The sequence below is a fragment of the Dromiciops gliroides genome, chromosome 1, assembly GCF_019393635.1.
Source record: "Dromiciops gliroides isolate mDroGli1 chromosome 1, mDroGli1.pri, whole genome shotgun sequence".
Classification (NCBI taxonomy): domain Eukaryota; kingdom Metazoa; phylum Chordata; class Mammalia; order Microbiotheria; family Microbiotheriidae; genus Dromiciops; species Dromiciops gliroides.
In genome coordinates, this window is record NC_057861.1 from 527,909,053 (window position 1) to 528,053,231 (window position 144,179).

A 144,179-nucleotide genomic window follows, 5' to 3' on the forward strand; every position below is an offset into this window, starting at 1 on the left:
AATTGGGTGAAGTGACTTGTCCAGGGTCACACAGCTAGGAAGTACCTGAGGCTATATCTGACCTCGTGAAGATGTCTTCCTGACTCCAGGCTGGAGTCAGGCCCTGGATTCAGGAGGACCTGAGTTCAAATCTGACCTCAGACATTTGACATTAGCTGTGTGACCCCGAGCAAGTCATTTAACCCCCATTGCCCTCCCCTGCCAAAAAGAGAGATAGAATATAAGATTTATCTTTTTAAAAATCAGTCCATCAATCAATGAATCAATCTCATAATAACAGGTAGCATTAAATATAGAATTTTAAACAAATTTACAGAATGCTTTACAAAAATTACTTCATTTTATCCTCACCACAACCCTGGGGGGTAGACATTATCACAATCCCCATTTTACAGTTGAGAAAACTGAGGCAAACAGGTTAACCACCTTGCTCAGGGTCACATAGTTAATCATTATTTGAGGCTGGATTTGAACTTCAGTCTTTCTGACTCCAGGTCCAGTACTTTATCCCCTGTACCACCTAGCTGCCTCTTGTGAGCTCATCTTTTTACTAGGTATCATGGAAGATGCAGAGGTGTATGAGGCACAATCAATCCCTACCCTCAATGAGCTTACAAGTTAGGTAATTCGATAAGTGCCATTTATATAGTTCTTTACCAAAAAGGCATCAGGATCATAATTCTAGAGTTGGAAGGGACCTGAGTCCAGCTCCCTCATTTTCCAAAGGAAGAAACTGAGGTTTAGGAAAATAAATGAATAGGAAGTCACTGCAACTTTCTTGGACATGGGAGTGACATGGTCAGACCCATGTTTTAAGAATATTTTGAGGAGGATAGATTGGAAAGGGGAGAGACTGGATGCAGGAAGAACAGTTAGAAGGCTACAGCAATAGTCCAATGGAGGGGTGGTAAGCATCCAGACATGGGCAGTGGCTGTGTGAATGGACAGGAGAGGGACATGAGTAGTGTGGTTGGTCGTTTGGTTGTCGGTTTTGGTTCTTGAAGAGGACCAAAATGATGTTGCTATGTTGGGGTCAAGGTCCAGTGTGTCCGATGGTCGATGATTGGACCAATACCAAGTTCGGTAGGCTCTGCCACCGGTTGGGCACAAATAGTCCATGTGAACATTTGGGTGGAGATGTCTCTAAGTCTGTGCATCTCGTGTTTCCTTTGAGCTACTGCAATTCTGCTTTGCTCACAGAGCACAGTGTCTTCTTTGATGCAGGTGGTCCTGTGCAGTGATGTGGCAGTAGAGGGATCATTAGTGAGATGGCAACTTCCACCTGTTCACCCTTTCTCAGATTTTTTTTTTTGCTCCATCTTTTTGCTACAGCCATTAATCATGGATATCCCTTGATACTCTCTCCTCTTTTCTCTTCTCTTTTTCTCAACTCCTATAGGCTCAATTATCATCTCAACACAGATGACTACCAGATCTATAATCTGACTCTAGTCCCTCTCCTGAGCTCCTGTCCACCACCGACAACTCCCTGTTGGACCCCTTGGACTGGATGTCCTCTAGGTATCTCAAATTCAACACATCCTAAACAGAACTCATTATCTCCTGCCACCCTCCAACCCCCAACAAATGAACTTCCTTTTTACTGCCAAGGGCACTACCATCTTTCCAGGTACCTGGGTTTGAAACCTCTGTGTCATAGAGTCTTCTATCTGGTTACAACATATTCAAAGTTGCTAAATTTTGCAATTTCTTTCTTTACAATATTTCTCACATACATCCCTTTTCTCTCTCCCAACCACCACCCTAAGTTCAGGCCCTTAAATAACAACAACAACAATAGCTAACACATTTAGTGTCTACTATGTGCCAGGCACTGTGCTTAGCAAGTTAGAATTATTATCTCATTTGATTCTTACAACAACCCTGGGGGGCAAATAAATAGCTAACATTTACATTGAGCCTACTATGTGCTAGGCAAAGATCCTCTTGAATATACTGGAAGGTAGGTGCTATTGCTGTCTCCATTTACAAATGAGGAAACTGAGGCAAACAAGTTAAGTGACTTATCCAGCATCATACTGCTAGTAAGGGGTAGCTAGTAGTAAGGGGTGTACGGAGTGTTCAGAAGCACTGGCACCTTTAGTGTGAGGACTGCTGAGCCCGTCTACTTTGGGGTGTCTACTTGATTCACACAACCTGTGGCTCCAAGAAACTGTAGTGTGTACGGTGACCACATCCTGGCAAAACCATCTGAGCACACTGGCTAAACCAGGTTCAGGGTAACCAACAGGCCTACAACCTGTAGGTGAGTTAAGGAGTTGACTACCCCAAGCATCTGAAGAGTTCCCCCAGTGGAATGGGAAGAAAGGCCATGAAGTCAGCTGAAGCTGGTGCTGTAGAGTGCTTAGAGCTTGGCCAGACATTAAAGAAGCCAAAGTTATCTACTGTATCCCAGGTCATAGCCAGTCATCCTGACTTTTGTCCTGCCACTGGACTTCAATGACTTAGGAAGACAGGGAGGCTGATGACTATACAATTCTGCCTCACTTAAATCCAATTCACTCACAAGTCAAGCTATTACCCTGGGATGTCACTGGTCATCCTTGAAAACAAAGGACAAATAATAGCAACAACACCTGAGTCCACATTCAAACTCAGCTCTTTCTGACTCTAGGCCCAGGGCTTTATCTACTGAGCTACCTAGCTATTCCTCATCTCTTGTTGGGATGTTTGCAGTAGCCTTCTTTTTTTTTTTTTTTTTGCGGGGCAATGGGGGTTAAGTGACTTGCCCAGGGTCACACAGCCAGTAAGTGTTAAGTGTCTGAGGCCGGATTTGAACTCAGGTACTCCTGACTCCAGGGCTGGTGCTTTAACCACTGTGCCATCTAGCTGCCCCGCTGCAATAGCCTTCTAACTGCTCCTCTTCCCTCAAGTACTTCCCATTCCAAACCATCTTCCTCCCAGCTGCCAAAGTGTTTTTTCTAAAGCATAGGTGGGACCATGTTACCCCCTTACTCGAAAAACTCCAGTGGTTCCCTCCTGCCTCCTGGATGGCATTTAATGCTCTTTTCAACCTGGACCTTTCCTATCTTGCCAAGCTTCTTTACATGATTCTCTCCTCCACAAACCTTAGCGTTCAGCCACAATGGCCTACTGTTCTTCAGATGCAACATTGCGTCTTCCAGCCCCATTCCTTTTCTTTCTTTTTTTTTTTGGTGGGGCAATGGGGGTTAAGTGACTTGCCCAGGGTCACACAGCTAGTGAGTGTCAAGTGTCTGAGGCCGGATTTGAACTCAGGTACTCCTGAATCCAGGATCGGTGCTTTATCTACTGTGCCACCTAGCTGCCCCCTAGCCCCATTCCTTTTCATTGGCTGCTCCCTAGGCCTGGAATCCCTGCAGCTCTGGTACCATCTCTTCCAGGAGGTCTTCCCTGGTCCCACCAGATGCTAATTCTTTTTCCTCTACAGTTACCTTCTATCTACTCCATATTTATTTTATATGGTCTGACTAATATGCATTACTCCCCGATTAGGGCTGTTAGGTGGTGCAGTGGATAGAGGGCCAGGCCTGAAGCCAAAAAGACGCATCTTCTTCCTGAGCTCAAATCTGGCCTCAGACACTTACCAGCTGTATGACCTTGGGCAAATCATTTAACCCTGTTTATCTTAGTTTCCTCATTTGTAAAATGAGTTGGAGAAGGAAATGGCAAACCACTCCAGTATATCTGCCAAGAAAACCCCAAATGGGGGTTTTCAACAACAAATAATAAATATCAAAGGCCAGCCCTGTAGGGGAAAAGAAGTAAGGAACACATACATAGAAGGGAAAAGAAATAAACATTTAAGTGAGGAGAAACTATTTCCACCAGTTTATGTAAGGAATTCAGGAGAGACTTACCTCCTTACGGTACTACCTGGTCATTTGGGGTCCCCTACCATCACTAATTGGTTCTGCCTTAGACTTGGGGGGCTGGGATCCGATTCCTTTTTATTTTTTCCTGTCCCAGTCAAGCGAAGAACTAACAGTGAGGCCCAGGGAGGGTGTCCTTAGAGGGGGCCCGTTTGTTTTGGGGGGTAAGAGAAGTAGAGTAATTATGAGGGACAAAAAGCTTGTGTTTGATGGGTTTTTAATAATAACTAGCATTTATATAGTGTTTCAAAATATGCAAAGTTCTTTATATATAATATCTCATTTGAGCATCAAAACAACCCAGGAGATTGGCATTAAAAGGATTCTTATTGGGGCAGCTAGATGGCGCAGTGGTTAAAGCGCTGGCGCTGGATTCAGGAGTACCTGAGTTCAAATCCAGCCTCAGACACTTAACACTTACTAGCTGTGTGACCCTGGGCAAGTCACTTAACCCCCATTGCCCCGCAAAAACAAACAAAAAAAACCCCCAAAACCCCAAAAGGATTCTTATCCTCATTTTAGGAGGCTGAGGCAGAGGCTTTGAAAGTTTACATGACTTGCCCTAAGGTCACACACACACACACACACACACACACACACACACTGCTGGTGCCTGAGTTATGAGTTAGGATCAAATCCAGGAGCCATGGGGTATTCTGAAGATGAAGTAGCTGTAGCTCCCAAATACTAGGAGCTTAATTCAATTGAACAAATATTTATCAAGCACTTGTGTGCTGGGTCCTTCAATAGCTCTGGGTGGGGATAAGGAGGTCTAAGAAAAGAGCCAGCCCAGAAATCCCTTTCTTTCTGACCTTGGTAGGTTATGTGCCTCTAATACAAATGATAATAATAACAATAACAATAACTAGCGTTTATACAGCACTTAAAGGTTTTTGAAACATTTTACAAATATTATCTCGTTTTAGCCTCATGACAACTCTGGGAGGTAGATGCTATTATTGAATGCTTTTATTTTACAGATGAGAAAACTGAGGTGGAGGTTAAATGATCTGCCCAAGGTCACACAGCTAGTAAATGTCTTAGGCTGGATTTGAATTTGGGCACTGTGCCATAGTTTTACAAAACATTTTCCTTATAACAACACCATGAATTAGGTACTACAAATATTTTAAATCTCCATTTCATCAATGCATACAGTGGATTTCAGAGAAGTTAGTAATGTGTGCCTAATCTATGTATTCCAAAAATCACTGTTCTTTATTCTACATCAGGATGCAAATAAGAGATACGAGCAAGGTACTAAGCAAAGTTTGGTAAGGGAATCAACAAAGACGATTGTGGGAATGGCATGGAGGAAGGGGCATTTGAGTTGGGTTTTGAAGAATGGGTAGAAATTAAATGGGCAGGGGGGAAGAGGAAGAAATCTAAGCACTGGATCCTAAGCACTGAACTTTTGCGCTCCTTGAAAAAAAAGTGAACTGATTGAATCACTGATTTGAAATCAGTCAGCCAAACATTTATTAAACTCCTCCTTTGTGGAAGGTTATGTGCAGGTGAAGCGCTAACTGGGAATACAAAAACAAAGATTTTAACAGCCTCTAATCTCAAAGAGATTACAATTTAAAGATCCTGGAGTGGTCTGTCATTTCCTTCTCCAGCTCATTTTACAGATGAGGAAACTGAGTCACGCAGGTTGAATCGACTTGCCCAGGGTCACAGAGCTAGTAAGTGTCTGAGGCTGGATTTGAACTCAGGTCTTTCTGACTTCAGGGTGTGTGTGTGTGTAGGTATATGTGTATATATGTCTATATATTGGTGGGCATAAACATATGTACACATGTATATGTAGACATACACACAGATATATTATACCTACCTATAAATGCATGTGTACACACACACATACACACAGAGGACTTCCCTTCCCCACCCCCAGGCAGCATGGCCTACTCAGGCTGGATTTAGAGTGAAGAAGATATGGACTCAAATCTCATCTCAGACACTTAATACCTGTCTGTGCTTCCCTTTTCTCATCTGTAACAAGAGGGGGTTAGATACGATGGGCTCCCGAGGTCCCTTCCAAAGCTCTAAATTTACGATCCATTTTATTCACTGAAAGAAGACAGAGTTCTTTCAGGGGACAGTTGGTCTCCATGTCCCTACATCTCTCCTACAATATTTCCCCACTGTCTTCTCTCTGGCACACTGAGTTTCCCCAAGAAGTTTATTACCTTCCAGATGGCTCAGTAAGCTGCATAGATATTGTGGGCGGATCAAAACCGAGCGAGAATCCTTCCAGCTCTCTCTCTCCCTGGAATCAAACCCTCTACCCCAGGCCCCGGTGCACAGCCCGGCAGAGTTGGTCCCAGGTCAGAGGTTAATGACCCTGTGATTTGGTCCCTCTCTTTCTCTCGGGTCACCTCACTTTCTTTCCTTTTGAAAAAGAATTCCCTGGGGTTTGTGGACTCCAAGCCAGTCCAGTTCCATTGCAAATGTTCCCAGCTCCAGCAGGGCTAATGCTGAAAGGTGGTGGGAGGGATTCGTTTTCTGCTTTTCTCTTCAAGTTAACCCTAGCGCGATCTGGGGGAGGGGGTGAGAATGCCCCACTCCCACAATCTCCCCTGGCCCTGAGATTTTGTGATTTCAGGATAGCCCATCCAGATCCCAGTCTAACTTAGCAGGGGAGGAGGGGGGAGAAAAAGAAAGAAAAATCAAGTCTTTGGGAGGCCAGCCTCTCTCGCCTAGTCACTCCGAGAGCCTGAAGGGGAAGAGGAAGAGGAAGGGGGAGGGGACAGGCTATGTCTAAGGCCCAGCTTCAGGTGTCTGTCTATGTGTGGGTCCAGCTTTCCCCCATCCCCACCCCCGCCCCGGCGAGAAATCCAAGCGTCTATTGACAGAGTCCAAGTTGAGAAAAATAAAATGAATTAAGTTTGGGTCAGCCAAACCCGCCTCAGCTTTCTGGGAGGTGGTAGCGGCTCCTTCTTGTGCAAATGTTATTGACTGGGCCCCTAGAGGCAAGAGAACTTTGCCCCGTGTTTACCAAAATGAAGTTTTTACCTTGAAATAACAGCCTAACACCCTTAGGAGGCCAAACAACCTGCTCTTCTGTCTGCCCTGGATTTTTAACAAGGAGCCTGCTTTCCTGACGTTACCTTTGTCCTCACCCTCGTATCTCGTGGTCCACAAATGAATGGGGGATCGTAGATGTGTGGACACACGCATCTACGCGATAGACAGAATTAGAACCACCTTTTTGAAAAACGAGTCTTTTCTTTTAAAGAAATATGGCCCTAATTTCTCAAGCCTTAAACCCACTCTTTCGCACCTAGCAACTTTAGATCCTCCTTAAACTCCACTTGGATACATACACACCTTTATGTTAAGTCACCCGAAATTCACGTTGGCAACCCCCCCATCCCCCCCCCCCCAGAGAAAAGGAAAGCCGACGTTATGTCCAATTATCCCAGGAGACAGGAGAACACGCACTTTTCGGAGGATTAGAATTGAGGGGACAGGGTAGAGGGGTGAAGAAGTGCATGAATATAGGGGGCGGGGAGCAAAAATCAGTACGATCTCCAAGCTCGCGAATAAGATTTTGGCACCGGGGAGAGAGCTTTTGGAAATCTCCAGGTTCCGCTCCCAAGCACCCGGAGTCCGGCTAGGGGAACCAGAGCAACAGCATATGCAAACAGCAACGTTCGGGGTGTGATTACAAACCGACCTCGGGCAGAAGAATTCAAAGTTGGGAGAATGACTCACTGGCACTATTGTTGGTGGGAGCTGAAGAGGGGTGTCCTCCTTGGGATTTTTGCATTTCCTGGCACTGGCTGGGGTGGGTCTGAGCCTTTCACCGTCACATTAAAGGCATCTCTATGAAAAACTCAGGACTCATCCTAGCGTGCACAGATTAAATAAAAAAGGAAGGGGAAAATAGAAAGCATGTCCACATCTCCCCTCCCCTGCCCAGAACAGGGGCCCAACAATAGCTTGATGGAGTGAAGGGGGTTTGAATTTAATATTAGGGCATTTTTCTATCTCCAGATAGAGTGGGGGGGGGGGAAAGCACGCACACACCCAGAGACACGCTCTAAACCAAGCTCTCCCTCCATCCATGTTTTGTTATGAATCAGCCCCGCATTGCTATGGCACTGATATGCAGAGGTTCAGACCAAGCAAAAAAGGGTTGAAGCCAGAGGAGTGCCCATAGAGAGCAAAAGCTGAAAAAACTCTCCCTCCCTCTTTCTCTCCTTTTTTTTTTTTTTCAAAAGGAGGAGAGAAGAAAAAAAATGCTGCAATGTGCAAAGAGGCTGGTGAGTGAGCGACCCCGGGCCAATCAGAGCGCGCCGTTCCGAAAGTTACCTTTTATGGCTCGAGCGGTGGAGCTCGCGCGCCCCATAAAACCCGGAGCGCGAGCGCGCTGGAGTAGCTGTGAGCTCTTCCACCCGGCGTGCACTTGCCTCCCCCCTGCCTCCAGGTGCGGCACCACCTTCTTTCTCTTAAGGGTTTAAACTTGCCACTTCAAAGGTAAGAGCCTGCGAGGACCTTCCCTCCCTTCGCCCCTTATTCCTTTTGGACCAGCGTTTCTTACCACCTTCCTTCCTCCCCAAAGGGTGGAGTGGAGCGACAGGCGTCTATTTCTCCAGCCTGCAGGATTTCTTTGGGGAAGTACGAGGGGTGGGGTGGGGGAGAAACTTGGGAAAACTAGCCGGGTTCCTGGCGGCTCCAAGCCCCCGGGGTGCCTGTTCCTAGGACTCTGTTCTCATTGAGAATTGGCTTGCTCGGCCGTGGGCAGGTGGGCTTGGCGGCCGGGAAGTTGGCTTTGGGTGATGGCGAGCCGCTCCTGGCGGGCCTGCGGAGTAGATGCCGCTCGCTCCGGGGCTCCCGTAATCGGGCCCGGGCTAAGAGGATTTGAGCCGAGCCTTTGGAATAATGGGGTCCGGCGGGCCCAGGAGGGTGGAAAGCTTAATCCGGTCGGCGTGGGCTAGAGAGGCTAAGGTTGGGGCTTGAACCCCATCCAACTGGCTGAGCGAGGGCGCCTGCAGGCGCGGGTGGGGTTGGAAGAAGTTGTAAAGGGCGGGGGCGGCGGGAAAAAAGGGACTCGGCGGGGAGGAGGCGGGGGATGGGTGAGAGCATTAACCGCCGAGGCGGCGGGAGAGCTTTCCAGGGTGTGCCCCGAGCTCCGGCTCCCGCCTCCTTTATGGTAGCGGCGCACGCTTTGCGGGGGGCACGGAAGGCGGCGGTGGGCATCGTGCCTGGGGGGGGGAGAGGAGGTTCCGGTTCCTCCCTCCACTTTTCATTCAAAGGCGGGGGAATGAATTAAGGGTCTTTGTCTCAGCCCGGGCCCGGTAGCGGCCGAGCCCGCGAAGGGCGTGGGGCGGATGAACAGGTTACGGGGCGGAAGCTCCCAAGTGTAGGGGGTGGGGACGGCCCCGCTCGTGCCGGGCTCCGTGGGAGTGGGAGTGCCTGCTGGGCGCTGCGGGGGGAGGGGGCTGGAGCCTGTCTCGTAGTCGGCCCGCCACGCAGGGGCGGGTTTGCAGAGAAGGCTGTGTTGTGGCTATTGCACTCGTTTCCTCATCTTTTTGGGAGGGGGGAGAGGAAGTGTCACTTTAAGCACCAGCTTAGATTTTTAAATATACCTGGTGCTGCACTATACAGGTAACTAGGACTCCCTTTCCCGAACAGCCTGGCGTGCATTGAGGGGAGGGGGGAAGGGGCTTTTTACCACCCCACGGCCTAATGACTGGGAAGACTCGGCTTAAGCCAGGCTTTATTGGCTTTGAATGACTCCCCACTTTTCCTGAGGTTGGATTTCCCAGAACAGGGTGGGGACCTACCCAGGATGAGTTCCTTCTCTAAATCTCGGGGTGGGGGTGGGGGGGGTGAGCCACTTCCCCTTTTGAACTTCTGCTCCTGCCAAGCGCCGGCTGCGCCCGGGCCTCCAGGAGCCGCTTGCATAAGCGTGGCCCCAGACCCATCCCCGCTGCTAACGTCTGGCGGGGGTGGGTGGGGTAGGGAGTGGAGACTGATCTGGGTGTGGCCACACCGCCGTGCCTCGTTTTTGAAAAAGGCCAGTGGGAGGAGGGGGGGGGAGTGGCTTCTCCTTTTTAATCAAGTCTCCCTTTAAAAGAAGGGGGGGGAGGAGAAACCTGGCTTCCTGCCGTACCACTGACTTCTGCAAAGCTGCCTCTCTTACCATTGCCTTTTATGGTAATAATGAGAGGCGAGAGAGCTGGGACTTCCTTTGTCCCAAATCTCTAAGGCGAAAAATGTGAGCGGGCACTCCCCCTAGTGGCCAAAGGGGAGAGGCGCACTCGGTTATTGACAGGAAGCTAAGAAGGAAACAGGGTGGGGAGTGGTCCCTCCAATCTGCTTGGTCATCACCCTATATATGCCCCTATCTTAGCATCTCTAAGGATGGGATGAAGGAGCCTGGTACTTCTAGCTTCTTGGCTGCTACCCTGTAAATGTGGTAGGCCAATTGCCTCTTTTTTTCCTTTTCGCTTTCAAAAGAAGATCAGAGTATTTGAATTGAGCTCGGATTTAAATTTTAAAATCGTTTCTCCTTTTCTTCACAGTTTGCCATGGATGATGATATTGCTGCTCTCGTTGTTGACAATGGCTCTGGAATGTGCAAAGCTGGCTTTGCAGGAGACGATGCCCCTCGGGCTGTCTTCCCATCCATTGTTGGGCGCCCCAGACATCAGGTATACATAACATAGCTTATGGTATTTTGAAAGATAACTTGTCAACCATCTTAAATCATCTGATTGGAATAATAGTGGTGATATTGAAAGGGGGCGGCTCAGCCACCAAGGAGCCCCTAGACTGAAAGGCGGTTGTGATAACATCAACAATTGAGCTTAAATCAACAGGTCAGGTGGCTCATTAACCTGAGCCTAATTTTGATATATAAATGTAGCTTAACCTGGGAAAAAGATATCTTGATTGCAAATGGAACCATCCTTTTATTGCTCTTTTAAGAGCATCCCTAATGGCTCTGAATTTGGGCAAGACATTTTTTTAACTCTTGAGGTTTTAGTGCTTTCATAGGTAAAATGAGTCGGACTTCTGACATACAAGTTGTAGCTCTGAAAATCTAGAACCCTACAAATCCTAGTTAATATAAAAGTTTGTTTCCGTTGGGTGAAACTGACAATTACCATTCCTTTCTCTGCAGGGTGTGATGGTGGGTATGGGCCAGAAAGACAGCTATGTGGGGGATGAGGCCCAGAGCAAGAGAGGTATTCTGACCCTGAAGTACCCCATCGAACATGGTATCGTCACCAACTGGGATGACATGGAGAAGATCTGGCATCATACTTTCTACAATGAGCTCCGTGTGGCCCCTGAAGAGCACCCTGTGCTGCTCACGGAAGCCCCCCTGAACCCCAAAGCCAACAGAGAAAAGATGACTCAGGTCTGTGGACTTAGGGTACCAAAATTCTTGCCATGTCAGCTTCATCCATATTTATTATTCTTTTATACCCTGCTTCACTTTTCTCTTCTCTTCCTTTTTTTTTTCTTTGCCATTATCTATAGGGTTTTCCTTCTCTGACCTGAGTCTTCTCTTTGGATATCTACAGGTTCTGTTTGCTTTTTCTGAACTGGCTTTTTTTTTTTCACTAGCAATTTGGATGTTTGTCTAGGTACTAACAGTTCACTTGTCTTGAGTGACTTCTAAAAATCTAAACTTCAGCCATCCCAGCTTTTGCCATAGGCTGGTATATCTATGTAAGATAACAATGTGTGGGTCTTAAAACAACAATTTTTAAAGTTTAAAAAATTTTTTTGACTGAAGGGTACTTTATAAACCTTACAAATGTGTTGCACACCTGCATGTTTATCATAGCCTTGCTATATGAATTATGGAGTAATTGATCTGCTCACTTTCTTATTCTCTATTTCCAGATTATGTTTGAGACCTTCAACACCCCAGCCATGTACGTTGCCATCCAGGCTGTGCTGTCCCTGTATGCCTCTGGTCGTACCACTGGTATTGTGATGGACTCCGGTGATGGTGTGACCCACACTGTGCCCATCTATGAAGGTTATGCCCTTCCCCATGCCATCCTCCGTCTGGATCTGGCTGGCCGTGATCTGACGGACTACCTCATGAAGATCCTGACCGAGAGAGGGTACAGTTTCACTACCACAGCTGAGAGGGAAATCGTGCGTGACATCAAGGAGAAGCTGTGCTACGTCGCCCTAGACTTTGAGCAGGAGATGGCCACTGCTGCTTCTAGCTCTTCTCTGGAAAAGAGCTATGAGCTCCCTGATGGTCAGGTTATCACAATTGGCAATGAGAGGTTCCGATGCCCAGAAGCTCTCTTCCAACCATCTTTCTTAGGTAAGGTTTTCTTTCTAAACAGCCACCATCTATTTCAGGAATAATGGATTGTTTGTGGGAAGTTGGGTTGATTTTTTTTTTTTCCAGATAAGTAACTTCTTCCCTCCCCCTACTTTTCCTTCTCTTCCTAGGTATGGAATCCTGTGGAATCCATGAAACTACCTTCAACTCAATCATGAAGTGTGATGTTGACATCCGTAAGGATCTCTATGCCAATACTGTATTGTCTGGTGGTACCACCATGTACCCAGGCATTGCTGACAGGATGCAGAAGGAAATTACAGCCCTAGCCCCCAGCACAATGAAAATCAAGGTGAGTTTCCTAGAAACTGCTCTAGGACAGTTCCTGAGGTTTGAATGCTTTCATATTTGTCTAAAGGGTTTGGTCAAGTCGACCAAAATTTGGATTGACAGACTCCTTTGTTTGCCCTCTCCTACACCATGTTCAGGGCATCATCCTAGTGGGTTTTAATTGGCTTATGAGACTTGGAAGTAACTTTGGATTGATTGGGAGCTAACTTGGTGCCCCTCTTTCTCCCCCCCCCCCCTTTTCCCCTCTAGATCATTGCCCCACCTGAGCGCAAATACTCTGTCTGGATTGGAGGCTCCATCCTGGCGTCTCTTTCCACCTTCCAGCAGATGTGGATCAGCAAGCAGGAGTATGATGAATCTGGGCCCTCCATTGTCCACCGCAAATGCTTCTAAATGGACTGTTTGTGTTTTGTTTTTTTGTTTTTTTTTGTCAAAGGGTGTGACATGTTAATTGCCCGGAAAAAAAAGAGATGAGATTGGCATGGCTTTATTTGTTTTTATTTTTTATTTTTTTTGGCGCTTGACTCAGGATTTAAAAACTGGAACGGTGAAGGTGATGAGCAGGTGATGATGTTGGAGGCAAACATCCCCAAAGTTCTACAGTGCGTCTTCAGGACTCTGATTGTACATTGTTGTTTTTTTTTTAATAGTCATTCCAAATAATTATTACATGTTAGTGAGTTACTTGCCTCTATGAAGGCTGTCCTGCTCAAATTAGAGCAAAGGAGCTACTTAAAAATCCAGAGGGGGAGGGGGGGAGGTACACAGTACTGCTTTATGTGTAAATTATGTAATCCTTTAAAAACAAAAACAAAAACAACTTTTTGTATCTTCCGCCTTAATACTTGTTCCTTTTTTTTTGTCAGCCATAATGAGTGGCCCCCTAAATTCCCTCCCTGCCCCCAACATAGATGTGAATGAAGACTTCACAGTCTCCCCGCAAGTTTTGAGATTGGTGCCAGTACTTGGGGGGAGGGGAGGAGAGCTTTACCTGTACACTGACTTAAGACCAGTTCAAATAAAAGTGCACACGTTAAAGAAACTTGGCCAACTTGTGCTTTTTGCATGTCTTCTTTCTCTTGTTTGCACCCTTCATCTTAGCTGTATAACCAACTAGCTTGCTTGTTTTTTTGTGGTTGGAATGGGGAATTTCTGGCTTATGGTTTATCCAATTTTTTTTAAAAATTGGTTTCTTCTGAAACTTAGGAAGTTTTTTAATTTACATAGCTCAGATAAGTGGTGTGGTAAAACACTTAGATTAGTTATTCGAGTTTCTCTGGCAGCCTCAAGTAGAAGATGATCAACAAATTGTTGGCATCATCAGCTTGCTCCCCACTAAAAGGTTGAGGATGTAGTCTGAGCCGAAAACATGGGATCCTGAATTATAAAGTGCTATGGCTTTTTGTTGTGAGACTTGGCTCAGTTACCTGCCCCGCCCCCCCTTCTCTTTTTAAAAGTTAAAATCTATTAAGTATATGAAACATAGCAAGGATTTGAACTATGTCTTCCTGACAGCATCTCAAGTTATGCCTCTACCACTACCCTTGTGCTACTGGTAACTATGATCATTGGGTAATATTATGCCTCTAAATTTAATGACATTACATTTAAATAGGTAATGGCTGATGAGCTAAGATTAGGTTCTAGGGAAGTAAATGAACTCAAATGAGCTTGCTTTCATATAAGCCCATTAGCAATAAAGAACAATTAGGGAGAAGCACAAAAAAATGAAATCCTCCCAGAAAGTGCTTGTGAGCTGGCTGCCTACTGTAACATCTTTTGAGTCATCAAATGGAGGAAGGGAAGGAGTTTGACTAGGTGGTTGGTACCCACGCACCTGTGGGGAGGGGGCAGGAGGCAGGCAGCTTTCCTGATCTCTCAGAATTACATGCATCTTAAATCCAAACTGAGAGGATAGTAATGTTTTAAAAAACTAGTTACCACGGTGTTCACATTGGTTCTAATGGTTGGTGCCTATATTCTTGAGCCATTAGCTACAGATGTCTGTTTGGGAAAGGACAGAATGGGAAGGTAATGATCACAGATCCAAAAGGCTTTTGAATCTCCTCCCCATCTCTACGTTATAAGGAAGCTGAGGCTTAGCTTAGAGTAATTTGTATAGGTTTTCATAGGTAGGTTCTAAGGCAAGATTGGAACTCTTAACTCCCAAGTCCAGTGCCATCCACCCTATACTTTTTATTTTGGTTTTTTGTTGTTGTTGGGCAGTGAGGGTTAAGTGACTTGCCCAGGGTCACACAGCTAGTAAGTGTCAAGTGTCTGAGGCCGGATTTGAAGTCAGGTACTCCTGAATCCAGGGCTGGTGCTTTAACCATTGCCTCACCTAGCTGCCCCCACCCTATATGTATTTTAGGGGTGGGTTTTGGAGTTCTGTACCAGCTCTTGTTTATCTTGAAGAGGAAGGAAAAGACATTGAAAATTTTGTAATAAAATTATTAAGCATCCAGACAAATTTGCTTCCCCTCCCTGACTTTAAGGGAGTTGGACTAGATTTCCATGGTCCTTTGTAGCTCCAAACTTGATTTTTTTCCTGTTGACTTGGCTTTGGGGCAGTAAGTCAGTTACCCTGTGGGCTGACTTGTTTTTTTTTTTTAATTTTATTTATTTATTTTTTTAGTTCTCAACTTTTGTTTATACATGCTTTACAATTTCAGATTTTTCTCCCTCCCCCCTCCCCTAGACAGCAGGTAATCTGATATAGGTTATATCTATATATCTCTATACATATACATATATATATATATATACACACATACATATATATATATACACATAATAACATTAATCCTATTTCTGCATTAATCCTGTTACAAGAGAAAGAATCAGAGCAGTGATGCAAAACCTCAAAATAGAAGGAAAAAAAAAACCAACAGCACCCAAAACAAAAGAAATAATATGGTTCAATCAGCATCTATACTCCACAGTTCTTTCTTTCTTTTTTTTTCTTGGATTTGGAGATCCTCTTCTATCATGAGTTCCCTGGAACTCTTCTGTACCATTGCATTGGTGAGAAGAATATAGTCCATCACAGTAGGTCAACACTCAATGTTGATGATACTGTGTACAATGTTCTTCTGGTTCTGCTCATCTCACTCATCATCAGCTCATGTAAGACCCTCCAGGTTTCTCTGAACTCTTCCTGCTCATCATTTCTTACAGCACAATAGTATTCCATTGTATTCATATACCACAACTTGTCCAGCCATTCCCCAATTGATGGGCACCCCCTCAACTTCCAATTCCTTGCTACCACGTAAAGAGCAGCTATAAATATTTTTGTACATGTGGGTCCCTTTCCCCCTTCCATGATTTCTTTGGGCAAAAGACCTAAAAGTGGGATTGCTGGGTCAAAGGGTATGCACAGCTTTATCGCCCTTTGGGCATAATTCCAAATTGCTCTCCAGAATGGTTGGATCAGCTCACAGCTCCACCAACAATGCATTAGTGTTCCAATTTTCCCACAGCCTCTCCAACATTTATTATCTTCCTTTTTTGTCATTTTAGCCAATCTGATAGGTGTCAGGTGGTACCTCAGAGTTGTTTTAATTTGCATCTCTCTAATCATTAGAGATTTAGAGCATTTTTTCATATGGGAATAGATAGCTTTGGTTTCTTCATCAGAAAACTGCCTGTTCATATCCTTTGACCATTTCTCAATTGGGGAATGACTTGGATTCTTATAAATTTGATTTAATTCCCTATATATTTTAGAGATGAGGCCTTTATCAGAAGCACTGGTCTCAAAAATTGTTTCCCAGCTTTCTGCCTCCCTTCTAATTTTGGATGCATTGCTTCTGTTTGTACAAAAATTTTTAAATTTAATATAATCAAAATCATCCATTTTGCATTTTATAATATACTCTATCTCTTGTTTGGTCAAAAACTGTTTTCCTTTCCAAAGATCTGATAGGTACACTATTCCTTTCTCTCCTAATTTACCTATGGTATCACCTCTTATGTCTAAATCATGTATCCATTTTGACCTTATTTTAGTATAAGGTGTAAGATGTTGGTCTATGCCTAATTTCTGCCATACTATCTTCCAGTTTTCCCAGCAGTTTTTGTCAAATACTGAGTTCCTATTCCAGAAGCTGGAGTCTTTGGGTTTATTGGGCTGACTTGTTAACAAAATGGGATTTGTTTTTTTTATTAGAAAAACTAATCACTTTCTGTACATCTTTATATATATATATATATAAAGTGTAGGCCCAGAGCTGGAGGAGACCCCAAGCTGTCTAGTCCAACTCCCCCCCCCCCATTTTACAGTTGAAACAAGCCCAGGGAGGTTAAGGACTTAACCCCTTGGGGGGGGGGTCACCTCAGAAGTCAAGTAGTAGTGAGGATGCTGAAGTCATCTGTCACTGTGCCACCCTCTAAATGAGCCTTTCCCTATAATATCAGAAAAAGCAAAACCAAATGCAGGCTAAGTGCAGATGACCCGGATTGGTGCCACACCCCTGGTCATCCACGCTCTCACCTCCCATCTTTTTAAGGGGGAGAAAAATTTTCCTTCTGAAGGACCAGGCATGACTACTTCCTCTGCCTCAGGAAACTGTGACAAGGCAGGGCTGTGTGCTTTGCAAGAAGACAGCAGATGGAGATACAAGGTGCTATTGAAACGTTGCTTGGATTTTGGCTATTCTCATTTTATTCAACAATGTGTAACCTAGAAAATATTCTCCTGTCCCTTTTCCACCATGAATTCTCACCACTTTTGTATTTGCCATAGCAGGATCTTATTTTACCCTGCCCTGTAGTTTCTCAATTGTCAGCTGAGCAGTAGTAGTTGCAATTATTATTCTTTTTTTAAGGTATATTGTGTTTTTATTTTGTTTTAAACACCTGCCAATTCCATTTTTAATGCAAAATATATTTCCATATTAGTCATGCATATCCGTAGTTAAGGAGCAGTGATGCTTTTGTAGGAGATTCCTCATTTTCCAAAGCAAAGAAAAATGTATCCTAAATGATCCTGTGAGTCAAACTCCCTCTCATTTTAAGTTTCAAGAATTTATAAATGGATATAGGTCACTGGACCCAGCATTGAAAAGACCTTGGTTCAAGCCTGCCTCAGACCTTTACTAGCTGTAAGCTGGGCCAAGATCACTTAACCTCTCTGAGGTTCAATTTCCCCAGTAAAATGAGAAGGATGTAATTATTTAAGAGCCTTTTAAGTCCTTTCCAGTTTTAAATCTAATTAAATCTGCTAATCTTATAAGTATTCAAATAAAGCCCAGTCAATTCTAAGTCACATCTTTTTGTTATGGTTTTTTTTAACATTCATTACAAAATTTGAATTCTAGATTCTAGCCTCTCCTCTACCCAGTAAGTCAGCAAACTATTTTTTTTGTTAAATACTTTTGAGAAATTATTAGTCTCCCACTAGATTCCCCCCTTGCTCAACTCCTCTCTGAGACATCTACATAAGTAACGAACTTTCCATTTTGTCTCTTAAAATTTACAGAGCACTTGGCCTCTCAATCACACTCTGAAGCAAGTTGTCCAGTTGTTTCAGTCCTGCTCCACTCTTCATGACCTTGACCCCATTGGGAGTTTTCTAGAGGAAGATACTGGAGTGTTTCGCCATTTCCTTTTCCAGCTCATTTTATTTTATTTCAAGGCAATGGGGGTTAAGTGACTTGCCTAGGGTCACATAGCTAGTAAGTGTCAAGTGTCTGAGGCTGCATTTGAATTCAGGTCCTGAATCCAGGGCCGGTGCTTTATCCGCTTTGCCACCTACCTGCCCTTCCAGAAGCTCATTTTATAGATGAGGAAACTGAGATGTACGAGGTGAAGTGACTTGCCCACGGTCACCAAGCTAGTCTTCCTGACTCCACACCCAGTGCTATCTGCACTGTGCTACCTAGCTGCCTGCCAAGCAAGTAGTACAAGTAATAGCATGCCTGTTTTACAGATGAGGAGACTGAAGTCTGCAGAATATGCTGTGGCTTGACTGAATTTCACATAACCTAGTGAGTGGTAGAGCCAGATTCTCAGGCCTCCTGACTGACTCCTTGATGCTCCTTCCATCACACCACATTGCCTCTTAGTTGATGGAGCCTAAGTCTTTTTTTTTTTTTTTTTGGTGTGAGGCAATTGGGGTTAAGTGACTTGCCCAGGGTCACACAGCTAGTAAGTGTTAAGTGTCTGAGGCTGGATTTGAACTCGGGTCCTCCTGAATCCAGGGCCAGTGCTCTATCTACTGTGCCACCTAGCTGCCCGGGGCCTAAGTCTTAACAAACACTTTAAAAAAAGGGCAGAACATCAATACAGATGACAGCCTGAAACTGACAACAACGACAACACGCCAATATGTTCCAAAGCCAAATAAAAGCATTTGGGGTTCTGGAGGCCACTTTTATTCTGGTACTATTCTGGGATAACCATAGTTTAAACTGGAAAGGACTCCAGAGGTCACTTAGTCCACTCTCCATCTTACAGATGAGCCCTCAAGAGGGGAAATGCTTTGTCTAAGTCAAGTCAACATTTATGAAGCACTTACCATATGCCAGGCACTGTATGTACTAAGACTATGCAGGCAGAAAAGGTTAGAACCAGGGATTTCAGCCTAGGTCACCTGACTCCTAAATCCAGTATGCTATGCTGTAAGAACTGAATGTAAATCTTTGGTACGTTTGTTCTGGGGAGAAAAAAAAAACAAACTAGTTAAAACAACCATTTCCCATAGTTTATTTCCTCAGTTGACATTCATCTTTTGGAAGCATCTACATAAAAATCTAAAGTAAATAGAGAATAACAAAAACCTTCTTGCTGGTCAAAAAGCTAATACCTCAATTACTATTTCAGGATGAATTGTGTTTGGCCTGGTACGTCCATCATTTTAAGAGCCTTGTGTTGAGTGTGGGCGAGTAGGCATCACCTGAGTGTCAGGTTTTCTATGTGAAAAATGGGGGTAAGCTGTTATTTCAACCCCCCATTTTTCAATCTGTGGACCAAAGAGAATTTTCATTTTTAAACTTCTTGCCCTCTTGTTTTTATATCTTCTTCATTTCCTCCCAGTGTATCCTCCCCTCCCAGAGAACCATCCTTTATAACAAAAAATAAAGAAGGGGAAAAAAATCATCATGTCAAACTACACAACTGTCGAACCAAATCATTCTCTGCTTCTTTATGACCCAAGCAGCCTGACAGAGTAGACAGTGCTCTACCCGCAGAGTCCCCTAAGAAGGAAGGAGGTATGTTCTCATATCTCTTCTATGGGGTCAAGCTTGGACATTATGAAGACAAGAATGCAAGGTTGTTTTTTTTTTCTTTTTTTTTTCTAATGAGTAGTAATGACACTGTGCTAGGCCCTAAAGATACATATATAAAAGTGAGACAGTACTTCCCCTCTTGGGATATCTTATATTTTCTTAGGTTGATATACAATATGTTCACAGGTAAGTAAATCTAGAATATACTACCCTTCCCCAGAAGATACACAATTATTGGGGAAGAAACTAAATTATAAATTGTATTTGGATTTTTTTTTTTGTGGGGCAATGAGGGTTAAGTGACTTGCCCAGGGTCACACAGCTAGTGTCAAGTGTCTGAGGCTGGATTTGAACTCAGGTCCTCCTGAATCCAGGGCCGGTGCTTTATCCACTGCACCACCTAGCTGCCCCTAAATTATAAATTGTAAGAACTATTTAAATGTGAACAGTAGCTCACATATATTTAAAACAAAACTTTGAGATTTGCAAAATGCTTTACAAACATACTTTTTCATTAGATTCTTTTAACAGCCTTGTGGGGTAGGTGCTATTATTATCCATAATTTACAGATGAGGAAGAGGAGGTGAAGCTCAGAAAGGTTAACTGACATAAGGTCACATAGCTAGCACATGTCTCAGAGGGGAGTTTGAACGCCCATCTTCCTGGCTCTAGGTCTATTCATTATGCCACAGTAACCCTCAAACCAGAATTCTGGCCATAGTTTGCCAGGTCTCTACAGTGGATATCTAGGCCGAATCTCCAGTCACTGTTTCCTGGGAACTGATTCTTTTCCTGTTTGCTGACTGGGTCCTTCCACTTCACATTTTATCGGGAGTATATCTTTTAGCTCTTTCCAAGTCTCTTTTCTCATTCTTTCTATCTGTTTTCTCAATAATATATATCATAATGGTAGCACATATTCATAAAGTACTAATGGAACAAAAGAAACACTAAATTAAAAAATAAAATAGAGTCCTTGCATTTACAAATCACTGATGTCATAACTGCCATATATAAGATTGTAAAAAGAATGTTAGAGGCAGCTAGGTGACACAGTGGATAGAGCTCCGGCCCTGGAGTCAGGAGGACCTCAGTTCAAATTTGGCCTCAGACACTTGACACTTACTAGCTGTGTGACCCTGGGCAAGTCACTTAACCCCAATTGCCTCAAAAAAAAAATAAAAGAATGTTAGTCTTGTGACTAATGTGGAAATATGTTTAACATGATGATAATGTATAACATATCAGATTGCTTGCTGGCCTTGGGAGGGAGAAGGGAATGGAGGGTGGGAGAAAAATTTGAAACTCAAAAAATATCTTTACATGTACTTGAGAAAAAAATTTAAAATAAAACTTAAATAAAAAAAAAAGAATGTTATTCTCATTTTACAGATGAGGAGACAAACTGAGAGAGCTAATAGCAGAACTGAGATTTAAACCCAGGTCTTCTATCTTTGAATACAGTGCTCCTCTGAAACATAGAAACTGGCCATGTTGTGAGGAACTTTATTATTATTATTATTATCATTATTTTTAGAACTTTATTATTATTTTTCTTTTGCAGGGTAATGAAGGTTAACTGACTTGCCCAGGGTCACACAGCTAGGAAGTGTCAAGTGTCTGAAGCCAGATTTGAATTCAGGTCCTCCTGAATCCAGGGCTGGTGCTTTATCCACTGTGCCACCTAGCTGATCTTTGAGACAATAGGGAAAGCCAATGGAGTTAAGGGGCTAAGTGATATGGTCAGATCTATGTTTTAGGAAAATCATTTTGGCAGCTGAATGGAGCATGGATTGGAGGGGGAAGAGAGTTGAGGCTATATATGGTCATATACAATCCAGGCAAGAGGTGATGAGGGCTTGACGTAGGATGGTGGCTGTGCTCAAGGAGAGAAGGATCAATGTTGTACAGAAAGAAATTGCAGGATTTGGCAAAGATGTGGGATGGGAGAGAGTGAGTCAAGACACTGATGCTAAATGATGACTGGCAGGATGCTGGAGCTTTCTATAGTAGAGAAGAAGTTACCAGTCTTCCTTTTGGCCTTCTTATTCATCCACTGATCAACAAGAATTTGTTCAATGTCTCCTATGTATAGAATTTTGTGAGAAAGCCAAGATTTTCAGGATGTTATCTCTGCCCTTGAAGGGCTTCTGATTTAGTAGAAAAGATTAGGAGAACATGTCAAGGAGCATTTATTAAATACCCACTCTATGCCTGGTACTAAGTATTGTGGATACAAAAAAAGGCAAAAACAGTTTTTGCTCTCGAGGAGCTCACAATTTAATAGGAGGTCAGGAGACAACATGCCAACAACTATGCACACATAAAGCATATGAGAGAAATTGGAGACAATCTCAGAGGGAAGGCACTAAGATGCAATGTTATAAGAGAATTTGCTATAAATGCCATGAAACAGATAGATACAAGGGCTTAAGGGAATTCAGAACACAGAGATTCCTTCAAGAGGGAAGAAGGATTTGATGGTAGAGGATGGAATTATAGGGGTAAGTTACAGCACAGGTAAAGGTGAGGACAGAGGAAAGTTCTTGTCATGTTTGGAAATGGCAATTTTCCCAGTTTAGTGGAAAAATAGGGTATATGTACCCTACATGGGGCAAGTAGGTGGCCCAGTTGATAGAACGATAGACTTGGAATCAGGAAGACTCATTTTCCTGAGTTCAAATATGTCCTCAGACACTTACTAGCTGTGTAACCCTGGACAAGTCACTTCACCCTGTGTGCCTCAGTTTCCTCATTTGTAAAAAATGAGCTGGAGAAGAAATGGCAAACCATTATAGTATCTTTGCCAAGAAAACCCCCCAAAGGGTCACAAAGAGTCAGACAAGACTGAAACGTTTCAGCAACAACATCCCATAAGGTTCCTTTAAGGGGCTCTATGTTCTCACTCTGCTTTCTCCTGTTTCTGGGTTTTTGCTTGCTTTTAGACTATTTTGTGTCATGGACCCCTCTGGCAATATTGTGGAGCCTATGGACTCTTTCCCAGAATAATGTTTTTAAATTAGTAAAATAAAATACATCTGCTTACAAAGGAAACCAATGCTATTGAACCATGTTTAATCAAAATATCTATCTAAGGGGGTGGCTAGGTGGCGCAGTGGATAAAGCACTGGCCCTGGATTCAGGAGTACTTGAGTTCAAATCCAGCCTCAGACACTTGACATTTACTAGCTGTGTGACCCTGGGCAAGTCACTTAACCCTCATTGCCCTGCCCGCCCGCCCAAATCTACCTAAAAAAAGTTTGTGGACCTCAGGTTAAGAACATCTGATTTAATGGCTTTCTTTCTCAATCTCTGTATGTGGAGATCTTTCTGTTCTTTGAAGACAAAGCTGCCTACAGGCAGCTAGTAGGTAGTTTATATGCTGCTGGGCCTGGAGATAGGAAGACCTGAGTACAAATGTTACTTTATTAAGCTGTGTGACCCTGGACAAGTCACTTAACCTCCATCTGCCTCAGTTTCCTCAAATGTGAAATGGGGATGATAACAGCACATACTTCCAGGGTTGCTATGAGGGTAAAAGGAAGTAATTTTTAAAAAGTATTTTATTATTTTTCCAGCTACATGTAAAGATAGCTTTCTCCCACCCTCCCTTCCCTCCCCTTCCCCAAGATGAAAAGCAATCTGATATAGGTTATATATGTATAATCTCATTAAATATATTTCTGCATTACTCATATTGTGAAAGAATAATCAGAATATGAGGGGAAAACCTCAAAAAAAAAGGAAAAAAACAGTCAAAAAGTAGAAATAGTATGGTTCAATCTGCATTCAAAATCCACAGTTCTTTTTTTTGGAGGTAGAGAACATTTTCTATCATGAGTACTTGGAAATTGTTTTGGATTGTTTCACTGCTGAGAAGAATCAAGTCTGTCACAGTTGATCATCACACAATGTTGCTGTTACTGTGTACAATGTTCTCCTGGTTCTGCTCATCTCACTCAGCATCAGTTTGTGTAAGTCCTTCCAGGTTTCCAAAAGAGGTAATATTTGTAAAGTGCTTAGCACAATACTTGGCACACAGCAGGGACTTAATCAATGCTTATTTGCTTCCTTCAAGACTAAGATGTATGTGCCATCTTATCCACCAATTCTTCACTTTGCCTTCCCCAGCCAGCTGAATGTGGCCTACTTCACTTTACTTGGACTCCTCCTTTGTACTTTTATTCTAGTTGTTGCTGAACATACTTCATCCCCTCTTTTGAATTCCAGTGTTCTGGTGAGAACTTCTGGAGCCGTTATAATAACAAGGATACAGACTGTATCTGTGGTTTAATTACTATAGGGAACTCTCAGATGAGGGAACTCCATATCAGAACCCCACCCAGTGGGTGTCAAAGGCTGAACTTCAACCTAGCTCTACCACTGACTATAAGTCTGCATTGGTAGAGGTTAGTTCTTCACTGACAAATCATGGGTTTGGACCCAAAACAAATTTATCTGGTACTTTAAAGTTTGCATAACTTGCTGTTTAAAAAAAATCACTTATATAGCACCTACTATGTGTCAAGCATTGTGCTTAAGTTTTTTTTTTTTTCCCAAATGTTATCTCATTTGATTCTCATAACAACCCTGTGAGGGTAGATGCTGTTATTCCAATTTTACAGCTGAGAAAACTGAGGCAGACAAAGTTTAAGTGATTTGCTCAGGGTGACACAGATAATCAATATTTGAGGTCAGATTTCAACTCAGGTTTTTCTGACTCCAGGATCAACACTCCATCCACTATACCACCAGCTGCCTCTCTTCTTTTTTCTCTGTTCCTCTGGGGTAGGGATGAGGAAGGAACTAACTGTACGTTTTATGTTTCCAGGCAGTGCAGGAGTATTCCTTTGATTCTACCATTATCAAAGAGTAACCTCTAAGGCCCAATAGCTACACAGCATTTTATCTTTAGTTTCAATCTCCCCACCAAACTTTTTCAAAATGACTAATAATCAGATTATTCACTCACTCACTCATTCATTAATGAGTACTTATTAATCAAGGTAGCCATAATTACAAATTAAGTTCATATGCTTGGTTCCCAGCACTATAATGAAGCCAGTTATTTTCACCTCCTTCAAATCTGTAAATAGGACAGTCAAGATCAAATGGAAAGTGAACTCAGGTGGTGCTGGAAAAAATGAAAGCCAGACTTCCTCCAGTAAAACAAACAGCTAGGGGCAGCTAGGTGGAGCAGTGGATAGAGCACTAGCCCTGGATTCAGGAGGACCTGAGTTCAAATTTGACCTCAGACACTTAACACTTACTACCTGTATGACCCTGGGCAAGTCACTTAACCCCCATTGCCTCACAAAAAAAAAAAAAAAGACCAAAAAGCCCCACAAACAAACAAACAGCAACTTGATAGAAGGTATTTTGAGACACAACTACTTGTCTGTGATGAATAGAAAGGCATCTTTTTTTTTGTCTGATAAAACTTTGCCTGTCCTTTAAGACCCAGCTCACATCCATCTTTCCCCTCTTTTCTCCTTCCTTCCTTCCTCCCTCCCTCCCTCCCCACTCCCTCCTTTCCTGATTCCTCTAGTCCTTCTCCATCACTTCTCCATCATTTCTATCACTTACCTATAAAGGGATTTATCCCATGTATCCCATCCTAACTTGCATCATGAAGGGCAGCTGGGTGGTGCATATGAATATAGCATTGGGCCTGGAGTCAAGAAGATTCATTTTCCTGAGTTCAAATCTGGCCTCAGACACTTACTAGCTGTGTGACCCTGTACAAGTCACTTAACCCTGTGTGCCTCAGTTTCCTCATTTGTAAAATATGAGCTGGAGAAAGAAATGGCACACCACTCCAGTATCTTTGCCAAGAAAACCCCAAATAAAGTCACGGAGAGTCTGACATGACTGAAATGACTGAACAACAGCAACAAAATTTGCATCAAACTTACCTTTGCATTCATTTGTCCTAGTGATCCAACTGATTTGACCCAACTGGCTTTCATATTGGAGATATGTCATACAAGAGAATGCAATACTTTTTTTCTTTTTTTTGCAGAATGGGGGGGTTGGGAAATAGGAAGTGATGTGAGGACTTATTTTTTGAGGAACTTTCCAAATAATTAAAAAAAATTTTTACCATAAAGTTAACTATGTAAAGGTCTCAGTTCTCCTCTGAGAGACAGTGTGGTATGGTGGAAAGAGCCTTGACTTATGTCAACAGGCCCTCTTTCAGATTGAGTTCACTTTCCATTTGATTTTGACTGGTCTGTTTGCAGATTTGGAGGAGGTAGTGCAGTGCTTAGAGTACTGGGCCTAGAATCTGGAAGATCTGAATTCAAATCCAGCCTCAGATACTTACTAGCTATGTTTTTGTTAAGTTATTTTTTGGTCATGTCTGACTCTGTGACCCCATTTGGGGTTTTCTTGGTAGAGCTACTAGAGTTGTTTGCCATTTCCTTCTCCAGTTCATTTTACAGATGAGGAAACAGAGGTAAACAGGGTTAAGTGACTTGCCCAGGGTCACACAGCTAATACATGTCTGACACTGGATTTGAACTCATGAAGAAGAGTTTTCCTGATTCCAAACCCAGTGCTCCATCCACTTCCCCACCTAGCAGCTCTACTAGCTGTGTAAACATGGGCAAATAACAACTGTTTGCCTCAGTTTCCCCAACTGTAAAATAAAGATAACAAGAGCACCTAAGATTTAAAAGGTGCTTGGAATATAGTAGATGCTATAAAATGCTAACTATTATTATTTTAAAGTGCTTATCCATGTGATCTGAGGTAAGTGCCTTCACCTGAAAAGTGGAATGTTATTAGGAATTAAGAACTAAAATGTTGACATTTAAAAAATGCTTTACATATACCATTTCATTGGCTCCCCTGTGAAATAGGCAGCATGGTTTCCTGCACTAATTCAAGGATCCACTTTTTTTCTTTTGGGTGGGCATGGAGGGGTAAGTGACTTGCCCAAGGTCACACAGCTACTAAGCGTCACGTGTCTGAGGTCGGATTTGAACTCAGATCCTCCTGAATCCTGGGCCGGTGCTCTACCCACTGAGCCACCTAGGTGCCTAAGGATCCAGATTTTAAGGGACCAACACAGTAATTTCCTCTGCCCCTCCGTAGACAGCATTTGGGAAGTGCTGTAACCAAAACAAGTCATAATTAATGAGTCATCAGCTTTCTGGTAAGCCTTGAATTTATCCTGGATGATTTCTGGAGGAAAAGCACACGGTTAGCAAGTCCATTCATCTAGATCGTGCCTATATAGCTTGACCTCCCTCTGCTGGCAAAATCTTTGGAGAAGGACTTTTTGTGTTATCTTATTTTACAGCCCAGGAAAACTGAGGCTCTGAGAAAAGCAACTGACAAGGTGTATACAGCCATACAATGAATTCTAAACGTCCTTCCCGTTTTTACCAATGAAGATACTAAGGCCCTGGAGAAAGGGAACTGACATGCTAAATACCATGTATTAGCACCCTCCGCGCCTCCAGGTCTTTCCTGACTCTCCCAGCTCTTTGTCAGTTTCGCTCGCCTCCGTTACCCTGTTTTCTGTATATTTCTACGTGAACATGTTAAGTCGGCCTGTAGAATGTAACCTCTTTGAGGGCACGTATGGTTTAATTTTTGTCTTTGCGGCTCCAGCGCCTCGCCTGGTTCCTGGCATTGGACAGGAGCTTAATAAAAGTTTACTGGTTGATTAGTCAGTCCCATATGACAGATAGGGGAACTGAGGAAACAGGCTCTGTTTGAGGGACTTGGCAAGGTCATCCAACTAAAAGATGCGTTAGTACCTTCTATCCATTTTGCCAATGAGGAGATAGAGGCTTCTTTGCAGGGGGTGGGGGGGTGGGGGGAGGTGGGGGGGAGGGGGCGGTGTTTGCAAATCCAAGGCTGTTGCTTTAGCTCCTCCCTTTAACCCCAGCGTGGCTGGGAGTCTACAAGTTGCGTCCACGCGACGCGTGCGTGCGCATGCGCGGTTTGTGTACGCGAGCGCTCGTTTGGGAGCAGGGGAAGGGGAGGGAGGGGGTAGGGCAGATTGCCCTACTTGCCTCGCTCAAGATGGCCACCGCGAGGAACTGCGCGGGGTGGGGGTGGGGGGGCGCCGAAGCAGCTTAAGGAAGTGACCTCATCTGGCCTGCGACGGAAGTGGCGGGGCAGCCCCGCCCCCGGCCGCCAGGGCCCTCAGTTGAGCAGCCGACGCGCCGGGTTTGAGTGGCGCCGGCCCGGCTCGGGGAAGGCCCCGGCCTTGCAGACTCGGGTGGCTACTCGCCGGGCGGGTGGCGGCCGCGCCGGCCTCGGCTCCGCAACATGTCCAGCTCCGGAGAGGTACTACAACCCCGGGCGTCCTGCGCTCGTCTCGGCCTCCCCTGGGCCCGGCCGGCCTTCTCCCCGCCCCCTCCTCCCCAGGCTCCTGACCCCCGCGGGCCGCCGGGCCCTTCTTAGCCTACCGCGGCCACGGCACCCCCCAGCCTCCTCCCCCGGCCCTTGCCAGCTTGCCCCCGAATCACGGTCCGTCCTTCCCCGTGCCAGCCCAAGCCCCTACATTTCACTGCCCGCTTCTTCATCCCCCCTCCCCTCCATCGGCTGTTTCTGGCTGCTTATCCAGTGTCCTCAACCCTACAGGGGTCTCTCGCTCCACCTCGGCCACCACCCTCTCCTCAACTTTAAGATGCAGCAGACAGAGCGCTGGATTCGGAGTCAGAAGACCTGGGTTCGAGTCCTGGCTCTGCCCCTAATTTGCTGTGTGATTTTCAGTAGCTCGCTTTCCAGAAAAGTGTCTGCAGGCAGAGATCAAAGCCTGCTACTGACACTACCTTTTTGACCTTGTGTTAGTTAGTTTTTCTTTCTGGACCATCATTTCCTTATTTATTAAAAAAGGGGGGGGCCTAGATGGCTCCTGAGGTTCTTTTTCAGTTCTAGATCTGTGATCTTATGTGTTCTACTGTGCTTTAGTTTCCTCATCCATGCAATGAGGGGCAGGGGTGGTGCTAGCTTATCTCTGAGAGCCCTGCCACAACTGGCATCTTTTGTTTCTGTAATGCTTCAGCTCTCTTTTTGGTCCCCTCACTTTTCTTTAGTCTTCTGTCTTTCCCCTTATTTGTCCCTTGATTTTGACCTTAGACCCCCCTTCTGGATGTCCCTTTCTTAGTGCTCTGTTCATTCTCTTTAGTTCTCTGTCCTCTTGCCTTTCTCTTTTGGCTCAAAAATCCTGGTCTGTTATTTTTGGGTGTATGTTATTCACTTTCCATCCTCCCATTCCTGCTTGAAAAAAAAATTGTATCTTCTGTCCTATCACTGATGAAGTAGCTTGGTACAGTGGGAAGACTTCTGCATTTGGAAACAGAGACCCTGGGTTAAAGTATCAGCTCTGCTTCTCATTCACTGTGACTTTGGACAAATCATTTAAATCATTTATGGGCCTCAGTTTCCATTTTAGTAAGGTGGAGAGGTTAGACTAGGTGACTTCTAAGGTTCCTTACAACTCGAGATCTGTGATTTTCATTCTCTTCTTCCATTCCTCACTTTCCCACTTCTGAGTCTGACTCTGTTGTTTGTAATCTGTTTAACCTTTGATGGTACAAAAAGTAGATTCCTCCCCCAGAATTTGAAGTTATTCTCCATTCAATATAGATCTGGTTGAATCTGAAGTTGGATGAAGTTGGCTTCTGTATTAGTTGAGTGCTACCATCAATTTTTTTCTTTTGCATATGAATGATGCTTGTTTTGTGCAGAATTGGATTGCTGTGGGTTTCTGGCAATGCCTCCTTCCTTATGATGGAATTTTGGTCCATAAACAACTTTATGTGCCACATTGATGACAAATTTTCTGATGGCTTACATCTCAGATTATAAAGGGAAGAAGTGCCTATAACATATGACCAGTGTTGAAAAATTGAGATTTCCAGGTTAAATTGGAAGGTTTCTGGTGAAAATTAGGGCTTCTCTTTGTTATTGACATCTTGGCAATTAGCACATCTTTAGATTTTACATGTTTAGATAAACAAATTTTAAGCAAAGTTGACTGTCACTGGGAAGTAGTCACTTGTTGCTACAGTGATAGTGGAGAGTGGTGAGAAAGGATAGACTGCCAAAAATCATGCAGATTGGTCCATCTATAAACATTAGTTTAACTGCTGTTGTTCTGAATTTGAGAACTTGATCCAGTGCCCACTCAGTTGGTGAATTATCAGAGGAACTGAACTGCATCAATATTTATAGTCTTGCTGTAAATGAAAACAGAACAGTTCACAGGTTCTCCTTGGGGAGTTGAATAAAAGAGTTGGTTTCATAGTACAATCAAGTACAAGAAGAATAATTTCAAGGGATATCTTGCCTTGAAGTGATTATGATGCGTATAAGCAAAAAGATCATTGAGAAGATAATTGAAGCTTTTGCATCCCATCTGCTGTAGAGGATAAAGAAGTAGAGATATTCCACAAAGTACTTGAGAAAATCTTCCAAACCTAGTTAATATATGCTTTCACGTGTGGCATCTTCAGTGTGGTGTTAGGCACAAAGGAGGATGGCAAAAGAAATGAAAAAGTATGGTTTGGGTTGAAATATAAGAGTCCAAAGACTTATGGATTAATGGGAAGCTTCCCACCTATAGTTTCTAAATGCTGTTTCCACGAAGATTTACTGACCTGGAAGCCACTTCAGATTCAGCTGCCTTTGTGCACTAAGATCAGAAACTAGGTAGAAGAAAGAATAAAACATTTGAATGTGGAGGGTGAAAGAGATGGAAGGGTCAAACTATTTCCTGCCTGGATGAAAGAATAATGGTACCATTTATGGAAATGGGGCAGTTTATACAGTGCTCTCCACCTGAGTGTTATAGCCCCTTGGTTATGTTTCTGTGCCATTTTCTAGGCTGTGCCACCTCACCTCTATTCAGATCTTCTTCCATCTTGGATACTTGGACTCTGGCTTTGGAATCACCTTGTGCTCTGATAGATGAGTTTTTGCCTTTTCTTGTTAGGTCTTCACCTCACTTTCCAGCTTTCTCTAGAGCATGCCTCCAGGGGTCCTTTAACTGTTTTCCAGTACCCCTTTATGTTGTCTTCTCCCATTAGAATGTAAATCTCTGAGGGCAGGGACTGTCTTAGCATAGTGTTTAGCACAGTGTCCAGTACATGTAAGGCCTTAACAAATGTATCTATCTATCTGTTGAGTTTCTACTCTTATATAGCAGCCAAGAAAGCGAATACTGCTCTTAATGCTAGGCTGCATCAAGAGAGACCTAGTGTTGGGGACTAGGAAGGTTCATCAAAACCCATCTAAGGTATAATGTTCCATTTTAGACAATACCTTTTAGGAAAGATCTTGAGAATTTGGAGTATGTCTAAAGTAGGCTGACCACAATGGTTAAGGGCTTTTAGATCATGTCATAAGGGGATTGGTTGGAAGAACTGGGGATGTTTATGTTAGAGAAAAGGAGATAAAATTTGGCAGGGACTATGATAACTGTCTTCAGTTATTTGAAGGGCTGTCAACCAAGAGGAATGGGATTCATTGTACTTGGTGTCATAGGGCCAAAGTAGGAGTGGTGGGGTGGGGGGTGGGGGGAAGATACAACATGACAAATGTAGTTTGATGTAATGAAAAATTTGCTAATAATTAGACAAACCCAAGGTAGACTGCCTTAGATATTGGTGGGCATTACCTCTCTTTTTTTGGGGGGGGTGAGGCAATTGGGGTTAAGTGACTTGCCCAGGGTCACACAGCTAGTAAGTGTCAAGTGTCTGAGGCTGGATTTGAACTCAGGTCCTCCTGAATCCAGGGCCAGTGCTCTATCCACTGCACCACCTAGCTGCCCCTGGGCATTACCTTTCATTGGAAGTCTTACTGCAGAAGCTGGCTAGGCATTTGTCAGGTATGCTATGGGGGATTTCTTGTTAAGGTATGCCTTTGGAAAATAAGCTTACTTGTAAGCTATCATATAAAAGGGTGTTTAAAAACTATGGAGACTCAATATTCAAACGGATCTGTGGCCTCATCTGTGTTCCCTCCAGTCATGTATATTGTAATCCATCTATGTCTTCCTGTCCTATATGGCTCATGTTCTCGTCCTCCCATAGATTTGCCACAGGGGGTCCATCCAACAACTACATTAGGAGGTCTTCACTTTCTCTTGATATCCAAAGATACCAGTGGGGTATTCATGTTGTATGACTATTCTGCCTCACCCATGCCATGGGGCAGACCACCTTTTCTTCCTAGCACATTTTCTTGATTATCTTCAAAGTTCCACTTGGTTACATGTTGCAACCTACTCACACCTACAATGTACCTCTCCAATGTGTGATACTTATTTTCAAATCTTTAGTAACTGTTGTCTTCTATGTCTCTCAGCCATAAAACAACCATGGCCGACTTGATATTATTCATTCATTCATTTATTTTTGGTGAGGTAATTGGGGTTAAGTGACTTGCCCAAGGTCACATAGCTAGTAAATGTCAAGTGTCTAGGTTGGATTTGAACTCAGGTCCTCCTGAATCCAGGACTGGTGCTTTATCCACTGTGACACCTAGCTGCCCCAGACTGTTGATATTTAAAAACAAAAACCTTTGTCTCTGGGAGAAACTTTGGGTCATTAAATAAACTTTCTAGGTTTTGGAAGGTAATTCAACTTGTTGTTCCTCTGGCATAATCTGGTCAGTGGAACTTCTTTTATCTACTTGGTCTTTTCATGTGTGCATTGTAAAGCCAAACTCATTAGGGGGTTTCCAGATCTCTTCTGAGAGGCTCAGCAGTGATTTGCTGCTTCATAGAGCCAGGTAAATGTCTTACACAAACAGCAGCATCTGGAGGCTGTTCTTTATAAAACCAGGTGTAGTGTGGACTCTGTACCGAATTTCTTCCAGAATGTTGTAGAGCACCTTTGCATAACACATAGCTCTCTGCTTTATGCTTTGCCTGATATTCATGATCAGAAAGCTGTAGAACAGAATTATTTCAAGTAATATTTTTCAAGGAACTGTGAGTAGTTTTGACATATAAATGGGAGACGCCTTGTTAGAAGAGACCTTTTTACCCTACTGAATCAAATGCTCTTTCAAAATCAACAAACAATAAGCATCATGAAATCATATGTAGATGTGTAGCCTGTTGTAGGAGACTGCTTGCAAAAGCCTGCCTGTTACCTACTGTTTTTATGGAGGATAGATATCCTAGGGGAAGGGGGGGGGAAGGGGGGACGGAGGGTGTGTGTGTGTGTGTGTGTGTGTGTGTGTGTGTGTGTGTGTGTGTGTATATGTATGTGTGTAGAGGTAAGTTTCCTAAAGTACTTTCAGTTGCATAGGCAATCAATAAGCATTTATTAAGTGCCCACTATGTGCCAGGTACTGTGCTAAGTGCTGGGGATACACACCAGATCTTTTTCTCTTTTTTCTTCTAAGTTTTTACTAATTCTGATTTTTAATCTGATTATATATAGACAATTGGTTCTTTGATGACTTGTATCAGTAACAAGTCTTTTCTTGTCAAAATGTTGGGTTGTTTTGATTTTTTTTGGCGATATATTCAGTGTTTGCCATGCCTAGAATCAGAATTCTTTTTTTTTTTTCCTTAAATAGTCATGATGCATAAGTGTGAGGCTTCTGTAGTCTTCAAGTCTTTGGCCTCATTCCTTCTTTCTTTTTGACCCATGCTTTCCAATATATTTCTCGCCGTTTTCACCTAGTGCCACTTCTGCATTAAAATCATTGAATATCAAAATATGTAAAATATTCTCACAGAATAATGGAAAACATTGAAGGAGAAAATAAACCTGCAGAAAACCTGATATGAGATATAACTAATCCAAATCACCCCAACAGTTTTTATACTTTACCCCATTCTACCTCTCCCTTTCACTTTCTTCCATTGCATTCCTCTCATCCCTTAATTTTATTTTAAATGTCATCATGTGGCAGCTAGGTGGCACAGCGGACAGAGCACCAGCCCTGGACTGAGGAGAATCCCAGCCCAAATCCGGCCTCAGACACTTACCAGCTATGTGACCCTGGGCAAGTCACCCAACCCTGACTGCCCCACAAAAAACCCCCAAACAAAATGATAAGAAAAATAAATGCTTTACAGATATCCCTTCATATTCAACTCACGCCTGTGCCCTGTGTCTAAATATACTCCATTCAGCTGCCCTAATAATGAGAAAGTTCTTATAAATTAGAAGTATCATCTTCCCATGTAGGAATGTAAACAGTTTAACCTTTTAATATCCCTCATGATTTCTTTTCCCTGTTTACCTTTTTATGCTTCTCTTGGGTCTTGTATTTGAAAGTCAAATTTTCTATTCACCAACAGTTTTTATAGATAAAGTTGGAAAGAAGATAACGTAGGAATAAAATGAAATAGATTTGCTAGCATTTTGATAGTGAGTGATTTTCCACTGGAATGCCCAAATTTAGGCTTTTAAGCCCTCAGTACCTTATGAAGAAGGTTTTTTTGTTGTTTTTTTAAAGAAAAAAAATAGCATGAAGAAAATGATGTTAGAGATTATGGCTGAACCTGATTAAATATACACTGAAGAAATTCACATTGTGGATGGGAGGTGGGTTTGCTGAACTTTTTAAGGTGCTCCTGAATTTTTTTTTTTTTCTGGAAGGTGTATCAAAGAAGGAATTTTAATGATAAAGAGGAAATAGCCTTTGCCCTCCAGGAGCTTACATTCTGTTGGGTTGCAAAATATACATGGATAAATAAAGATAACCAAGGAAAGAGCACTAATAGTTGGGGGAATCTGAGACTACTTCAGGGAGATAACACCTTAGCTGTTCTTCCAGGAAGATAAGGCTTCAGTGACATGGAGTTGAGGGAGTGTATTCTAAGCCTAGAGAATGTCATGAGCAAATGCATAGAGATATGAGATGGAATGTTGAGTTTGGGGAACAGTTAGTAGTTAGTTTGACTAGAATGTGGAGGGGGGTAATGTGAACCAAAGCTAGTAAAGGTAGGTTGGAGCCAGATTGTATATGACCTTAAATGGCAGACTGAGGAATTTGTCTTTAAGACAGTAGGGATCCTCTGCTAGGTTTTTAAATTTTTTTTTTGTGCCAGGCAATGAGGGTTAAGTGACTTGTCCCAGGGTCACACAGCTAGTAAGTGTCAAGTGTCTGAGGCTAGATTTGAACTCAGGTTCTCCTGAATCCAGGGACAGTGCTTTATCCACTGTGCCACCTAGCTGCCCCCCTCTGCTAGTTTTTGAACTTGAGAATGACATAGTCTATAGCTTAGATAGATTATTTTGGCAGCTATTGTAGGATAGATGGAGAGTACAGAAATTGAAAGCAGAAAGGCCAATTAAGAGGAAGGGTCCAGAAAGATGGGGGGAAAAATCATAACTAGTATGTTTTCCAAAATTATGAGACAGAGCAAATATTAGCAACTAAAACTTTTTAAGCTTCCCTTTTCATCACTATAATAGCTAACATTTATATTTTCTTTAAGGTTTGCAAAATACTTTACAAATAGCTCATTTGATCTTCACAACAACCCTATGAAGTAGGTGCTTTTATTATTATTATAATTTACAAATGAAACTGAGTCTTAGTTTAAGTAACTTGTCAGTCATTCAGTCGGTAAACATTTATTAAGTACTTAATATATGCCAGGCTGACCCACTATTGCAATAATCAAGACATGACCTCCACTTGAATAGTAGCAGTGTCAGAGGAGAAAAAGGGACATATTTGAGAGATGTTGCAAAGGTGAAATTGACAGGACTAGGCAACTGCTTGGATATAGGGGGAGAGAGAGAAATCCAGGATGACTTGTAGGTTGTGAGCCTGAGGGACTGGGAGGATGATGTGACTCTCTACAGTAATAGGGAAGGTAGGAGGCAGGAGGAGGGTTTAGTGAAAAAGATAAGAAGTTCTGTTTTGCACATTTTTTAAATCATAAAAGTATTTTTTATTATTTTCCACTTACATGTAAAGATAGTTTTCAACATTTTTTATCATAAAAGTATTTTGGGCAGCTAGATGGCGAGGTGGATAAAGCACCGGCCCTGGATTCAGGAGGACCTGAGTTCAAATCTGGCCTCAGACACTTAACACTTACTAGCTGTGTGAACCTGGGCAAATCAACTCCAATTGCCTCACCGAAAAAAAAAAGTATTTTATTTTCTGGTTGCATGGAGAGATAGTTTTCAACATTTGTTTTTATAAGATTTCTAGTTTCAAATTTTTCTCCCTCCCCTCTCCCCAAGACAGCAAGCAGTCTGATAAAGGTTATATACGTATAATCACATTAAACATATTTCTGCATTCATCATGCTGTGAAAGAAGAATTAGAGCAAAAGGGAAAAACCTCAAAAAACAAAAACAAAATAGAAATAGTATGGTTGAATCTGCATTTAGATGCAACAGTTCTTTTTTTCTGGACTTGGAGAGCATTTTCCATCATGAGTTCCCTTGAACTATCTTGGACCATTGTCTTGCTGAGAAGAGTCAAGTCTATCACTGTTGATCAACACACAATGTTGTTGATACTGTGTACAATGTTCTCCTGGTTCTGCTCATCTTATTCAGCATCAGTTCATGTAAGTCCTTCCAGGTTTCTCTGAACTCCTCCTGCTCATCATTTTTTCACAGCACAATAGAATTCCATTACATTCATATACCACAACTTGTTCAGCCATTACCCAGTTGATGGGCATCCCCTCAATTTCCAGTTCTTTGCCACCACAAAAAGAGCAGCTATAAATATTTTTGTACATGTGGGTCCTTTTCCCTTTTTTATGATCTCTTTGGGAAAAAGACCCAATAGTTATATTGCTGGGTCAAAGGGTATGTACAACTTTATAGCCCTTTGGGCAGAGTTCCAGATTCCTCTCCAGAATGGTTGGATCAATTCACAGCTCCACCAACAATGCATTAGTGTTCCAATTTTTCCACAGTTTCTCCAACATTTATTTAACATTTGTTTTCATAAAATTTTTAGTTCCGGGGCAGCTAGGTGGCGCAGTGGATAGAGCACTGGCCCTGGATTCAGGAGTACCTGAGTTCAAATCCGGCCTCAGATACTTGACACTTACTAGCTGTGTGACCCTGGCCAAGTCACTTAACCCCCATTGCCCTGCAAAAAAAAAAAAAAGATTTTTAGTTCCAAAGTTTTCTCCCTCCCTCTTCCCCCTCCCCAAGACAGAAAGCAATCTGATATAGGTTATATATGTACAATCACATTAAACATTTCTGCATTATTCTTGTGAAAGAAGAATCAGAACAAAAGGGAAAATCCTCAAAAAAGTAAAAACAAAAATCAAAACAGTATGGTTCAATATGCATTCAGAATCCACAGTTCTTTTTTCTGGATATGGAGAACGTTTTCTGTCATGAGTCCTTTGGAATTGTCTTGGATCATTGCACTGCTGAGAAGAGCCAAGTCTATCACAGTTGCTCATCCCACAATGTTGCTGTTACTGTGTACAATGTTCTCCTGGTTCTTCTCATTTCGCTCAGCATCAGTCCACTTAAGTCTTTCTAGGTTTCTCTGAAATCCACCAGCTCATCATTTCTTACAGCACAATAGTAATTCATTACATTCATATACCACAACTTGTTCAGCCATTCCTCAATTGATGGACGTTCCCTCAATTTCCAATTCTTTGCCACCACAAAGAGAGCTGCTATAAATATTTTTGTACATGTGGGTCCTTTTCCCTTTTTTATGATCTCTTTGGTATCCAGACCTAGTAGTGGTCATTGCTAGGTCAAAGGGTATTGTGAGATTTAAAATTGGATATTAGATCATAAATCTCACCTATTTAACCTTTCTCTTAATTTATCTCCCAGACTAGTAAATGGAAGAAGCTTTTGGTTTTCTAGATAGACCTTTTATTGTTATGGTAGTCACAAGGTGATGTTGATTAGAAGGATAGGAAAGTAGAAACACAATACAAATCGTCTTAAGTCTAAGCTTAGTCTATATTCATTATAAAAACTCACCAAAAACCGAAGGCCACTTTTGGGGAGAGAGAGACTGTGTCAAGCGCGTGCTGCTGCTAACCGCTAGCCGGGCCCAGTCCAACTCTCATCAGCATCAGCCTGTGCCTCAAGGTCAGGAGACCAGCAGAGCAGGAAAAAAGCTCCACTTCCGTTCTCTCCTTGTCTTTTAAGCTTGCACCCCAGAAGTCGAGTGCGCAGCAGGCAGTCTGACGTGCGCAGCAGGCGGACTGTTGGTCTCCTCCCCAAAAGGGTGGTCCTTCAAAAACTGGCGTCTTTCAGTTATCCTTACCGACTGTTAAAAAACTTTCATATTTTTTTACCACAGTATGCACAGTCCCATAACCCTTTGGGTATAGTTCCAAATTGCTCTCCAGAATGGTTGGATCAGTTCACAGCTCCACCAACAATACATTAGTGTTCCAATTTTTCCACCTGTTTTGTACATATTAAGTTTAAGATATCTGCTGGACACCCAATTTGAGATGTTTGAAAGGCAGTTGGAAACGTGAGATTGAGGCAGAAAAGGTAGAGTTGAGAATCATCAGCTTAGAGATGGTAATGAAATTCATGGGAATGCATAAGATCACCAACTGAATTAGCACAGAAGGAGAAGAGAAGGCCCAGGACAAAACCCTGAGGGACACCCATGGTTAGATGCCACAATCTGGAGGAGGATCCAGTAAAGGAGATGGAGAAGGAGTGGTCAGATAGGAAATCCAGGAGAGAGTGTTGTCCCTAAAACCTGGAGAGAAGAGCATATCCAGGAGGAGATGATGATCAACAGTGGTAAAGGCAGCAGAGGGGTCAAGGAGGATGAGGACTGAGAAGAGGCTATTGAATTTGGCCACTAAGATCATTAGTAACTTTGGAGAGAACAGTTTGGTGGAGGTCAGAACCCAGATTGTAAGGGGTTAAGAGAGAGGGGAAAGAAAATGGAGGTACCTTTTGTAGTTGGCCTTTTCAAGAAGTTTAGCTACAAAAGTCAGAAGAGATACAGGATGATGGCGAAGATGGAAGGATCAAGTGAGGGATTTTTTCAAGGATAGGAAAGACAGGGGTATGTTTTAGGCAGTAGGAAATGAGCCAGTGGAGAGGGTTAGAGGGTTATAAGTGAAAGAATGGGGATGACAGAGGGGACAATCTGTTGGAGACAGGATGAAGTGAGATCACTTGAGTTTGTAGAAGTGTTAGCCTTGGTAGGTCCACTTTATCATGTGAGACTGAGATGAAGGAGGAGATAGTGGCAGAAGGCCTCTGAATGAGAGGAGATGAGGAAGAGAGGTGAAGGAGAAGTTAGCAATGAATGGCCTCATTTTTTTTTTCTGTCCAATATGCGGCAGGGTTCTCAGTTGAAAGGGTGGAGGGAGAGAGAGCCATGGAGGGTTTGAGGGGGGATGAGAAGGTTTGGAAGACCACTGTGGAGAGTGAGATAGTGAGTTGATAAGGGAGGTATAGTAGGATTGTCTAGCAGCAGTGAATGCCCAGTTGAGGTTATGTAACAGATTTGTAGGAGACCAAGTCAGAGTCAAAGAGCTAGCAAGTATCTGAGGTAGGATTTGAACCCATGTCTTCCTGACTACAACACCAGTACTCTATTTACTATGCCAAGATACTTATGAAAATAATCTATATGAGTATTGAAAGTATTCTGTTATCACAGTATAGATTTAGAACTGGAAGGGACCTTAGAGATCATTGAGACCACTTCCTCATTTTACAGATAAGGAAACTAGCCCAGAGAAGTTAAATAACTTGCCTGGAGTCCCACACCTAATAAGAGCCTGAGATAGGATTTAAATCCAAGTCTTCCTATCTGTAACAGCAGTGCCCTATCTATGATGCCAAGATATTTATGAAAATAATCCATACAAGGATTGAATGTATCCCTGATGAAAATAATGAAAAAGGATCAGACATGTTTTTGTGGATAAGAAGTAGAGAGGTAGAGAACTCATGTTTCTTGGTTTGTTAATTATTCCCCCTCCTTTGGTGTGGGGGGTTGGGTGTCACAATGCATTTGATTTGGTTGAGCAAAACTCAGCCTTAAAGAGTTTTCTTGAATCTGATTTCTCCCGTGTACATGTTGTTTTTCCTTTGTTCTTGAAGGAGGACCATGACATCAGTGAGGTTATGTCATGACTTGCGTTGAATTGGATTTAAGTGAGGCAAGATTGTGCAGTCACCAGCCTCACTCTCCCCTGAATCATCTGGGTCCAGTGGCAAGATATACATCAGGAAGACTAGAGATGGTTTGATGCAGTGGGAGACCTTGGCCTTTTTAAGCTAAGGCCTTTCACAGGTCTGTTTGCCCAAGGCAACACCCATTCAGTGCTTGAGGCAAAGAATGGCCTCTTTTACCTAGCCAAGGAATAAATAAATAAATCTGTACCTGTTTCCTACAAGGGAGCAGTGAGGAGTGGAAAAAACTTTGGGATTGGAGCTAGGACAAGGAACTCAGCATCTCTTGCCTATAAGTTAGTGACTTCATTTTGGGCAGCTTCCTTCACTTCTCTTGGCATGAGTTAAAATCTGGCTTAAGGGACAGCTAGGTGGCACAACAGATAAAGCACTGGCCCTGGATTCAGGAGGACCTTGGGGGACACCCATAGGTGTGATGTAGATGAAGATCCAGCCAAGGAAGTTGACAAGGAATGGCAGAGGTGGAGGAGAATAAGAGAAGGCAGTGTCACAAAAGCCAGAGGGGGGGGGGGCGTGTATCCAGGAGAGGCAATGGTCAACAGTGTTTCAGAGAGGTCAAGAAGGTTAAGGATTGATGAAAGACTGTTAGATCTGACAGTTAAGAGAATAGCTTTGATGTAGGGTTGGGAGATACTTTGTTGGAAAGAGTCTTTAAGGTGGCATTTTGTGCGATTGAATCAAATGCTTTAAAAAAATAAATAGTAGGCTCAGTGGGATTCATATTTTCTATTTCAAGGACAATGAAGAATATCTCTCAGTTGCCTTTTAAAATAAGGGCAGATTTTTTTTCCCCCACGCCTTGATATTTTATTTTCCTTCAGATACTCTGTGAATGGATCTGGGAGTCAGTGTGGTATAGTAGAAAGCTTCCTGCATTTGGAGTCAGAGAATGGGAGACCATGGCTTTACTACTGAACTACCTGTTTGCCCCTTAACCTACTGGGCTTCAATTTCCCATTTGTAAAATGAGGAGATTGGACCAGTTGGCCTCTAGCTTTAAACTTATGATTTTGTGGTGCCTTAACACCTTCACAGTTTATGTTGCTTTTAGCATGTATCTCTTCTAGGTACATTTTGTTTAGCTGGGCTACTTTTCCCATCTTTGCTCCAGATAGTGCAGGAGTTCTTATTTTTTTTTGGTGGGGCAATGAGGGTTAAGTGACTTGCCCAGGGTCACACAGCTAACAAGTGTCAAGTATCTGAGGTTGGATTTGAACGCAGGTCCTCCTGAATCCAGGGCTGGTGCTTCATCCACTGTACCACCTAGCTGCCCCAGTGCAGGAGTTCTTAACTTATGTTAATAGTTTGAAAAGTATTTCAAATCAATTGATTTCCTTTGTAATTCTGTGTATTTTATGTATTTAACAATTATTCTGAGAAGGGGGTTCACTAGACTGCCAAAGTCCATGTCACATAAAAAGGCTAGGAACCTTTGCCTTAGTGCCATTTCTACATCCTCTTTAAACACATCTGGGGCTGGTTCTATCACAGTCCAAGTGTGCTGACTCTGCTGTCTTTGATGGGTTTTAAAAAAGGTTTGTTAAAATAAAAGCTTTACTGATCTTTTCCATTTTGTTCCTCATCCTTACACTTTCAATCTTACCCACCCTTTATATGACTTAACTTAGTTCTCTTGCTAAACTTCCTTTAAATTGATGTTGCCCTCTACTGCTTCTTTCTGTTTTATGATAAAATACTCCTCACATCTTCCTTTATCCTTTTCTTTAAGATTTTATAAATGAGCTTGTATTGTAAACCAGTATTGTCTTTATTTATCATTTCTCTTCACTTGGCAAGTAAATCAAGTGTTTGCTGTTGAGGTACTTTACCATTCATTTATCTGCAACTTCTTTCTTTCAGTTTTGTTTATAGAAAAAAAAAGTCAAGATTGAAGATTTAGTTTGTCCAAAAGTAGATCTACTTGGACATTGGACGAGACTTTCATATTTAGCATACCAACAGCTAAAGTTTTAGACAGCTAAATACTTTGTGATTCTTAGCATGCTCTACCCTCTTTTTTGTCACTCTACTACCATAGAAGTGGAAGAAGAATGCTTAGGACTAAGGTCAGTATTGTGTTTTTCTTTGTTTAATAGGTTGCCATAGTCAAGGATTTCATCACCAAGTTGCCAGCTTACAAGTGGTAAGCCTTTAACATTACCTAGGCTGGTCCCTGGAAAACAGACTTGGTATATTGCATGGGCTGTATTTTATTGTAATCAATAATGATGGTGAAGATATTTTCATAAAATTCTTTGACAGATGAAACAATAGAAAAAACTTGAATGATCATTTGATTATTGTTAATAAGTATGGCATAAAACAGTGACATGCTCACTAGAATTGCTATTCTGTGCAAAGTCCAAATCAAAGATTTTGATTCCATATAGATGCTGATTGATGTATCTTCACCCCCCCCCCCCCCCCCCCAGCAATGAGAGTTAAGTAACTTGCCCAGGGTCATACAGCTAGTAAGTGTCAAGTGTCTGAGACTGGATTCAAACTCAGGTCCTCCTGAATCCAGGGCCAGTGTTTTATTCACTGCACCACCTAGCTACCCTCTATAGATGCTGATATATGCAGATTTTCCCTTTTGTGGATGACATTCTTATTGCATCAAATCTAGTGCATTGGAGAACCTCCTGATGAGATCCATAATTACTAAAAAGAGTTCAGCATAATTATCCACAGAGGAAAAACTAAATGGATGAAAAATGTAGATTGTCTAGATTATGACATGTAGTTGGTTTAGGAGGTAGACACTGAGGTGGAATCAGAGATGAATAGGGGCAGGAGCAGAGAATATATTTGGGATATTGTATAGTTACTTTCATTAAACCCATACTCTTCCCTGATATATGAGACTTTTTCTCCTTAACATCAGTATTCTCCTAGTAATGTTTTATGGCTGCAAATTGTGGAACATGACAGCATTATAAAAACTGTCATTTCTATCTATCTATCTATCTATCTATTTATTTTTATTCATTCATTCATTCATTCATTTATATTTGTTTATTTATTTATTTAATTTTTTTAGTGAGGCAATTGGGGTTAAGTGACTTGCCCAGGGTCACACAGGGCGTCTGAGGGCGGATTTGAACTCGGGTACTCCTGAATCCAGGGCGGGTGCTCTATCCACTGTGCCACCTAGCTGCCCCAAAACTGTCATTTCAAAAAACAGTGGAGAGATGAATGATGAAAGGCTATGGTACTTTATCAGTTATGATTTGAATGCAAGAAGTGTTTTAAAAGTCATAAAAATTGAGTAGGTGGGCTGGTCACAACTCAAGAATAAAGTTAATAATCAAATAGTCTAAGTGTTGTGCTAGTACTGCTAGAGTAAGTGTCTTGGGTAAATGCATCACTACTGGATTTGTGGGTGGTCATTGGCAAAAATTCTATAGGATGAGAAGAGATGCATGGTTTGCAATCTGTACTGGTGGATTCAGTACCCATATCAGTCATTCATCCTTTGAAGTATTTTTACATGTGGGCATTTGGAAAAGATCACTGATATATTCCAGTGTGAAAATTGCTACTCATCAGTTGGCTTTGATCCTTGAGCTTAGGAGTCTTTTTTATTTCTGGAAGTGTTGTAAAGTTCTAGTGCTTTTAGTCTGCTCTTCTATTTTTGTCCTTTGCTTCTAGAAACCTTCTCCCCCCCCCCCCCCCCCAACAGTGAGGGTTAAGTGACTTGCCCAAGGTCACACAGCTAGTCAGTGTCAAGTGTCTGAGGCCGGATTTGAACTCAGGTCCTCCTGAATCCAGGGTCAGTGCTTTATCCACTGTGCCACCTAGCTGCCCCAACATATTCCTTTGATTATATTAATTTAGTGCCAAAGCAATAGTTGACTTAGATTCTGATCCTAACTTAAACTGTTTTCTTCAGACTCACAGTTTTAGAGTATCCTTTGTTTTTCCATTGTGTCTCACAAATAAGAATTCTATTACACATCGAGTAATGTCTTTGGGCCAGTTGATTCATTTGGTTTCTGCATGGGTGGGGGAGCAGATCTTAGAGCAAAGGTTGGACAACAGTTTATTGATTGGATTGCATTGGATTGGATGTGGACAGGATTCTTGTTCAGGTTTACGTTGCAGAAGGTGGCCCCTAGGCTCCTTTTAACTCTGGAATTCTGTGACTGCTGTGTGATGGATGAGGTGTGACCCTCTGTTTTCTATAGAAAAACACTGTTTCCTCCTGGGCAGAATGTTCCCCTGACCTTGTTCAGAAGTCACGTGAATGTGCTTTTGGGAATCCAAGAGGAGGAACCTTTTGGATCAAAGCAACTCTTCACTATTAGTAGGAAAACAGCTGAACATGCTGGACTGATTGATGGCAGGATCACTGCTGTGGAGGAAGATGGAACCAAACACTTCTCGTGGTATTTTGGATGTCAGAGACTAATCCAGACTTAGATATAGGACATTGTGACAGGCATCCTACTTTTGAGACAGTTCTTTTTGAATTTGGATACTGTATGCTTATGTGCATAGGGGACGATGTGCAGAGGAATGGGAAAAACATTAAATCACCTTAACCAAGTGACAAAATTATTCTAGACAGATTGTAGAAGGACTGGTAAACTGTGGCGTGTTGAGAAAGAACAAGGTAGGATATATTAGAGAAATATGAGAGGAGGAGCTTGGAGAATTCCTTGTGTGTTCATCTCATTCCCAAGAGTTTTATTTTGCTGAGAATATTTTTCATATTTTTATGAATGTTCATTGTTGAATGCTCACTGTTTACAAAGTATTTTTCTTATTAAGAAAAGGCCTGATCTTGCCCTGTGGATGCTTCTTCTAAAATAGAAATTAAATTAGCAGTACATACATGGACATCTGTCCACAGTGGTACTTTGGCAAATATCTGAATTCTTCCTTCCTTCCTTCCTGAGTGGGGCAGAAAAATGAAGGAAGTAGTGGTATAGAAGGAGGCTAGTACAGCATTCAGGGTACAGGAATGTTTTGGCAGATGGCTATGGTAGAGTGTATTGCATTGCACTTGAGGAATAAATAGCATGCCACCCCTCTGATTACCACTTTCTTATGGGGTGTCTTTGGAACTCAAAAAGAAAGGTAATATAAAATTTTCATTGATGTTATTTGGTGTAATTTTCAGGACAATATAGAATATTGGGTTTGAAATGGACTTATTTCACAACCTTCATCAAATCCTTTAACTTCCATTTTGGTTTCCTTATTTGGAAAATGATTATACTTGTTTGCACTGATGGAAATGTGTGTGGAGAATATTCATAGAAACTCATTTCTAGGGCTGCTCTGTTCTGCCATCATGCAAAGCATTTGAGAATGTACAAGTGATTTAACAGTTCCCAGAACAAAGTAATTTCCATTCCCACCATTGCATGTTATGTTTGTAAAGCTCTCTTAACACAAGGTTTTTTTCTTGGACCATCATAGTGATTGTTGCCATGGGATCTTTTAGGCCAGTTGAAAAATGAAAGCCTTTGACCTGATGTGTACAGAAAATGAGAATTAAAAAAAGAGAGAAAAGTATAAGCAGGGGCTTGTGATAGACAAAACTGTTTTTAAAAGAAATAGTACAAATGATTACCTGCTGCTTGTCTATGCTGTGATGATCATTAAAATGGAGAAAAGAAACAAAGTTAGTGAGATTTTTGGAGGGAAGATGGTCCCAACTGGTGAGAATGTTGTGTCCAAAAGGCAAAACACTTATTATCAACTTCTATTGAAAACCCACATAACAGTAAATTAATTTTTGGACATGATTATATTTCTCTACTTTCTATTTGTTCTTTCCTTTAAAAAAATCTCAATGCTGCAGATTTGATATAAAGGAAGTTTAAGAATTTTAATCTTTTTTTTTTTTTTAAAGATCAAGGGCTCTGTAATAAGAGTTTAATTTTGTTTCTAAGGCATGTTTTTTGTTGTGTGTGGGTTTTTTTTTCTTTTTTCTTCTCACTTTTTTTGCCTGTTCGTTTTGCTTGGTCAGGCACAATGTCTTTGTGTGGCCCTTTCAATTCTCCCATCTTCATTAGGAATTTTGCTTTTACTTTAAAAAAAAAATCTTATTTCCTTTCAGGAGATGCCGAATGAAGATGAACCAAACACCATTGACCTAATGAATAGCATAAACCTAATGGAGTTTTCTGATGAGATCCTTTTGCACATCCTGAGTTACATCCCCAGCACAGACTTGATTTTGAATGTTAGGAGAACCTGCAGGAAGTTGGCAACTCTTTGTCTTGACAAAAGTCTCACTCATACAGTGCTGCTTCATAGGGACTATCAGGTAAGAAATAAATTATAATAATTTCATTTATTCTCTCATGCCTTAACTTCACCCCAGATCAGAGTTAGATTGAGGAAATGGCATGTAGGTAGGTGTTGATTGACTGTATTGGTTGTTTTCTGCACTTTCAAAAAGGCTGCTTCAAAGAAAAAGAAATAGGGTCCAGCTTCAAGATTTTAATATCCAAGGTTCTGCTGGTACAGATCACACCTCCTCAATTCTCTATGATTCTTTTTTTATTTTTTGTGAGGCAATTGGGGTCAAGTGACTTGCCCAGGGTCACACAGCAAGTAAATGTCAAGTGTCTGAAGCTGGATTTGAACTCAGGTACTCCTAACTCCAGGGGTGGTGCTCTATCCACTGTGCCACCTAGCTGCCCCAATTCTCTATGATTCTTATACGAGTAGTATATCTATATCTATCTGTTCTTGGGTATTTATGCAATATTGGAAGGTTTTTCCTGGTTCTTTTAATGTATCTTGGATATCAGTGGAATAATTGGGCTGTCCATTTGTTGTTCTTGGCTTTTGTTATGTGACTTACCCCAAGTACTTTCCTGTTCTTTTTATAGAAGGCTAATAGGAAAATTATATGGTAGTTGTCCCAAATTATCACCTTGGATTATTACTGCTTCATAGGAAGGCTCATTTTTCTAGGAAATGGATACATTTCCGTGCATATCATTAATGCTGATACCCTGGCATAAAGGAAGTAGATAGATTTTTTCTTATAAGGAAATTGGAATGCCTTGTATAAGAGCTAGTAAACCCTGTGATAATTCAAAATATAATGTTATAAATTTATATCTATTAAGAATATGTACGCGGTCTCAGATACTTGACATAGCTTCAGACACTTGACAATTCCTAGCTGTGTGACCCTGGGCAAGTCACTTAACCCTTATTACCCTTTAAAAAAAAAAAAAGAATACATATGTATGTTTGATATCTCCATTCAATCCAGAAATTTGTAGTTACTTATGATTTTTTAGGTTCCTGCTAGACAGGACATAAAAAATCTATAGACTGGGGGCAGCTAGATGGCGCAGTGGATAGAGCACCGGCCCTGGATTCAGGAGTACCTGAGTTCAAATCTGGTCTCAGACACTTAACACTTACTAGCTGTGTGACCCTGGGCAAGTCACTTAACCCCAATTGCCTCACTAAAACAAAACAAAACAAACTATAGACTGTCTTTGAAATTTTCAACTCTTACCTTGGTCTGAATATATGCCATCTTCCAAATCTGGGTACAATGCCATCTTAAGTTTACACAGGTTTTTGTGAAAGCCAGACATGGGCAATGCATGGCCTATATTTAGATGAATACAATAATTTGTGAGAAGACAGTAAGGCTCCATGTCAGGAACTTAGCTGGAAAAAGGAGGTCCCTTCTGTTTTAAAATTCTGTGATACTATTTTTTTTTGGTGGGTCAGTGAGGGTTAAGTGACTTGCCCAGGGTCACACAGCTAGTAAGTATCATGTGTCTGAGGCCGGATTTGAATTTAGGTCCTCCTGAATCCAGGGCTGGTGCTTTATCTACTGTGCCACCTAAGTGCCTCCTCATACTGATTTTTTAAAAATTTTTTTTCAATTTTCTTATTAATAAAGTATTTTATTTTTTTTTCTGTTATACTGATTTTTTTAAAGGGGGATTTTAAGGATTTGAGGAAGGAGAAAATAATTTGTTGGACTTAGGTTCTTTGTAAATCTAAATCTTTTCTCCTCCCCTTCCTTCTTTAATGCAGGCCAGTGAAGATAAAGTGAAACAACTGGTGAGGGAGATTGGGAAAGAGATTCACCAACTGAACATGGCAGGCTGCTACTGGCTGTCTGGGACCACAATCGAGCATGTGACACGCTGCAGGAACTTAGTGAAAGTGAACTTGTCGGGCTGCCACCTTACTTCTATCCGACTCTCTAAGATGCTGTCAGCCCTCCAGCATTTACGCTCTCTGGCCATCGATGTCAACCCGGGTTTTGATGCCAGCCAGTTGAGCAGTGAATGTAAAGCCACTCTCAGCCGGGTGTTGGAGCTGAAACAGACCCTGTATACGCCATCATATGGGGTGGTACCTTGCTGTACCAGTCTTGAAAAACTGCTGCTTTATTTCGAAATCCTAGACCGCACCCGGGAAGGAGCAATTCTTTCAGGCCAGCTAATGGTGGGCCAGAGCAATGTCCCCCACTACCAGAATCTTCGTGTGTTTTATGCTAGATTGGCCCCAGGCTACATCAATCAGGAAGTAGTGAGGCTGTATTTGGCTGTGCTCAGTGATCGAACCCCTGAAAACCTTCATGCCTTTCTCATCTCAGTTCCAGGCAGCTTTGCAGAGAGTGGAGCCACTAAAAACCTCCTGGACTCCATGGCTCGCAATGTCTCCTTGGATGCATTGCAGCTTCCCAAGTCTTGGCTTAATGGCTCCTCGCTCCTCCAAAACATGAAGTTCAACAACCCATTTTACTTCAGTTTCAGTCGCTGCACTTTGTCTGGAGGACACCTGATTCAGAGAGTAATCAACGGGGGTAAAGACCTCCAGAGCTTAGCCAGCTTGAACCTCAGTGGCTGCATTCATTGTCTGTCTCCAGACTCATTATTTCGCAAAGCAGAGGACGACATTGATAGCAGCATCCTGGAAACACTGGTTATGTCCTGCTGCAATTTGAAGCACTTAAATCTGTCTGCTGCACACCATCACAGCTCTGAAGACCTGGGCAAGCATCTGTGTCAGCTCTTAGCTCAGCTCCAACACCTGCGCTCTTTATCCCTCCCTGTCTGCTCCATCGCGGACTCTGCACCAAAGGCAGATAAGGCGCCCGCGCAGACGGTGACAAATGCAGTGCCCCGAGGGTTTGGGAAGAAGGTCCGAATTGGAGTGCAGACGTATCCCAGGACCGTGTCTTCTGAGTCAGTGACTCAGAAGCCATCCTCTGTTTTCTGGACTCTTCTAGAGAATGTGCCATTTCTGGAAACCCTGGAGTTGATTGGGTCTAATTTTTCCTCTGCCATGCCCCGGAATGAGCCTGCCATTCGAAACTCCCTACCCCCCTGCAGTCGTGCACAGAACGTTGGGGACACTGAGGTGGCTGCCATTGGCCAGCTGGCCTTTTTACGGAATTTGACACTGGCCCAGCTGCCCAGCATTCTTACGGGCTCTGGGCTCATTAGCATTGGGTTGCAGTGCCAGCAACTGCAGACACTATCATTGGCCAATCTGGGCATGATGGGGAAAGTAGTCTACATGTCTGCCCTCTCTGATATGCTAAAGCACTGCAAACAACTCAAAGATCTCAGGTGAGGAAGGACACATGCTCTTTTTCTAATGCCTTCATTCTTAGATCATAAATTAATTAATTTATTTAGAATTTTTCCTCAACCTTACATGTCAAAACAAATTGTAACATCGATTTTTTAAAACTTTGTGTTCCAAATTCTCATCCTTCCTCCCTAGTCCCCTCTTAAGAATGCAAACAATTCAATATACACGTGCAGTTGTGCGAAACATAGCTGACAAAAAAACTTTAGAACTAACAAGAACAACAACAAAATATACTTCCATCTGTATTCAGATTCCATCAGTTCTTTCTCTGTAGATGGATTGCATTTTTCATAAGTCCTTCAGAGTTGTCTTGGATCATTGCATTGCTGAAAATAACTAAGTCATTCACAGCAGATCATCCTACAATATTGCTGTTATTTTGTATCCAGTACATTTCACTTTGCATAAGCTCATGTAAGTCTTTCCAGGTTTTTCTGATAGCATCCTGCTCATCTTTTTTTTTTTTTAATAGTAAACTACATTTTCATAGTATTATATTTACTCATTTATTCACTTATTCATTCATTCATTTATTTGTTGGTTTGTTTTTGTGGGGCAATGGGGGTTAAGTGACTTGCCCAAGGTCACACAGCTAGTAAGTGTCAAGTGTCTGAGGCCGGATTTGAATTTAGGTCCTCCTGAATCCAGGGCTGGTGCTTTATCCACTGTGCCACCTAGCTGCCCAATATAGTACTTTAAAGGGAGATTTCCTTATAAACACCTAGTCTTCATTCTTTGAATGAAGGTTTAGATATATTATGTTTCCACTGAACACAGAGAGACTAGTACCCCAGACAGGAAGGCTTATTAGTCCAATTTATGAATTATAGTTGTGATTATACTGCATTCTTCCCAGTAGCAAGTGATGGAATTATTTTACAGGATGATCCTTTAGCTACTTTGGTAGCTGAGCCCTCTCAGATGGACTCTGGAATGGATGTGTTTCATATTGAATTCAGCTTTGTAGCAAATGGTTTAGTGAGGTTCCAGAGTCTTTCTGTTTTGATGGATTTCCATTAGTGACTTTAAGTAGCACTTTTGACAGGCATCTTGATGCGGTGAATAATAAGGCATTGGACTTGTAGTGGAGAGAACTTGGTTCACATGCTGCCTCAGAGACTTTCTTGCTTTATGACTCTGGGAAGGTCACTTAATTTCTTTCCACCTTAGTTTCCTTGTCTGTAAAATGAGGGGGTTGGACTCAGTGGCTTCTAGCATTCTTTCTAGCTCTAAATCTGTGATCCTATAGTCTTGAGTCAAAGTGTTCTGTTTATGTGAAAATCTTATCTGATCCAGCTCTAATCATTCCTTGTCTGTCCTTGAAGAATTCTTTTTTTTTTCTTTCTTTTTTGGTGGGGCAATGAGGGTTAAGTGACTTGCCCAGGGTCACACAGCTAGTGTCAAGTGTCTGAGGCCAGATTTGAACTCATGTCCTCCTGAATCTAGGGCCATTGCTTTATCCACTGGGTCACCTAGCTGCCCCTGTCTTTGAATAATTCTAACAAAACTAAACATTTAAGCACTTTTTTTCATTGATTATGGATTATAAAGTTATACTTACTAATTATAAATAATGTTAAAATACTTTCTGTAAGTTGAGAAGGCTGAATGAGCATTATAGTAGAGGTCACATTCTTATCCCAGGCCTGCCACTGTTTGATGTTGAATGAGTCACTTTTCCTTTGTGGGCCTAATTTTCTCATCTATTAAATGAAAGAATTGGACTAGATGATTGCTTATTGTCTCTTCCAGTGCTAAAATTCTGAGTTTAAATGTAAGCAGTCCTAACTACTGCGAACTTGTTAGTTTTCCCTTTCTTGTTAGAAGTATTAACTAGCCTTAAGTCCAAATGTAGTGAAGTAGCTAGTACATGATCATAGGATTTTGGAATTTAGATGTTATGATTATGGAATCTTGGAAATTCACGTGGCTCTCCACCTTGAAGTAGAATTCTAAATGGCTGTTTTTAATTATTATCTTGCTTATTATCACTCAGTCCTCCATCACCACCTTAGTAAAAATTCTGAAGAACAATTTTTTTTGGGGGGGTGATGTTGGTGGTAAAGAATCGAGGCAAACCACATTTGATTTGGTTCTAGTCATTGTTGTTCACTAGTCTCTCCAAAAGTTGTTTTTAAGTAAAATTGTATTCTTTCCACCATCATTCCCCACAGGGCGAAATATTTCCAGGGATTTCTAAAGCTTTGCTAACCTTGGGGAATGAGAAGCCTAGGACTAAAAGACATTCAAATGGCGGAACAGATTGCTGTAATCATGTATATTTCACTGCTGTGTTGAACCAACACATCTTCTCTCCTCTGCTTTGTTTCTCAGCAACGGTAGCTCACCCCCTGAGCATATGTAGTACTTTGAATTTAGCAGTTATTTATACCAGTATCTCTTGCATCCAAGTCACCGTTGCTTTGAGAACTATTTAGCTCTGCCTTCTCTGACTCTTTCTGATTTAACATTTTTTTAATCAAAAAGTTAAATTTATGTAAATTTTGGGCTTTATTTTCGCATAAAAGAGGACAGAAATGTAGTTTTGTGTATCCCAAAATGTGGCACTCCAGATCTGATCTTATGCAGAGTGTTGTTTTGTGGATCATTAAAAAAATTTTTTTTGCTGAAAACATTGACTTATGAAAATATTTATGAATGCTTTTCAGACATAGATTTGCTTAAAGAAACAACAAAAGCCTCATTTTTACTAACTAAAATGAGTCAGAGGTTTTAAAAAGGGATTTGCTGGAATAGTGATGAAATGCTGTTCTTTTGCTATTTTTTGGATAGTGCAGATGGGATTCTTTTCTAAAAATTCATCTTTAGGCAGTATGTACTCATGTTTATGTTTGTGCACGCACGTCCATGTGCACACACTTAAAACAACATGGTGTAATAAAAAGAACCCTGGATTTAGTGTCAGAAGATGTGAGTTTGAACCTCAGTTCTGTTACACTATTTTACCCTGGGCAAGTCACTTAAGCTCTCTAGCTTTAGTTTCTTTGTAAAATGAGGGGGTTGGATTAAATAACTATCACATTTTCCCCCTTCTCTCCCCCCCCCCATCTCAATAGCTATGATTCTATGAGCCTCTGAACCACAGGGCTACTTTGATGCCTCATCATGCCATTGGGGCGGCCCTGAGTTCCTCAAGGTTTCAGCAGGACTCAGCTGGGATGGCTTTGAGTACAGGCCTGTCCTTAAGTTATATAGATGTCACATGAGGATGAGCCCAGGTGGGTTTGAAAAATTATATCACATCAGAGGTATGGCACCTCAGTGATGAAACTTTTCAGCTATGCCAACTCACAAAGACTTTTCGGAGAGAACACAAGCGAATCTATGTGTAGCAGGATTATGATTTGCATTAGTGCCTAGAGTATTCTCTCCCCACCCCCCTCCCCAATTCCATTAGGGTTAATTGAAGTGTTAAAAGAGCTTGGGATCCCAAGGACATAGTTTCTTGTCTAAGCCCTTTTTGTTTGCCACGTGTTCTGAAATTGAGGGTTTCCTTTATTTGGCGAGTCCAAGTCCTTTTTGGGTTGAGATAGCAGTTTAGTTAAGCCTGGAAATTTGCTGGTTGGGCTGTCAGTTTTTGCCGATGTTATCTTCAGTCTTCTGAAAAGCATTTGTTTTTTCTTACTGCACAAAAAATAAAACCTATTCATCTTTATCGTTGAATACATTTCTAGATCTGCCATGTGTAGGACATTAGATTAGGTGCTGGTAATACAATGAAATATCCTGGTACCTACCCTAGGGAGTAGACTTAGACAAGCAGAGAGAAGGATGGAAGGCTATTGATAGTGATTTGCTAGAAACATAGGATTTGAAAGTTAGAAGGGACCTCAGTGACCTGCTAGTGTAATCTGTATCTGAAAAAAACACTAAACCCTTTTACAGCCCACCTTACCCGTGGTAATGTCCACTTTGCTTGAAGACCTCCTGTGAAGGGCAGCCTACTCTTTTCCCTCTGGGCATGGCTGTGATTGTGAGGATGTTTTTCCTTGGACTAAGCTCTCAATTGCCTCTTTGCAGCTTCTGGTCACAGGTCCTAATTCTGGCCTTCAAAGCCAAACAAAGTAAGTCTGTTCTTTCTTCCACAGGCAAACCCTTCAGTTACTTGAAGACAGTGCAGTTCTCTTCCACCCCTCTTCTGCCCCCACAGATTATTAGAAATGAAAAAGACCCCTTGTCTTCATTCTTATAATTATACAGCACTTTACGGTTTACAGAGTACTTCACTCATTTGTTACATTTTCTCATTTGTTACAGCACTACTTTGAGGCAAATAACATACACTGAGGCTCAGAGAGGTTGTGACTGAACTCATGTTCACAGAGCTAGTATGTGATTGGAGTCTGGGTCTCTAGCAACTTTGAGTCCTCTCTGCTTTACGGCACCCCTCGCTGCCCACATTTTACAGATGCAATAATATACTAGCTCTTATTTCTATAGCACTTGAAAATTTGCAAAGCGCTTTAAATATATTATTTCATTTGTCTCCCCTACCCTACAACAACTCAGAGGTAAGTATGACACTATTATTATTCTCATTTTCTAAATTAGAAAATTAAGGCTCAGGGAGTATGAAATAATGAAAATATCTGTCACTTCATAGATTACACCTCTCTGTTAAACCCAAGTTGAATCACACATTTTAAAAATTACCTAAAACCAGATGATTGTCAACCAAGGAGCAAATGAGAATAGTTATTTTTCTTCTCCTTTATCATTTCTCATCAAAGATGCAACATGATGTGTTGGAAAGAATGTTGGGCTTGGGATCTGGACACAGGTTTTTTGCCTCCCGCCTGGAACTCACCTTAGTCATTCTGACCATAGTCATTTCAGGGTTACAGCCTCTCTACAGTTTCCTCATTTGTAAAACAAGGATCAACACTACTACTACTACTACTACTACTACTACTACTACTGCTAACTTCAGAGTTTTGTAAATGCTTACGGCATTATTGAAAGGGGAGTTCTTAATTGTTACTGCTGGCTACTATGTGAGTAAAATCTGGCTTATGAATCATCTGGCGATGTATACCATTCTAACCCTTTTCAGTAGGGATTTGCTTTTGTGCTTAAAAAAATAATCATTGCTTGTTGGTATTTTAAATTTTATGATTTTTAAATTATTGTTGGTCTTTTTTAGTTTTATAACACCTATAATTCTCAGTAGATTCCCTCTTCTCTCCCTCCTCCAGAGAGCCTCTTGTAACAAACAATAAAAGGGGGGAAATGGTTCTACAAAATATATGGAGACATCAGGATTCCATACCTAGAGTACTCCATCTCTGCAAAAAAGGAGAGGTGGCCCACTCTCATCTTTCTTCTTAGAAGCTAACCTTGGTCACTATCATTCATTCATTCATTCATTCACATGTTTATTTATGTATTCATTCATTCATTTACTCATTCACTTATTTATTTATTGAGGGACAATGAGGGGTAAGTGACTTGCCCATGGTCACACAGCTAGTAAATGTCTAGTGTCAGAGGTTGGATCTGAACTCAGGTCCTCCTGAATCCAGGGACTGTGCCATGTAGCTGCCCTCTCTTGCTTTAGAATTGTAATACCTGTTTTTCATTGTTGCCTCTGAGTCCAGACTTCCCTAACTCTATTCATCTTTATATCTCTTTTCTTTAGCTCTGTTTTTGTCATCTCTTCCATAAGATGTTTGCATTATCTCTTAGTTCCCCTTTCATGGCTTAGAAATACTTTATACTTAAAAGTATCTGCTATCCCACTATTCTTTCATCTTCAAGCAGCTGGCCTGAAACAAGTTTCCAAATGATATGTTTTTCCTTCCTTATAGTGCTATGAACCTTCAAATTGCAAGTAATCTACACTTAATAGTCATGTGATTCTAACCAGCTTCTCATCTGTAAAATGGGGATAATAATACTTGTAATCCCTTCTTCACAGGGCTGTAAATCTTACACTTTATCAGCGTTAGCTCTTAATAGGAGGTGGAAACAGCATCCCTCTAATAAAGCACTACATAAATGTTCATTAATATTAAGGTCTGCCAAGTGCTTTATATATATTGTCATTTAATCTTCAACAACCTTGTGAGGTAAGGTCAGGGGGCAATATCCATAAACTGTTCATTAAAAACATTTATAAAACACCTAATACTAAGTGGTAAGCACTGAGAATAGAAGTATAGAGAATGAAAAAGTCTCTCCTGCCAAGCAACTTCCACTCGAATAGGGGAGACAACAAGTAGATACAAAGAATAACTATAAAGAGAATAAATACAAAGTAGTTAACTCTAAGGTAATTTGGGAGGGGGGTTTCAGCAGTTGGGAACATAAGGAAAGATTTCAGGATGGTGCTTCTGTTCTGAAGAAAAAGATTCTGTGAGGTGGAGGTGAGGGGGTTTGGACATTCCAGGCTTGGGACATAGCTAGTGCACTGGTATGGAGAAAGAGATGGGGTGTTCTGGGTAAGGGGCAGAGTGGAGTCCCAGGGTGCTGAGGGAGGGTAATGTCCATTAATGCTAAAAGATAGGTTGGGGCCTGGTTAGGAAGGTCTTTCAAAGCTAACAGAAGAGTTTATATTTGATCTAGAGGTAATAAGGAGCCACTAGAGTTGATCAAAGGAAGTCAGGTGGTCAGGTTTTTGCTTAAGGAAAATTTCTTTGGCAGAAGTCTGAAGAGTGGACTGGTGTGGTAAGAGACCTGAGATGGGGAGATGGCTGGCTGTTGATGCTAAGCTATGTGAGTAGAGAGAAGGGCTTGGCTTCAAAGGATGCAGATGTAGAAACGGCAAGATCTGGCACCTGACTAGATGGGTGGTATCAAGGAGAATGCTAAGGTTATGATCCTGGGAAATGTAAGAATGGTGGTGCCTTTGATAGAAACAGGAGAATGTACATAGGTGTACATGCATGTGTGTATGTGTATATACTGGAGGCGGCTACAATAATGAGTAATTTTTACGTGTGGCTTCTAGTTTGCTTACCTTATAGTCACATCTTTCAAGGTTTACTTACAGTGCTTTGCCTGATTTACAAATAGCATGTGTACACGAACATATGAAAAGCTAGCTACCTCTGAATTCTCCTCATAGTCTGGACATCCCTTATTTTGCCCATCACCATTGTGGAAGAAATAGAAGACTCCTGCTGAAGGAGAAGTCTGTGGGGAAAAAATCCTGTTCCTATAGCCTGGGCATGTGGATTTGTGTTTCTGGGAGTAGGAATATGTCTTCCTACACAAACAGTGTTATAAAATGGTGGCTAGGGTCAATCGGTGAGTATAGTTCCACTATAGTATGGGTTAAAGAAGGTGTAGGCTGGCCTATTTATATTGTTTCTATGGGAAGATATGTTCTGAGTTCCAAACGACTCTTTGTAAATGAACTTTTGGCACGTAACTCTGTAAATTAGGGCCCGCATATGATAAATGCCAGTTCCTAAAATGTTGCCAATTTAGAACTCTCTCCTGAATTTCTGCCTTCTGCTGTGATAGTTTTAAGAGGAGCCAAGGCAGACTGGGATGAAAGGAGCAGGTGGTACTTACTCACCCTTGGGATAAAGCTGATAGGAAGAAATAATATTAAAAAAGAAAATGGTTTTCAAATGCTTGGAGATGAAACTGGCTCCACCCTCTTGCCTTCTGAATCCCTTGGTCAGAACTGGTGAGTTTAGAATGGAGACCTCTTTTGCATTTTTAAGTGGAAAAGTGAAGGTTCATAGGTGAACAGACACAGTACTTAGGAAGTCATTGTCTTTGTTTTCCTACTATCATTTAGTCCTTTCCTTTTGCCCCAGAACTAAGGCATTTGCCCCTTTTTTCCAGTCAACTGCAGTTGAAAGTTTGGGGGTCGGTGGAGCCAAGATGGTGGAGGAAAGAAAGTTTGGGAGTCTTTGCAGTGCTGATGAGATTTTGGTAGGGTTTGTGTCTCAGGGACAAATAATTTCAGTTCTCAGTTTTAGTCTACAGGCTTGTCTTCTGACCTCGAGAGCAAAATGTACATATCTCTTCTAGAAGTACTACTAGTAAGTACTGGAAAATTAAACAACAGCTCCTTTCTTCGGGAGGCATCCATTAAGACTCGTAGCTGGGGTAGAATAAAGTTATATGAATTGGCCATACATATTCCATACTGTCTACTAAGAAACCAGTGCAAATGCAGAGAGGAACACATTTTTCATCCCCAAACTTGAATTGGTTTCTTTGGAAGTGATATTCTTGGTTATCTAGAGAGTTTGGGTGTGTTTTAGTGACAGTTTAATTTTTAGTTAAAATTTTCATTTCTTAGAGCTAGAAGGGACTGTTAGTTGTGGTCTGGCTGATAAGGTGTTATCCCTGTTTCATAGGTGAAATAGCTCAAGGCTAAAGAGGTTGTAAGGGGAGGGGGAGAAGTAGAACTCAGGGCCCAGTGTAGTGCTTTTGCTACCATTTACCATTTAGGGTTTGTGGAAAACAGAAACTTCAAGCTTAGCTTATTAGCATTAGAAGGGACCTGAGAGACTGCTTCATCGCCATCACTTTATGAGGAAGGTCCAGAGAAATGAAGTGAGACCATATGCTTTAGTTATTGGCAAAACTAGCTTTGGAGTCTAGGTCTCCCAATTTTTAATCCAGTGTTCATCTATACCATGTGGGCAACATAAGTTAAGTGATTTTCCTGGATTTTAGAACTCGTTAACTTTCAAAATAAGTCTTCCCACAACATTATGTGAATTCAGAAGGGCTCAAAAGGGGACCACTAAATTGAAGGGAAGAAAGAAATGATGGGATATGAGAATAGATCATAGAGACATTAAAGCTCCAGCAAAACTAATTTAGAGTGATCAGCTCTTCCCTTCTCACTCTGTCGTAGCTGCTGATCACTGAGCAATTGACAGAATCAAATGTAGTCTGTTCAGGTTTGACAACTAAATTGGGTCAGTTGTGTTATGTTCCATTCTGCAGATTGCTTGTCAATTAACCGTTGTTATTGTGACTGAAAGAAAAAATTGATTTTGGTTTGCAGTATTGTCTGTCTAGCCTCTTGTCTGTTTTTCTTCTCTCCAAATGGTGCTTGCTGATTGCTTGAGTGCTTTGAGAATTAATGTTAATGTGAATGAAGCATAGTATAAGTTGTCACTCAGCAGCCCGTCATTCTGCCAAGTTTGGGCATTCCAAAATGGTGTGATCCCTTCTTTTCAGAACCATCTCGGACAGAGGTAGCAGAAAAGAAATAGATTCCTTCAGAAAAGGAATTCCTGCTAATTATACCCCAGTCGATACAGTACGGTTCTTGTTATCAAATTGGCAGGAAGATTTTTAAACAGGTGAATGGGAGAGATCCAAGTGCCAAGTAGCTGGTTTCTTAGCAGTTTAATATGTGTGTTTATGTGTAGACATAGAGGTTTAAACTGTGAGGTTTTCAAATGTTTCTATAGGCTTAGAAATGCTAACATGAAACCATAGTGCCACCTAGTGTCCAAAGTCCTTGCTGCGGTACTCCCCTCCACCTTCTTCCTCCTCCCATTTTCTAGCTTATAAGATGCGTTCACCTGCCGTATTGAGTTATTGCTTTGCATACAAAACAAATCGCATTTGTTGGTTACCTCATAGCCTTGAACAAGAGCTGCTCTTGTGCTTTCGTGTCAGATGCCAGTAGCATCGTTACTGTTGGAAGGGAAAAGCAATTTGTTTGCCCAGCTTGAGAAGAATATGGGTTTTGCAACAGATTTATTGCCTCCCTTGCTTCAGGCTTTAAACAGCCATGTTTGTGTGCGTGCGTGCGTGCGTGCGTGCGTGCGTGTGTGTGTGTGTGTGTGTGTGTTCCAAATTGGTCTTTTTTTCCCTTCTCTTCTGAAAATGGAAGCTTACCTTTGAGAATCTGTTTCTTATTAATGAGCAGCATTTTAAATTAATATTTTAAAGGATAGGATCAAGTGATGCCTGAATTTCTCTTGTAAAAAGTTTTATTGCTGCCATTTGTTTTCTATACTATAGTCATTTTCCTATGTATTTATTCCTTGTCCCTTTCCCCTGCCTCTTCCCCTGAACACAAAATAGAATTCTCCCTTGTAACAAAAACAGTTAAGGAAAACTGACATAGCAACTGCATCTGACATGGTAAATACATCTTTTAGAGCTGAATTGATTTCTTGAAATTCAGGCATTTTATGAAATTCAGGGAGTAGAAATGAAAATGATTTACTGTATGCACCCTGCCTGATTTAGATAGTTTGTTTACATTTGAGTTGGTGGTCCATTTAGATATATTCTTTCCATAAGTTCAGACTTAGTGAAATCGTTTTACTGATTTTTAAGGAGGTAACATGGCCCATCTGTCTTCCTTTCACTGCTTTTCAATAAATTAGCACTAAGACCTTCAGCAAGTTCCTTAACTTTTCTCAGCTTCCTCATCTGTAAACTGAGAAGATTGGATTAGATCATTGCTGCTGAGGGCCAAATCCACAGCAAAGCTTTATGTAAAAATGCAGAAACCATTCTTCCTTTGGGAGGGGTGGAGAAGCACAGGTAGTAATTTGCTGACTCCTGGATTAGATGATCTCAGAGGTCCCTTCTAGCTCTAATATTCTGGGGAGCTACCAATGAATGAAAGAAAAAGTATTTCTTCTGGGCATACTATGTGCCAAGCATTGTGCTAAAATGCTAGGAACACAAATAGGTACCACAGTGGTTGTTCTCAAGGAGCAACACAGTAGGCTGCAGGGTGTGGGGAAAGATGCAGCAGAAAGATGGAATAACGTTTATACGGTTAATTTTTTCATTAAAAATTAGAGGAAAAGGTGAAACCTATAGACAATTTTATGAAAAAAGGTGCAAAACATTGATACTGGTAGAATTGGGAAGTTGTGGAACCTTCTTTTTATTCTCCATTCCCGAAGCTTGGACAATTGCTAATTTACTTCAGCTCATCCCTTTTCCAAATTATGTTGCGTTGGTAGGAGTGAGTGTTGTGATTTCTAGAAATTGCAGAGAATTTTACCAAGTGGTAACTAATTTTAGTTCCTTATGACAAGTTGTATAAGATCCAATTTAAGATTCTTTACCTCTAGAATACTTTGAGCTTTTTCACTTGTTTGATATAATTAATGAGATTGTTAAGGTATGGGGCCTGTCTAACTTTCAGCTTATGTGCACATGTAATAGTTAAGCAGTGCCTATTTTTATTGAAATTGGCCTGGATTTTAAAGTCCTTCCATCTTCACTGACTGAGTCACAAAGAGTAAAGTGGCTTAGTGGAGTTTTCCTAATGTATTAATGACTAGCTGGAAATTTAAAATGAAATCTTCCTAGTTCTGTTCCTTTGTTTTAAGCCCAAGGAATTGTCTTAATGTCTCTTTTACATTGGTTGTGGTTGAACTTTTGACACATGTGTGGGTATTTTGGAAACATTTTTGTTCTCAAGTCTGTCGCTTAAAAAGCAATCTCATTTTTTATTACTATTCCCTCCACTCCTCCCTGTGTAGTTAACAGGTTTGTTCGAGACCAGTTTGGGTACTGGGCATTTTGTACTAATTCCTTAAGGAAGAAACTTTCTTTCCCTCTAAAGCTGTCCCCACAGCTCATCAGCATAGTTCTGTTTCTTGACAGTTTGCTGAAAAAAAAATGGGCACTCTCAAATTTCCTTTGATCTTATTTATCAAAGCTTACCTTAGTTTATTGCTCCTTCATAAAATAGGACTGGTGCTATACCATAGTGAAATGAATGTCTTAAAACAGAGTGACTCTATTAGTGACTTGTGTCACTAATATACAACTCTCTTTTCAGAAACTGTATATTACTTATGGTAGGTGGTGTAAGATGGATAGGAATGCTACTACAGGTTCTGGGGATGGAGACAGTTGATGATGTACTAATGGACCATGAATTTTCATAAGTTTGACATGCTTTCTTCCCACAGTGAGTTCGGAACTTTAAAGACCCATAGACTCTAGGAAACTTTGAATGTTTGAAATGAAAAACTCAATTTATCACCATACACAACCAATGTACTCTTTTTTTTTCCTGATAAAAGTATTTTATTATTTTCCATTTACATGTAGAGATATTTTTCAATATTTGTTTATATATGATTTCCAATTTCAAATTTTTCTCCCTCCCCCTCCCCCCTCCTCCCTCCCCTAGACAGCAGGTAATCTGATATAGATTTTTTATATCTATATCTATATCTCTCTCTCTATATATAAAATATTAAACATATTTCTGCATTAGTCATGTTATAAAAGAAGAATCAGAGCAAAAAAGGAAAAACCTCAAAAAAGAAAAGCAACACCCCCAAAACAAAAGAAATAGTATGGTCCAATCAGCATCCATATTCCACACTTCTTTTTTTTCTCTCCTGGATTTGGAGAGCCTTTTCCATCATGAGTCCTTTGGAACTTTCTTGTACCGTTGTATTTGTGAGAAGAATCTAATCTATCACAGTTGATCAACACATAATGTTGATGATACTGTGTATAATGTTCTTCTGGTTCTGCTCATTTCACTCATCATCAGTTCATATAAGCCCTTCCAGGTTTCTCTGAACTCCAATGTACTCTTGTTAGAAGTACTGTGGGATAGGCAAAGATCATTTTAAAACTTGTGTTTCATTGGAACAAGGGAAGGAAAGGACATTTGTTCTTTTCCTTGACTTGCTTTTTAGCTGTTTCCTTTTTTGTAAAAGAAGACTGAATTAAGAACATTGACTTCAAATTTACCCATTATTATTAGTGGCCCAAAGCTATTTTTAAAAGCTTTAAATGATGAAGTCTTGTTCACATCTAAGGATTTTATTAATCCATTTACCCCCTAAAATGTTTTGTTTTGTTTTTTTTGTTTTTGTGGGGTAATGAGGGTTAAGTGACTTGCCCAGGGTCACACAGCTAGTAAGTGTCAAGTGTCTGAGGCCAGATTTGAACTCAGGTCCTCCTGAATCCAGGTCCGGTGCTTTATCCACTGCACCACCTAGCTGCCCCCTACCCCCTAAAATGTATTAAAATTTGACTATCATTATTTGTATAATAATAATAATAATAATAAAATAGATGGCCATGCCTTAAGTTTTGCAAATCACTTTACTAGATTATCTTCTTTTTTGTTTTAATTTTTCCCTTTGTTTTTGTTGTTGTTGTTGTATGTTTCTTTGTTTTTGGTTTTTTGGTGAGGCAGGTGGGGTTAAGTGACTTGCCCAGGGTCACACAGCTATCAAATGTTAAGTGTCTGAGGCTGGATTTGAACTCAAGTCCTCCAGACTCCAGGGCTAGTGCTCTATCCACTGCACTACCTAGCTGCCCCTAGATTATCTTCTTTTAAAGAGATTGTACTGTTAAGATTGTCCTCTTAAGTCAATCTTTTGGGGGTAAGTACTATAGCTATAATTGTACCCATTTTGCATTTTGGTCTTTGCATCTGTTGGTCTTAGAATCCATTATTGAATAGTTTTGCATTATCTTACACAGGCAGTGTGGTAAAAAGCACTGCATCTGAGATTAAGAAGATCTGGGTTCAGTGGCAGCTAGGTGGCACAGTGGATAAAGCACCGGCCCTGGATTCAGGAGTACCTGAGTTCAAATCCAGCATCAGACACTTGACACTTACTAGCTGTGTGACCCTGGGCAAGTCACTTAACCCCCATTGCCCCACACAAAAAAAGAAGACCTGGGTTCCATCCCCAACTATTGCTGTTAAGTGATCACTTCACTCTTTGAGACTCTGTTTTTGTCAGTAAAACAAGCACATATATTACCTTGAGAGAAAACTACATGTTCTGCCTATCTGGAGTCATAGCTCATCTTCTTTTCTTTCAGACTAGAGCAGCCCTACTTCAGTGCGAATGCTCAGTTCTTCCAGGCTCTGAGTCATTGCTCTTCCCTTCAACGCCTCTGTATCATCTCCCGAAGTGGCACTCTGCAGTCAGATGCTGTGATGTCATTCATGGGCAGCTGCCTTGGGCTCATCATGTGCCACATGTTTACAGGAGAGTCCCTCACCGCCTGCAAGAATCTTCAGCAGTCCATTGTTCGAAGGTGAGAGTGGAGAAGTTCTAAAGTAGGAACTTTCTCCATGTGGAGCCATGTGCTTGTGCTAGTAATTCATGTCTTCAAATGGCGTGAGCATTCAGGATGAATATGTCTGTCAAGAGAATCAATTGATTTTTTTCAAGATTTTATCCTATCAGTTATAGTTATATCAAAAGAATCCAGGTGGTGATTTAATACAAAGATCTTGTACTTGGTATCACTTCAGTTATACTTCATTTATCTGATATTGTTGGTGAATGTAATGTCCCTTGTAAATGAATTTTCCAGGTAAATGATGCATATTTGTTTAAGTGTCAAATTTTTAAAAATCCATTTTTAAAAAATTAAACTTTTTTAAAATTACATTCTTCCCTGAGTTTCAAAACAGATAAACCAAATATGATTTAGCCCTTTCTTAACTGCTCAGTGTCATTATTAGGAAGATTATTATACTATTGTCTATTGCCTTTAGGAGTCATCAAGGCACATAACACAGTTTGCCCCTCCTGCTATGCTTCTTGAGTTCTTATGTCTGCTTTTGATGGTTTTTCTGACCTCTCCTCATTGTACCTGCATTTTAGCTTGTAATGTGCTCCACAAAAACACTACTCAGATGCCTCATGGTGGCATGGATAAAACCTGAGATTCATGAAGACTATGTCAGTGGAATGCGAGCTCTTATGAGATCTAGGATGCTGAAAATGCTTTGATTGTAGTTCCAGTGTGAGACTGTATCTGTTGTCCAAAGACTAGCCTGACTAAATACGGAGAGGCTTATCACTAGAAGACTGGCAGTTAGGTGATGAGTTATTTTGGCATGGTAACCCACGAAACAAAGAAAAATACAAAATGATCCTCAATCCTGCTTGATTTTCCTTATACTTTTAGAGTGACAGTGTCAGAGTGGTTGAAAAGGATGCAGAGATTGCTATGAATTACATAGTTCTTAGGTCATTTATGAGCATTAATCTAACTATTTGTAATCTAAATAAAAGGTCCTTGTCCAGTGGTAAATGATTGGATATATATTTGGAAGAACTGGATTATACCAATGCTGACATTCTTACTGTAAATGAAAGCAGAAGAAAGAAGTTGTAGTAAAATGGAATGATGGCTTACAGGCCTTCCTTAAAGAGGCAAATAAAGGAATTTGCAAAGTTGGTTTTATTATATGTCCAAAGGCAACAAGAAACATAATTTAATGGGACACTTGGTCATCTTGCCTTGTAGTGCCCATGATGAGCATAAATGAAAAGACTACCTTGAAGATTATTACAGCTTATGTGTCAACATCTGTTGCAGAGGAGGAGGTAGAGAAATTCTACTTAAAACTTAATAAGATGTACCAAATTTATTCCTAATATAAATACATATAATACAAATATAAAGGTAGGCACAATAGCGGACTTGGAAAAATATGTTGGAAACTATATCTCAGGATCAAGAAATAAAAGTGACCAAATCTTTGTAGATTACCTGAAGCCTCACACCTAACTAAAATGAATATTTCAAGAAAATAGTTGGATTACAAAAAATGAAATTGACTATTTTAATAGAAAACAGTTAATTACCATTTTGGGGGATAATTTCAGAATTGTCTGTCTCTGTCTAATTAGACTATTAACTTATTAGAACAAAGAGCAACATCCGGTCTTATTTACAAGAAAGGTGAAAAGGGGCAGCTATGTGGTGTAGTGGATAAAGCACCGGCCCTGGATTCAGGAGGACCTGCCTGAGTTCAAATCTGGCTTCAGACACTTGATACTTACTAGCTGTGTGACCCTGGGCAAGTCACTTAACCCCTCATTGCCTTGCAAAAAAAAGAAAGAAAGATGAAAAGAAGAAATCTATGATTAAAATAGTTCTGTTTTAACTTGGTAAGCTTTTGACTTTAAAGGTAAGGGAATTCCATTAAGGAACAAACATCAACATAAACCATGACCATTTGCTATGGAATTTTAATTTGTGAAAGCCATTGGCACAACAATAGATACAAGCTCCGTGGGATCAGGAATGATTTCATTCTTGTCCCACCGTAGCCCAGTGCTTGATGTAATATTTGGTGCTTAATAAATACTTGTTGATTGATTGAACATGAAGGCAAAAAGGTCCTAGAAACTGCCTCTTGGCTTGTATGCACTTTATTCCCTTGCCAAACAGAAAGCAGTAGAAGCAAATGACAGTGCTTGTTTAGAATATAAATTCAGTTTCAAAAACAAGGAAACAGTGGAAGATTAGGAACACTATCACCTCATAAACCAGTGGAAATAAACTTGGTGTGAACCCCAGTTAAGTCAGATCATACCAAAAAACCATTTAAGAATGAAACTAAAAGGATAACAAATAGATGAAAAGTAGAAAAGGTGTATCACCAATTACAGTGGAATCTCCACATTTGAACTCAATATCCTTGTCCCATATGCACGAAATGAAGAAGTAGAAATGATAATAGAAAACAAAGAAAGAAAGAACAGTAGACTAGACCAAGTATAAATAGAGGAGTACTGGGCTAGATGTAACGTTTTTGTTTTGTTTTGTTTTGTTTTGTTTTGTGGGGCAGTGAGGGTTAAGTGACTTGTCCAGGGTCACACAGCTAGTAAGTGTCAGGTGTCTGAGGCTGGATTTGAATTTAGGTACTGTGGAAAGATTTTAGCTAATCTCCGGCCTAATTTGTGGGGACTAATCTGAGGATGGACAAATCTAGGGACTTTTGACTGGCTGGCTATCTGACTGCTATTAATTTAATATGGGCCATTTAAAAATTTCTCCACACTCCTCCCAAATTGATAAGCAAAAGATTAAGAAGCCTCTTAATTAAATAATTAAAGCAGAATTTATTTATAAAAATCAGTGTAAATGATAAGGATTAAGAAATGCAAATTATACAACCTGTCTGCTTTTAATATAATAAGGACCCTGTTGCCGCCTCTTGCCGCCTCTTGCCGCCTCTTGCCGCCTCTTGCCTTAGGGTATACTTCAGCTTTCTCCAACTTTCACTCTTTTTCTCCTTCACTCCAGCTTCCCTGGGCTTTCTCTTTCGCTGCTTAGCTCCTTTCTTCTAACTCCAAGCTCCTTTCACTTTGTTGCCCCCCTTGCCTCTGGCTGTCCTCTCTGTACTGCCGCACTGAACCCCTGTGTGTCTCTCTCGCTGACCTCTCCTGTTCTCCTGGTGCTCCGGGCGTCCCCTCTCTGTCTGCCCTCCCTTCCTGTCGTCTTAATCTTCCAGCCTCCCCTTTTCACTGTCTTCTCCAACCTTTTCAAGCCATAGGATCTAGGGGCTCTATCCGTACGTCTGCTTCCCTCAGCGTCTCTAGTGTCCCTTTTTATTAACTCTCTCTCCCAGGTGAAATCAGGGCTGGCCGAGCCGTACTCCTGGGCCGAGCTGGGGGTGGGTGAAGCAAACCCCAGCATCTCTGAGTGTTTTCGTGTGCCTCCCTGCTGTGCGCACGGGCAGCACCGTGGCACACCCGTGGCTTGAGGTTTTCAGTTCACTCAGCTCAGCTTAGCCCAGCTCAGAGGCCCCCCATCCCCCAAACTTAAGCAGAGGGGGAGGGGCTCTAGATCCTCTTACGCAGAAAAAACCTCCGAGGGCCTAAGGCTTTTTAATCTCAGCCCAAAGGCAGGGTCCCCAAATCACAATAAATTTCCACAGTCCTCCTGAATCCAGGGCCAGTGCTTTATCCACTGTGCCACCTAGCTGCCCCTGAGGCAACAGTTTTGAGCACATTGAAGCATCAGTTCTCCATATATCCTAAGGAAGAGGGCAAGATAAAAAAAAATTCAGAAAAACATCTATTATTGCTTTTCCCAAAAGGCATTTATGAGTAAATCAGTAACCACTGATCTATGTGTCTACTACTTTATCATCTCTTCCAGATCTTCACACTAATGAACTATAGCACCCTGAATTAAAATTAGGGAAAATTTATGCTTTTGCAAACAGTATTTTATAGAACACCACAGCCTTATAGCTGCATAGTTGATTGAAAGGCATAGGGAACAAAAGAGCCATTATTATTGTTTGATGCTAAAAAAACACTTGATATGGTGGAGTAAAATTTAGCTTGAAAGCCTCTCCAGCAAGGTGTCTGCCATGCATGTGTAAAGATCATACCTTGACCCAGTGATTCTGCTACTAAGCCTATACCTTTTTTTTTTTTTTGGGTTGGGCAATGAGGGTTAAGTGACTTGCCCAAGGTCACACAGCTAGTAAGTGTCAAGTGTCTGAGGCTGGATTTGAACTCAGGTCCTCCTGACTCCAGGGCTGATGCTCTGTCCACTTTGCCACCTAGCTTCCCCCTACTAAGCCTATACTCTTTTTGTTTTGTTTTGTTTGTTTTTTGTTTTAGTGAGGCAATGGGGGTTAAGTGACTTGCCCAGGGTCACACAGCTAGTAAGTGTTAAGTGTCTGAGGCCGGATTTGAACTCAGGTACTCCTGACTCCAGGGCCGGTGCTCTATCCACTGTGCCACCTAGCTGCCCCAAGCCTGTACTCTTAAGGAAATAAAGCAGTCAGCCACATATATAGGAAAACATTTATACCAACATGTTTTGTTGTAGCAAGGAAGTGGGTGCCCATCAGTTGGAGAATGACTGAACAAATTGTGACATGTTATTATACTGTAAGAAATTACAAATATCAGGAATTCAGAGAAAAATGGGAAGACTTATGTGAAAGAACTAAGTAGAACCAGTAAAAAATATACACAGCTGTAATATAGCATGTATAATAGTTATATGTTGTATAGTACTATGTAGTAATGACTATAAATAGTAATTTAAGCAAAAAGAATACTAAATACTTTGAGTAATTGTAATGAAGAGTCTTGCTCCCAGGGAACAGATAATGAATCATAGCTTGGCAGACGGGTGGAGGGCTATGGATACATAATCAAGCAGTCAGTCAAAATGCTATTTTTTTGGAGACTAAGGCTTCCTATCTAGGCCAGGCTGGAAATAGAGTGACCACTCACAGGCCTAATCTCAGTATTGTTCTGTGCAGGAACTTTAACTTATTCTGTTTTTCAATTTGGACTGGTTTGCTCCTCCTCAGGCAGCCTGGTATCCCTCTACATGCAGGGGCTCACCATATTGATTCTAGACACGATCAGCTTTAGCCCCACTGCAGCTCAGAAGTCCTGAACTCAAGCTATCTACCAGTGTCAGCCTCCCTAGCAACAGGGATTGCAGGTGTGTGCTACCACACCTGGCCAAAAATAGGCCTTGCACTGAAGAAGCTTTTTTTTTTTTTCACGAGGGGCAGTGACTTGCCCAGAGTCACACAGCTAGTAAATGTCAAGTGTCCGAGGCCAAATTTGAACACAGGTCCTCCTGAATCCAGGGCTGGTGCTTTATCCACTGCGCCACCTAGCTGCCTCCTGAAGAATTTTTTTTGTTTTTTTTTTGGTGAGGCAATTGGGGTTAAGTGACTTGCCCAGGTCACACAGCTAGTAAGTGCCAACTGTCTGAGGCTGGATTTGAACTCAGGTCCTCCTGACTCCAAAGCCAGTGCTCTATTCACTGCACCACCTAGCTGCCCCCTGAAGAAACTTTTAATGGGAGAAACACAATGTGTTTTTGTTTTTGTTTTTTTGGCTTTTTTGCACAGGGCAATGGGGGTTAAGTGACTTGCCCAGGGTCACACAGCTAGTAAGTGTCAAGTGTCTGAGGCCGGATTTGAACTCAGGTACTCCTGAATCCAAAGCCAGTGCTCTATCCACTGCACCACCTAGCCACCCCCAAGAAACACAATGTGAATAAATTGGTACATACAGGATCCATGCAGAGTAGATAGAAGGTAGTCTCCGAAGGAAAGGCATTAGCAATGGAAGGACTGGGCAAGGCTTCCTGCAGGAGATGGCACTTAAACTGAATCTGAAAGGAAGGAGGGGATTAGAAGGGAGAGCATTTCAGGCTTGGGAGATGGCCAGTGCAGGGCATAGAGTAGCAGATGGGGTGCCGTGTGAGGAAGAGAACACAGACCAGGATGGCCACACTGGAGTTTGTGGAGGATAGTCATATGGAAGCAGATTGGAAGGATAGGAAGGGTCCAGTTTGGGAGGAGTTTTAAATGCCAAATGGAAGATTCTATTTTATCTCAGAGCTCATAGGGAGCCATTGGAGTTTATCGCACATGGAAGTGATGTGGAAAATCACTTTGGCAATTGAGTGGAGAGTCTTGAGGCAGGGAGATTAGTTAAAAGGGTATTTGAGTAGTTCAGCGGAGAGGGAATGAGAACTTGGACTAGCTGTGAGGAGAGAGAAGGGGACATACAATGTATGTGAGAAATGTTGGGGAAAGAAATGACAAGATTTGCTAATGGATTGTATATGCAGAGTCACAATATGAAATAAGGCTAAAAAGGTAGGTTGGAATCTGGTTTGTGGAAGGTCTTAAATGCTAGGCTATAGAGTTTGTATTTTATACTGTAAGCAAGAGGGAATCACTGAAGGGTATCAACCAAGCAACATGGTCAGACCTGTGTATCACAAAGATTATTTTGGTAATTATGTGGTAGCTGAATTGGGAAAGGAAAAACTGGAAGCAGGAAGACGAGCTGGGAAGCTCTTTAAAATATTTTTGTTTGTTTTGTTTTTTCGTAAGCCAATTGGGGTTAAGTGACTTGCTCAGAGTCACACAGCTAGTAAGTGTTAAGTGTCTGAGGCTGGATTTGAACTCAGGTCCTCCTGAATCCAGGACTGGTGCTCTATCCACTGCGCCACCTAGCTGCCCCGGGAAGCTCTTTAAGTAGTCCAGGTAAAAAATGATGAGGTCTTGTATCATAGAATTTGTTTTTTTGTTGTTTTTGTTTTATTTTTAATCATAAGAGTATTTTATTATTTTCCAGTGACACGTAAAGATAGTTTTCAACATTTGTTTTCTTTCTTTTTAAAAAAAAATTTTTTTTTCAACATTTGTTTCCACATTTTTAGTTCCAAATTTTTCTCCTACCCTCCTTTCCCTCCCCCCTCCCCAAGACAAAAAGCAACCTGATATAGGTTATATGTGTATCATAGAATTTGAGAGTTGCAATCATCGTTAGACCTAGGCACCATCAGTTGTTTTCATTTAACTGTTTTTCTTAGTTACAATGGAAGGTTTGGTGTCAGGGGTGGGGCTAGATGGGAGGGGGAGAAGAGAGGGTGTATCTGGAAACGACTGATGGCAAACAAAAGGCACCAGTAAAACTTATTTTTAATAAAGATCTTACAAATTCTTTGATATAGATAACAATAGAAATAATTATGTTTGATACTCTGATTGAAGCATAAATTAGGGACATGACTGTCTGCTACATAGAAGGGTTTCAATACACAGTCAGTGGGAGAGGGATTCCCTTTACAATGGTGAGGCTCTTCAAATATTCCTTTGTGTGGAGAATATGTTGACTGCACCCTAGAACATTGCAGAACCTCCTAAATAAGATTCAGCCTGAAAACCTACACAGGAAACACCAAATGGATAACTAATGCCTATTGTCCAGAGGATGCTGTGCTGTTGAGTGTACAAGCCCATTGAGTTGGTCTGTTAGTACATCCATCTTGGACAGGTATTGCACGTGTGTAATAAATAGGACTTAGAATTGAATAAGGCTATAATGCACTTTGTAAATTGCATACAACAATCCAAATTTAAAAAAAATCTTTATCTTTTTATATCAATATTCTTTAGCGATGCACCGTGATGGTGAACACTACGATCTCCCAAAAAACCAAGATCTTGGCTCACTCAAAGGTCAATGGGATGATGTATTTGGATATAAAAGAGTCAGAAAATACTACTAACAAAGAATTTTGAAAAATCTGCAGCATAAAAGATATCTTCTAAGATGTGTGTAGACATACATATACATATAAACACATAATTGGAGAAGGAGATGGGTTGGTCATGTATCAGTGAGGAATAATAGTCTTTGTGCTGATATGCAGAGATGGAGAAGAAAGCACTCAGCACATTGGATGAACTTTCTACGGAGGATTTATGTTATTACATGAACAGGAATTTAATAGGATGAGAAAATGTCTGTGTTCTGTAGTTACTCTCTCTATGAGTAGCTTTAATTAATGAGATCACAGATGCACTGAAGTATTGAAGATTGATGTGCTGTGGGATCAAAACCAAGATAAGAATTATATGTAAAATAAGAGTAAATAGTCTGTGAAAAGGAAAAGACCCAAGAGACCAAGTCAAGCTCATGAACTTATTTTGCTTTCTTCTGGGTTCTAGATTGCATTAAAAAATGATTTAAAGTGATGGATAGGTGGAATGGGTCTATATTTGTACAAATGAAGCTATTCTTGCTCTTTTCTCCTTTTAATTTGGAATTCTCTCTCATGTTCCCCATGCTCTTCCTACTTCTCAGGCCTCCTTTGGAAAGCAGGAGTTGTGTTGGTGGGAACTAACAGTTTAAAGTCTTCTCAGGTTGTTAATTTTGCAATGTGCTTCATATTCTCTCTTCTCCATCTCCACCCACCCTCCAAAATGGCCATACTTTAACTAGTTTACTGGTATGTGTTTTAGTATTTTATTGATTCTCTCTTCTTTTTTTCTTCTTACCACCTCTGTCATTTTCTTTCTTTCTTTCTTTTTTTCATGTGTCACATTTATTCTTCTGTTAAACCGCAGATGATTTGGTGTAACATGAAAGGAAGTTCCAAGATTTCATGATTGAATGTTTAGTTGTGTGGATGGCTTTTGGAAAACGTGAGCTACTTTAAAAGGGATAATTTTCATTTCGAATTCTAGGCCTTTTTTCTTTGCTTTGCTATAATCCATATTAATCTAGTGGAACTTGTAGTGGGTTATTCTATCTGTTCAACCTGACATTGGGATTGAGCCAGACTCATGATTTGTAAAGCTGTTGCAGGATCCCTGGCTCTGATAAATATAAAGAGAAGGATCAAGCTCGGATGCTTGGGCAGAGGATCTGGCAGAGCATGTCTGTGACTGTGGGTAGGGAAGATTCGAGGCTGTCTTCCTTAGGCTGGGTGCCCAGCATCACTTCAGAGGAGGAAGGAAGGAAAGCAAGTGGGAAGACACTCACTCCTACTTGATGTATTGTCACGTGAAGGCCACTGTCACTTCACAATGATTTCTTCCTGGGAATAGAACCCTCCCTTGTTACAAATAAGTCAAATCGAGCAAAATAATGAACACATTGGCCATGTCTGATAAGATAACTTTTTCCACACTTCTTTGTCCATTGCCTCTCTGCAGAGAGGCTGGAAGGGTGTTTCACCATCACTATCCTGAAATCATGATTGGGCACTACATTGACAGGAGAATGTTTCTTCTTATGTCTCTGAAGTTTTTGCTGTGAGAAATCTTTGTTATGTTAATATGCGGTGAATGTTAAATGAAAATATTAACATTGGGCATTTCTGATTCTTCACGTTGTTTACTCCAAAAGTCCAAGAGAAAAAAAGAACTATTTAATTTGAAGAAATAATCCACATTTTAAAGTATTTGAATTTTATTCCTTCTTTAATGGATTACACATCTTAACATAAGATTTGCAAATCCAGTATATCTATTGCCCCAACTAATGAATGGATTTGAAAAAGAAAAAGAAAAACAAACCTCAGCATTCTGAGATTAGGGACATTTAAAGGGCCTACCTTTATCTTTTAGATTTGTCTTTTATCTACTCCTTAAGATCTTTTAGTTGGACTGTCTGTTCTTGTCTTTCATGGCTCTCTGCAGTATCAATATTTGCTGTTTCTTGGAGGCAGTCATGCTTCTCTATGTAGCAGAGCCATGTTGATTTAGCTGGCCTCTTCTATTTTAAGTGTCTTCCCAAATAATTTTTTTAGACTTAAGGAACAGTTGCTGCTCTTGAAAATTTTTGGGAAAACCAGTAGATGTAAAATAATTCTGCTTTCTGTTGGATCTGGATCCCCTTTCCCTTTTCCTCATTTAACTTACTTTGTAAAAAGATAAATTTTTTTTAGAATGTATTTGTTCCTGCTGTTCACTTCCAGCCAGAAGCTCTAATCACTCTGTTAGCTACCTCCATGATTTTGATATCTTAGAAGATTTTGATTTGAAGAGCTTCAGCAGTAGAGTAAATATCCAACAAGGAGTGGAGATTTGTTTTCCTTATAACTGTTTATTAGTTCATGGAAAATGATACACAAGAAGAATTTTATTTTAAACAGATTATTTTAGAAATGAAGCGTTTGAAATATCTTAAGATACTAATATGTCTCCTACTGATACATGTGTCATTGATTTGGAAACAGATAATGTCTCCAACACCCCTCACCCCCACTTCAACCCTCCACTGCTCTGGATTCTCCTATCTTAGTCTAAATTGTGAAGGTAGTTTATAAGCCCTTTCTCACCCAATTCTCTTTCTGCTGATAATAAGACCATAGAGACTGGACAGAGTACATGGTTGTCCCAGTTGCTCAAAAATCATTAGAAGGGCAGCCAGGGAAACTATTTACACAGTCTTCTATATGGCCCCTTAATTCAGTTTGATTTGTTTCACCATTGAATTCACTGGGAATGGTCCTAGTTAATTTACTGTAATTTTAGGATTCCATACTGTCAAATGTGAAAATTCAATAAAAAAAGAAATAACTGATACTCTAAGAATTAATTAAAGCTCAGGTTTGTAGTAAATTTAAAAAAAACAAACTTCTTCACTCTAGATTTTCATGAATAGCCTTATTGTGCTTTCCCAGTGATCTCTTCTCTCTTATTCCCTCTCAGGCCTGTTTTATTTAGGGGCATGAAAGAGGGTGAAGGTTCATTTCTAGGGTACCTGAGATGAAAGAGAATATAGTATGAAAGTGGATTTTCTCCAATCTATTTGAGAGATTGGTCCTTCCCTATTTTTAGCCTCATAGGAATTATTCTATGCTTTCCCATCTCTACCTGTTTGTAAGTAGAATTTCCACTTATTAGTTTTTTTGGCTTTGTTATAAGGAAGCTTGTTATGCTTGTGTTATCAGATGGGCTGAAAGCAATGTTTACCAGGTACCTATCTACAGTTTTAGAAATTAGGTTTAGGGCACCCTCAACCCCTTTTTCTACTCCTAAATAAGGAACCATCACACAAAAATGGGCTGCTGCTTTGTCATTTTTTGGATTTGTTAGGTGTGTTGATACAGGGCAACTTTAGCTATGGGAAAGATAATCCAAGCCAGCAGGAAAAGAAATTGTACAATTTGGAATTATGTAAAGAAAGTGACTAAAATGTCCCTGTCCTCTAACCCCGAGATTCCAGTGGTGGATGTGTAACACACCAAAATACAGGGCATCCCAAAAGTTTTAAACTGCACCAACATTGTGTTGGAACATTGTGTTTATTGCATCACTAAACATGGGAAGACTTGTGCGAATTGATGCAAAATGAAGTAAGCAGAGCCAGGAAAACTATTATACATAATCTATATGGTCCCTATAAACAATATACACAATAACTACAGCAATGTAAATGGAAAGAACAACCACCACCAAACTATAGAAAGCAAATGTGGCGAAATTACAAAGTGACCCCCCCCCCAAAGAAGAGATATGAAAAACCCCTCCCCTCACTCCTTTGCTGAAGTGGGATGTCCATCCATGTAGAAAACTGCATAATTTTCATATTTTTCTGACATATTAATTGGTTTTGTTGATTTAAATTCCCCCCCCTTTTTCCTTTAAGAAATATTCTTTCTTATATAGGAGGATTCTCAAGGAGAAAGGGGTATTTGTGGAGAAATTTAGACAATATAAAAAACAAGATATCAACATTTTATTAAGAAACACAAAAAAGTCGGGGCAGCTAGGTGGCGCAGTGGATAGAGCACCGGCTCTGGATTCAGGAGGACCTGAGTTCAAATCCGGCCTCAGACACTTGACACTAACTACCTGTGTGACTGGGTAAGTCACTTAACCCCAATTGCCTCACTAAAAAGAAAAAAAAAGAAACACAAAAAAGGGACTAAAACAATGTAGATAGAAAGAACTATAGCAAAACAATTAATTGATTGGAGTGAAAAGAAAGGAAAAAAGAGTCATTGTATCTCTTTTGAAAATTCAGAGAAGAGAACAGAAGGAATGCCAGAAAGAAGCACTGACAAGCAGGACAGCTTTGAAAGCTACAGGTTGACCTTATATGCTTAAAAAAATAAGCAAGCTGTATATAATAGCAAACTGCAGTTTTATGTGCAATTTTCTTTTTTTTTCTTTTACTATGTATATATGGGAATATCCACTTTATTTTGTAGATAAGTTTAGAATAAACAAAATAAAACTGAATGCTGTGAAAATATAATGATCAAACTTAACTCCAAAAAAGAAAAATGAGAAGACACTTCCACTATGCTTCTTTGCAGACAAAGGGAACCATGGGTATGAGAGTCTGCATATAGCATTAAACTTTTTTGTTATATTGCTTGTCTTTTGGAATTTTTTTCTTTGTCTCTTAAAAATCTTCTATTATAAAGCATGGCTCTCTGGGAGGTGATGAAGGATACTAGTGGTAAATGTGGGTGATATAAAAACAGAAACTATCAATAAAATTTAATTTTTTTAAAAAAGGGCCTATTTTAATAAAGTATTTTATTATTTTCCTGTTACATGTAAAGATAGTTCTCAACTTTTGTTTATACAAGCTTTCCAATTTCAGATTTTTCTCCTCCCTCCCCTCCCTCCCCATGACAGCAGGTAATCTGATATAGGTTATATATATATATATATACATAATAACATTAAACATTTCTGCATTAGTCATGTTATAAGAGAAAAATCAGAGCAAAAAACGAAAAACCTCAAAATAGAAAAACAACAGCACCAAAACCAAAAGAAATAGTATGGTTCATTCAGCATCTACTCCACAGTTCTTTTTTTTTTTTTTCCTGGATTTGGAGATCCTCTTCTATCACGAGTTCCCTGGAACTCTTCTGTACCATTGCATTGGTGAGAAGAATATAGTCCATCACAGTAGATCATCACACAATGTTGGTGATACTGTGTACAATGTTCTTCTGGTTCTGCTCATCTCACTCATCATCAGCCCACACAAGACCCTCCAGGTTTCTCTGAACTCCTCCTGCTCATTGTTTCTTACAGCACAATAGTATTCCATTGTATTCATATACCACAACTTGTCCAACCATTCCCCAATTGATGGGCATCCCCTCAACTTCCAATTCCTTGCCACCACGTACAGAGCAGCTATAAATATTTTTTGTACATGTGGGTCCCTCTCCCCTTCCCATGATCTCTTTGGGGAAAAAGACCCAAAAGTGGTATTGCTGGGTCAAAGGGTATGCACAGCTTTATAGCCCTTTGGGCATAATTCCAAATTGTTCTCCAGAAAGGTTGGATCAGTTCACAGCTCCACCAACAATGCATTAGTGTTCCAATTTTTCCACAGCTTCTCCAACATTTATTATTTTCCTTTTTTGTCATTTTAGCCAATCTGATAGGTGTCAGGTGATACCTCAGAGTTTTAATTTGCATCTCTCCAATCATTAGAGATTTAGAGCATTTTTTCATATGGGAATAGATAGCTTTGGTTTCTTCATCAGAAAACTGCCTGTTCATATCCTTTGACCATTTCTCAATTGGGGAATGGACATTCATTCATACGGAGGACTTACTGTGAGGCCCTGGAGATCTCAGGTGCCCTGAAACGAGCTGACTAGAAATTGTGCCAGTACAGGCCAAGGTTCGTGGTGTGGGAAGTAGAGGTTGAGTGAAATCTATGAGCCTCACCTTCCCAGGGGAAGCAAGCTGAGAGTGCTTTTGGGGTTTAAAGCAGCTGGTATTGTCCTTTTTCTGTTTTGATTCCAGACCTATGATTTCACTGGTGTAGACAACTCCTAGAATGGAGATTCCTTCCTCTGATGCATATATTTCTATAAAATCCTTTTTAGGAAGGTGAAGGGAAATGCCTTTATTTACATAAAGGGAAAAGAAAAACTAAACCTTCAGATGTGAGTCAGACATTTTCCTTTTTATTGACAAATTAAATGGTCCAGTTAAATCAAGATGCCTTTTAAGGGTGGAGGGGGGAGAGGGGAGGTGGAGTAAACAGGGGTAGGAGGTGGAAAGGGTCCAGACATGTGATTTCATTGGCAAATTCCTCATGTAGAAACTCCCTCATTTGATCATTCTACTAACTCGGATCTTTAACTTATAGTCTTAAAGAATTTCCTGGAGCACCAAGAGGTTATATCTCACCCATGGGCACAGCTACAGTATGTTGGATGCAGGGTTTGAACTCAGGTCTTTCTGACTCCAGGGCCAACTCTCTTTCTACTATGCCATACCACCTTTCCCTACATATATTGAAAATTATATACTCATCCACCTGATAGTACTATTCGGCATCCCTTAGGCTAAAAAAGAAACCAGTAAACACCTCAGGAATTGGAGTTGATGGTAGAGGGAGAAGACTGTGTTATGATCACTCTGTTTTCTCCTTATACAAGTGCCATGAACATCTAGGTGTGGAAGAATAGCCCCTGTGGCTTAGTAGACACTTTTCAGGGATTTGACTGAAATAAAGGGCTTTGTGGATTAGATTAGTAGGTGCTTGTGAACTAACTGGCATGTCTAACAGTTTGGTTTAATGGAAAGAGCGATTGATTTGGAGTTTGGAGTTCTTTGATTCTAGTACTAGTGGTGTGACTTTAGATAACTCTAAACCTTGGTTTCTTCATCTATAAATGAGGTACTACCTCCCTCACAGGACTTTTGTTAGCATCAATAAGATAATAGATATAAAGTTTTTAAAAAATATAGTTTAATTAAAAAAATGGAATACTCACTCCTGTGATGTAAAAAATGATGAGCAAATTGGTTTTAGAAAAAGATGGAAAGACTTGCATGAAATAGTGAAGAATGGAATGCGCAGAACCAAGAGACTATTGGATACAGTACCAGCAATACTGTTCTGAGAGTAACTGTGAATAACTGACTTATTCTGAGTATTATAAATATTCAGATCAACTACAAAGGCCATATGAAGGAAGATGCGATCCCCCTCCAGAGACAGAATTGATAAATAGAAGTATCATAGTATGGAGACAGCTTGGAACTTAAAATGTGACCAAAAAATTAATTAAATTTTAAAAGAATATATGGCGAGCACCTTGTAAATGTAAAGCAATTGCAATAAAAGTTATTGCTACATAGCTGATTGCTAATCATTGAAGAATATCCTTGTGTGCTAACCTAGCTAGCACCACCCACTTCTCCCTGCTCTGTGTGTCTCCATTTATTTGGGCCTACTGATTCTTGGGCCACACAAACTGAGCGGGTAAAGCCTTTTTCTGGTGCTTCAGAAATTGCCTGTTCCCCTTTAAGATGCACATGACTGTGTTGCCTTAAAAGCAGAGGTTTGATTCCTTATAGTTATCTACCTTTGAGCCACCTACTTCCCTGTGAATATCATTGTACCTTAAAAGACTGGGCCAACTTGTCTTGTTTTGTGTACTTAAAACTGTGACAAAAGGATGCTTTTCGACTAACTTAATATCTTTAAGCTATTGTCACTTAAACATTGATGTCTTAGTAGCATCAAAGGGCATAATCAAGCTTAAATAGAAGAAAAATCAGCCTTTAAGAAGCTGACCCTCTTTTTTACATTTATTTAAACAGGTTTTAACCTGCTTTTCCTAGATTTCTCCAGTAGATGGAGGTGTGGTTTATGGTACCTAAAACATCACTAATGACCACTCAGTGTTGAATAAATATTCAACATTTTATCTTCTCCTCCAGGCTTGTGTTATACAATAGGAATTATATGAAAAGGAAAAAATGGATTTTGTTTTGTGTAACTTAGTGCAGTTCTTTTCTAGTACTTCCCCTTGAGAATTCAGAGAATTATCAAAATTAGTGTGAGGAAAGACCTGTTACTATAAGTCTTCCTTCTTGCCCGTCTCCCAGGGCAAAGGCAGGATTATTTCTCATGGTGTGCTCTGCAGCATTGTGTTAAGACTAGTCTGTTTTTCCATGACTCAGCTGATGGGCATCTACCACTTCCTTTGGGATGAGAGTCTCTGGTGTAAGAGATTTCACTCTAAAAATATTTTCCACTTTACTAGTCAATGTTTTGATTTATTTAATTTTTATCTTAAAATATCTTTAGACAATTTTCAGTTCTCTCTTTGTTTATACCCTTCAAGCATTTCTTATTTTTTTAGTGATTCATTTTCCTATTTCTTAGCCTCATTTATTTAAGTTTTAAAGTTTTTAGTCATCCCTCACCCCTTTAACTTCCTTCATGTTCTGCTGCACTCTGCTGAACTGATTTTTTGATATTTCCTTTCTTTTAAAAAATTTGGTTTGTTCATTATTTTGACCATCCCATGTGCATTGGTCTAGATTTAGACTTCAGAAGAACGTCATCAAAAAAAAGGCAAAGCTTCATTGTAAACTGGATTTTTCTGTTGCCCGCTTTAATTCTGCTTCTCTGACCAAACCCAGTCAGGGCTAAGACATAAAGGAATCTTTTCCTTGTGCTCACTGACTTTCTCACTTTTGACAACATTTTTCAAGTACATGGTGATCTTTCACTCCTTTCCTCCCCCTCACTCGTCCAGGTTGGCCCTACAGCATCCAGGCCCAGTTTACTAGCCACAGCAAGTTGTGGACTTGGCCCCTCATTGCAGAACGCTTACTGTATCTTTGGATGGGTGTAGTGAATCATCACAACAGCTTGTTCTAGTTTTCATTGTCTGTTTCATTTCCTGCCCCTCTAGAAACTCCTGAATCATCTTGTCACAGATTGAATTAATAATAAATGGCATCCTTATTGGTTTGTATTACCTAAGAATGGGTTGGAGCTCTGGATGAGTTTGCCTGAAGTGGGGGTGGTAGTCTTCTTTGTCCACCATTAGCACCAACGACTTTTTCCTTGAGCAAGGTGAAGTTAAAGGAATAGTGTGTGTTGTGTGGTTGTACCTCAAAGTGATATTTTAGTACTTCCTTTTGGAGCTGCCCACTGATCCACATTGCTTACTTTTGCCTGCCCTCATCCTAGGCAGTTATGTTGAATTAGAAGCCCTTTCTAATGGGATAAGGACTTAGATTTAAGAATCTTTCCTCCTAGATACTTTCCCTTTTTAAGGTTTTCATGACACTACTGTTTCCTGGTTCTCCTCTTGCCCGTCTGATGGCTCTTAGGTTCCTTTGCTGACTCATCATCCATATTGCATCCCATAACTATGGGTATACCTCAAGACTCTAACCTAAGCCCTTTTCTTTTCTCACTCTACACTGTTTCTTTTGGTAACTTCATCAGCTCTTATGGGTTTAATTATTATCTCCAGGTTGATAACAATATATATCCTCTATCTTTGTCTCTGTCACTCTCTTTATATCTCTGTCTCTTATCTCTATCTCTATTTCTGTCTCTATCTCTGTAATTATCTAGCCTCAGTCTCTCCCTTGAGTTTCTTTCCTGCATCACCAGTTTCCTGTTGGACAGTTGAAACTGAATATCACAGAGATATCTTAAACTCAACATGTCCACAATTGAGCTCCTTATCTTTCCCCCCAAACTCTTCCTTCTTTCAGTCTTCCCTATTTCTGTTGAAGCCACCACTATTCTTCTAGCCTACCAGGTTTGTAACTTTTGGTGTTATTCTAGACTCCTCACTTTCCCACATCCTACATATATTACTAATAAATTGCCAAATCTTGATGTTTTTACCTTCATGATCCCTTGAATCCAATCCTTTCTCTCCATTCACACAGCTACCACCTTAGCTCAGGCCTTCATCACTTCTCACCTAAATTATTGCAACAGCCTCCTAATTGGTCTCCCTGCCTCAGGTCTCTTACCACTCTAGTCCATCTTCTATGTGAAGCCTTTCCTGAACCCCTGTCCATTTCCCTCCCCCTAATTATTGGTGCCATCCCACCCAAATTGCCTTTTATTTTGTATATATTTATATTTATGCTTATATATTTCTATGTGTTATCTCCCTCATCAAAATTTAAGCTCCTTGTGAATAGGGATTTTTCCCTTCTTTGTATTTGCCCTCTAGAGTCCAACACACAGTCCTGGCACATAGTAGGCACTTATTGATAAATGATTGATTGAAGTTTCGTTTTAAACTTAAGAATAGAACACCACTTTATTTTTTTTAGCACCTTTTTTTTGGTAATACACAAAGCGAAAGTGGTAGCTACTTGAACATATCATCTTGACATCTTAGTTCTTCTAGTTTTCCAAGGTGTGATTGATTGACAGTAACTTGAGTACTCCATTCAGTACATGTTTGTTATATTATTTAATCGCTGGGTTCTTTATTGAGAACAAAGCAAGCTATTCCACAGTGGTACAGTATCAAAGATGTGCTAGTAATAGACATTTGTATTAGGTTGATCTGGGTCATTATTGGTTTTTTGTTTGTTTTTTGTTTTTTTTTTGTGAGGCAATTGGGGTTAAGCGACTTGCCCAGGGTCACACAGCTAGTGTTAAGTGTCTGAGGCCAGATTTGAACTCAGGTCCTCCTGACTCCAGGGCCGGTGCTCTATCCACTGCACCACCTAGCCGCCCCGGTCATTATTGTTTTATAATGAAGGTCTTCGATTCTTTTTCAACTCAGTTCTTTTGGGTAGTTTCTAAGAAGGACTTAGTTTGCATTTTTTTCTAGTTGCATTATAGTGAGACTTTCATGTTAGCCCAGGTCTTATGTTCTTTTGCATGATGGGTTTTAGCCACTGTTTTTTTCTTCTGGTCCACTCATAATTTGAGCTGCTTCTATCCCATTTAACCTACTAATTAATGAATAAATTGAAGTCAGAACGGGTTTTAGCTTGTTTTGTCTAAAGATATCATATTGTCTTTAAGACAGAGAATCAGGTCTGTGAGCAGTAATTGGCCCTATCAATAGCAGCTTTTCATAAGAGGACAAGTTTTACATTATTATATAAAGGAAGATGGCTTGTGCAGGACTGAGGCATTATGGGAAGTATCATAACTGGCAACATCCTCTTCAAGTATGAAGGACTGATGGTACAGAGCCACCAAATGGTAGTGTGCTAGAAGTACTAGAAGCCCAGGGACAAATTTCCTTATTTTTACTTATGATCTCACTTCCTAATAATTTTACCAAAGTTGTATCTTGGCTTTCTAGTGCTTCTACCACCAGATGGTTAGATGGTAAATCTATTATATTTTTAGAGATTAGAAAGCTCCTTGCTGATTGCCAGCTATCATATGGATATAGTCTTGAATGGAATGGTTTTTTAAAAGGGTTTTCTGTTTCCATGGGAAAGACCCTAAAAGAAAAGACATTTGCATATGCCAGTGCCTTTTTTTTTTTTGCAGGGCAGTGAGTGTTAAGTGACTTGCCCAGGGTCACACACCTAGTAAATGTCACGTGTCTGAGGCCAGATCTGAACTCAGGTCCTCCTGAATCCAGGGTTGGTGCTTTATCCACTGCACCACTTAGCTGCCCCTTGCTAGTGCCTATTTAGGGCATTCATAAAATTTCTGAACCATCATATTTTTACTTGGAACTGGTTTCCTTGAATTTGTCAGCCTGAGGATACATTATATTAGAGATGTGTAGACTTTTCTGTGTATGGAGAGAATTAACTTTTGAGAGGAGCAAGACAGAATAAGTTGACTGTCGATTAATGTGATTTGGACCTGGAGTTCCATCTGATGAGGTCCTTTGATTATCTTTTGGTCCATGTGGAGATCTTCTTACTTCCCTAGTAGTATTGGTATTTGCTCCTTAAAGACCGTTTTATGCCAATAAGGAGTGGAGAAGAGTGAAGATGACCAAACAGAAGCCCTAACTGCAGTTTCAGTGCAGTTCCAAATTAGAAATTAAACATAATTGTGTAATTATTGCCGTAACTTCTTAATTTGCAGAAGATGTTGGAAAATAACTTCCTGATGTGCTCTGGCTTGTTCCTGGCAAGTACCCCAAGATCCATAAAGGGTGCTCTTGCATTAAGTCTTTTTGGCTCTTTTCTCCTAATTCCTATCTGTCCATCTATAACATAGGGGTAGGAGTGGGTGGTACAGTAGTGTTGATGATTACCTAACGTTGTGCTTCCTGAGCATCTTACTTGAACACATTCTTGGAATTGTAGAAACTTTGTTAGATGGAATTCATACTTTTGACTTCTGTTTAAGTGTTTAAAAAAATGAATGTCTGGGGAATGAATGCATAAATTATTTTCTATCTGGTTAATGTAAGAATTTTAGAATTGTAAATTATGAATGGATTTTAAAAATTAAACAAATATGTTTGTTAGTCTTAAGCTATTCATTTCTTCATTGTATGGTTTACCACTTTTATCAGTTCAGCATTTGGTCACCCATCTTTTTTTTTTTTTTAAAGTGAGGCAATTGGGGGTTAAGTGGCTTGCCCAGGGTCACACAGCTAGTAAGTGTTAAGTGTCTGAGGCCAGATTTGAACTCAAGTACTCCTGACTCCAGGGCCAGTGCTCTATCCAGTGCGCCACCTAGCTGCCCTGGTCACCCATCTTGAATACCATTTCATGTCTGTAAGTTATTTATCACAAGTAACCATACGACTAGTAAGTTATTTTGCTTACCTGACCGCAGTTTCCTCATTTGTGATATGGGAAGAAGGGCTAAAGCGGTTGTTTACCAAGGTCCCTTCCATCTTTAAAACTCTTTGTTTTGTTTTGTTTTTGTGGGGCAATGAGGGTTAAGTGACTTGCCCAGGGTCATACAGCTAGTAAGTGTCAAGTGTCTGAGGCTGGATTTGAACTCAGGTCCTCCTGAATCCAGGGCCAGTGCTTTATCCACTGCACCACTAGCTGCCCCCCATCTTTAAAACTCTTGATTCCAGGTAGCATTGTTTTTTTTTAAACCATTGGTACTATCCGAATTTCTTCTCCTTTATGTTCTTTCTTCTTCCTGCTCTCTTTTTTGCTTCTTTGATCTTTTTGCTGAGGTTTGAAACTTTACTACATCTTGCAGAGCTTCTGATGTACATCATTAAGAATGAGGAAATTAGTTAAAAAAAGAATAAAACGGAGTCAAAGTCAGTTTCCCTTTTGAGGTTCAGTAACACATACACAACCCCTAGTGGACAGTATATGTTTATTGAAATCTGTCATCATCAAGAAAACTAAAATGATCAGATTTTAATTTCTGGAAAATTTTATCTACTAATTAATGACTGTGAGGTAATTTGGTATCAGACCATGGAGTCATTGATGGTAAATAAAAGATGAATTTTTCTTTATTTGATTCTCTGTTTGATTGTTTGGAAACAACTTCAGTGACAGCAACATTTTTACTTAGAAAATATTTTATTATAAATGTAAGCCTGGCTGGCACAGAAAAAAATTTAAGATCTCAAGGACTCCAACTTAATAGTCATGGTTATATCTGCTGTGGGTATAAGAATTTTTCAGGACACTGACCTTGATTCTGGCTGACTCCTCATGCATATTCGTTAGTTGATTTCTAGCCTGAGAATTTTTTTGCTTTTGATTTTAGGTAGTCCTTCTAGAGTGAGCTAGTATTGCTCAGCATTAAGATTCCAAAGGGATCTTCAGCATGGATGACACAAGGGAAGGATTCTACTTTCTTATGGCTACAAAGCTGATTTTGTGCCTTTCTTCTGCCTGCATACTTCCTCTTTCTTAAGAGCCCCTATGAAGTATTGGTAGCTATAAATAGAATTCTGTCTCATGGAGGGAATCACCTTGGGAATAATTTCACCAGCACATTTAAGACAGGCAGAAGAAAGAGTGGAAATGATCCCCAAGGACAGGCAGAAGGAAGGGTAGAATCTTAGAAGTTGTCAGGTTTTTTTTTTTTTTTTGGTCTAGAAACCTCTGTAAATAGGTAATGTACTATAAAGGTGAAGGGGAAGAAACATGTATGGGCAGTGGGGAAAGAGGAATCTTGAGTGATGCATTACTTATATAGGGTAAAGGTAATTGAAGATGGAGATGACCAAGGTACATTTCTTGATATATTCAGTATTCTTGGCCAGAGAATGATGAATACAATACATACACATTATGATTTTAAGGCATTTTGCCCACCACAATACTCTGAAATTTTTTTTTTAATTGTGTAGGCTTTAATCAGTCTGCTGTGGATACTGCTTCCCATATTAGGCAGGTGCTGTCTGCAGTTCTTGCTCATTCAGAAAGTAAAAGGAATTTGGGGGGGAGAGAGAGAGAGAGAGAGAGAGACAGTGTGTGTGTGTGTGTGTGTGTGTGTGTGTGTGTGTGTGTGTGTGTGTGTGTGTGTTTTATGGTTGCATCTGTTGTGCTTTTTGGGGTTGGCATCTGTCTTTGATGCTGAGCCATATACTAGTTCAAGTACAGTTATAGCTCGGAGACATCACTTTTTCCACTCTTCAAAAACAGAGCTACTGTGTTAGGGCCAAAGGAGTTGGGGAGCAAAAAATGGGAATTTGAGAACATTGGGCTGCTAAAAAGAAGAGACTAGGAAAATGAAGTCTTCTCAAATTCCCCACCTCTTGGTAAAACCTTATCGTTATCTGTGGATTGTAATTAACCATTCTCCACTGCTTGTCTCCTGTAGGCTTAATATCTTGCCAAGTCATTAGGATATAAATCTTTCTTTATAATTACATAGAAAATGAGGAAATTTGGCATTATTATTAATCAGCCTTCTAAGGAGAGATGTACAAGTTCTGGAAATTTGGAAGACATAGAAGGAACCTATTTGTCTTTGTGTGTGTGACGATAAGAAAGGGTGGAATGAGGAAATTTAAAAAAGAAACAACCCAAAATGTGAAATTTAATTTTTACATGCCCCCCTTTTAGCTTTAAATTAACATTAATCATAGAAAATTATATCCAAGTAATCATAGATGGTAGACACTTCTGAGGTCATCTAATCCAACCACTTTATTTTACAGATTTGAAACTGAGGTTCAGAGAAATTAAGTGACTTACTTAAAGTCAAATTTGTACTAAGTGGCAGAACTTTATCGAACCTAGGTTCTCTAATTCCAAATATAAAGATTTTTTTCCCCACGACACCATTAACTCATGAAGATGAACATGTATAATTTGGCTTATGTATACAATTATCATGTTTGACTATTAACTCTAAAAGTAGAACTTATGCAGATAATTACAAAATGCTCATTGAATTTTGGTTATAAATGGAGCTTCTGAGGAATTTTCCATCTCTTATTTATTTTTGTTAGTTTAATAGAAGCCAGGAAAAACTTGAACAGAAGAAACCATTAATATATAGAAAATCATGTTTTCCTGAACCTAGTGGCCTTATCTGTATCGAATAGATACAATTCTTCTTTCATTCAACAAACATTTAATTAAATGACAAGGGTAAAAAAATTCCCAAAGTTTGGTTGAACATAAATTTTGCTACGTGGGGTATTGCCTGATTAACCTCATTTGGGCTCTCTCAGCACTTTCTGCTTCTTTTCTTGCTTTATTTTTGCCATCTTCGTTGACTTATGAAAAGTGAAAGTTTACTTGTATTGAAACAAATTCATTTGGTATATTTCCAAACATATCATAATTTCTTTAAAAAATTAGAGATGGTTCTGGAATTTGTGGAAGACAAGAAATATGAAGAAGTATCAGCTGGACAGAATTCCCACTCTGTTCTAAGACAAGAGACCAGCAGATGTTTTGTATTACATAATATTTTAGAATACCTTTCCAATATCAAGTCCCCCACAAGCTATTTGTTTTGTGGGTGAGACAAATGAAGCAGCAGCCTTCCCTTTTAAGTTTCTGCCTTTGAATCTTAGATGGATGAGATTTGCAGCAGCATGAAGTGAATGCTGGAAGCATTCTTCTTTCTGAGTAGTCTTCCACCTTCCTCTCCTCTTTGCAGAAACACTCTCAGATTCTGAAAAATATTCTATTTATCATCTAAAAGAGCCCTGATTGAGACGCAGTAATTGCTGAAGAATCCATCTTTAGAATCTTTAAGTTGGCGATCAGTCTCAGAATCGAACTTAGGATGAATTCAGAAGATATCTTCATCAAGTCTGGTCATTTTTATACTCCTGGCTACTTTCAGGTCTATAGCAATTACTATTTCCTGAGCAATTTCTTTGTGTTTGTTTTTGTGTGTGTATGTGTGTGTGTTTTTTTGTGTTTTTTGTTTTTTGCGGGGCAATGAGAGTTAAGTGACTTGCCGAAGAATCACACAGCTACTAAATGTCAAGTGTCTGAAGCTGGATTTGAACTCAGGTCCTCTTGAATCCAGGGCTGGTGCTTTATCCACTGTGCCACCTACCTGCCCCCAATTTTTTTTAGGTAGCCATTTTTCTACTGTTAATAAGTAAGCCAATTTAATCTACCTAGTAGTATATTTCTATCTGCCCTTTTAAGGGAAGTTCCTAGGCAGTTATAAAAATAGTAGAACTAGAAGAGATATACAATAGTGATCATTGAATGCATTGTGAGGGTGGTGAGGTGACAGAATGGTGAAGTGACTTGTCTGAGGTAACATTTAATTCATGTCACAACTTCTAAATCAAGGTTTTGTATATTTATGCTTTCTTTTACACTACTGCTTCACATGGAAAACCCTGGAACCTTTCTTAAAAGATAATACATCATGATGTGAATTTCTGAAAATTAAAAAAAGATCCTGGGGGCGGCTAGGTGGCGCAGTGGATAAAGCACTGGCCCTGGATTCAGGAGTACCTGAGTTCAAATCTGACCTCAGACCCTTGACACTTACTAGCTGTGTGACCCTGGGCAAGTCACTTAACCCCCATTGCCCCACCAAAAAAAAAAAAAAAGATCCTAAATTAAGTTCAACATTCCCTTTCAGATTTTCCCCCTTTTAATTTTACCCTTAAACTATGTACTGTCATGGCCATTGGTGGTAATTGAGTCCAGTGTAGGTCATGCAGCCTACTTATTGAGTTCACATTGGTCTTCTCACCCTATACCTAGACAGCTTTTTATCCAGTATAGTTAAGATTGGGATAGGAGTGGGGGTGATGGGGTGGAAAGTGACTGGAGGATTCCTGGCAGCCCCATGAATTCTTTTTTACCTTGGCTTTTGTCTTTGAATCACTGTCATTTAAATTGACAACAATCAAACCCACCCCAGTCCTCCCAATTGAACCATCCCTTAAGACAAAGAAAATAATTAAGCAAAAGCATCTACTACAGTGTCCACACCTGACAACATATATAAATAGTACCGTGTCTCTCCACAGAGAAAGTATGTTTGATCATTAGATTACCAGTTCTCTGGGATCTTCGTTAGTTTTCATTTCCATGTTTATAATCATGGTGCATACTGTTGCCTTGGTTTCTGCTTATTATCACTCTGTATCAGTTAATACAACTCTTCCTGTGTTTTTCTGAACTTTTCTTTTAATAGTTTCTTGTTTAATTTATGAATTAATTCTTCATTTGTGACTCTTTTACATTAAATGTTTCAGTTCATTACCATACCACAGTTTGTTAAGCCATCCTGCACACAGTGGGCACCCTGTTGTTTCCAGTTCTTTGCTGTTACAAAGAGTGCCATTGAGAGTATTTTGGCACCTCTTGGACTTATGTTTCTGACTCTGATTTCCCCAGGGATGTAGAGGGATCACTGAGGGGTGGGGGTGGGGGGGCAGTTTTCTCTTTCCTTGCAGAATAATCGAATCCCTTCCTCAGCCCCACCAGCAATGTATTCATGTGCCTCCTTCCCACAGCCCCTCTGACTTTGTCCCCATTGATTTTTTTTGTCTTCTGGTCGAAGACCAGTGTGAGGTAAAACCTCAGAATTGTTTGAATTTTAATTTCTCTCACTATTAATGGTTTGGAGCATTTGGCTATCATTTTTAATTCTTCTTTTACTGATTACCCCTTCATAGTTGACATCCAAAATCTTCTAAAACAACACCTTGTAAAGCCATATCTATTTGAGTCTCTAGAGAAATGAGAGGGTTTGCCATATTTTTAAAATTGATCATCTTTTGGTTTTGTATCATATTAATTTCAGAATATTTCTTTCCTTTCCCCTCCCCAACAAGCCATCCCTTCTTTGTAAGATCAAAAAAGAAAGTGAGGGGAAAATGCAACTTAGAGAAACCCTCATCACTTTGACAACATCTGACTTGTTTGCTATTCCCCATCTATTGTCCCTCATGAGGGCTATTTATTTATTTTTTTTATTTAGATCTTTATAAAATGTATCATGTATTTCCCTGCCTTCTTAAATAGAGTATAACTGACCATAGTTTAACCATTTTAAAATTACTTTGTGTCATTAGTATGATTATCTTTGATAGCAGAGATGAATACATTGTTGTTTGCTGTTTGCTGTGGGTTTCTGTGTTAAATGGCCAGAATGTTATGCTTTTTTGAACTCATATTTTTAGTTTTCCTGTCACTTCTTGCTTCCCTTTGTTAGTTTGGCTCCTCTAAGCAGCTCCTCTCACCATTTCTTATTGCTATGTGCAATCTGTTATGGGCTTAGAAAGTAGATGTATTTGTAGAGTATTTGTAAGAATAAAAACAAACAGGTGAAGATCTTCTGTTACATGATCTTGATAATGTACATGACTTTAAAATATCTCTTTTGGCACTTAAAGACATTATCTACTTTTCTGGTTTTCATCTGTGTTCTACATATCTTGAATATCTGAGTCCTGGATATTTGAGGGGTTGGTTACTGTAGTGCAGTATTATTAAAATGAAGTTCAAGTTTTATTCATTGTTGAGTTTTGGCATATCCATTTGTGAATGCTAAAGAGACTAGCCAAGATCTGATCAACACTTCCTGGTAATGTATTTTGAAGTGGGTTTATGCTGAAAACAGATTAATATTTGAAAAGACTTCATTTCGAGCAGACTAGATATAAGAGCACTGGACTGTCTTTAGTTTGACTTGTTCTCATTTTGGAATCCTAGGGCAGAGGCTGTAAAAAAGATCCATCTCTGGAATTATGGGGAGCCCTCCTTGAGTTTTTGTTGTATTTCCAATACTGGTTGTCCTTGGTCAAGGAAATAATACCACAGGGTCAGAGTTCTTTGTTCTGTATTCTTTTATTTCATTTTTTTTCTTTCTCTTTTATTTCTTTTTGAACCTAGTCTGACTACTGATCATGGAACAAATGAATGATATTTTCTTTCTCCAAGAGTGCCTCTACCTCCCCTTGCCCACATCCCTCCATTTTCTTTTTTCCTTTTCTCCCTTTCACAAACTGAACTTTTCTAGAAGAGATATTCGATTCATGCTACTATTTTGGGTCTTCTGACCTCGACATTGGTTCTATGTTATTTTTCCCCTAATTTTTCTCATTACAAATTGTATACTTTAACACTGGCTAGAAGTCTAGCCAAATTTGAAGTTAATCCAGGCATGAAATGAAGTAATCACTTTAGAATTCTTTGTTTTGGGGTTTGGATTATTTTTTTTCTTTGCCACCTCCACCCCTTAGAGAATTGAACAATTGGAACCTTTTGTGTTTGTTTTTTAAGTGCTGATCACTTAAAAGTAAGGGGAAAACACTGAAAAAAACTCAGGCCCACCTGGACAGCTGTATGAAGAATGGAATTGCCTTTAGGGGGAAGATTGAAGGAACATACACACAGCATCTGCAGCCACATTCTTTGCTTTTGGTAAAATGCTAATCCCAATTTAACATTATGACAGCAGCTCATTAAAAGCCGTTTGGAAATGTGCAGATCTAGGCAGCAAAAAAGAAGGGGCTTTGCACGCACACAGTTGAGAATAATGGTAGACCACGTGGGTCTCATTTTGTTTTAAATCAAGTAAATTACACAAAGGGAATTTACAGGCATGGACTTGCTGTGCTATGTAGCCTTCAAGGTTCACAGTCACATAGATAGCTCCTAGTTAAAAAATACAAAACAAAATTCAGGAGGTATTTTGTTGGCATTTTTATTACCAAAACATCAAGTTTTATGAGAGCCTTTCTGGCATTTACTTTACATATGTCATAAATCCAACTCTTTATCAGGTATTTGGGGTTTATGCTTCTGCTAGTTGTAATATCTTGTTGGATAACTTGTTTTGAAACTCTTATTGTATTCTTCTAATTAAAAGTCAAGGTTGCTTTTTCATTTGTCTTTTGTTTATAGCCCGTCTAAACTTGACTTAGTTTTAACAAAGCTTTTCCACTAAATAAAAAGGTTATGTTTTGTTCATTTGTTTTTTCCTCCGTAATATCAGAAATACTAAAAAAAAAATCATCATGTAGGAATCTCTTTCAGTAGCCAAAAGATACAGAATTTTTTTCTTGACTTTTTCAGTAGTGTAGGACTTCCATCTGGAGATGAACTTTATCTTCTCAATTCTGCATTTAGATATGTTAAGGGCTAAAATTCTAGCTAGTCTGTCTAAAATATCTAATGAGTGGTCGCCAATAAATTATAAGCTTTATCAAGAGTTAGACTTTTAAGCATTTATTAAGGAGAATAAGAATTTGGTAAAGAGAGAGAAAAAGGCCTAGATTTCTATCTATTAAAGGGAGAGCACATTTCTAGCTCCCTTCTCCACCAGAGTCCAGAGGAAAAGAGCGCGAGACTGAGCGCCAGTCTCTTCCTTCCTCCTCCCACTAGCCCGCGTCACTTCCTGACTCCTGGTCTTGCCCTCAAAGACCTTCCCTTCATGGGCAGAACTCCTCTACAGTAAGTATCCAGCAGGTGGCGTTATTCCAATCGTTACAGATATTTTAGCCAGCTTGAATCATAGCTACTCAAACATGGTATAGTCATAGAATTTTAAGAGTTTAGAAGGGGCCAAGGATCATTTAGGCCAATCTCCTCATTTTATTCATGAGAGGAAAAATAACTTTGCCCAGATCAGGAAGCTACTTATGGTGATAGAATGAAGACTAGAACAGAGTCCTCCTGACTCCCAAGTTAGTGCCCAGTTCCATTATACCGCCAAGTAAAACACACAACATGGTATAATGTAGAGGGAAAATAAAAGCCTTTAAAAATATGCAATATAATTTTCCCTTCACCTCACTTTGGAGCTACTCCCTGCTTTCTTAAGCTTCTTTGCCATCTCTCTGCTCACAGTTGCTCTCAAGATCTGTTGTATTTATTCGTTAACTGGCTGAGAAACAGTGGAATGTTTCACCAGAATTAAAACTGAAAAGAGAACTTAAGTCCTGGTACAATGAGGAAGTAGTCACTGGGAGGGAAAGGGTAAGAGGGAGATTTAAACAAAGTTAACTATACAATTCAGTGACTATTAATACTTAATGGGGAAAATGTTCTACTTTTCTAAGCTTTTCAGATCCTTAAAATTAATTAGTGTGTAAGGGGTCAGCTTTCTCCATCTACTGCCAACCAGTTGCCATCCACAGGGCAGGCACCTGAGGGAGAGAAAGGAGACAACAATATATGCCACACAGGTCAATATACCACCCCCACCTTGACTGCCATCTTCTCTCAGACTGGACCCAAGAGCCTGTGAAATAGGAGAGCTTCCAACCCATTCTCTCATAGCCATCATCCTGGAAAGCAACCTATGTGGGCATGTAGCCTGGTAGTTACTTCTGTGGGGTATAGCCCAGAAAGGAGAATTTTTGCCACTAAAGTCCCTGATGCTGTCAGGTGGTTCAGCATCAGGAACTGATAGGATTTCTCCATTAGGAGATACATTAGGAGATACATTAGGAGATAGGAAGTACATTAAAGAAGAGCCATTCGCATCTGCTTTGCTCCTATATCCTAAAGGCCACGAGACCTTTTCATCTGACTTGCAGCTGAAACCTTCTATGTGCCTTGTCTCCCCCATTAGAATAAGAGCTCCTTGAGGGCAGGTGCTGTCTGTATCCCTAGGATGTAGCATGGTGTTTTGCAAAGTGCTTAATAAATGCTGTTTTCCATTCACTTGTTCAGAATTATGCATAGTTCCATGTTTCTCATGTGATACTTATATTTTATTTGTTTTGTGGGGCAACGGGGGTTAAGTGACTTGCCCAGAGCCACATAGCTAGTAAGTGTCAAGTGTCTGAGGATGGACCTGAACCCAGGTCCTCCTGAATCCAGGACCTGTGCCCCATTCACTGTGCCACCTAGCTGCCCCCATTTTGTGATGACTGCTATAGGTAACCTTTTTTTTTTTTTTTCAGGGCAATGAGGGTTAAGTGACTTGCCCAGGGTCACACAGCTAGTAAATGTCAAGTGTCTGAGGCTGGTTTTGAACTCAGCTCCTCCTGAATCCAGGGCCTGTGCTTTATCCACTGTGCCATCTAGCTGCCCCAATACTTATATTTTAACTGGGCATACTGAGAACTAATGTTTTTACCCTTTTTAATTTCTTTTTTAAAAACTATAGTTTATTCCCTTTTTCTTAATATAAAATGATTGAACTTTGAAGGAAGTTTACAGGTTTCCCATTCATCCACACAATCATTTAAACCGTCTAGAAAATTAGGCTTAGGTCTTGGAATTTGACTTTTCCGGGAAACCATGCAAGAGAATATCCAAGTGCATATTAGCTTTGTCTTCTTTCTACCTGACCACCTTCCTCCTCCTCACCCTACCCTGCCCCAGCAATGCTTTGATTTCTGTCTGGTTCAGGCGCTACAGATTCACACCAGATTTCATCCTATTTATTCTGAATCTAAAGATGCATCCAGGAGTCTAGGGTAGGTCTTCAGCTGACCTAAAAGCTTGAGCACTCTCCATGGTGAACCTGGGGTAGCCCTCAGGGATCCTAGTTTGATTTTCATCTCCCTGGCTCTCCTGGATTTTTGTCACTGGAGCTGGACCAGTGTGGCTCCAAATGTTCTTTCTTTCTTTACCTAAAGGCAGAAACTTTGGGTCATCATCCACGTGAAACACATATGTCCAGATTGGATTTTACTGACTTTGCTTCCTCTTGTCCCCTGTCCACACATCCTCCTAGGTACCGATTTATCTTCCTGCTTTGAAGGACAGGGCATATTTGGGGCTTATGAACTTATCATTCATGAATCATTTGTACCTTGATGATAAAGGCTGATAATAATAATTCATTGGTCTTAGGTTGAGCCATGAGAAACTTTGAAGGTGGGAGGTGGTTAAATGGTTTGACTTCTTGCCTGGCTGTCAGTTTCTTTTCTCTCCAGTCTCTTTGTTTGTAATCATCCCCACCTTTGCCTTCTTATTTAAAAACTAGCTCACATTGCCCTTCCCTGGCTAATAACTTGTTTTTGATTTAGTTTCCAGGCAGAGCGTCCAGCACTAAATGTCGTCATTTTCCCCCTGCTTCACGAGGGCTTGACTGATGTCATCAGAGATGTCCCCATGATGCACCTGGATGAAATTACCTTATTCAAAAGCAGAGTGGCTGAAGAACCACCAAACCTGTGGTGGTGATGGCTCCATCAGGAAGTGGGATGGTCTGCGTCAACAGGTGAAGTCATTTTCCTTTAGCCTGAACTTTACCCTCCTCATCCCTCACCAACTTCTTCAGCTTTCAGCTGCCTTACTGGATGCTTTAGAATCACTTCGGTCCAATTCCACCACAAAGCCAGATGAGACTGGACATCTCCATGGGCACGTGAATGTTGTCATTGGGTTATTCTGCTGCTGCTTGTGCTCTCCAGCACTCTGCTGAGAAGCCCCATCGGAGTGATTTGGCTGTTTCCTTGTGCTTGATATCAATTCTTTGGTTTGTAATGTAAAAGGGAAGAAAATATTCCCTCTTCATCCCACTACATTCCACTCAATATGTTTCACTAGGGCTTTTGTGTGTGCTTAGTAGTACATTGTGTAACCTTACTTCTTTTAGACATTTTCTTTGTGACTACTTGTTGCTTTGGTGAGATTCATATTGAGAGTTAAATGTTAACAGCATTACATGAGGAGAGTGAAGCGGACAGCCTTAAAAGGGGAGGACTGTGTTTTAGTTAAAAAAGATGTGGTGCTTGGTACCCAGGCATGAGGTACCCTGTGTGTACTTGCACATGAAAAATATATCAGGATAACATCTCGATGAGTGATGTAATCTATTGACTCATTTCAAAGACCAGTGTACTGTAACCTTTCTTTCAGCAAACTTTTATACGAACACTGCCACAGTCCACATTGAGCCATTTGCACTGTCAGCCCTTGCCCCTCCCTCCCTTTGACTCTAGTGATCCTTGAGCCTTCTGAAGAGTGTGTGTAGTGAGTAGCTTTATTCCTTTATTTGGTGTCCCAGGGCCCGGAAAAACTCTCAGCCCAAGAGAAAATTCAGCCTTCTCACAAAATGTGCTCCCTTATAGCTTACTTATCCACACTTCTGACTCCATTGAAATCTTGGATGAAGCTCAGACCCAGTTTTAGCCGGGTGTCCTTGAGCCTCTGGGTCTATCTGAGACAGTGACAGGAGGGGTTTCCCATCCTGCAGCGGGCTCAGGGGCTGGGTACCACCCAGGGAGAGGGAATCTTAAGTTTGTAGGCTGCCCTGAGACAAGGTGGAAAGGGGATGGCAGCACGGCAACATGGGGAGAAATGTAGCAGTGGAATCCTGGAGTCGTCCAGGGAGAGTCTCTGAAAGAGTCAGGGTTTAAAGAGGGGATTCAGCAGATGAAGGAAAGCGGCCTGGAGGGAAAATAAGGACTGAAGCCCACGACATAGAAGTTGCTACTTTGTCCCTGGCAGGGCACTGTGAAATCAGGGGTGCCTTGGGGCGGCCCCTCCTTTGTCGCTGCTCCCATTGGAGGGCACTCACTACTAGAAGTCTCAGCATGTGCACAGAAGGCTTGAACCTGGGCTGGAATGCCGGAAAAGCAGCACTGATTTCAAATGTGTCTCAGGCAAGGAGCGCGATAATTCCTGGTCAAGATTTGGTTGCTGTCACCCTCCGACACTGAGAAGAAGCATCCTCCCCTGCCATCAGATGTGTGGGGTTGCTGCATTTCCCAAGTCTGATACTTTTACAGCAGCGCAGGGAAAGCAATAGCAAAATGCACAAAGCTCAAGAAAACATTGGAAGGTGGGGAAAGGTTCAGGAGTAATGGTATTGGTGCTGATGGCAGCAGCTCGACTTTGCAGTGTCCGGTCTCTGGCTGGCTCTCTCTGGGTTCTCTTACTCTTGTAGCTTCTAATACCAAGGAAGGTGTTTACGCCTGTTTTTGCTCCTACCTCCCTGTCAGGGACCATCACGTGATACTTTCTAGGCGTTCCCTCTGAGGAGAATTCACCAACTTGCTTCTTCAGGGCCTTAAATGAATCATTCCCCTAGAGGATTTCTTTTGCCTGTTTTTCCTGGTGTCCCAGCCTTTCCTCCTTGTTCAGCCAGGTTTTGTAGCAACACTAAGTCAACAACATGATGTATCAACCATTTTAACTTCAATACTAGCTCATAATTAAAATGAGCTTGTTTCTCCTCCCATAATGCCTGGAATTTACCTCCTAATGGCTGACCCATGGTCACTAGTGGATGCCTGAAACCTCACAACTTCTGCTTTCAGCTTTTGATGGAAGTTTTGCTTCTCTTGTAACAATTCCTTGTAAGCATCATTATGTTTAAAGCTTTATTTTCTTGCTCAAGACACTTTATTACTCTTTATTACATATCCAGCTTCTGATCCCATTTTTCCATTTCCTCTCTTAGCTGTACCTCCCTTTTATTTATCTGCCAGTATCTCTGGTGACCCACCCTCAAAAAGCCTGCCAGACAAACCAACCTTTTCCTCTTATTACTCACACTGAAGAGACTGCAGTGTATATCAAATAAGCTTTCTAATTCTCCTCTGCTCCTACCTGGGTACACATCCTCTTCCTCCCAAGGATCGAGATCTAATCTATATATTAAATATTTCAAGGCAAGTCTGATTCTTCATTTTCCCCATCTGAAACTTTGATCCCTACCATATGAGTATTATTGGCCCAATTAAGTATTTTATGAAGATTTTTTATAAAAGGACTTTTAACAGATCTCCCAGGCTCTTCTTGAAGTCAGATTCTAGAAAGCGGGTTGTAAGTTGAGTCCCATCTTATTAATTCCCACCTTCTACCTTGCTGTAACTCTGGGGATACAGGGTAACTTGGATCCTCAAAAAAATGAAAGCATTTGAATAACTTTATTCCTTATCTTGGGGAGCCCAAGAACCAACTCAGTCTATGCACAGGTAAAGCTCCTTTGCATCCCATTTCTAGAATGTTCCAGAATGCCTGGACTTTTTCAGTTCCATCCAACTAATGATGCATAATCTAACACATTACCCCAAGACTTGTCTGTTCTAGTGGGTACCATTTTTTTTGTTAGTGTTTTTCTTAAGTTCTATCAAGCCATAAAGGTACCTTCGAATATGGTCTGAAATAGCATCCAGAATCAAACAATTCCAGCAGCAGTATATGTCCTGAGAGGCACAAACACTCACATAGATTGGTGTCTTCATAAACTTTACCTTATTCTCTGTTTTGCTGTAGTGGGTCATCAGAAGTCTTCTTGTTGATCTGTAGGCAAACATTTCAGCACATATGCCAGAGCATCAGGGATCAGTTGAAAAGTGTCATCTAAAAATGAAACTCTCTTCACAGCCATTCTACAGAGATGCCAGAAAATGGCTACATATTGAAGAGCTAGGTATGAATGGATGGTCGTGGATTGAACACAAGTGAGCAGGACAGTTTATGTTTCTTTACTTAATCTGAGAGATTCTGCTCTGTGGATACAAGTTAGTCTGTCTTTGACAGGATGGACCAGTGAAAGGCTATGGCATGGAGGACCGAACCTATCTTGCATGATGGAAGATGGTGAACTGTACAGCGGATATGTCCTGGATAGAAGGAATGACCTTTCCCTGTACATCAGGTCAAGCTGTAAACATAGTGCTGATTGCACTTCAGACCTGAATGCATTGTAGCACGACATATAGTCAAGATTAATTACCAGTGCATCATTTTTAGGGGAGGTTGATGAGATTCTGTCAAGCAGGTGTAATAGCACATTAGAGTTCCTCGTCATGGAGTGAGTCTTTATCCTGGGCATGATGTCTCATTTTAAAAGATGCCGTATAGCCTTAATAGCTGTAATAGATCACTTGAGGTCTTCATCTTGATCTGTAGGCAAACGTTGCTAATTTCAATGCCTATTCCAAAGCATCAGTGGCTACTTTACATGAATCATCTGGAAAATAAAATTGTCCTCACAGCCACTCTATAGAAGTGCTCAAGGTTGGCCACGTATTTGAAATGCTGTCATAAGAGATAAACACAGGTCAAAATCAGGTGAACAGTATGGGCCTGCTAAGTTCAATCTTCTACCTATAATGGGTGCCTGGAAGTAGCTTCAGATGTATAGAGGGACTCTTCATTCCAGCAGTCCTTACTTGGTATGTCCCTGACCCTAATGGGTATATCCCAGGTCGCTCACACCACATGCCATGATGCCGCAAGGGACTGGGAGAGAGGCGCAGACATTTGGACAGCACCACATAAGTCATCACCACAACGCTTTTACAGTTTTATAGCTTTGGGCCCCCAGGGGGTATCTGAGGATCCTTCCTGTGCTGATGGCAGTTTCACATGTTCTTTGATATGGGACCTGAGCCGAATATCTCTGTTTTTTGCTAAAGATTTGCTTAAGAAGATGGAATTCTTCAACATACAGAATGAGCTGACTAGACCAATTAAGGAAATGCTCTCCTATAGAATATTCTGTACACACATTGGTCTTAAAAAATTCATAGTACTATTATCTGTTGCCAGACCTTTTATGAGATCCTTTGCTGTATCAAGAGACATCTCTGCTGATCCTAATGACAAAGGCTCTGATGTGCCTTGTTGTGCAACATTTCACTGCTAGGGCACACCAAAGAATGCCCAGGTTTGAGATTCCCTTTCATAATGAAGGAGTGGAGTGATATCTGAATCCTTGATATCTGTCATGCATTTAGTGGACAGTAATAAAAGAGGAGGTGTCTGATGTAATCAATCATTCTTGGCTTGGACAAGACCCCTCTTCGATAGAACACCCCATAAAGTACTGAAAATGACAACCCAGCGGCGTCACTTTAGATCTGACAGACTGTTTCTAATTTTGAAGGGGAATCCAAGAGATGGCTTATTTTCTTTCCTGCTCATTTTAAAATATGCATTGCAAGTCAGGCTTTTAGAAGCTGGGGGCTCTCATGCTGACCTAAGATTTTTTGAACTTTCACTAGCAGATGCAGCAAGCTAAGGTTTCCCCACATGAGGTTTACTGTTGGTTGAAGGATGGATGTGATTAAAATAGATGCTAAAAATTGGAATTAGGCTGAAGTTATGATCTAGTTCTTGTCCCATGATATTATCAGTAAATGGCAACAGTAAATGATGAACAAATACTTTGCTGGAGGGAGCTAATGTAGTCTACTTGACTTTTAGACTAGATAACTACAGTGTGAATAGGATTCGTGGACCGTGGACTCATCATTTTTAGGAAACCTGAGAATTCAGAACGTCTTCATTCTTGATGATTTGTTGTTTGTGTCCCACCCCTTATTATAGGCAGCTTTGTCCTTATTCATCCTTTCTCAGTTGGGGAAAAAATGAGGAGTAGGACAAGGATTTAGTTGGGTAAATCAAAGTGTGATGGACTCTTTCAGTACCATAACGTTTTTAGTCCTTAACTGTGTCCTTGATAAGTAGAGCTCCTAGTTTTCTTGTGTGAGTATATTGACAGATGATCTGTCCTATTGGAACAAAGAGTATGGTGTTTTTATGTTCTTTAGTAGAGGTTTTAAGGTAGTTTTTGCTCCACAAATGAAGGGGCCAGTGACAGCCATTAAAGATTTTTCCCATGTCCACACCGAGTGGGTTTGTTTACAAGTTGGAGGTGTAAGACACTCCAATATACTAATGGATAATGGAAGCTTGCACATAAACTGAGCCATGATTCTTTCTTTATAGGGTTTGAATTTGTCAATCATGTCTATGAGTCTTATCACCCAACCTGCTGTAAAAATTAGAGCTAATTCCTGGGAGATCAAGAATTGGAGAAGAGAGCACATGTAACACAGAGATGCAAAGTGTCTATAACAGTAAACTCATGCTGGGCTATCAGCTAGGTCACATAGGAGGTGAGGACTGGAAGAATGACACAGGTCTGGAAGATGAGGTAGAGAATCGTCTGTCAGCTCTTCCCAGAGGAAGGAGGATGGTGGCAGCCACTCTGATTACACCTGTTAGTGGGATCAGCAGTGAAACTCAACGAGATGTGCTTGGTGACTACATTTATAGCTCAGGGGTTTGCTCCTGGGGCTTTGGGGGCCTTGTGGAGTGCTAGCTGGTATAGGATGGGATCTGTTACTCTCCAAAAGAAGACAGGTGGGTTATTAATGGTACTCAGTAATGTCCCAAGGTGAGTCCCAGTTAGGCCAGTGAAGATGATAAAGTCAGGGTCAGCTGTCACTTCCTTTGGCATTTTAATAAATAGATAGTTCAACATATTCCTGGAAGGTGCCTGCAGAAATTGAAAAGTCATAGGCAACATAGTCAGCTGCTAATCTAACTTAGCCAATTAGGAAATCCTTCATCTGTTATGTTTGGCCCTCTTAATATTTGCCTTAGGTAGAGCATTAAAAATAGGGATGCCATTGAAACACAACACCTTGGCCTACTTGTACAGGCAGCTAGAATACTAGGATCCTCCCTGGTATTGGTTGATTGTAATTTGTGGCATGCTTTGAAATGGTATGAGAGGATAACCCTGTTACCACAGCTGCCTCCTCAATGCAGACATGACTCATAGCTGCCCCCTTCTTTAGAATTCATTATTTCGACTGGAGCTAGGTGAGAGTGGTGAATTCTACTCTTCATCTCAAATTACTAGACGGTAATGAGTTGTCTACAGAAAACAACAATGTTGCCAAGAATAGTTTGCAGCATGTTTAGTGAGTGAATGATACCAAATCATCGTGTCCACCCTATCAAATGCTTTGGTACCATCTGCCCAATCAGAAGATGAAGAGGAAAGGAATTGCCTAACAATGGAAAGACTAAAATCCAGAGAGAAAAGACACTGTTGCCTTTCACTATCAGGCACTCACACTTCATTCTACATATGTACCATTAGAATCAAATTACAGGATTGATTTTTAAAAACAACAACAACAACAACAACAGACTCCAAACATCTTTTCTAACCATGATGTTCCACGGGGGAAAGCAGGCAATTCATTTTCTTTAGTTTCTTTAATTTTTCAAATCTCTTTCCTTGTCACAACTCTGCATATTAAAGTTTTCTATATGTGCTCATCCAAATGGACGTCTTAAACTCTAAAGAACAGATCCTCAGTTCCTTCTCTGGCAGCTTTGACTGTGCTCATGTTGTCTGAGAAATGATGTCAACGAGAGATGCTCCCCACATCACCTCCAAAGTCATGAGCCCCAGATTCCATGGTGTGAAGGAAAATCTCTGTTTCTTAATTCTTATACATCCCAATTTTCTAAAATTCAAAATGAACTTACAAACCCAAAATAACCATCAATTAGTTCTTAAAGATAACAGGAAAGAAAATCCTAGAACTGAAGATTATTACAGCCTACAATCTGACATCAGTTTCCATAAAAAATATAACATTTCCCAAGAAGTGCCAATGTTCTCAAAACGCATTGCATATCCAAAACTACTCAGATCACAGATGCTACACATTGAGTCATTTTTCAGTTACTGTTATGCAAATCCTCAATTATTCCTTGTTTTATTACTACTATTCTAACTTGCTAGTTATAGCTAATGTCTATAACAAACTCGACTTCTTAAATTGAACTTTTTAACTTATGGGACTCCAAATTTTAGATGTGTGTCCAGTTGAAACAAGTATTTTAATTCAATTATGTATGAAATATTTAAATTGTCACGTGTCAGTTAAATAAGGTGAAGGGTCACTCCCAATTATTCTGAATATATACAGGGCTGTGGAAATAGGTCAGACCCTTATAAACCCTGTGTTGATTTAACTCACAGGATAATGGCTACCTCTCACAGGAAGCAGCCTTGTCTTCTCACCCAAACAATATGAATTTACACTATATGAATTTACACTGGATAATTTTTAGAAATTCTATAGAGTATTTTGAAAAAATATAGTGTGTGTGTATATATATATTTAATTTCAGTAGAGTAACAAAGTATTGAAACTTAGAAAGCATTTTAGGCTCTTAATAGTGGCCTGATTAACCTTTTCATATTGCCTTATTTATTTTGTGCTTTTGAAATAAACACAGCTGTTCCAAAAGTTAACAACCACCTTTTACTAAAATGCATGGTGGCAAGGTCTCCCTTCCTTAACTGTCTTGTGGACATAATCTCCTTGTTGTCTCTACCACTGGTGAATAGAAATGCTTTTGATTCAAGTCTTTTAGGCATATAACCTCTTCAGTACCCCTAGATCTGTTGCACATCTGTTTGGTGCAATATTCCCAAAGGGCTTCCTCAGGGAACACAGAACTTCCAGATGTGCCATCTCAACCTCATCCAGTCAGTATTCTTATCACAGCAATGTCCTGGCTAAAAGTGCTTTCTATAGGTTTACTCCTCAGAATGGTATCCAGTGGGGTAGTAGGCATTGTTATTAGAAGGGCCCAGGGGGAGGGAGTGACATACCTAACCTACCTACAACGCTTCCAGCTTCTCCTCTTTTTTTCCTTCCTTCTTGGATCCAGGCTGTCAGACTCGTTTGTCCTGTCTTTGTCATTCACTATATAATTATAGTGTGGCCCAGCCTTATCTGTGCCACGTGTACACATCTACGTGTGTATGGTCTGATTTATGACCATACAGATCTGAGTCCATTTAAACAACCTCCGTGATAGCCCCTTCTTTGATTTTTTCAAAGTGATTCGCCTCTTAAATAACATAAGCACCATCCTGGGCTGTTTTTGTCCTGCACTTCACCTTGCTACTAAAGAACCAGGATAACTGATCATGTGGTAGACATTTATCACTTCTCCCTCCATTTCTTCAAGAGGCAAATGTTTTTCAGTAGTTTACTCTTTTCCCCAGGAAGAATAGCATTGGAGACACCTTCCTATCCACACCCTCCTCCTGACTGTGCACCTTATTTGGAGAAGAGGAAGACATTTATAAATTTTCACTTGTAAAGGAATATGTGATCACGTCCTCTCAGTGTGTAGTAGGTACCCCTTATCGTAACAGAACTGTTTCTGTCCAGCATGGACACAACTCCGTTTCCCACTTGCATCTTATTGAGAGAGAAGTAGATCAGAATGAGGAGCTTTTGGCCATGGGTTTTACTCCTTAGCTCTTCCCAAAGCCCCTGACCATAGTGCAGCTAGTTTCCTCACTCATCTTCTTTCTGTCCCTGAAAAAAAAGGAAGCGTCCTTATTTGCAAAGGTGATCGATTAGAATTGCCTTTTCCCTGCAGATGATGCTTCTCTAGGCCTGCCATATCCTTTCAGGCACCAGAGGCAGTGGAATAAGCTTGATCAGCCCTGGGGAGCAAGGTGTAGACGGTGAAAGGGATGGCACCCGTCGGAATTCCTGGCCTTTATTTATTTAATTTTTTCCCAAATCAGATTGAAAGGGAGAACATGGGGGAGGGACTGCAGTAGGAATGCTGCAGTGCCGACCCCTTCACACCCAAAGTGAGGCTTTTTCCTTTACCATCAGAGAGTTAGTTCTGGCCCAGTGGACATGAATCGTGAGGAAAATTGCTGCTCCTGTTTTCTCCCTCCTGGAAGATCCAGCTGCCAAAGAACAGGCAGGTGCAACCTGTAAACACACGAGCCTGGCGCCTGGCGCCCCAAAGAATTGGTTCTTTCACAGGTTAGTCCCACTCATGCACGGTCCTTTGCGTGTACAAGCTCTTGAGGTGATGCTTTTTTTCTTTCGTTTTTTTTTCACCAGAAGGTTGCTGCTTATACTAAAAGCAAAGGATTATGCCTTCCCTAGGAATTTATTAGAGGGATATGATTGTATCTTTGTGACTGGGGCCTAGCTATTTGATTCTCATGAGCAAGCACTTTTAAACAGTAACATAATTTATACTAATAAACAGGACTGGGAAAAGGGCAGCCCCCAGGCAGAGAGGGGGTATCGGGAGTGGATGGAAATGAAAATCGCTGTGAAAAGAGACACCAAAAGTGAAGACCTGATATTTTTAGTGTCCCTGCAACAATCCTTTTACTTAGAGTGAGAATTTCCGCTGCTTCTGCACTCGAGACAGGATTCACCAGATGTTAATAATGTGCTTATTTTCTCTAAGTGCTATTTTGGCACCGGTGTTAATTACAATTTATATTCTGCAGCATTTACACTGGGAAAAGAACCCACCCTAATAGTCCCCAATTGGCAGAGCTGGGCTATTAAGCATAGTACCATATGTTCTGAGCTGAGAAAAGCATGGGACTCAGAGCCTGGTCAGCATTAAAGCTCCAAAATGAGTTTTATTGTGTGTGTGTGTGTGTGTTTCTTTTATTATGGGGGTGCTGGGGAGTGGGGTGGAGAAGAAACACATTGGAGCATACTTTCCCCTCCCCCCCTTTTCAAATTTATTTGCTATCTCCTACTTTCAAAAAAGGACCTACTTTTAATGCCCCTACTTCTTATCCAAAGGCCCTGTGTCATAGTGGCACCTCCGGCTTTCTTCTGAGCTGCACTCTGCTCATCATTGTGCGGTTAGAGGGCCTCCCGAGCACCTGGGTCCTGGCTGCCTCAGGCAGGAGGACACGGAAGTTTCAGCTATAGAAAGTTTGTGCATTTAAGGACCCTGAGCTTCCCACTCTACCTGTGAGAAGGGGGAAGGAGGTTTCTAAATTTGATTAAAATTACTTTGACGTGCAGGCTCAGAGAAGCTTGATTCAATATTCTTCCCATTCTGTGGGAAGCAGCATGGTGCTATGGAAAGAGCATTTGCTTTGGAACCAGAGGGATCTGAGTCCTGGCTCTATTACTTACCACCCATGTACCCTTGGACAGCCTACTTAACCCATCTGGGCCTTATGTCCCTTAAATGTCACTTCTACTTGGGAAAGAAAGTCCCTTCTACTGTAAAGTAGATTATTTTTTTTTTTTTTTTTGGTAAGGCAGTTGGGGTTAAGTGACTTGCCCAGGGTCACACAGCTAGTAAGGTAGATTCTATTTTAAAGGGATTCTAGTGTAAAGGCCCTTCTAGGTCTAAATCTGTGATCCTTCATTTTTCTTTCTTTCTCTTTTTTTTTTTAACAAAGCATATTGATTTGGTGGCATAACAGTCACAGCCCATGTCCCTTTTAAAAAGTAAAACGATAAGGAGCTTTTGGTTCCCCTGCGTTTAGTTGCCCTTACTCGTGCATGGGCACCCTGAGTGGAGAGGGCAGATCCTGATTCAAGTCCTTGTTTCTTAACTTTCATTTGGGATCCATTTTAGTTGTGACTTGTAAAGAACCTTGGAAACCTGATCCAAAGTGGCATCTCCTCACTTTTAGACACAGAATTCAGATTAGCATCTTGTCATCTTAAAGGGTGGTGAGAAGAAAGCATTGGCCCCACACTGTACTGCTCAGGTTCTTTATGCGATAAAAATGTGACTTATAACAAATTCAATTCCTCCTTTAAAAAAAAAAAATCTTGGTCTCGCCTTGCAGTGCCGATTTTTCAAATCGTCAATCTCCCTTAACTACTTCATGCTGGGACTTGTGTCTTGTTGTTGGCAGTGAGATGCCCTGCAGCTGCCAGTGCACAGGGTAAATGACTGAGAAAAGGTGATCCCTGGGGTGTAAAGGGTAAGAAGCTGCCACAGTTAGTGCCAAGGCAGTTTTCAGAGAAGATGCTTAAGAGCAAAATCTTGCTCAAAATGAAAACTCACGTGTGTGTGCATTTGATATAAGATCGTTGAATTTGCCTTGAAGTGATTTCATTGTAAACTGAGAGACCACTGCTACCCATGACTGGGAGCCTCCAAAGAAGAGCAAGTTTTAAAATCAATGCATTTAAGATTGGGTATTGAAGAGAAGCAAACATCTTGGACCCATGATCTGTCTGCTAAACATTCCTGTTTGATTAGATGCACAAGCAGATGATTTCCATAGAAACCAATTGGGATGTGGTCAGAGAAGTAATGATTAATAGGAAAGGGATACTGCCTGGGGCCTTATTTGAGCAGGGGGAGAAACTGGGGTGGGGAGTGGTTTAGCTCCTTTAGAGGTGGGGAAACTCAAAATGGAAAATCCTTATTTCTTCCATTAAGTTCTGAAGGCAGCCTTCCTCATCTTCCTGTCCCCACTTTTACTTGCTGCTTTTAGGATTTGAAAATTGCTGGAAATAATAATAAAAAAAAGTTAATGGATGAGGCAAGATGATTAACATTGTTGCTGTTAGCAGCAGGATCTCGGCCATTTCAGCCATAAAACATGAAGCAAGGGAGACATTGACCTTTCTGCTGTTGAAATAAATGGAAAAGTCGATATCCATTGTTTTCAATGGCATCGACCTCTTGACACCCCTATTTTTCCCCCCCACTTTTTTTTATTGACAGTAAAAGGGTGGAGATGAGGAGGGTCTGAGGGAGAGACACTTGTACCAGTCATTGATCTCAGTGAGGAAAGAGAATTAGAAATATCTGAGATTTGCAGAACACAAGGCATGAATGGAAATTTTAAAACTGTAGATTTGACAGAGGAAGATCAATTTAGACTTAATTATCATACTTTTTTAGGCTTTAAAAAAAATCATGTAAAATTTTATGTTGTTATCATGAGGTCAATGCACCTTATTTTTTTTTCCCCAGCAGTCCCACTGCTGTGAATTTCATCAGTGTACCGAGAATCATTGTTAAACCAGGCATGGCTAATTAGCTGTATGACAATTAAGTAATGTAGCTCAATGCCATTAGGCTATAAGATCAGTTTTTTGAAGTTTGTCCTTTGAAGTGGAAGCTGCAACTCCACTTAAAGCTGATTGGGGGGGAAGGGGGGACAGCAGCCAGGGGATATCTTTTTACCAAAATTCTAATGAGACATAAAAGCCTCGGTGACCATGAGAATATTCACCTGTGTAGTCAGTCTCACTCCGGTACCTGCCCCCTGTGCATATGTGATCATGTCAGGCTTGTAATTCTTGTACAATGATTGTCAATAGTGTTGATTTAAGTGTAGTGAAACTGGTCGTGTGATTTATCACTGTCCTTTTGTGTGTGTGACTTTTACCAAAAAAAAAAAAAAAAGTATTCATTCATCATAGGGTGATTTAAGAAGAGACTTACGATGTCAACAGTGTTAGGATTTAAGGAGGCTCAAAGAGTTTGGGTTTATCATGTGATAAGGTGCTATATTATAACAGCAGGAAACAGAACCTGTTTACAAGTGAGTGACAAATTCCTCAATTTTAACGACTCCATCTGTGCACTTGGTTTTACACTTGTATTTTGCAACTGGATCTTTGTGTTCATAGTATCAAACCACATATTGAATGTGCTATTTTCATGTAAATTTGTGGCATGTAAAAGATTTCAAATAAAGTGAAATGGATTTTAAAAAGGTTACCTTGTGTCTTTTGCCCCATTTCTGAGAGGATTATTGGTGTTCAAATGAAACCTTGTGGGTATAAATCAACTACCATCCATAGGAGACTTGTTGAAATTCCAGCCCCATTATGTATGCCATTGGGGGCTGAACAAGATCTCCTGATCCACTTTTACAGATAGACCATGCCAAACAATACACTCTTGTATGGGGGCTTTCTTCTATTCACCTTGTTCACAGAATCACAGACTCTTGGAGTAGAAGGGAATTTAGTAGCTATAGAGTTTAACCTGTACCTGACCGAAAATTTCTACAACATCCCCAATAGGTGGTCACCCAGCCCCCACTGGTAAACTTCCCAGGAAGAGGCACCATCTTTTTTTTTTTTTTTTTGGTTTTTTGGTTTTTTGGTAGGGCAATGGGGGTTAAGTGACTTGCCCAGGGTCACACGGCTAGTAAGTGTCAAGTGTCTGAGGCCAGATTTGAACTCAGGTCCTCCTGAATCCAGGGCTGGCGCTTTACCACTGCGCCACCTAGCTGCCCTGAGGCACCATCTTTTGAGACTTGCCTATTCCACTTTTGGACAGCACTGATTATTAGGAATTTGTTATCTTCTATAGAGCCACAACCTTTCTTTCTATAACCTAAGACTCACTGCTCCTGGTTCTGCCACTGAGACCCAGATATGTCAAACCTAACCCTTCTTCCAAGTTCCAGCCCCCTTATATACTTGACCACCAGCTATCACGTTACCCCCTGAGTCTTCTCCTCCATAGGCTAAACATGGCCAGTTCTTTCAGTCTTTCTTCCCGTTTTGTGGACCAAATTCATTGTCACCATCCTGCCCATCAGTTTTCTACTTGGAAAACCACACTCAGAAGTGAACACGGTACTCTAGGCACCATCTTCCCAGAGCAGAGTACAGTTGGATTACCGTGATCTTTGACTCCATAAACATCAAGCACCTATTTGCAAAGCTCCTGCTGCTGTGGCTACTGAGGGAGCTATGGTAATGAACTTCCTAACCCCTGCTCTTAAGGAGTTTACAATCTAGTAGGGGAGTTGAGGCCTAAACAAATAACCATAATGCAAAGCACCAGAACTGCTTGAGGAAGGGGTAGGGAAAGTGGTATGAGAATTCAGAGGAAGAAAAGATCATTTCTGGCTAGGGAGATCCGGAGAGGATTTATGGGAGTTTTGAGCTGGGCCTGGAAGGATCAGTAGGATTTCAGCAGGCTGTGAGGAAGAGGGACTGGAGAATAGCATTAAGGAAAGTTTTCCTGCTTCCCAGAAGCAGGGAACTAACTATAGAATGTATTTGGGAAATAGTGAGTAATCAGGTTTGGCTGTATTGTAGGGTATGTAATAGCTACTACTTATATAATCCTTTAAAGTGTGAAGGCTGCTTTCCATAACGCATTTGAGCCTCACAAGGAAAGTTCTATAGTGGTGAGGAAACAGAGATCCTGAGAGAGGTTAAAGGATGAAATAGCAGACACATAGAATTTGAACCCAGGTCTTGACTCCAAGTGCTATAATAATAATAATAATAATAATAATAATAATAATAATAATAATAATAATAATAATAAATTATTGTTATTGCTGCTACTACCAGTACTACTACTACTAATAATAATACTATTGGGGCAGCTAGGTGTCAAAGTGGATAGAGCACTGACCCTGGGGTTAGGAGGACCTGAGTTCAAATCTAGCCTCAGATACTTGACACTTACTAGCTGTGTGACCCTGGGCAAGTCACGTAACCTTCATTGCCCCCCCCCCAAATCATGGTAGCAGCTAACATTTATATAGTATGTTCAAGATCTACAGAGTGCTTTGTTATTTCATTTGATAATGTCATCTCTTGATCCTCACAACCTTGTGAAGTAGGTGCTATTGTTATCCCCATTTTACCAAGGGGGAAAGTAAGATTGTTGAAGGTGAAGTGACTTGCTCAGGGTCACACAGCCATGAAGTATCTGAGGCAGGATTTGAACTGGCTGCCACCTAACTGCTGATACTCTAGAATTGTAAAAGGCCTGGCATGTTAGGGAGGGGCCAGATAAGGGAGGGCCTTGAATGCTGAACCAAGGAGTTTAGATGTCATCTACTAGGCTTTGGAGAGCTGTTAGAGGGTTTTGAGCAGTTGAGTAATATCGTCAGAGCTGTGCATCAGGAAGATTGATTCTGCAGAAGTGACTTTGGATTAGAGGGAAAAGATGGAGAGATTGTTTAGGAGACAGCAGTCTAGGTAAATTGTGATGGGGGCTTCATCTAGAGCAGTGGCGATGGCAATGGAAAGGAGTAAATGGAGGTGAGAGGTAGAGTCAGGACCTTGTGATTTCTGAGTGAGTCTGGGATAAGGGAAATGGAGGAGTCAAAATGTGACCCCCAAGTTTCAAGTCTGGATAATTAGGAGCATAGATGTATATTTATTATTATTATTATTATTAGGTTTTTTGTTTTTTTTTTTTTTTGCGGGGCAATGGGGGTTAAGTGACTTGCCCAGGGTCACACAGCTAGTAAGTGTCAAGTGTCTGAGGCTGGATTTGAACTCAGGTACTCCTGACTCCAGGGCTGATGATTTATCCACTGTGCCACCTAGCCGCCCTGATGTATATTTATTATTATTATTATTATTTTTGGTGAGGCAATTGGGGTTAAGTGACTTGCCCAGGGTCACACAGCTAGTAAGTGTTAAGTGTCTGAGGCCGGATTTGAACTCAGGTACTCCTGACTCCAGGGCCGGTGCTTTATCCACTGCGCCATCTAGCTGCCCGATGTATATTTATTATTAACAACTATAATAGAGAACATTTTCATAGCACTTTGGGGTTTGCCAAGTATTGTACATGTGTTACCACATTTTAGGGACATCTGAGTTTGAATAAGTTGAATTTGGGTTGCTAAGTGGACTTAGAGATATTTCATAGATAGGAATAGGAGCCTGCAGGAGAGGTCAGGGCTGAATTGGTAGCTTTGAGAGTCCTCTTGTTTATCCTTTGTTCTCAAAGAGGACCATGACTTTGAGGTAGTGTCATGACTTGTGAATTGGATTTTTTGTTTTGTTTTGTTTTGGTTTGGTTTTTGTGGGGCAATGAGGGTTAAGTGACTTGCCCAGGGTCACACAGCTAGTAAGTGTCAAGTGTCTGAGGCCAGATTTTGAACTCAGGTCCTCCTGAATCCAGGGCCGGTGCTTTATCCACTGTACCACCTAGCCACCCCCAGTGAATTGGATTTTTTAATTGAGGCAGGGCTGTGCAAGATCACCAATGTCACTTCTCCTCCAGCACCATCTGGGTCCAGTGGTGAGATATATATCAGGACAACTGGAGGTGGCCCCAGATGTTTAAGGCAATTGGGGGTAAGTGACTTGCCCAGGGCCACACAGCTAGTAAGTGTCTGAGGTGAGATTTGAACTCAGGTCCTCCCAACTTCAGGGGCAGTGCTCTATCCACTGGGCCACCTCTCACGGGAGTTCTCTATGTAGAAGTGATAGCTTGGGGCAGCTAGGTGGCACATTGGATAAAGCACCGGCCCTGGACTCAGGAGGACCTGAGTTCAAAATCCGGCCTCAGACACTTGACACTTATTAGCTGAGTGACCCTGGGCAAGTCACTTAACCCTCATTGCTCGCCATGCCCCCCCCCCCCCCAGTGAGATAGCTCAACCTCAGCAAGGCCAACCTCCTTTCTCTGAGGAAGCCTAGAGTTGGGATTCCCAATGTTTTTCAGTCCCTGTACCCCGTAGTTTTTAGTAATCCTTCCTATATTTCCTATTCAAGTGAATAAATTCTAGAGTTTATTATGCATATGCACATTAGAAGTCAGATGAAGAGATTAAGTTTCATTTCAAAAGGATAATATTATTAATGATTAGATATACCCCATAGTCTTAGTTGTACTCCCTGGGGGTAAGTGTACCCCAGGTTGGGAAGCCCTGGTATAGGGAAAGAAGAGAAGAGATTGCTGAAGACAGGAAATTGGACACATATTAAACCAGTTCATCTCTATAGTCTACCATATCAACAGAATCACCCCATGCTTTTCCTACTTTTGGTCAAGAGCTGGGGAGGAAGAGAGCTGAGATTTTTTTTTTTTAATCTATTCATTAATACAGTACTTCAGCAAGTGTCCTTCCCAATATAGGAAGGAGCTGACCATTCTTGCTACTAAAGCTAAATGTGACAGCCGGGTGATATTAGATGGGAATTTGTGTAGTTGAGAGAAATTACAGCAACCCTTACTTCAGAGACACATTTATGACTCGATCATTACAATGACAGATAAGAGTGAGGGAGAGGGGAGCCAAGTCTGAGAAATAACCATGAAATATGGCAAAATGGTGAAAGCATTAAGGGGGTGGGGGTGGGGAAGTGTCTGAATCATAACTAATCAAATGTCTCTAGGCCAGCACAATTGAATGAAGCATCGGCTAGATCTCTGTTTCTCTGCCGTGCCTGCCTTGACCCTGGATTTCTCCTTTCAGTAGCTTCATGAGGACAGGGGAAAATAGTTCAGAAAGTTTTCTGGGGATCCTTCTGCCTAAATTGCCTGGCAAAGTAAGCCTTTTCTGCATATTATGTATGAAATATACATATACAAATATACATACTTATTTTACACACACACAATGTCTGATGATCATCTTTTTAAAAAAATAATAAATATTTTTATTTAAAGTTTGAGTTCCAAATTTTATCCCTCCTTCCCTCTCCTCCCTCCTCCCTGAGACAGTAAGCAATCAGATATAGGTGGTATATGTGCAATTATGTAAAACATCACCATATTAGCCATTTTGCATAAGAAAATTTGAATAAAAGAAAAAATGAAAGTGAAAAAATAGCATGCTTCAGTCTGTGTTCAATCAATATCACTTCTTTCTTTGGAGGTAGAGAGTATGCTTCATCATTAGTGCTTTCGGATTGTCTTGGATCCTTGTATTGCTGAGAATAGTTAAGTCATTCACAGTTCTTCATAAAACAGTATTGCTGTCACTGTGCACAATGTTCTCCTGGTTCTGTTCACTTCACCATACAACAGTTCACACAAATCTTTCTAGGTCTTTCTGAAATCATCCTGCTTGTCATTTCCTTCCTTCCTTCCTTCCTTCCTTCCTTCCTTCCTTCCTTCCTTCCTTCCTTCCTTCCTTCCTTCCTTCCTTCCTTCCTTCGTGAGGCAATTGGGGTTAAGTGACTTGCCCAGGGTCACACAGCTAGTCAGTGACAAGTGTCTAAGGCCAGATTTGAACTCAGGTCCTCCTGACTTCAGGGCCAGTGCTTTATTTACTGCACCACCTAGCTATCCCTATGCTTGTCATTTCTTTTTTTTTTTTTTTTTAGTGAGGCAATTGGGGTTAAGTGACTTGCCCAGGGTCACACAGCTAATAAGTGTTAAGTGTCTGAGGCCGGATTTGATCCCAGGTACTCCTGACTCCAGGGCTGGTGCTTTGTCCACTGCACTACCTAGCTGCCCCTATGCTTGTCATTTCTTTTAGCACAATAATGTTCCATCACCATCATATACCAATTGATGGACATTCCTTTGATTTCCAATTTTTAGCCACCACAAAAAGGGCTGCTATAAATATTTTTTGTACAAAGAGTTCCTTTTCTCTTTTTTGGGATGTCTTTGGGATAGAAACCTAGCAGTGGTATTGCTAGATTAAAGAGAATGCACTTCAAAGGGTATGGGCATAGTTCCAAATTGCTCTCCAGAATGGTTGGATCCCTTCACAACTCCACCAACAGTGGATGGTTGTCTTTCTTCTACCAGGCACTTCATTTGCCATGGTGAACCCCAGTAGGATTACTTCAGACACACTTCAACTTGTGTTTGCTTTTTGTACTGTTTTTTGTTTGTTTGTTTTGATTTTTCTACTGTCCAGGTGGAACTTTTGCTTTTGGATTAGGAGTATCCTGACCAATGTAGAAGATTAAGTGCTTTTTCAAGGAGTTTGGTGAGCCTTAACAAATATTGTTTTTCCCTAACTTCCTCCTGAGCCAAATCCATCTCGTGGCAGAAGTAAAAAAGACAAGAATAACGAAGATATTTTCATGATATTCCCTGTCCAAAGCAGGCTTTACCACAGCAGTCTTTGCAGCATTCTGAAGATGTAGAGAAAAAAAGAAAACAACTATCAACAGTACATAGTAGGTGCTCAATAAATGCCTGATTGTGTATGTATGTATATACATATGTATACATATACACATGTATTTATGTATTCATGTATATATGTCTATAACTTTAACACCATAAGGACCAGAATTTAAGAGTACCTCAAAGGACTAAGCTGCATTCAATTGATGCAATGCATTTTTTATTTTCTTTTTTTTTTTTTTTCTGGTGAGGCAATTGGGGTTAAGTGACTTGTCCAGGGTCACACAGCTAGTAATTGTTAAGTGTCTGAGGGCGGATTTGAACTCAGGTCCTCCTGAATCCAGGGCCAGTGCTCTATCTACTGCACCACCTAGCTGCCCCGCATTTTTTATTTTCAAAAATTTAAATTTGGGGGGCAGGGAGGTAATAATTTTATTAATAAAAAGAGTGGTCATTTGAACACCTCTCTTGGACCAAAGATGACTCATGGCAGTGGACTCACAGTTTATATGCCCTTGGAAGAGTGGATGTTCCTCAGGGTGGCAATCAACTCTGATTGGTTATTTAATGAGAGGATGACTATTGCAATGAAAAGTAGACCTATTCTTTTTTTTGGGGGGGGGGGGAGGCAATTGGGGTTAAGTGACTTGCCCAGGGTCACACAGCTAGTAAGTGTTAAGTGTCTGAGGGCGGATTTGAACTCAGGTCCTCCTGAATCCAGGTCCAGTGCCCTATCCACTGCGCCACCTAGCTGCCCTGAGGTAGACCTATTCTGATGAAGAATTTGGGGGGGGGGCGGGGCGGTATAACTTTGATTATGTAACTTACTTCTAAATTACCCCCAGCCTTGGTAATCTAATCAAAGAATTTATCCCCACCACACCTGAATGGAACACAATGGGCAGGAATTCACCTAGATAAGATGATCTAGGTGGGGTAAATTTTTGATAAAGGTTGGTAATGTCCTACAAAGGCTGAACTTTGAACAAGGAAAGAGAACAGAAAAAAGCCTAGATTGGTTATTAATAATCATTTCCCTCACATCTGTGAAATGTGGATAATAATAGCACCTACCTCTCAGGGTTGTTATGAGGATCAAATTAGATGATATTTGTAAAACACTTTGCCAACCTCGAAGTGATAGCTATTAGTGTGTGTGTGTGCGTGTGTGTCTGTGTGTCTGTGTGTCTGTGTGTCTGTGTGTCTGTGTATATAAACAAAATGACTACATCATCCACGTTGTTACCTGAGTTACTTTCTTAGTGCACTGAATACATGTCACATGATAGGCACCCTGTCTTAATGGGATCTGGACACCTGAGTTTGACCAGTGCTTTAGATTTTTACAAGCCATGTTACCCTGGGTCAATCACTTTACCTTTCTATGCCCCAGTTTTCTTATCTATAAAATGAGGATAACAATAGTCATACTACCTACTTCCTAGGCTAAGGGTAAGGATAGTGCTTTCTATACCTTCTAGCATTACATAAATCAGAGTATGTGTTTGAGGGCAACAAGGTAGCAAAATGGATAGAGAACTGGGCCTGGAGTCTGCAATGAATTTTTAAAAAAATCTCTAAGGCAAATAAAATAGAGACAGGATGAAAAGCTACATTGTGTAATCATAATAAAATTTTTGTGTTCATTGATGTACCTGGTTCTTTTAATTTTATATATACAATTCCAATTTTTCCTAAAAAGTGAACAGCAATCTTAGAAAAATTGTTAGATATGAGGAAAACATCAGCTTATCAGCTAGTCCTACTCACTTATTTTATAGAAAGGGAAACCAGTTCCCAGAGAGGGGAAGCGACTTGTCTGAAGTCACATAGTGATTTAGTGGCAGAATCTGGATTAGAACTCAGGTCCACTTGTATACAGTAAAAAAAACTATAGATCATTCCCAGATTCCCCTTTCAAATCTTTTACCACAGCTGATATCAAGGAGCAAGAACCACAGACCTGGATTTTACATCCTCCTTGAAGAGGCATTGTGCTATAGTGGAAATAGCATTAAAAATTGAGTCAGGCAGCTAGGTGGTGCAGTGGGTAAAGCACCAGACCTGGATTCAAGAGGACCTGAGTTCAAATTTGGCCTCAGACGGTTGACACTTAACTAGCTGTGTGACCCTGGGCAAGTCACTTAACCCTCATTGCCCCACCCCCTCCCCCCCCAAATTGGATAAAGGTTAGAACAAGAGAACTATTCATCCAGGTTCAAAATAACAAGTGTTAATATTACCCAAAGAAAACATTGTGTGATGATTAACCACCCCCCCACACCCTTTAAGAACCTCAAAGTATTTAGTTCACATAATATTTCATTTATGAAACAAGGAGGAAGTGTTACTCCCAGTTCGTAACTGACCAAAATAATGTACCCAGAGGTAAATGATTTACCCAAATTCATACAGTTGGCAGAACCAGGATTTAAATCCAAGTCTGGTATCTCCTAGGCTACTTTTCTTTCTAAACAATAGATTCCCCGCCCCGCCAAAAAAAGGAATGAGAAGCTGTTGTACTTTATATTGGGGGGGGGGTGGGCAATGTGACTTGCCCAGGGTCACACAGCTAGTAAGTGTCAAGTGTCGGAGGCTGGATTTGAACTCAGGTCCTCCTGAGCTTTATCCACTGAGCCACCTAGCTGCCCCTGTACTTTATATTTAAAGCCTGGAGTTTAATAGAAGGGTGGGGTGTCATCTGGCTTTTCGGAGCTGAAGATGGTGACAAGAATGGAGGAAGAGGGACTCACCTGAAAGAAGCCTATTTTGCCCCTATTACCTGAATCCGAGCCACACCTTTACCACCTCCTGGTTTTTCTCCCAAATTCCCTCTCTTATGGAAGCCTAAAATTAGCTTATGGAATGAGGAAGCCAGGAAGGGTGTGTAGGCCTGATGGCTGTGAGAGGAGGCAATGAGAGAGCCTCCATTGTGCTCCCCAAACCAGACAGCTGAATCATGGCGCTGGACAGGATGCTGACAGCTTCACAATAGGGGTTTCTCTTTGTTAGTTTTGGCTACATTACAGCATATCTGAGGGTCAGAACCCTCACACCTGACACGCCATCTTGGCCTGGATGATGACAGTCTGGCCTGAAGCTTTCACCTCCATGCTCTGCTGTGATTCCTTTGTATGACATGCAAATACCCCTTGGAGGCCTTGGCTGCTTTGTTTTAGCCTGTTGTTGAGAGGGGAATACTAGTTAGGTCAGAGTAGGCCATGGTAGCTTTAGCTCTTCTGGTAGGGAGAGGCTATGTTCTAGGGGAAAGAGAGGTCATGATCCTACCCTAGAGAAGGCTGTAAACTGTAAATAAGGGAGATTTTTACAAGTACCTTATAGGTAAGCACACCCAATGAGCCAACTTGAAAATGACTTGAGAACTCAACACAAAAACCAAGGAATTTCTTCTTCTTCTTCTTCTTCTTCTTCTTCTTCTTCTTCTTCTTCTTCTTCTTCTTCTTCTTCTTCTTCTTCTTCTTCGTGGGGTTAAGTGACTTGCCCAGGATCATACAGCTAGTAAGTGTCAAGTGTCTGAGGCTGGATTTGAACTCAGGTCCTCCTGAATCCAGGGCCAGTGCTTTATCCACTGAGTCACCTAGCTTCCCCAGAATATCTTCTTTAATCATATCTTCTCCACAGTAGCGGAAAAGATGGTTGCTTGGTTATGTGGTAAAATTCGTGACTGTCTAGACAGCTAAACTGGCTTGTCAAGCCTGATGGTTTGGTGAATTTGTGACCACCTGCACTGCCAAAGTAAGTTTAATTGTCAACAAGGTCAGAAATTCCTCTGATAATTTGCTTTTGGTTTAGTTAGGCAGTGTGGTACAGTGGGAAGACCAATTGGCTTTGGAGTTAGAGAACCTGGGTTTGAAGCTTTCCTTGCTTTATTACCTACTTTCCTTATATGTTGTTGGACCCATCACCTTCCCTCCTATGGCTTCAGTTTTCCCCATCTGCAAAATGAAGGGATTGAACTAAAGGATCTTTAAAGGATCCCTTTCAATCCTGTAATCCTACAGCAACTAGAGGGTAAGGAAGTCTCAGAGCCCTCTAGCTTTTCCAAGGAAAATGCATTCATTCTTTTGTCCATTCAACAAATGTGAATTGAGCCCCTACTATGTGCATGACAGAGTGCTAAATGTTGAATGCTAGGCATTTTGGCAGTGATAAGCTTTTAGAGGAGACCTTAAATGCAGGGCTACATGTCTCTGGTTCAGCTTCATTGACCTTATTATTTTTTTTTTTTGGTAGGGCAATGAGGGTTAAGTGACTTGCCCAAGGTCACATAGCTAGTAAGTGTCAAGTGTCTGAGGTCAGATTTGAACTCAGGTCCTCCTGAATCCAGGGCCGTGCTCTATCCACCACGCCACTGAGCTGCCCCAAGAGGCTTACATTCTAATGGGGGAACACAACACACAAAAGGGAGCTAAAAGGTGGCTGGGGGTGGGGCCGGGCCTTGAAGGGGTATACAAATTTAAGAATAGAGCTAGGATAGAAGGGCACTTGTCTGGCTTGAACACTTCCTTAAGTAGACATTTCAGGCAATAACTCACCAATCAGGAGGTGGCTAAGGGATGGAAGCATCTCCAGTCTATTATACAGGCAAGGGCAGAGGTAGAAATGTCCAGAGAGTCAGGAGTGGAGTTAGGTTAGAAGTAAGCATGGAATTTGAAAGTCAAAATTTTAAAAAATGAATGTTTAAAAATTTTGCATATATGTAATTGAGGGAATTTTTTTGGGGGGGGTGGATTTTTCTTTTAAAGTGGGCATGGGTAGCCTGGGCAATTTCTCAAATCGGGCTCCTAGACAGGAATTTATCAGTGGGGCGGTGGGGCACAGTCTGACAGTTCATTCTACTTTTGAACCAAATGAAATAATATATGCAATGCCCTTAGTAAACCTTAAAGTGCTACATATATGCAAGTAATAACTTTCAACATTACTATGTTTTCCCTTAGACCAAGCCTAAATTTGCCTCTCTGCAATTTCTTCCCATTGTTCCTAATTCTGTTTTCTGGGGCCAAGCAGAAAAATTCTGATTCCCCCTCTACTTAAAAACCTGTCGTGTACTTTGAAGATGGCTACTAGCTCCCAAATAAATTAAGTCTTCTCTACTCCAGGCTAAATCTGTGATTCATGAAATATTCCAAGTTCCTTTAGGATCATTCCAGAAAGGACCTTGTAGGCTGACTAATCCAAAAACTTCTGGTTTTCTGGGCCTAGCCTTTTCAGGGTCATGCTGTCTTCAGTCTAGACATGCTTCCTCTTGCTATCACAGTTGATCATCACTCAATGTTTCTGTTATTGTATTGTGTACAGTGTTCTCCTGGTTCTGTTCATGTCACTCAGCATCAGTCCACTTAAGTGTTTCCAGGTTTTTCTGAAATCTTCCTGCTCATCATTTCTTACAGCACAATAGTATTCCACTCCATTCATATTTATATATCACAACTTGTTCATCCATTTCCCAATTGATGGGCATTCCCTTGATTTCCAATTCTTTGCCACCACAAAGAGAGCTGCTACAAATATTTTTGTACATGTGGGTCCTTTTCCCTTTTTTATTATATCTTTGGGATACAGACCTAGTAGTGGTATTACTGGGCCAAAGGGTCAATAAGCATTTATTAAGTGCTTTGCCAGACATTGTGCTAAGCCATGGGGATACAAAGAGGCAAAAGACAGTCTCTACCCTCAAGTAACTTAACAGTCTAAGGGTGGGGGGGCCCCAGCTAGGTGGCAAAGTAGATAGAGCACCGGCCCTGGATTCAGGAGGACCTTAGTTCAAATCTGGACTCAGATACTTAACACTTACTAGCTGTGTGACCCTGGGCAAGTCACTTAACCCAATTGCCTCACCAAAACAAACAAACAAAATAGTCTAAGGGGGGAGACAACATGTGAAGAAATAGATACAAAGCAAGCTATATATAAGGTAAAGGGGAAATGATTAACAGAGAGAAGGCACTGGATAATTAAGAGGAATTGGGGAAGGCTTCCTATAGAAGAGGGGATTTTAATTGGGACTTAAGGAAGCCAGGAGGCCAAGATGAGGAGAGAAAGTGTTCCAGGCATGGGGGACAACCAAAGAAAATGTCCAGAGCTGAGAGATGGAATGTCTTGTTCTTGGAATAGCAAAGAGATTGAAGAGTATGTAGTGGGGGAACGAAGGTGTAAGAAAATTAGAAAGGGGTGAGGGAAATGGGCTTGGAATTCCAAACACTGGGTTTTGTATTTGGTATAGAAGTAAGAAGAGCCACTGGAGTTTATTGGGGTGGGAGGGATATGAGTGTGACATAGTTGGATCTGCACTTTTAGTAAAATCACTTTGTCAGCTGAATGGAGGGAGGATTGGAGTGGGGAGAGACTTGAGTCAGGCCCAGTTCAAGCCTGAGGTGATGAGGACCTGGACTAGAGTGGTTGCAGCGTTAGAGGAGAGAAGGGGGCCTTGGCAACAGATTGGATATGGGGTAGAGAGGGTAGAGATAGTACAGAATTGAAGATGACACCTATGTTGCTTTGCCCGGGAACTGGGAGGATTGTGGTGCCTTGATGTTAATAGGGAAGTTTGGAAAGTGGGAGAGTTTAAGGGGAAAGGTAATGGGAGAAGAGGGAGATCAATGGTGTCAAAGGCTCTAAAGAGGTCAAGAAAAATGAGGATTGAGAAAAGGCTAAATAAAGTCATATTTAAATAATTGAAGAAATAATAATTGCTCCTGGGTAGGCCAAGCCAATATAATAAAAATGGCAATTCTTCCTTAACTAACTTACTTATTCAGTGCTATACCAATTAAACTACCAAAAATTATCTTATTGTGCTAGAAAAAAAATAACAAAGTTCATTTGGAAAAACAAAAGGTCAAGAATATCAAAGCACTTAAGAAAAAAAAAAACCACATAAAAGAAAGAGGTCTAGCAATACCAGATCTTAAACTGTATTATTAGGTGGTAATTATCAAAACTATCTGGTATTGGCTAAGAAATAGAATGCTGAATTAATGGAGTAGAGTAGGTATTTGATACACAGTACTAAATGATTATAGTCCTTGAGTTTGATAAAATGCTTTTGGGATAGGAAGTCACCATTTAGTAAAAATTGCTGGGAAAACTGGAAATCAGTCTGGCAGAAACTAGGTATAGATACATACATATTTTATACCATTTACTAAGATAAGGTCAAAATCAATATATGGCCTAGACATAAAGGGAGATGTCATAAGTAAATTAGAAGAGCATGGAACATATTACCTATCATATTTATGACTAGGAGAAGAATTTGTGAATAAACAAGAGATAGAGAGCATTAGGGGATGTAAAATGGATAATTTTGATTATATTAAATTTTTAAAATTTTGTACAAATAAAACCAATGTAGCCAAGATTTGAAAGAAAGCAGAAAATTGGCGGAGGGGGGTGGGGGGGTGTTATAGACAACTTCTTGGATAAAGGCTTTACATCTCAAATAGAACTGAGGTTTATAATATGAGCAATTCCCCAATTGGTAAATAGTCAAAGGATATGAACAGGTGGTTTTTGGAAGAAGAAATCAAAGGTGTATATAGTCATATGAAAAAATGCTCCAAATCATTATTGATTAGAGAAATGCAAATTAAAATAACTTTGAGATATCATTTCACACCAATCAAATTGCTAAAGGGGAAAATGACAAATGTTGGATGGAATGAGGAAAAATTGGGACACTAACACACTGTTGGTGGACTTGAACCAACCATTTTGAAGAACAGTTTGGAATTATGCCCAAAGAATTATAAAACTTTGACCTAGCAATACCACTATTAGGTCTGTTTCCCAAGGTAATCAGGAGAAAAGGAAAAGAACTTATATGTTCTAAATATTTATAACAGCTTTGTGGTGGCTAAGAACTGGAAATTGAGAGGATGCCTATCAATTGGGTAATGGCTAAACAAGTGTATTACATGATTGTGATGAAATACTGCTGTGCTGTAAGAAATCATGGGGGGGGGGGCGGAGCCAAGATGGCAGAGGGAAGACATTAAGCTCACAGGGCTCCTGATACAATAACCCCAAAAATAGCAATAAAAGAACCCCTGGGGCAGAAAAACACACAAAAAAACGGGCTGACAGTTTTCTCCAGCTATAGATAGATTTCAGGGGGCCGTGCTGGGCCACGAATAAAGCCTAACCCCACAATCGGGCCCACACACCAGACACCCGCCAGAGGAATTTGCCCCAGTGTCTCTGAATCGGCTGCAGCACCGGTGTCTTCTGGAACTGAGCGTGTGGTTGGACTGAACGGCTGGCCTGGGGTGGGTAAGTACAGGAGTACCAGTGGATTGGGGGAAGGATTCAGCTGTCCCACCCCAGCGGGCAACCAGGAAGAAATCCTGAGCAGAAGCTGAGAACCACACCACAGAAAGCTTTGCTGGTTGGTTTCTTAGTAAATAGGCCTGAGGTTATCTCTGGATCTGAAAACAGGCCAGGTGAGATTAAAGCCTGCCCCCCCCTCAACCCAAAACACCTGGGACCCTCTGAAGCTGAGAACAGGAATGGAGCTGAGAAGCAGCCCCCCCCCCCCAGTGGAGAGTTTAAAATCAAGTGAAAGCGAGGCCAGGCAGGCTGAGAAGAAGCCCAACCATCCCCCAGGCCACGTTGTAGCTTGAACAGTGTGCCCTGGAAGCAGCACCACACTTAAAGAAGGAGTTAAAAGACAAGAAATAGTAAGCCAGAATGAGCAGGCAGAGAAAGCAGAAGACCATTGAAAACTTCTTTGGGGGTAAGGTAGACCACAATACAACCTCAGAAGAAGAAGATAATAACAGGGTCAAAGCTCCAACATCCAAAGCTTCCAAGAAAAATATGAACTGGTCTCAGGCCATGGAAGCTCTCAAAAGGGACTTTGAAGAGAAAGTAGGAGAAATAGAAAGAAGATGTAGAGAAAAAGAGGAAAGAATGGAAAGGGAAATGAGAGCGATGCAGGAGAGTTACGAGAAAAAAGTCAACAGTTTGAAAAGCCAAATGGAAAAGGAGATTAAAAAACTGTCTGATGAAAATAACTGCCTAAGAATTAGGATTGAACAAATGGAAGCTAGTGACTTTATGAGAAACCAAGACACAGTAAAGCAAATCCAACTGAATGAAAAAATAGAGGTCAGTGTGAAATATCTTCTTGGAAAAACAGCTGACCTAGAAAATAAATCTAGGAGAGATAATTTGAAAATCATTGGACTACCTGAAAACCATGACCAAAACAAGAGCTTAGACACCATCCTCCAAGAGATTGTGAGGGAAAATTGCCCTGATATTCTAGAAGCAGAAGCTAAAATAGAAATTGAAAGAATCCACCGATCACCTCCGGAAAGAGATCCCAAAAGGAAAACCTCCAGGAATATTATAGCCAAATTCCAGAACTCCCAGGTCAAGGAGAAAATACTGCAAGCAGCTAGAAAAAAGGAATTCAAATACTGTGGAGCTCCAATAAGGATAAAGCAAGATCTGGCAGCTTCTACATTAAAGGACTGAAGGGCATGGAATATGATATTCCAGAGGGCAAAGGAACTGGGACTTCAGCCAAAAATCATATACCCAGCAAAAATGAGTATAATTTTCCAGAGGCAAAAATGGGATTTCAATGAGAAAGAGGTCTTTCAAGCATTTGTGATGAAAAGACCTGAACTGAATAGAAAATTTGACTTTCAAATACAAGACCCTGGAGAAGCATAAAAGGATAAACAGGAAAAAGACTTCATGAGGGATATTAAAAGATCAAACTGTTTACATTCCTACATGGGAAGATAGTTCTTATGATTCCAAAGTATTATCTCAGTAAGAAATTCAGGGGCAGCTGGGTGGTGCAGTGGATGGAGCACCAGCCCTGGACTCAGGAGAAACTGAGTTCAAGTGTGACCTCAGACACTTGACAATTAATAGCTGTGTGACAAGTCGCTTGGCCCTGGTTGCCTCACCAAAAAATAAAACAAAACAAAACAAAACAAAAATTCTTCACAAGAAATTCACAGAAGACAGGGCTGAACTGAATATGAAGGGATGATATCTGTAAAGCATTTATGTTTTATTCTTTGTAGGGCAGACAGGGAGGGGCATCTTATGTCTGGGGCTGGATTTGAGCTTGGGGGGCCTCCTGGGTCCAGGGCTAGTGTTTAGTCCACTGTGCCACCTAGCTAATCCATGATGACATCATTAAAATAGGGTTGAGGTATAGGAGGAATAAACTAGGGGAGGGAGAAGGGGAGAGATGGTCTGGGGAGAGGTATTTCACATGAAGGAAACAAGAAGAAAACTTATGGAGGAGAGTAGACAAGGGGGAAGGAGTTGGGGAGTGAGTGAACCTTAATATCATCAGAATTGTCTCAAAGAAGGACTAACATACATACTCAAGTAAGTATAGTAATATACTTTTGCCCTGGGGGGGGGGAGGGAGAAAAGGGGGGGGAGAAGAAGGGAAGGAGGAAAGGGCATATTGGGGGAGAGAGCAGTAAAAAGCAAAATACTTTCAAGGAAGATGAAGATGTTCTGCATTACTGCACCAGTATGACATATTGAATTGCTTGATGTCATAGGGAGGGTTGAGGAGGGAGGGAGGAAGAAAAAATTTAGAACACAGAATTAGCTCAGGGACCCCGATCTCATTGGAGTGGGCTCATGGAGGGAATAGCTTTCATACCCAATTGGGAGGAGCAATCTATTTAACCCTGCAGGAAAATAGGAGGGGAAGAGGACAAGGAAGGAAGGGTGAAAAAAGGGAGTGCAGAGCGAGGGAGAGGATAGTCAGAAGTAAGGCACCTCTGAGGAGGAATAGGTAAAAAGAAGATAGAGTAAATGTCATGGGAAGGGAGTGGGATGGAGAGAAATAGTTATGATTGATTATAATGGCAAAACGTATGGTACCTATGTTGCTGGGCTTTTGTGAAGAAGATTCTCTGTCAAGCTTAAGGTACTATATAGAGGTTGTGATGAACAGGATGCTATCGGGAAAACCTGGAGAGACCTACATGAGCTGAAGCAGAGTGAAATGTACTGTATACAAAATAACAGCAGTAGTCGGGGATGATCTGCTGGGAAGCATGTGGTTGTTTTCAGCAAGGCAGTGATCCAGTGTAACCCTGAGAGACTTATGAAGATTGCAGCCCATCTGCAGAGAAAGAACTGATAGTATCTGAAAACAGATGGAAACACATTTAAAAAATTTTTTTTTCATTTCCTCTTTGACAATTCCTTAATCTGAAGTTTTGTTTTTTTTGACTGTTTTCTCTCACAACTAGCTAATATGGGAATTTTTCCATGACTACTCATGTATAACTTATTTTGAATTGATTGAGTTCTTGTGGGTGGGGGGTGGGAATGGAGGGAGGAAGAGAAGTTGGAACACAAATATTTTTCAAAATTGATGTTAAAATTTTGTTTTTACATATATTTTGGAAAATAAAATTCTATTCAGAATAAAAAAAAAGAAATCATGAGCTGATGGATTTTAGAAAAGCATGGAAAGACATGACATAATGCAGTGAAATGAGCATAAACAAGAGAACATTGTGTATTGTAACTGCAGTATTGTTTAAAGAGTAATTGCGAATGACCAAGCTATTCTGAGTAATACAAACATTCAAATCAATTATGAAGGAAAATAATATCCACCTCCAGAGAAAGACCTGATATATATGTATTGTGTGGTTCCACTCATATATCTGTATCAAATGTTGGCCTTCTCTAATGCAGGGATGGAAGGGGGGAGGGGGACAACTCAGAATTCAAAATGTAACAAAAAATAATTAAAAATAAATTTTTAAAAGATCATTGGAGGGGCAACTAGGTGGTACAGTGGATAAAGCACTGGCCCTGGATTCAGGAGGACCTGAGTTCAAATCTGACCTCAGACACTTGACACTTACTAGCTGTGTGACTCTGGGCAAGTCACTTAACCCTCATTGCCCCGCACAAACAAAACAAAACAAACAAACAAAAGATCACTGGATTTGGTAACTAAAAGATCATTGGTAACATTGGAGAGAACAGTTTCAGTGGAATGAAGAGGCTGGATGCCAGATTGTTAGGGGTTTAGAAGAGAGTGAACAGAGAGAAAGTGGAGGCACCTATTGTAGATGGTCTTCTCAGGGAATTTAGCCACAAAGGGTACAAGAGATATAGGAAAATAGTTGTTGGGGATGGAAGGATCAAGTGAGGGTTTTTTGAAGATGGGGGAGATATAGGTATGTTTGTAATTATTAAAGAAGGAGCCATTAGATAGGGAGAAATTGAAAATAAGTGAGAAAATGGGAAAGACAGAAGTAGCAATCTGATGGAGGAGAAAGGATGGAATGGGATCATTTGTGCATAAAGAGGGGTTAGCCTTGGTAAGGAAGAAGGCCACCTTTTCATGTGAGATTTAGTGAAAGAAGAGATGGCGGGGGCAGCTAGGTGGCATGGGACAGCTAGGTGGCGCAGTGGATAAAGCACTGGCCCTGGATTCAGGAGTACCTGAGTTCAAATGCGGCCTCAGACACTTGACGCTTACTAGCTGTGTGACCTTGGGCAAGTCACATAACCCCCATTGCCCCACCAAAAAAAAAGAAAAAGAAGAGATGGCAGAAGGCATCTGAGTGATATGAGGAAAAGGGCAGAAGAAGGAATTTATTGTGAATGGCTTTGGTTTTTTTCTTTTTCTTTTTTTCAGGGTAATGAGGGTTAAGTGACTTGCCCAGGGTAACACAGCTGGTAAGTGTCAAGTGTCTGAGGCCAGATTAGAACTCAGGTCCTCCTGAATCCAGGGCAGGTGCTCTATCCACTGTGCCACCTGCTTTAGTTTTTTCTGGAAAATTTGAGACAAAATTCTCAGCTGAGGGAGTGGGGGAGGGGAAGCTGTGGAAGGTTTGGGGAGGGATGAAAAAATTTGTAAATGCTGATGTGCAGAGTAGGATAAGGAAGGTATAGTGAGATTGTTTAGCAGCAGTGAGGACTTAGTTGAGGTTGTGTGACATAAATTTGTAGTGGACTTAGTCATGTTCTCATTTGCAAGATTTTCTCCATCTTTGTTTAGCAGCACACATGTAGGGGTGAAAGCAATGGATGGTGGGAATGATCCAAGACTGAGGCTTGGCAGGGCGCAGTCATTGATATAGTAAGGACTGAAGAGGAAAGTGTAATGTTAAACTGGTTCACCAAGAAGTCAAGAAGAGAAAAAGGAGGAGGGACTATCTAGTGTAGGGATGATGGCCTGAGAGAGAACTGAGGGGTTGAGTGATTGGAGGTCACAGTATGGAGGAAGAATGGGATCTGATAAGGGAAGGTAGAGGGATGAAAGCCAATACGTACGTCAGATAAGGAGATTTTTAAATTCTTGAACATGGAGGTGGTGCATTTGTGGGTAATGGCAAGATCAAAGGGTATAACCACACTTCTGGTTTGATTGAGGTGAAACGGAGGTCCATCATGAGAAGGAAGCAGGTTGAGAAACTCAGTGGTTAGAATGTTTGAGGGAGAATTAACATGCATGTTTAAGCCCTTAAACTTACAATATGTAAGTTTAGTATGAGGGAGGAGTTAGGGAGAAGAGAAAAATTGTGAGCCTCATACTGAACTCATTGAGAAAGAAAGGGAACCTAGAGGTTTGTAAATAACAGCTACCAGGATTTTGATTGGATGGTAGATATGGATTGCATGAATCTGAAAGAAGGAGAGATTACTAAGCGAAGGAGGTAGGAGGAAAACCTGGATGTGGCAGTGGGCAATAAGGATTATTCCAACTCCCCTGCCTCAACCTCTGGATTTAGGGGATTGAGTGGAAGTTCAGCCAATACTGGAAAGGTTGTGTCATCAAGAGGGAGCCAGGTGTCAGGGATTGCTAGAAGATGGAAGGAGTGGGAGAGGGAAAATTTAGGTTGAAGGGAAGATTGTTTCCTATGGAACAGGCATTTCAGAGGGCACAGTGGAAGGGGTGGGTAGTACCATTTGGTGGGGACTTTGGGGTAGGAAGGTTGAGGGGGATGGGAATGAGGAATCAGTTGATGGGGTTTTCATGATGACCTACAGGGATTCAGAATCGCTGAAATGTGTGTGAGTACATTCATAATTGAATGCATGGCACTACTCCTCTTCCCAAGGGAGCCTGCAGAGCAGGCTGGAGATAAGCCCAGCATGAGATGGAAATCACATTGGCCAAGATAGAACGGGGGATATATGCAGAGGAAATGAAGGTTTGAGGTCAGAGGAGGGTCTCATTCGTTCTTTCACTATTATTCCTTGACCCCAGCCTGACTCCCTCTTCCCCCAAATCCTAATACAACGTCCTCCTTCTTTTCTGGAGACAGTATGGTTTTTGTTTGTTTGTTTGTTTGGTTTTTTGGTGAGGCAATTGGGGTTAAGTGACTTACCCAGGGTCACACAGGACAGTATGTTATAGTGGAAAAAGAATAAGAAAATCTACCTTTGGGTGCTGGTTCCTACACAAGCTGTGTGAACCTGAGTAAGTCACCAATAAAATTGGGATGATATCACTTTCACTTTCTACCTCAGTGGGTTTTTTTTGTTTGTTTTTTGGGTTTTTTTGGTGAGGCAAGTACTTTGCAAACCTTAAGATGTTGTAGAAATGTGAGTTGTTATCAAAATGGAACTGGGTTCTCCCAAACCCAGTTCATAAGTCCCACCTCTTCAGACCACGGTAGTTCATAGTGAGCTCATCTTCTCCTGAATTTCTGAAGCAACAAGGTGCCGTGAGGGTGAAACAGGAAGCCATATGTATCAGGAGGGGCAAACTACCACCTTCCTTGAACCCCTGGGGGAGGTAGCTCTGGACCCTGTTCCCTAGAGCCCCAAGAATTGCAGCACCTCCCCAGATCCCATCCTGTTTCCAGCTTAGCCTCCTTATAGAGATAGGTGCAGACAACTTTCTCTGCAAGTGCTCCAGCCCCTCCCTCAGCAGCTGCAGCTACTGAAAACAAAGAAAATAAACTTATTGACAGCAAAATCCTTGGCACCGTCAAATGATTTAACAGCAGAAACAGATATGGTTTTATCAATGGAAATGAGATTAGGAAGATGGATTACAGAGGGACCAGCCAAGATGGAGGAGTGGGAAGAAACAATGCAGCCCAGTTCCCCCAGGTATTTCCCCAGTGATCTCAGACAAGCTCCAGGCCAAGGAGTGATGTGAACTCTGAAGAGAAACCTTGGTGTTTCACCTTTCCAGCACAAGGCAAGATTTACCCCACAAGCAAATCAACACGAATTTATTTATTTATTTATTTATTTTTAGTGAGGCAATTGGGGTTAAGTGACTTGCCCAGGGTCACACAGCTACTAAGTGTTAAGTGTCTGAGGCCGGATGTGAACTCAGGTACTCCTGACTCCAGGACTGGTGCTCTATCCACTGCGCCACCTAGCTTCCCCAACACGAATTTATTAAGCACCTTTATATGTTCTAGGCATTGTGCTGAGTGCTAGAGATATAAAGAAAGACAAAAACAAAAAGCACTTCTTGCTCGAAGGAGCTCACAGTTTAATGAAGGAAACAACTAAATAACTATGTACAAACAAGCTATAAATTGGAGGTTGTTGTCCATTCTTTGTTTTGAAGAGGACAAATGACATCATGGTTTGATATCTTGACTTGCCCGAGAATTGGATTTAAGTGAGGTGGATTTAGCCTCACTCTCTGTTCCAGAGTCACTGAAGTCCATTGGCAAGAAAAAAAGTCAGGACAACTGGCGATGGCACAGGATGATCTTGACATCTTCTGTGCCTAAGCTCTAAGTGTTCTACAGACTCTGCTTCAGCAGCCTTAACTGTTCTTATCTTCCCATTCTGCTTGGGAAAATCTTTACATATTTGAGATAGACATCCCTCTAATTCACGAGTGGGTTTGAGAGTTTGAAGCCTGTTAGTTACCCTCAATCTGTTTTAGCCCATCTGCCCTTGTTTACTGGGATATAGCTGCTGTGCAGGCCACAGCTTCTTCTAGCAACGGGTGAGAGTTGGGTGACAGGTGGACACCAAAGGTAGATGAGCAGCCTTGAAAAGGGCTCAGCAACCCCTCACACCAGGGGTGCTAGTCATCCTTGAACACACCCTACCCAGAAGAGAATAACTCCAAAACACTTATAAACAAAGCCTTAAAGGAAAAAACATAGCTTGGCCATGATATCAACTAGAGTTCCTAGAAGAAACAAAATAAAAGTTTAAAAATGATATGACAGGGGCAGCTAGATGGAGCAGTGGATAGAGCACCAGCCCTGGAGTCAGGAGTACCTGAGTTCAAATCCGGCCTCAGACACTTAACACTTACTAGCTGTGTGACCCTGGGCAAGTCACTTAACCCCAATTGCCTCACTAAAAAAACAAAAAAAAACAAAAAAAATGATACGACAAATTAAATGAAAGTGTTAGAGAAAAGAATTGGAAAAGAAATGAGAGTTATGGAAGAAAGACTTGGAAAGAGAATTAACAGCTTAGCATAGGAGGTATAAAACCTTACTCAAGTTACAGACTCCCTGAAAATTAGAATAGACCAAATATAAGTTAATGACTCCATAAGACAGCAAAGATTAAAACTCAAAATATTGAAAAAGTAAGGGAAAATGTGTATCTCATATCAAAAACAACTGACCTGAAAAACAGATTGTGGAAAAAGATTTAAGAATCATGGGACTGGTTACATGATCAACAAGATGAGGGTCTAGAGATTTTCTCTAATTCTCAGAACCTCCCAAACCGCTATCATGCACGAAAGATAAAACAACTTCAGCTGTCTCAATGGTCTAGCACAGTGGTATCCAAATCAAATAGAAATGGTGGCCACTAAACTGTATATAAAGATCCCTGCAGGCCACATGTTGATTTAAAACCACAAATTAACGTTGTCTATGTTTTATTATATTTTTGTTTATTTTGTTAAGCATTTCCCAATTACATTTTAATCTGGTTTGGGCTGCGCTCAGGAATGTTGCAGGCTGCATGTAGTGTATTTGACACCAGGAACCCAAAAGAAGGTTTGAAAAAACCCAAACAAACCATGAACTTACACCTACCTTGAGCTTACTTAGTACCCCCTCTTCTACTGCCTATTATTACACTGCACACAGCAAGAGCTTACTAGCCAAATCACAGGCATGCAAGGAAACACAACCTGGTACCCCTTCCCTCTTGTGCCATGGAGATCCAAGTTCCAAACTGCAGAAATTAGCAGAGACTCTTAACAGCTAGCCCAGCTAACCCCAGAAGAGCTCTGTGCTGCAAAAGATTTCTATAGGAGAGTGGAGAAGCAGAGGAAGCTGAGTTTGAAAAAAGGAAAATTCCACACTATGCACTCCAATCTCTCCACTCTTCTTTGCAATCCCAACTCCAAATGACAGAAATCAGTCCTGACTTCAATACTATGAGTCTGGAAGTTCTGAACTGCCAGGCCAGTGAACTGAAGAAGAGGGAACAAGACAGGACATAATGGAATGGTTGTGGGGAGGGGTCTGTGGGACTTTACTAAACATGAGGGAAAAAGTCCAAGGAGGGCCAATTCTGTCCCTTCAAAAGTCACTTGGGGAAGAGAGCTAAACTGGTGAACCATGAATTACCCAGTGTGGGATGAGGCTAAGACACCTTAAATCCAGCACTCAGGGAAACCACCATCAGAGATGAGAGAGTAAGAAAGTGAGCAAAAAGGGAAAAGGAGAAAAGGATTGAAATTACCAAAGATCTCAGGAGGAAGAAAAAAACTCAAAGACTTAAAGCATAAGCAGATAAACCAGCCGGGAAAACATTAACAGCAGAAGGAAATGTGGCCTCCAGATCTAGTAAATGAGTTTAGACCTCTATGAACGAATACTACAAAACAAAGGAAAATCACTCAACACACCCTGTGGAATTTGAAGAGAACATGGAACTACAATGTGCTATTCCTGAGTGGTTTAAAAGAGAAATGAGACTTATGAAAGCAGAATTTATGTCCTTCATAGTAGAAATAATTGGCAGAATAGAAGAACTCAAGTCTTTGATGGTAAGGCTCACCAAAGAAACAAAAGAGAGGACTGTTGGTTAGGAATACAAATACATAGAATTGAAGGACAATCTAGAAGAAGAAAAGCAAAAACTAATAATATTAAAAGAAAGCATGCTGTCTATTCAAGCAAAACATATTGATCTTGAAGACAGGATACTTAAAGACATCCTAAGCATTCTAAATCTCTCAGAAGAACATGAAAAAAATCTGAAGACAATAATGCAAGAAATAATACAGAAACTGCTAAGAACTTTTCAACACAGAAAGGGAGATACCAATTGAAAGAATTCATAGATCACCTCCAGAAGATACCCTCACCTGCAAACTCCAAGACCATAGGGGTGAAATGTAACAGCTAGGTGGTGTAGTAGAAAGAGCACCGGCCCTGGATTCAGGAGGACCTGAGTTCAAATCCAGCCTCAGACACTTGACACTTAACTAGCTGTGTGACCTTGGGCAAGTCACTTAATCCCAATTGCCTCACCAAAAAAAAAAATGCCTAGAAATAAAATCCAAATAACAGAAGACTATTCTGTTCCTACCAGAAAACACCAGAGGGAATGGAATTATGGGTTCTGAATCAAATTGAGGGCTAGTAATGAGGGGAAGGAGATTTCTGTGATCTCTCAGGAAAAGAAGAGCTTATGGGGGAATGGGTAAAGAGGAGGAAGAAAAGACTAAAAAGGTGAGGAGGGGGAAGAGGGAGACCTTTTTTGTGGTGGGAGTGGGTTCCATTGATAAATGCTCCAATGGGTGAAGATAGATGTTTTTTTTGTTTGTTTGTTTTTGGTTTTTTGGGTTTTTTTGCTGGGCAATTGGGGTTAAGTGACTTGCCCAGGGTCACACAGCTAGTAAGTGCTAAGTGTCTGAGGCCGGATTTGAACTCAGGTCCTCCTGAATCCAGGGCCGGTGCTCTATCCACTGCGCCACCTAGCTGCCCCCAAGATAAATGTTTTTTGAAGGGAGATGGGGATCCTGTTTTGAGTGTTGTTTGATGGATTTAGTACTTGAAGAAACCACTCATCTTACCTTGGGAGTGGGAGTATTGGAACTCCTGAGGGCAACTGCTCCCTGAGGAGTGGTACAGCATCAGCCCATGGAGGAGATTTTGAAACAAATGGGGAAGAAAGATAACTAGAGGGAAGGTATAGTTCAGTGGAAGACCACATAATAAGGAACATGGGGGAAGGTGGTCCTGCCATGTGGCAATATCTTCTTTGTCACCTGTAGGTATTGGTATTTTTCTGAGAGTGAGGAATCCACAGGGCAAGCTCTACAAGACAGTGGGAGAAACTACTTACAGAGGAGAGTCCAGAATGAATACCTTGGAAATTTTGATTCCATGAAAGTGATTAGATAAGTATAGGTGTTATGAACCAGTGAATATGGGTGGATAGATAATGAAGAGAGTAAGTGAGAGAAATCCTCTCTAAAAAAAGTATAAGAATGAAATAAAAAACACTAATGAACAGGAATGGTTGAAGAAGAGGAAAGGAAGGGGAAATCTACTTGATTAAGTGGAAAAAGGAGGGGGAAATTAACTAAATGAAAGCAGAAAGAAAAAAGAACCAATAAGCAAAATTCAAAAGGGTATGGGGTAACAAACAAAAAGGAGGGTCAAGGGGAAGGGGAGGAAAGTCAGTGGGAATAGGGCCACCTTAAAAAAGATTGAGCCAAAGTAACCAAAGAAATATAGTGCTGTGTTTATAGCAGAAGAGAGAGAAGACAATAATTTTTTTAAAAAATGAGATAAATGGGGGGTGGCTAGGTGGCGCAGTGGATAAAGCACTGGCCCTGGATTCAGGAGTACCTGAGTTCAAATCTGGCCTCAGACACTTGATACTTACTAGCTGTGTGACCCTGGGCAAGTCACTTAACCCCCATTGCCCCACAAAAAAAAAAAAAAGAGATAAATGGAGGAAAAAACAATACAATAAAATGAAAGTAACAGATTGGATAAGAAAACAAAGCCCTACAATATTGCTTATAAGAAACATATTTAAAAACATAGACATGCACACAATAAAACTGAGGGGATGAAAAAAAACACACCTACTATGTGTCAAATCCAAAAAAGCAAAAGTTACAATCATGCTATCTGATTAAGCAAAAACAAACATTCAAAAATAAAAGGTGGGGCAGCTAGGTGGCGCAGTTGATAGAGCACCAGCCCTGGATTCAGGAGGACCTGAATTCAAATCCGGCCTCAGACACTTGACACTTACTACATGTGTGACCTTGGGCAAGTCACTCAACCCTTATTGCCCCACAAAAATTTTTTTAAAAAAAGCAGGGGAAAACAAGAAAACCATAGTTAACAAACCAATATCAGTTACAAAATTATACAGTTATCACTTCCACATTGTGATTTTCCCTGTTATGGTTTCAATATATTATGAGTCAGAATAAGAAATTAAATGGGACTTTTGGGAGTTTTGTGGAAGCCACAGATGATACTTGAAGGCCAGCAGATAGCACAGAAAAAGTTTAGAAATACATAAATGCATAAAATGTATGTATAGTATTGTGTAATATGAACATATCTTATCTTTAAATACCATAATTCAGACTTCTCTGGTATAAAGGGAGGACTAAAAACTTTTTTGGTGGGGGGGTGTCGGGCAATGAGGGTTAAGTGACTTGCCCAAGGTCACACAGCTAGTAAGTGTTAAGTGTCTGAGGGCGGATTTGAACTCAAGTCCTCTTGAATCCAGGGCTAGTGCTTTATCCACTGTGCCACCTACTTGCCCTCCACCCCCAGACTAAAAACTTTTATATGAATTTTCCAGATCATGGGAGTGCTGTGCCTCTAACTCCTGTCATGTGGAGAGGATAACTGTATACTCCAAATGCCTTAGCATCCAAATTAATAAAGGAAACATTAACTAAGTTTATTAGAAGACATAGAAAGTAAAACAATAGTGACAGGAGACTTCAATATCCATCTCTCAGTTTTGTATTAGTCTAACAGAAATATAAACAAGAGGGAAAATATGAAACAAGTTGCTGGAGAAATTAGACCTAAAGAACTTGTCCTTTAAATTGGACTGCAAAATTAAAACAACTCTGAGGTACCACCTGACACCTATCAGATTGGCTAATATGACAAAAAAGGAACTATGAATCAGTATAGCCATTCTGAACTGAAAAATCTTGAAATACTTAATAACTCTGATTAATGCAATGGTCAACCATGACCCTGGAGGACTGATGATGAAAAATGCTATTTACCATCTGACAGAGAGGTGATGGACTAACATGCAGAATAAGACACATTTTTTTTTTTATATGGCCAATATGGGGATTTGTTTTGCTTGACTAAGTTAAGAAGCTGTGGAAAAAATTGGAACACTAATGCATTGTTGGTGGAGCTGTGAACTGATTCAACCATTCTGGAGAACAATTTGGAATTATGCCCAAAGGGCTATAAAGATGTGCATACCCTTTGACCCAGCAATACCACTTTTGGGTCTTTCCCCCAAAGAGATCATAAAAAAGGGAAAAGGACCCACATGTACAAAAATATTTATAGCTGCTCTTTTTGTGGCAAGGAATTGGAAATTGAGAGGATGTCCATCAATTAGGGAATGGCTGAACAAGTTGTGGTATATGAATGTAATGGAATTTTATTGTGCTGTAAGAAACGATGAGCAGGAGGAGTTCAGAGAAACCTGGAGGGTCTTGCGTGGGCTGATGATGAGTGAGATGAGCAGAACTAGAAGAACATTGTACACAGTATCATCAACATTGAGTGTTGATCAACTGTGATAGACTAGATTCTTCTCACCAATCCAACAGTACAAGAAAGTTCCAAAGGACTCATGATGGAAAAGGCTCTCCAAATCCAGAAAAAAAAAAAAGGAACTGTTGAAAATGGATGCTGATTGGACCATACTATTTCTTTTGTTTTTGGTGCTGTTGTTTTTCTGTTTTTTTCCTTTTTGCTCTGATTCTTCTCTTATAACATGACTAATGCAGAAATGTGTTTAATGTTATTATGTATATATAACCTATATTAGATTACCTGCTGTCTAGGGAAGGGGGAAAGGAGGGGAGGGAGTGAGAAAAATTTGAAATTGGAAATCTTATATAAACAAATGTTGAAAATTATCTCTACATGTAGCTGGAAAATAATAAAATACTTTTATTTTTAAAAAATGGACTGCAAAAGAACGTTTATTTCTCACCACAATATTGATCATGCATTAGGGCACAAATATGTTGCAAACAAATATAAAAAGGCAGAAATGGTAAATACATCCTTGTAGACCATAATTCAATAGAATGGTCATTGATTCAGGGATCATAAACAAATGATATAGATCCAAATGGGGACAAAACAATGAAATCCTAAAAAATGAATGGATCAAAGAAACATTTCATAATTAAGGGATGTTGATGAAACTACATACCAAAATTTTTTAGATGAAGCTAAATTAGAGGGAAAAATCACATCCTTACAAGCATACATTAACAAAATAGAAAAGGAAAGGATTAATGAATTGAATGTGTATTTTAAAATGATAAAGCCAACAAGTAAACATACATAAAATAAGAACAAAAGAGGAGATATTAACAATTAGGGAAGAAATAGATAAATTACAAGTTTTTAAAACCACAATAATGATTAAGAAAGTAAAAACTGGTTTTTTGAAAAGATAAAAAATAGATAAATGTTTAGCTAATCTCATTAAAAATAAGAGGGCAGAAAATCAAATGGATAAGATAGCATATGAGCAAAGTGAAATCGCAACAAAACACAAAGAAATGAGAGGAATAATCGGAATATATTTTACACAGTTATATGCTAAAAAAACTGAGAACACAAAAGAATTAGATGAATGCCTTCAAAAATATACTCAAACTATCAGAAGGCCATCTAGAGATCTTTAATATTCAATCTCAGAAAAGGGAAAAAGACTAAAAAAAAAACCTTCTGGTCTTGATGGATTTATGGGAGAACTCTATCAAACTTTTAAAGAACAATTAGTACCCATACTTCACAAATTATTTTCAAAAATTGAGAAAGGTATTACTCTACCAGAACCCCTTTATGAGAAAAGTCTAGTTCTAATGCCTCAGCTTTTGGGGTCACAATATGATAAAAAAACCTCTTGAGAAAACTGGACAGAGTGTGGCAGAAATTAAGTTTAGACCAAGGTTTCCCACCATATGCCACAGTAAGCTCCAAATGGATATATTACCTAGATATAGAAAGTCACATCATTAACAAACTGGAGGAACAAAGAAAAAATTGCTTTTCAGATTTATGGATAATAGAAGAGTTTATAACCAAGGGATTAAAAAAAAGACTCATAGAAGAGAAAATGGACAGTTTTGATTATATACAACTTAAAAGGTTTTATACAAACAAAGCCAAAAACAGCTTAGAAGAGAAAAGGCTAACTGCAAAAAGATTTTTGTAGCAAGTTTCTCTAATAAAGGTCTCATTTTCAAGATGTGTAAAGCACTGGCCCTGGATTCAGGAGGACCTAAGTTCAAATCCAGCTACAGACACTTGACACTTATTAGCTGTGTGACCCTGGGCAAGTCACTTAACCCCCATTGCCCCACCAAAAAAAAAAAAAGAAAGAAAGAAAGAACTTACTGCATTCATATTTATAAGACTCAGAGCTGTTTATCAAGGGAAGAAATCTAAGCTCTCTGTAGCAATATGAAAAAATTCTCTTTATCACTAATATTTAGAGAAATGCAAATTAAAGCAACTCAGAGATTCCAGTTCATACCCATCAGACTGGCAAATTTGACAAAAAAAGGGAAAATAACAAATGTTGGAAGGACTATGGGGAAAAGGCATCAACATTATTAGTAGAACTATGAATCAGTATAGCCATTCTGAACCGAAAAATCTTGAAATACTTAATAACTCTGACTAATGCAATGGTCAACCATGACCCTGGAGGACTGATGATGAAAAATGCTATTTACCATCTGACAGAGAGGTGATGGACTAACATGCAGAATAAGACACATTTTTTTTTACATGGCCAATATGGGGATTTGTTTTGCTTGACTATGTTAAATTATTACAAGGATTTTGTTTTTCTTTCATTTTTTCATTTATGGGAAAGAAGGGGGGCTAAGAAAAACAAAAGTTTGATTATTGAAAAAATAAAATTTAACTAAAAAAAGTGCATTGCCATCTATTTTGCTACCATGCCCTAAGGACCACTAGTTTACAGCTAAAACCTTCTATATATCTTTTGTTGTTGTTTAGTTGTTTCAGTTGTGCTTGACTCTTTTTTTTTGATGAGGCAATTGGGGTTAAGTGACTTGCCCATGGTCACACAGCTAGTAAGTGTCAAGTGTCTGAGGCCATATTTGAACTCAGGTACTCCTGACTCCAGGGCTGGTGCTCTATCAACTGCGCCACCTAGCTGCCCCGTGCCTGACTCTTAGTGACCCCATTTTGGAGTTTTCTTGCCAAAGATACTGGGGTGGTTTGCCATTTCCTTCTCCAGATCATTTTACAGACAAGGAACTGAGACAAAGAGGGTTAAGTGACTTACCCAGGGTCACATAGCTAGTAAGGATCTGAGGCCAGATTTGAAATCAGGAATATGAATCTATTCCTGATTCCAAGCCCAGCGGTCTATACACTGTGCTGTAATGATTGGAATGACGCCACCTACTGGAGACTTACTATAGGAAAGCTCCGTCATGAAGTGAAGGTCTTTGAGGGCAAGACCAGGAGTCTTTTCTTTGGTGTCAGGAAGTGACATCTGCTTGTGGGAGGAAGAAGGGGGGAGCCTGGTGCTCTCATGAGCTTTTTTTCCTGAGGACGCTGGTGGAGAAGGGGGCTAGAAATGAGCTCTCCCTTTAATAGATAGATGAATGTAGGCCTTTCTCTCTCTCTTTACCAAATTCTTATTCTCCTTAATAAATGCTTAAAAGTCTAACTCTTGCTAAAGCTTATAATTTATTGGCGACCACTCATTAGATATTTTAGACAGAATAGCTAGAATTTTAGCCCTTAACAGTGCCACCTAGCTACCCTTCTATATATCTATATTTCCTATTAGAATATGTCTCTTGAGGGCAAGGACTGTCTTTGTGTGTGTGTGTGTGTGTTTTGGTAAGGTAATTGGGGTTAAGTGACTTGCCCAGGGTCACACAGCTAGTAAGTGTTAAGTGTCTGAGGCTGGATTTGAACTCAGGTACTCCTAACTCCAGGGCCGGTGCTCTATCCACTGCGCCACCTAGCTGCCCCAGAGGGCAAAGACTGTCTTTTACAATTTTTTATCTCCAACATTTAGCAAGTGCTTTATGCATAATAATATTTTAATAAATGAATTTTCATTCATTGAACTCACAGCAATTACCCTGTTTTTGTGACATTTCAAAGGGGATGGGGATAGGGATTGGTCTTGTTATTTCATTGGTACATAGAGCTCCTTGATGAGGAGATTCCTTCTAAGGCAGCTTGACATTTTCTCATTAACTAAGAGCCTTAGGGTTGCCTGAAGTATTAAGAAGGTAAGTGACTTGTTCAGGGTCACACAGTTAGTATGTGTCAGAGCCTTGACTTAAACCTGTCTTCCTGTTCCAAGGCCAGCTCTTTATCCCTTGTGGCACAGATACGTATTTCATTTTATATGTGTGTGTATATATGCATATATATATATATATACATATATGTGTGTGTGTGTGTGTGTATCTCTCTCTCTATATATATATCTATGAAATGTGTATGTATTTATAACATGTCAAGAGATTTAGGTGAAGCCCCTCAGTGCATTGACTAAATGTTTTGGGGAAGAATCACAAGAGGACATGGCCAGGAGAATTTTGTGCCAAGCATTGGAGATACAAATAGAACAAAAGTAAAATTGTCCCTAGTCTCTGGGAGCTCACATTCTAACTGGAGGGGAAACCACCCATAAAGGAAGGTTCAGCTGTAGGGTGAATGGAAAGACCCAGTGATAAGAAGATGAGAGGGCATGAATATGCTTGCCGGAGGGAGGACCCTCATTGCTGACATCACAGATTCCTTAAAGGATGACTTTTTGTTTGTCAACTCCCAGTATGCTTAGGTCTTAGGGCCCACAATAGACAGGAAGCTCCTAGAAGACAGGCATTGTGCCTTATAATCTTTAGCTTCTTCCACAATATCTGACACATAGAGGGCTTTAATAAATACTTGTTGGTTAATTGATGAAAGCCAGAGTACATGAACATTGTTCATTTCTGCCCATTAAGCTTCACTGGCATACCAGGCTCCTCTCTAACTGGAGATTCAGAATAGTTTGCTCAGATAGATCATTAGGGATTACACTGTGGGGTTGTTCAGTTTATAGTTTGGGGGTTTTTTTTTGGGCGGGGCAATGGGGGTTAAGTGACTTGCCCAAGATCACACAGCTAGTAAGTGTCAGGCCGGATTCAAACTCAGGTCCTCCTGAATCCAGGGCTGGTGTTTTATCCTCTGCACCACCTAGCTGCCCCCAGCTTATAGTTTTTAGACTTTTTGTAGATTCCCAACATGCTAATGTTTCCTGTTGAAAAGATTTCAACTTGTTTGGATCAAGAATATAGTGTGTTAGGGGCAGCTAGGTGGTACATTAGATAGAGTGCCAGCCCTGGAGTCAGGAAGACCTGAATTCAAATTCAGCTTCAGACACTTAGTAGGTATGTGACCCCAGGCAAGTCACATAAACTCTCTGAACCTCACCTTCCTCATCTGTAAAAATGGAGATAATATCTGCCCTACTTACCTTATTGGGGTGTTGTGAGGATCAAATAAAGGTTATATAAATGGAATCTCTTTGTAGATGACCAGGTCAAGTCAAGTCAACAAGTATTTGTTAAGCACCTACAATGCACTGGGCACTGTGTTAAGTGGTTGTGACACAAATAAAGGTAAAAACAGTCCCTGCCTTCAAAGAACTGAGCTCATAGTGTAATGGAAAGACTGCATGAAAACACCCACATCCACCCAAGATATATGCAGGGCAAATTGGAGGCAATCTCACTAGCATTGAGGGGGATTGGAAAAGGCTTCTTGCAGAAGGTGGGAGATGAGCTGAGTTCAGAAGGAAGTGGGATGTGGAGAAGGCACATTCCCAACATCAGGGACAGCTGGTAAAGATGTGTAGAGTTGGGGCAGTTAGATGGCACAGTGGATAGAGCACGGGTCCTGGATTCAGGAGTACCTGAGTTCAAATCCGGCCTCAGACACTTAACACTTACTAGCTGTATGACCTTGGGCAAGTCACTTAACCCCCATTGCCCCACCCCACCCCCAACCCAAAACTATAAGCTGAACAACCCCACGGGTGTAATCTAATGATCTATGTGTGACCTTGGGCAAGTCACTTAACCCCAATTGCCTCACTAAAAAAAAAAAAAAAGATGTGTGGAGTTGCCCGATGGAGCCACGTACATGTGGAAGGGCAAGGAGGCCGATGTCACTGGATTGTGGAGCTTGTAAAGGGGAGGAAAAATGTAAGAAGATGGTTAAGGCCGGAAAGGGCCAGGTAATGAAGGACTTTACAAGACAACTGGTGGATTTTCTATTTGATCCTGGAAGTAATAAGGGAACCCTTGGACATTAATGACATAGGCATGGCATGGAAAGACATGCAAGTGTATGTATTATGTTGATTATCAGCATTATAAGATGCCATCTCCTGCCACTACTTGTCTTGGATGGATGCCGGTCGTCCTTCAAGGACTCTTGCCATTTAACCAGCGTCCGAAAGCTCGAGCCACATTTCTTTCCCCAGTCACCACTGGAGTGGACTCCAGCTCATGTTTTTTCCTCTCCTACAGGTTTGTTGGGTAAAACCTTAAACAAGGGGCAAATAAAACGAAGAAAGGTTGGTGGGAGGACAAAAGAAGAAGAGGGGAAATTTGTAGCATAAACACAACACTTATGTATGGAAGAAAAATATTTCCTTTGAACAAACAAGACTCTCTGCGCTGCTTCCCAGAAGCACTATTATCCCAGAACAACACAGCTTCCAAAAAAAATATATTAAAAAGAAAGAAAGAAAGAAAAACCCTTTGCAGTCTGCAGAACAAATGCATTGAAAATGTTAAAGGGCATTCATGAAAAGGCTGGATAGCTGTTATTGCAGCAGGGGGAAAAACAACATTATTTTGCTCTGCAGATAAAAGGAAACGGAAAACGGCATATTTATAGCCGGGGAGCCTGGATTCCTTGTTAAGCCACCATTATCAAATTAATGTCAAAATGCATCAAACAGGCATGAGTATTTCAGGCCCCTTATGCAAAGTGCTTGCAAATTGGTTACAAATACATTTGTTTACAGGGGCTGAGGCTGGAGCTAACTAATTAGTCATTGTAGCATTTTCGATTTGGGCAATTACATAAACAATCTGTTTTGAAATATAAACAGAAGTTGTTGTTTTCCTGCAGCCCTTTAAAAATATATATGTATCTGTATTTTGGAGGGGCCCCATTCAGACCCCAAGATGCTTCCCTTCTTAGGTGAGGTAATATGGAAGTAGAGAGGGGTGGAGCAGGAGAACTCTGGTACAGTAAGAGGAGGAGTCTTGTCTCTGACCCGAGAGAGATTTCATTTTGGTTACCAAAGTATCTGGCAGGGAGAAGGAGCTGGAGAGCAGGCTGTATCTGTGCATCAAGGTAAGAAAGATTCCAAGTAGGGTAGAGACTCCAAAGGTTGACATATTCTCCCCCTCTCTCCCTTTTTTTCTTTGGTGGGCAATGAGGGTTAAGTGACTTGCTCAGGGTCACACAGCTAGTAAGTATCAAGTGTCTGAGGCTGGATTTGAACTCAGATTCTCCTGAATCCAGGGCTGGTGCTCTATCCACTGCACCACCTAGCTGCCCCTCTGTCATAGAGTTGTTTTTTTTTTTTAATGAGGCAAGTGGGGTTAAGTGACTTGCCCAGGGTCACACAGCTAGTAAGCATTAAGTGTCTGAGGCCAGATTTGAACTCAGGTCCTCCTGAATCCAGGGCCGGTGCTCTATCCACTGTGCCACTTAGCTGCCCGTTGTCATAGAGTTTTGAGGTTGGGGGCCAGTGGCAACTCTTTTATCCAGAGGAACGGGCCTCTATTAAAGGAGGTAGCATTGTCGACATTTTGAAGCTATGACATCATGAAAAGTGGGCCCAATTTATTGTCTGAGCATTTGGTGTCAGATATCATCAGCTCTCTCTCTCTCTCTCTCTCTCTCTCTCTCTCTCTCTCTCTCTCTCTCTCTCTCTCTCTCTCTCTCTCTCTCTCTCTCTTTCTCTCTTAAACGGGGCAATGAGGATTAGGTGACTTGCCCAGAGTCACATAGCTAGTAAATGTCAAGTGTCTAAGGCCAGGTTTGAACTCAGGTCCTCCTGATTCCAGGGCTGGTGCTTTATCCTTTGTGCCACCTGGCTGCCCCTCACCCCTGGAATCTTAGTCAAGTCACTTAATGTCTCTGGGCCTCAGTTTCCTCCACTGTCCAGTTAGGGGATTAGATTCCATGACCTCTGAGGTCCCTTCCGCTTCTATATATATGATCCTTTGGTCTTCTGAAGCAAAGAATTCCTTCCTATATTAATAAACTGTGAACGGCTTAGTGTGAGTTGATGTTAACTGGAAGTTTCTTCCCATGAATTAATGAAAAATTCCTTTGATCTAGATGTAGGAGAAGAGAACCCACAAGTGACTTCAGGGACCAAAAGATGACACCCCAGATTGAAGGTATTTGAGCTTCAGAGCCCAAATGGCAAATATTCCAATGCCTTAGAAATTTTGAAATGTTCCTTGAAGAAGCAAGTGTCATTTTTTGCAACCTAAGAAATTCAGTCCCCTGTTTCTGGCCTTTTATAAGGTGAGACAAAGTGATAAGTATTTATTAAGCACTTACTAAATCTTATTAAATAAATAAATAAAATATTAATTAAACAAAAATGCAAAGGAAAGACAGTTTTGAATTCAAGGAGCTTAAATTCTTTTTTAAAAAATAATATTATTTCCAACTACATGTTAAAACAATTTTAACATATTATTTTTTTCAAATTGTAATGTTTTATTTTCCTCCCTAATTACATGTTAAAATATTTTTTAACATTTAAAAAAAGTTTTGAGTTCAAATTCCATCCCTCTCACTCTCTCCCTTTCCTGAGACCGCAAGCAATCTGATATAGTTTATATATGTGCAATCGTGTAAAACATTTCCATATTAGTCAATTTGTATAAGAAGACTTGAGTTTAAAAGATGAAAGAAAGTAAAAAATAGCATTAACATTCATTTTTTAAAAATTTGAGTTCCAAATTATCTTTCTGCCTTTCTCCCCTCTTCCCCCTCACTGAGAAGGCAAGCAATTTAATATTGGT

The 144,179-nt window shown here is 40.7% G+C and overlaps 2 protein-coding genes across 3 annotated transcripts; both read left to right on the forward strand.

Annotated features, from left to right (window-relative positions):
• Positions 1–8,198: 8,198 nt before the first annotated feature.
• ACTB (actin beta) lies at positions 8,199–13,530 on the forward strand. The gene is made up of 6 exons (XM_043966187.1): positions 8,199–8,357; positions 10,409–10,537; positions 11,011–11,250; positions 11,742–12,180; positions 12,312–12,493; positions 12,742–13,530. Exons 2-6 carry the CDS (start codon positions 10,415–10,417, stop codon positions 12,883–12,885), a joined length of 1,128 nt encoding a protein of 375 aa, XP_043822122.1. The 5' UTR covers positions 8,199–8,357; positions 10,409–10,414; the 3' UTR covers positions 12,886–13,530.
• Positions 13,531–27,894: 14,364 nt separating this feature from the next.
• On the forward strand, positions 27,895–107,784 carry FBXL18 (F-box and leucine rich repeat protein 18). Of its 2 annotated transcripts, XM_043989734.1 has the most exons (6): positions 27,926–28,029; positions 28,327–28,414; positions 45,920–46,129; positions 47,878–49,424; positions 63,229–63,447; positions 94,552–107,784. In XM_043989734.1, the coding sequence occupies exons 2-6, from the start codon at positions 28,373–28,375 to the stop codon at positions 94,706–94,708; spliced, it is 2,175 nt and encodes a 724-aa protein (XP_043845669.1). In that variant the 5' UTR covers positions 27,926–28,029; positions 28,327–28,372; the 3' UTR covers positions 94,709–107,784. The 2 variants fall into 2 exon arrangements, with proteins under 2 accessions (XP_043845677.1, XP_043845669.1); XM_043989742.1 differs by lacking the exon at positions 28,327–28,414 and having other exon boundaries at positions 27,895–28,029.
• The last annotated feature ends 36,395 nt before the right edge of the window (positions 107,785–144,179 follow it).

What these genes read in the sequence shown, in the direction of transcription:
- ACTB (XM_043966187.1), top strand. Translation starts at nt 10,415, where the DNA reads ATGGATGATGATATTGCTGCTCTCGTTGTTGACAATGGCTCTGGAATG. An exon ending in ACAGAGAAAAGATGACTCAG is followed by an intron (nt 11,251 to 11,741) that starts GTCTGTGGACTT and finishes CTCTATTTCCAG; the next exon opens with ATTATGTTTGAGACCTTCAA. An exon ending in CCAGCACAATGAAAATCAAG is followed by an intron (nt 12,494 to 12,741) that starts GTGAGTTTCCTA and finishes TTTCCCCTCTAG; the next exon opens with ATCATTGCCCCACCTGAGCG.
- FBXL18 (XM_043989734.1), top strand. Translation starts at nt 28,373, where the DNA reads ATGCAGCAGACAGAGCGCTGGATTCGGAGTCAGAAGACCTGG. An exon ending in AAACAACTCAAAGATCTCAG is followed by an intron (nt 49,425 to 63,228) that starts GTGAGGAAGGAC and finishes CTTTTCTTTCAG; the next exon opens with ACTAGAGCAGCCCTACTTCA. An exon ending in CAGCAGTCCATTGTTCGAAG is followed by an intron (nt 63,448 to 94,551) that starts GTGAGAGTGGAG and finishes TTTTTGATTTAG; the next exon opens with TTTCCAGGCAGAGCGTCCAG.